A 144,179-nucleotide genomic window follows, 5' to 3' on the forward strand; every position below is an offset into this window, starting at 1 on the left:
ATTTGTGCAAATATTTAAATTTACACATTAAAAGTAATTAAAAAATTTGAAATTGATTTTAATCAATTTTATTATCAACTTTTCACTGTGTTGTTGACCACATCAACAGCTGAGATTGTGTAAATATGTAAATATGGTTTGGTGATGTTTTACATCGATTTGTTTGGTTTTAAGTTGTTGCAGAAAATTAAAATTGAGGATGAAGTTTGAGTTGCATGGAATTGAATGGATAAGTTCAGTTTTTGAGGATACGTTCAGTTTTTTGAGAATAAGTTCAGTTACTGAGGATAAGTTCAGTTTGTTTGGACTAATTCTATTTTTAAGAACAAATTCAGTTTTAAGGACAAGATTAGTTCATGAGCATAAGTTCAGTTTCTAAGAACAAATTCAGTTTCTAAGGACAAGTTCAGTTTTTAAGGATAAGTTCAGTTTCTGAGGACAAGTTCAGTTTCTAGAAACAAGTTCAGTTCATGAGGATAAGTTCAGTTTCAAGGGACAAGTTTAGTGTGTACAGACAAGTTCAGTTTCTTCAAAGTCTCTTCAAATCCATCATCATTACCAATTAATCCCCTTTACTAAAAATCTCACAAGAAACTTTCCCATCCGTAACCAAAACAAATATCCATCCAACCTTAACCAGTTCTCTTCGATCATTAATTTTCCTAGCAAATTATGATTAAATTTCATTTCATCTCTCGAACACAAAAATGCCCACCGGGGCAATAAATTATCGACAACATGAAATCAAAGATGAAGCTTTAAATCACCCACAGGCCAGAACACCCACGCAAATTTTCCCATAACCACCGAAAATGAAAATCACGGGTTTCCAGAAACACCACTTGTAAATGTATGTGGTGGTTCTGGAATGTAGTGAATTTCATAAACACCACATGTATTTCCAAGTGGTGGATAAAATCACACGTGTGTTTTTAATCACCACATACATTTGTACGTGGTGTTTCTGAAATCACGTGTGTTTCAAATCACCCACAAAATTTTGTCTGTGGGTGATTTGGGAATTAATGTAATTTTTCATGAAGTACAAAATTCCACAATTCAATACAAAATTTCATTCTTTGTGTGATGAGCCATTTTCACTGGTTATAAGTCTATATATATGATATTTGTATGGATGTTCTCAGCCTGAGGAAAAAGGCGACCTGGTGCACCAAAAGCAACTTGGCGTAGAAAAGTAATACGGGAATGTGAACTAGATGTCAAAACAGAGAATTTGTACAAGTTTTGTGATGTGGCCAGCAATTGTCAGATGGAAGGACTTTTGTAATAACCTATGCTCTAAGTCGGAGAATGGTTCCAGAAAATAAATAAACATAGACATTTGGCTAATCATTCCTCTACCATTAGTAAAGTCTCACATTCTGAAAGTTATGAGAAGCCAATAAGATTGGTCTTCGAGTTAATGAAGATAAGACATGATCAAGGAAGCTTGTGGGATCGCATCTAGTTATTGATGATAAGAAATTCCAAGTGGTCAACGACTTTGTCTACATGGGAACTATAAGTCCATAACCATTATTAGCAACAACTTTGACACAACACTGGAGATTAAGTGAAGGATATTGGCAGCCCAGCTAGTATACTATTTAGTTAGACATCTACTAACGTCGAGGAGAATCTCAAGACATGCCAAATTAATCATGTATAATAAACTAATCCGCCAAGTACTGCAATGGTTAAGAGTCATAGAAACGGGAGTGCAAATGGAGTTTTGAGAAGAGGTTTCTTAGAGTTATCTTTGGAACCAAGAGAGAAGGTGACCAGTATAAATATAGGAGCAACGCTGAACTAAATAAATAAAATTAAATATAATATATTTTAATAAAATAAAAAAAAAAAATTTAAAATTTCAATGAAATTTTGTATTGAATTGTGAAATTTTGTACTTCATGAAAAATTACATTAATTCCCAAATCACCCACAGACAAAATTTTGTGGGTGATTTGAAACACACGTGATTTCAGAAACACCACGTACAAATGTATGTGGTGATTAAAAACACACGTGTGATTTTATCCACCACTTGGAAATACATGTGGTGTTTATGAAATTCACTACATTCCAGAACCACCACATACATTTACAAGTGGTGTTTCTGGAAACCCGTGATTTTCATTTTCGGTGGTTATGGGAAAATTTGCGTGGGTGTTCTGACCTGTGGGTGATTTAAAGCTTCATCGAAATCAAAATATAAATAAAAGTGAATATTAAACGTATCAAGTGAGAAACAATTAGACAGTAAATTTAACTTTCTAATTTATTTTCATAGTCAGCATAGAAAAAAATAAAAATAAATGTAAACCTGATTTTTCACGTTCATTTCAACTGTTCAAGTAGATTAAAGAATGGTCAATGGTGAATTGGGGGACGTGCGGAGGTTATGTGACGCATCTGAGTGAATTACAATTTTTGTTTCAAAATTGAGTTAAGTTTAAGTCAAGTTGAGTCGAAATTGAGTCAAGTTGACTAAAGATTGAGTCAAGTTGAGTCGAAATTGAGTCAAGTTGACTAAAGATTGAGTCAAGTTGAGCCAAAATTGAGTCAAGTTGATTAAATATTGAGTCAAGTTGATTCAAAATTGAGTCAAATTGAGTCAAAATTGAGTCGAGTTGAGCAAAAATTGAGTCAAGTTGAGTCAAAATTGAGTCAATATTGAGTCAAGTTGAGCCAAAATTAAGTTAAGTTAAATCAATTTTGAGTCAAAATTGAGTCAAGTTGAGTTAAAATTGAGTCAAGTTGAGTCGAAATTGAGTCAAGTTGACTAAAGATTGAGTCAAGTTGAGTCGAAATTGAGTCAAGTTGACTAAAGATTGAGTCAAGTTGAGCCAAAATTGAGTCAAATTGAGTCAAAATTGAGTCGAGTTGAGCAAAAATTGAGTCAAGTTGAGTCAAAATTAAGTCAAGTTGAATCAAAATTGAGTCAAGTTGAATCAAAATTGAGTCAAGTTGAATCAAAATTAAATCAAGTTGAGACAAAATTAAATCAAGTTGAGACAAAATTGGGCCACAATTGAGTCAAGTTTGAGTCAAGTTGAATCTAAATTGAATCACCTTCAGTTGAAATTGTGTCAAGTTGAATGAAAATTGAGTCAAGTTGACATAACTTCCAAACTATTTCCAACACAAGTGAGAGTCAAAACAAACCAAAGAGAGCCGTTTGACCACTGAAAGTTGTCAAGTAACAATCAGTCAGTCACACAAGTAATTATCTTATAATCTGGTATATCTAATGCACTAACATTCTTGCAATTATGTATTTGAGTGCTGCTGAACTGTTGAGTACGGAATTTAGGACAGGCGAATAAAAGAACAAGTGATTGGATATAAACAGACATAACTTGATGCTGATGAATTTTTTGAGAATATAAACAATTTGAGACGTAAATAGATGTGATGGATTGTTTATGGTAAGGTTGAAGGTTTTGTGGATTTATGCTGAATATTTGAGATTTTTAGGTTAGAATTTTGAGTCAACTTGACTTAATTTTGGATCAACTTGACTTAATATTGACTCAACTTGACTCAATATTGACTCAACTTGACTCAATTTTGACTCAACTTGACTCAATTTTGGGTCAACTTGACTCAATCTTGACTCAACTTGACTGAATTTTGACTCAAACTTGACTGAATTTTGACTCAACTTTACTTAATTTTGACTCAACTTGAGTGAATTTCGATTCAACTTGACTAATTTTTGACTCAAGTTGACTCAATCTTGACATTTTGGAATTTCCATTGATTTTCATGATTTTAAAATGTTTTATCTCCAATATTTTGGCAAGCCCTTCCAGTCATGACTTATTGCCAAGGAGAACCGATGTCTCAACAGTAAAAATTTACTTTATTATTACTTAATAAGCAATTTTATTGTCATCTGAACATATAAAATAAAAAAAAAATCTGTTGCTGACTTAAACTTGTTTACAATAAGTAGTTTCGTGTAGGAATTCTTTGGCAATGCTGCTGCTGCTGCTTTTTGCAATGGTAAAGCTGCTGCATAATGGAGATAAAGTAACGAGAGAGTTTTGTTGGATATTTAAAAATAAGAAATGAAATAATTCATACTTTGGAGGTTGATTTGCGGTTTTTTTGAAACAGGATTTTGTGGCTTGAATTTGAGTCAACTTGACTTGAACTTGACTCAATTCAGAGTCAACTTGACTAAAATTTGGCTCAATTTACAGTTAATTTGACTCAATTTACAGCTTAAATTTAACTCAATTTTGATTCAACTTCGAGTCAATTTTGGCTCAACTTGACTCAAAATTGACTTTACTGTGATTCAACTTGACTCAATATTGACTCAAATTGACACAAGTTTGGCTCAATTTAGAGTCAACTTGAGTCAACCTCAACCCAATCTTGGTTAGACTTGATTTTATTTTAAATCAACTTGAAGCCAACTTGATTAAAGTTTGGCTCAACTTGACTCAAAATTAATCAAGTTGACTTGACTTTTTACAAAATTGCAAAAAAATTGCAAAAAAATTCAAAAAAATTCCGATAATGTTCAACATTGTCTTTCACATTCATAAAGAGTCACAAGTGATGCACCTTTAAAAATAAACTTGCAATAAAGTCACTCAGAAATAAAATAAAATCAGCATCATAAATAAAGTTTAAAGAAGAATGACGAAAAAAAATATTGCAAAATTAGCAGAAATAAAAAGATTGAAAGCCAAGAAATTAAGATGAAATGCACAACAAAGTCATTAATTATTTTGATCGTTGCTATTTCGTGTCATTAAACTAACATTTCTGAGCTATTTAAACTGTTCATTGGGATTATTTGTTGACTTTTTTTTTTCTTTCTTTTCTTTAAGTCAAAAGACAATGATTGCAATAAAATTTAAGCTTTGTGCATGAAATTGAAGGGGATTTTGGGGGATATACAAATATTTGGGCTACTTAGAAGTCTGTGCTTGAAATTGTGGCTCAATTTAGCGAATTTCAGGTTAATTCGTCCAATTTGAGTCAGATTCAGCCAAGTTAAGACGAGATTGGTTCGAATTTGAGTCAACTTGACTTCAAGATTGAGTCGAATTTGAGTCAAGTTGAGTCAAAATCGAGCTAAGTTTGAATTGAGATTGAGTCATTTTGTTTTAAGATTAAGTCAAGATTTAGCAGAGAATCAATCAAAATCGAGTCAAGTTGAACGGAATTTGAGTCAAGTTGAGAAGAGACATAGTCAACTTGACTTGTTGAGTCAAAATTGAGGAATTTGACTCAGATTTGAATCAAATCCTGTTAAGATTGAGTCAATTAAGAGTCAAGTAAGAGTCAAGTCAGAGTCAAGTCAGATAGTCAAGTCAGATAGTCAAGTCAGAGTCGAGTCGGAGTCAAGTCAGAGTCAAGTCAGAGTCAAGTTAGAGTCAAGTCAGATAGTCAAGTCAGATAGTCAAGTCAGAGTCGAGTCGGAGTCAAGTCAGAGTCAAGTCAGAGTCAAGTTAGAGTCAAGTCAGAGTCAAGTCAGAGTCAAGTCAGAGTCAAGTCAGAGTCAAGTCAGAGTCAAGTCAGAGTCAAGTCAGAGTCAAGTCAAAGTCACAGTCACAGTCAAGTCAGAGTCAAGTCACAGCCAAGTTCGAGTCAAGTTGAGACAATATTGAGTCAAGTTGAGCCAATCAATTGTACATCCATCATAAGTAAGTAAGGCAAGTAAGTTCATCGTCGTAATAAGCCCATGAACCAATCTACGTTCAATGATCATTACAATCACTCCATACATACAGCCACAATATCACATGACAAATCTCAATCGATATAAATATCCTTTCTCGTGACACCAGCACAAGCACCAACAGCTACAACAACAATCCACATAAAATCTATTAAATCCATATAAAATTAATTCTATTAATGAAATATTAATTCAAACATGTAGCATCAAGGTATGAGATACAGACATACAAAAACGTGCTCAAATATGAACAATTTATTTATAAATTTATGTACATGTCGAGTGTATGCAGTACATTAATGTCTCGTAATTGTGCTTAATACTCAAAAAAATATACAGAAAAATTGTTCATATTAATGCTCACATGCATGTTCATATCTAAAGTTCAGATAATGACTGAATTAGAGTTGAATATGAAGGGAAAATTGTTGTGTTTTTGGGTAATTGCTGGGGTTAAGGGTGGAATGGGAAGAGTGAGGATAGTTGTAATTAGAGCCGTAATTATAATCCGAACTAGACAATGTCTGAACTACAAAATGTCCGGGCTATACCGAATCCGGACTTCGCAGAATTCAGACCACATTGAGTTCGGACTATACGGAATCCGATATGTTCGGATTATATGGTTATCGGATAATATGAAGTCCGGATTACATGGTGTCCAAACTAGTCGGATTACTAGTCGGATTACATGGTGTCCGAACTGGTCGAATTACTAAGTGTCCGAACCAGCCAGATTCCACAGTGTTCAAAATATTCGGAATACACAGTGTCCGTACAAGCCGGATTATACATTGTCCGAACTAGTCGGACTACTTAGTGTCCGGATTAATCGTACTTTATAGTATGTTTTATGATTTTGTTAGAAATCGGTAGGGCATAAGAGTTCAAAATGACTAATTTGTCCGTCACGTAACTTCCAAACGTTCCCCCTTTCTCCATGCCTCATTTCTTCCTATTACTCACGACCCAAAACATCATATCAACTCCCAAAATACAAAAAAAATCTATCAAAAATAAGACCTAAATCACTTGAACGATATATTCAAAGCTGTTGCTGCCATGTGTGTATTACAAAAATATTTTTTTTTTCTTTTTTCTTCTTCTTGTTTCTAATTTTACTTTATTATTTTGTATATACGAAAGAAAATAACGCGAAGAAGAAGCAGCAAAAAAACACAGAAGCATAAAAATGAGATTTTTTTTCATATATTTTAATTCACTTAACAAGAAAGCAAGAAAGAAGATAAAAAGCAATCAACAATTGAGCATGGATTACTTGCTTCTCTTTTTCTTAATAACAATCAAAATTTCATTGTGTGTAAAAAATCTATCTATATACATATTGGATTGAAATGAATCAAGTGAGACGAACAAGAAGTAAACTTTTTTTTTTGGCTGTGCCGAATTTGCTTCTTTTTGATGCTTTTTCAAATAAATAAATAAAATAAATTCAAAAGAAATTTGTGCCCCAATTGATCATAACAATGTTGATAAAATGTATTGCACCTACTAGAGCTTCAAATATTATTATTTGTTTGGTGATTGAAGATTTAAGTATGGAGCTTGAACTGTGAATATAGAGGTTTGGTATTGTGACGTTGTTGATCATTAAGTTGTAAACTTAGGCCAATAGCTACGCACTGTTTTCCGGGCATTGTTTAGTCTAAATTTCACTTAATCCGAACACCATGTAGTCCGACCAGTCGGATAACGTGTAATCCGGACATATTGGTAAACGTGTAATCCGGACTCGGTATAATTCGAAATCCGTGCACCAAACCTCGTGTAATCCGGACATTATGTTGTACGACCAATCGGATACCGCATAATCCGGACACATTTGATACTATGTAGTCCGGAATCCGTTTAGTTCCGAAACCTCGGCTTTTTGGATTTTTGTCGCACTAAAATCTAACAATTTGAAGATTTTTATTCAAAAATGAGGTTAGATCCCCAAACCCCTCCCTCTCTCAATCACCAACTATCCATACTTCAATAAAAATCCATTCACTTTTTCTAGTTTCTCACCTCAATTACTCAATGCATTATTCGTGTATATCCAGCATGTAAATGCACGAAAACCAAAAGCCCATGACAGATGAAAATCATCAAAATTAATAACTTTCAAGTTTTGCAAAATCGAAAATTTATTCAAAAAAATCGAAAATTTATAATTAGCAAAACCATAAACCATATTGAGTGAAGCTCATTTGCACAAAATTTAGAGATGCACAATTTTCATGTAAATTATTTACAGAATTAAATGAATATGAATATGTGGTGAATGTTGTTGTTTGAGGTCTGAATCATGGATGCATCATGATGTAGGGTGGCTTTTTTGGTTAATCTGAATATTAAAAATCCGTTAAATTGATCCAAATTTCAAAACTACGGAACTAGTTCGGACTAAACGGAATCTGGACAGCATCTGGATGTCTGTATTACCCGGATAACATAATTTTTGAAATGTACGAACTATACGATATTCGGACTAGATGAAGTTTGAACTAAAGAGCATCTAAAAAGTTCGGATTTAACAGCATCCGAGATGTTCGAATTAAACGTTATCCGACGTGTTCGGACTACGAAGTGTCCGGATTAAACAGAAATTAGCCTACAAAGAGTCCGTCAGTGGAGGTTCTTATAAATTGCAGTCTTTCAGAACCAAATGTTATTCTCATAACAATTAAAATTCAAAATAAACAATTCCCAACATAATTTCAAACAACTTCATCATCCAGCAACTCTCATCATTCAAAATACGACTCCTTTAACTCACAATAATCCCCTCAAAAGTACACAAAATTCCAAATAATTCTACTTAACTAAATATAAACTATCATCTTAATGTTAAAATTGAGACTTCTTCATTAGGATTACATTGAAAAATATTTCAAAAATCTTATTACGTAATTTAATTTTTTTATCTTTATTATTTGCCATAAGTGTCTAATTGAGAGGAGATTTGACAGGCACAATGGAAAGGAATGAAGCTTCTTTAATGATTAAATGTTAAAAATTGAAAGAAATTGGAAGAAAAAAGTAGAAAAAATGGCAAAATTGAAGGGTACCGAGTCATATAAAGGCAATTGCATGATGTTCAGACTATATGAGGTCCGGATTACATGGTGTCCGAGGTATCTGGACTACACAGTGTTCGTAGTGTTGGACCAAACAGTGTCTGGACCACATAAAGTCTGGACTTTACGTTGTCCAGCAAATTTCTAGCATATTTAAAGATTTTTGTTCAAACAGAAGGGACAAGAAAGCCTCAGTGACCGAGTGGACAGGCCAGAACTCGAAATCAACTCGGATTTTGAATGAGGTTAGGTTAATGACTAGATTTTTGAATGCTAGAGTTCAATTCCCACCTTAGACCGATCCCTGTATCATTATATAGAGCAAGGGTCAATAACCACTGCAGTGGTGTGTCACAGCACATCCCATATTCACCTGGAAGTTTCTGAAAACACCATAAAATTTATGTCTTTTACGATTTCGGTCGAGGCTTGCCTCTAAGGTGTGCCGCGGTATTCAGGCTGCCCACCACTGATATGGAGTGCTGTCGACATGAATTCCAACAATCCTCGCTACATTCCAGCTCAAATCATCAAAATTCTTAACCTAAACTTGAACTTATTCCTCAATTTAAGCTTCTCACATAACCAAAATTGCCAATTGAACATTCAAACCAACATAAAACCCAGCAAATTGAATATTATGCATTGAAATTCTTCTTAATGTTGTAAGCACTACAGGTAATTTATAATGCATTATTGCTGCATTTTTTTTTCTCTTATTTCACAGTCTTGAAGTTCAAAAACCTGTTGTGGAGTTGAAAAATACTAGCAAAAAAAAAATTTATAAAGTTTTAGCTACTGCAATTTTGTTGCATCAGAGTGTTAAGAATGTATCAGGGAATGTATGTCGAATACAAGTTGATTTATTGAGCACTGATATTAAATAAAAGTTTTAGATTTATGGCAATTTTTGTAAATTAATTTATTATCTTAATGAAAATATCAATTTAATCTGTTTAGATTCTGGATACCCAAGTGGACAAAACGAAACTACAGGATAGGAAAGAATAATTAAATGAAATACACTGTCCAGGGCTCAAAGTCGAGCCGAATTATAAATGAACCCAAGTAATAACATGTGATGAACTAGATTTTTGACTGTAAGAAAGGGCCAATATCAGTTATTTGCATGAACCATCATGTTTTATGACATAATCCTGTCCATGCCATGTACATTGCTTGCAAGTGGTCCGAATCCCACTAAATGCAGTCTCTTTAACTTATAAGACGAGTCCTTTTAAGCTATTCAATCTTTAATAAATGTCATTAGTTGATCAAATATATAGTTATTAAAATAGATTACAATAACCTGCATGTGTTATAATTTAAAACACGATTTTTACAAATTTTATATTAATAATCGTGATTTCTGACGCTTGTCTGCATGACGATTCTAGTCTAGTGATAGCAGGCAATTTTTTTATACCAAGTAAACTTTGAGCCCTGCCAGAATTGCTCCAGAATTGCAGAGCATGCTAAAAAATCTCAAATTTCAATGAAATTTCTCTCCATTAAATTCAGAAATAATTCAAAATTTGACGTTAAATGGACAAAAAATTGATAAAATTGCAAACAATTTTCAAAAATTCACTCCATTTTTGGGTTTAAATGTGTTTAAAATTGAATAAACTATTTTAAAATTTGATAATTAATTGTAATTAATGAAAATTCTCGTGAAAATTGTAAAAAATTTATTAAATTTTTGTCCTTTTGTAAATTGAAAATAATGAAAATTTGTCTAAAAAATCCTCAATTTTCCTTGAATTTCTTCAAAATTACCCTCAAAACTTCCTCAAAATTTTCCTCAACCAAAACACTCAATTCATCCTAATATCTCACCAAATTTCCATCCAAAAACTCTATCAAAATTAAAATATCTAAAAATTCATCTCAATTTTTCTCTCTCAACTCACAAAATACACAACGAGATTCTCAATATCCAACATTAACATCACCTCGACATTAAATTCGTCATGAAAACAGAGAGAAAATTTTTTCCATTTATCGATTTTTTTTTATTCTGGATTTTCGGCATTCCCGCATTCATTGTTGTTATGAAACATGTTGTACGCTGTGCTGTGCTGAGAAGAGAAAAAAGTGCACAAAAAATGAGAGTTTTTTAGTTCCTTCTTCTTATTATTCGTGACTGTCTGTCTTGTTGCTGCCGAAAAATTACTCAAAAATTGATGAATGGATTTTTGAACTTTTTTTTGAATTTTTTTAAAATTTTTTTGTTTTTTTTTTAAATTTTTAAAATTGTTTTAAAATTTCTTTAAATTTTTTTTAAATTTTTTAAAATTTTTTTCAATTTTTTTCAATTATTTCAATTTTTTTCAATTATTTTAATTTTTTTCAAATTTTTTTCAAATTTTTCAAATTTCAACATTTTTTCAAATTTTCAATTTTTCAAATTTTTTTCAAATTTTTCAAATTTCAAATTTTTTTCAAATTTTTCAAATTTTGTTCAATTTTTAAAATTTTTTTGAATATTTTTAATGATTCATAAAAGAGTTTATGGCTGTTTGTATTGATTTTTTTTTTTAACAATTTTTGAGAATTGTTTTGTTTATTTTAAAATTTAGGTGAATTGCTTCATTTTCATTATGTGGAGTGATTGATTGTTGTGCTAAAAGGGATTGAAAATGAGTAAAATTGAGGAATTATTTAGGAATTGGGGGAAATTTAGAGAAGTTTTTCTCAGTACGCATGGCCATGAATGCTGAGAATTTTTGGATATGTTTTGACTCATGTTTACCGGTGTTGATGTTGATATTTGGGCTATTTAATGATTTTTGGTTTTTTTAAATTTTAAATTTAAATTTAAATTTTCAAAATTTTCAAAAAATTTTAAAATTATTAAAAAAATTCAAAATTTGAAATTGTTTCTAAATTTTGAAATTTTTGGAATAAAATTTAGTTTGAAGATTTTTAAACTTCAAACATTTTTCAAATTCAAAAATTTAAAAAAATTAAAAATTTTTTAAAAAAAAATAAAAACTTTGTAATTTTTCCAATTTTTTCATATTTTTATTTCAATTTTTTTTAATTTGTAATTTAATTTTGAATTTTCTCTTAATTTTGAAATTTATAATAATTTTTAAAATTTCGTAAATTCTGAAACTTTGCAAAAATTTGAAATTTTCTCACAAATTTAAAAATAATTTCAAAAATCTTTCAACAATCTTTAAAAAAAATTCCAATAAATAGTGATAAAAAATGAAAAATTCATGGTCAAAATAAGCTCATATGTGAAAATAGATTGTAGTCAAGTATAGTAAGTCAATTGAGCAAGAAACACTAGAAAACTAGTAAATCAACATGATGTAATTCCTCAAAGCAGATGTCAGTCGGAAATGAAAAAAGAGAACTATGCAACTAAAATTTAGAAAAGATATTCAGGCTTCTGTTTTAAATTTAGTTAGCAAGAGAAATGTACATGACTTAATTGTGGTGGGGGAATTGTAAGTGATGTAAATCATTTAGTCATTCAAATGTGATTTTTTATGATTTTATAGAGAAGTTCAATCATTTTTGTTCTTAAATTTATAATTTCTCAATAAATAGATTAAAACAAATCCATATTTTCAGCAATTATTCAGTTATGTTGTACAATCCCGACTAAATGTCTGTTGAAAATGTTGACAAATCATGACAAGTTCCATAAACATCAAAATTATAACTAGACTTAAAGTCGACTAATCACATCTTGTTTAACATGGGATTAAAACTGATGTCAAATATTACATCTTCTTTAACAAAAAATTGGATTGCAGTCAATATTTATCAAAATTAGAGAGAATTTTCACTTTTTGATTCATTCATCCATAGCTGAATATTAACTAGGATTTCCAAAAGACTAGATTTTGATGAATTTTCAAAGTCATGATCTAGTAATGGAATCTTAAAAATTTTATAATATTTTAATATTTATGTTCAATATACGAAGTGTAAGTCAGTAATTTAGACTTGATATTCAACAAATCACAATTAATAAGCAATAAATAACAATTGCTTAACGTAATAAGTCAACAGATTCTTAGTTTAATCAAGGTTTTGGCAACTAGTTCATTTTCACGTCGGCAAAATTATCATTCTTCTGGTTTCTTAACAAAAATGAGTAAAATTAGATTTTTTAAAATTAAAAAAAAAAAAACATAAACTTGAAAAGTCAGACTTTATAATGCTAATCTTAAAAATTTTGCAATTTTTAGAAGACATTTTAATTCAAAATCATTAGAAACTCAATTTTTACACGACTTTTAATATTGTTCATAAGTAAAAAACAATTGTGAAAATCGAGAAAAATTACATTTTTAGGGATTCTAGAATAATACAATAGATTTTGGCGTTAAAGAGGATTTTAGATCGAATAACTGAATTATGAAATTCAGGATAGTGTCTGGCATTTGGTATCGATAATTGGCAAACGAAAGCCTGCGATAGAATCAGCATTAGAGCCCATCTTAGGGAAGGCATGGATAAAAAACTTGTAAAGTTTTGAAAAATAATACAAAAGTTTTGCAATTTAGAATAATTCGAAAAAATCAAAACTTTTGATGAAATTCCATCCCAAAAAATTCACCCTCAACCCCAACTAAATGTCCTTAAAAGTGTTCAAAAAAGTCCAATTTTCATCATTAAATTTCCTCATACAAAAAAGTCCTCATTTCCATCCACAAAACAAGACAAGAAAAAAAATCCTCTCCTGTTTTTCACAATCAACACAACACAACAAAACAGCCATCAGCAGCAGCAGCACAGCACATAAAAGGGGGATGAAGAAGGAAAATTTATCAGTAAAAGTCGTCGTCGACTCACTCACACATTAACATCCAGAATTTCACCTTTGCATGCACAGCATTTTTGCACAAATACACACACACACACACATCCAGCACCAATACATTCACAAAAAATTATCAAAGAGAGTCCAACAAACTTCGAAGGATTCCATTACTGTCGAAAATAAAAGGAAAATGAACGAAAAAAAAAGGAAAAAAAAATTTCCCGACTTTGGGGAAAATTTCATGCAAAAAATATTTTATTGACACTTGTCGTCCACATTGGATATGCTATTTTTATGTTAAGTCTCAATTTGGCCCTCAAAAATCGTCGAAAAACATTTTCACGACACAAAAAAAAAGAAAATTTTTTTTAGTTTTTCCTCTTTGTCGACGCATTAAAAAAAAAAAGCGAAATTTAGATTTTAGACAGGCAAGTGCAATGACCTGACGAGGTATATCCGATAATTAGACTTAATTCCTACCCGATTTTCACTGCTAAATTTCCATACTTTTAATAAATTTTCCACTTTTTTTTCACATTCCGGAAAAATTCAAAAATTCCGTGACTGAATTTTCCTTCAATTTTCCACCGATTTTTCCGATTTTTTGGGAATTTTTCCGACAATTTTTCCGTCAATTTTTCTCAATTTTTCACAATTTTCTTTTAACTCATTAATTCACTTATCTATAGCCAATATAGCAAGGTAGACACTCGCGCGCACGATTAATATATCCACAATATTTTTTTTTTACTTCTTCATGTGTTTGCAAGTCGACGTCCGAGATGGTTCTGAATATGCTTGTTCGCTCTCATGAGATTGACTCGACTCACGGCTTTATTTTTTTTTGCGAATAGATTGTACATGTTGGAAGTGAAATAAAAAGTGCATGCGGAGAGAGAATTGGAAAATTTTTGGGAGAGAAGCCGAGAGAGAGAGGATGTGGGAGAGGAGAGAATGCGGGATATACAATCACACATTTCGCTCTGTTGATGGTCATTGATTTTCGAATATTCGAAATTTCATGTGATGTGCGGTGACTGACGTTGATGTGGTGGGAAAAATTTTGAAATTTTGTGTCGTTAAGGTATTGGTTTTTTAAGGGAATTTAGAGACATGTGCGGTAAAGGTTTCTAATGGCGAGTCCGAGACTTCTCTATTATTTCAGTCTTAGTCACAGTCTTAGTCTCGGTTTTGGTCTCGAGAATTTATCAGGATCAGCGACATCTTGGGAGTCCTGATTTTAAAAATCTAAAGAGGCATCATGGCATCTCCACGATAGTTTCCGGAATCCAATCGGTAGTGCCTCCAAACTGGTGTTCTGCTTACTCTGTTTTAAAGAATTTCGCAGTTTACATAAATTTCTGTTACAAAATTAATTCAGAAAATAAAAATAATCGCTAATATGCTGCCAAAAAAATAATACTCAGACCGCTAATCCCATATAGGAGATTTACGAAAGCAGCATGTTAGTATTTTATTCGGTAGGTAGTCTTGAAGATAATTTATGGTTTTTCCCAGTACACTTCATATTATACACTTTTTATTTCTAATCCATTTACTAATCCAATGTTCTACAAAACTCTAGTTTCAACTTAATCTTATATATTAAACAAACGAAGCATCTAAGCTTTTGGAAAATCACAAACTTAAGAATGGCTTAATTTAAATCGACGACCTTTGATCAACCATATTAAATTTGAGCAAATGTTGCGGTCAAACCTATCTGTATCAGCTGGAAGTTGCACCGGGGCACCAAAAGAAAGTCGCTAATTGGCATCCATATTGAAGCTGCCCCGAGGCACTAAAGGGGATAGGCTGAAGTGAAATGAATCAAAAGAAATGTCAATATACACAAGCCAATGCTTGCTGCTAGCTTCTTGTTCTAATGCAAGTGTCAGTAAAACGATGATCTACTTTGGACCGTTTTTACCGTAACTTAACGGCGAGATATCCATGAAATATGGACGCTGCATCAAGTACCTGGTCTATTACTCTTCAAATCCAATCTACTTACTAGGCTGGTCGTATAAATTAATTTTGATCCATGAACTCCCATAGATGTTGTCTGGAATCCGAACAGCACACGTTGGTTTATCAACTCGAATTCCGGCAGAGATCGGTGTTATTCTGGCTTAAATTCAGTTTGAATCCTAATTTGAATACGTAATTTAAAAGGAATTTGGATCTAAATCAGAGTCACGCCACCATAATGCCAGATTTTGGATCGATCATCTAACTTGTGCTATTCGGGTTACAATCTAGTCAAACACCATATCAAAGACAACCAATCTGATAAACATTTTGATTAACTTTTATTGCAGGATTTTATAATTTAGATAAGATAATCAGCAACAAACAGAATAAAAAATCACGGATTTCCTGACAAAAACAGTTCCATTCATAACAAAATATCCCAAAACAATCAACAGAATGTTCAAAAACATTGAACTTAAGCCTAGTTTCAAGTGTGTGTTCCAAACTCCTATCAGAATTATCAAATTAAGGTATCCGATAAGATTAAGGTCCAAAAGGAATTAAGAGGAAATTGATAAAATTAAAATTTAAAAAGCTTGTCGAACGAATAAAAATTTTCAGTTTTTTACTTAGTGCCGCTGCTTTTGGACCTCAAAAACGATGTGGCTTAAAGGAATTTTTCTTGTAATTTTATTACAAGCAGTGCTGATTGCATCTCAAGCCACAACATTAAGCTGTAATTATAGACAAATTGGACCATCATATCCATACACATGTGATTTAACGCTGATTAATCCAACTGGATTGGATAATTTTGATAGAATTCAAGGAACACATCTTGATGGACGTAATGATTCGGATGTGCTGTATGTGACTGCATATAATCAAAATTCACGAATTGTTCCGTCGATTATTTGTCGACAGTTCCCAAATCTTGTGGATTTGTATTTGTCGAGTAGTAATATTGTCAACATTAATGAAGCTGCTTTTGCTGAATGTCGAAATATTGAGCATATTATGCTGAGTTTTAATGAAATTAGTGAGATTCCAGCAAATACTTTTAGGAATAATGAAAGATTGGACTTTATTTATTTGAGGTGAGTTGAAATGTGGGGAAAAGTTGTGACAAATTAGGTGTAGGGACGTTCGTGAATTACGTAACTCTAGGTACAGCATTTTAGGACCATTCTTCCTCAATTGTAACACTTTATGGACCAAAATTTGGACTCTGTATGAAAATTGTAAATTCTACCTAAGCGATACGTAATTTCCTAACGTTTCCTGATCTATAAAGTGCAAATCGGTTAATAGATCCCAAATCCGACACCATATCGGCTTGAGTCTAACATGGTTCCTCATTTAAATTGAATCAGAGCCTGACTCACGTCAATTTGAGGTCGAATAAGTGGTCCACATTTAGTTAAAGTGCTGACCAAAACTGATGTGATATACATTGAGAAATATGACATATTTAGATGAGCTTTGTATTGAGTAACATATCAGATTATGATGAATTTCATACTGTGTTATAAAGCAGGTTCAGATGAGCTGTATATAGAGTTACAGTGCTGATTGAGATGAGATTTATGTAGAGCTTTAAGACTAACTTAGATGAACTTTAAATTGAGTTGTATTCAGAAATGCAAAACAGGCACCTGTCACAAACCAAAACTGGACAATTTCTTAATAATGTGTATGGTTTTTCTTACAAAAAAATACAAACTATCAATAAATTGTACGGTTTTTACCTGTCATAAATACCTGTTTTGCAACTCTAATTGTATTAAGCTTATTGAGCTAATATTCAAGTCATTTACTATTCTTCTTCATTTTGGTCAATCGCCGATGTCAAATACTGACTCTGATGCTAATAACACAAGTCAGTTAATCGATCAAAAATCCTACACAATTATGCCATGTTTCTGGCATAAAATAGACATTACTCTAGCATAGCGTCTGATTTTCAAACCAAATCTGGAAACAAGTTAGAATCACACTTGTCTTTTACTGAATTTATGATCATTTAATCGACTTTTGTTATCGTGGCGGCTTCATACATGTGAAGTTAATTTATTAAGATAATCAAACTAGGTCTAAATGACTCATATGTCTGGAAATTTCATAATATTTGAATTAGATCTAAAAGTAATTAACCTTGTTGACCTTGGGTGATAAGATTAAGTAATTGTTTAGTAGAAGCACTGATATAAAGTCCATTTATGTCATTAGGGAACATTTGGAGATCATATAATGTTAAGGGTCACTTAAAGGCATTTACAAGCGTTTAGATGCGCTTATAGGTACATAGGAGTATTAAGTAATTTACAAGCATTCTCTTAAGTTTGCACAAACATGCTCAAAATGTCCCAAAATAATATTTTTCAATTTTTAAAATGTCAAAATTCCTTAAAAATCCTTAAAAATCATCAACTAACAACCTCATTTCCCTTTACAGCAACAACCGAATCCGTCTCATAACTCCAACATCCTTCTCAGGAACCCGCGTTCAATACCTCGCATTAGGAGTCAACGACTTAAGCACATACAACCCCGACTGGTTCACACCAATCAATTCAACATTAGAAACCCTCGAAATTTTGGCCAACGGAATCACAGTTCTACCCAGCCAGGCATTTTCAAATCTTCGTAACTTGAAGTACCTCGACTTGACCGGAAATCGATTCCAAACATTCCCTGGCGATGTCTTTACCGGCTTGGATAGACTCGAGAATATTTACATCTCCGACTGTAGCTTCCCACAAATTAATCCTGACTGGTTTACGGACTTAGTGTCTTTGGATGAATTCCATTATGAATTTAATGGACTGTCTACATTGCCAGCTGGTGTCTTTGCACCTCTTTCCAGACTCAGTCGTCTCTATTTGGGCAACAACAACATTTCATCAATCAGTTCCGCTGCATTTGGTTCCAACATTGCCGTCCTTGAGGTTCTTGCCGTCGACAACAATCCAATTGTGGCTGTTGAACGTGAACTGTTCGTCCGTGCTAGATATTTGGACACACTGTCCTTATACCGTGGATCATGCTGGAACTCAAACTTGTACAACATCCAGACAGGACGTCCAGCAGCAATGACAACACTTGAAAAGTGCTTTGCTAATTTTGGAACTGAAATGGCCAGATGCAGGTTCGCGCCAGATTCCAGCCACGAATACGGCTGCGACTTGGACATCACAAATCCACATGGCAATGACTTTACAACAATTGCCGGCGAGCATCTTGCTGATCGTGAAGACAGCGATGTCATCTCACTTGTCGCTATGTTCCAAAGTACCCGTAACATCCCGCCCGTCATATGCCGTCAATTTAATGCCTTACGTGATTTAGTCATAATGTCAAGTTTCGTTGAATTATTAAGTCAACAATCATTTAGCGAGTGTCGTGCATTGGAACGATTAGATTTATCATATAATGAGATAGCAACCGTAGACGATAACACATTCGTAAACAGCCCACTTCTGCGTGAATTGAACTTGGCAAACAATAGAGTCGCAAGATTGAATGCTAATTCATTTGCTGGAACTAGAATTCGGTCATTGGGGCTGTCGAATAATAGGCTGTATGAATTCAGTCCAGAATGGGATCGGCCAATTGAAAATACACTTGAGGACTTGGATCTGTATAGGAATTACATCCAGCAGATTGAGAGCACAACATTCAGTAATTTGAGGGCATTGCAGGCGTTAAATTTGAATAATAATTTCATTGTTGGCATTGCTGGTGAGTATTAAGGGTCAATCCACACTCCTACCCCGAGGGACATGTCTAATTGACATTCAGGGTCGACCCCAAACCCGACCTTCCAGGTGCTTGTCTAATTGACATTCAGGGTCGACCCCAAACCCGACTTCCAGGTGCTTGTCTAATTGACATTCAGGGTCATCCCAAAGCCTCCCTCCTGCCTACCCCTCTGCCCTAGACCCCCCTCAAAATCCCTCTCCTATCCCCTATACCAATCCATATACCAAACCCACTAATATCCTCAATTTACATCCATTTCAGGCAACGCATTCTCAAACCTCACAACCCTCAGACGTTTGACACTTGCTGGATGCAACATCCGTACACTCAATCCAGCATGGTTTGCAGGACTCAGCAACCTCATTCATCTGTCAATTGCCGGCAATGAGTTGACTGAATTCCAAGCAAATGTCTTTGACTCGCTGACAAGCCTCGAGGATCTTTACTTCTATGCCAATCGTCTTGTTGAGTTACGTGCTGAATCATTTGGTGCTTCATTGTCATCAATTAGGACACTTTATGGAACCACAAATGCCATCAATGTCTTTGATCCTGAAATTTTGACACGTGGAACTCACCTTTCAAGTTTGTTGCTTTATGCCAATTTGTGTACGCAACTTAACATCTTTGATGTCCGTGGAGATCCAGAACTTGTTGCTCAGCAGCTGTCAACATGCACAGCCAACTTCGCAGCCGTACCAAGACTTGCATGCACATACGACAGAACGACTACCGGACGTATTTACTGGTGTGACTTGACAGTCGTCAATCCATCAGGACATGACAATTTCGAGAGAGTTGAAGGCAATCATCTTCCTGGATCCAATGACGATCAGGTCATGTACATCGAGTCAGTTGACCAGAACACACGAGTCTTCCCGTCCGTCATTTGCGAGCAGTTCCGTAGCCTTCAAATTTTGGACATTATCAACAATAACATCACGGAACTGACCGAAGATACATTCGGACATTGTCGGTTCCTTCGTGAAATTATCTTTATGGGCGGTAATATCCGAAGAATCCCAGACCGTGCCTTCCGTGGAGCACCAAACCTCCTCGAACTGTACCTTGACAACAATAGAATCGAAACCATTGGAGCTGCTGCATTTGCAGGCACACAAATTCAACTTCTTGACTTGAGTATTAATGAAATTCGTGAATTTGTTCCTGCAACATATGCAGCCATTGGTGCATCATTGAGAACATTAAGGCTGTCCGACAATCGACTTGAACAGCTACCTGAAAATGCATTTGCTGCCTTGTACAACTTACAGGATCTGGAACTGAATCACAATCACTTCTTTACACTTCCTGCACATCTGTTTAATCCATTGATTAATCTTCGTATCCTTCAAATTGCCAATTGTGGAATTGAGAGAATCCAGCCGGAATTATTCTCAGGATTAAGAAGCCTTGTGGACCTTGAATTGGCACTTAATGACTTTGACATGCTGCCTGAAAATATTTTTAATCTTCCAAATCTTCACATTGTTGGACTTGATGGAAATAACCTCCGAAGTCTTGATGCCAACTTATTTGGTGAGTCATTGAACTCAATATGGACAGTCGATGCGTCACTCAACAGAATTGCAGCTGTGGATCCAAACATCATCACAGAAAGTCGAACATTGAGCAACTTGAATTTGGCATTTAATAGCTGTCCAGGCGCTAACTTTGCTGACATTCCAAATAATCGTAATTCCGTCTTGAATGCACTTGCTGACTGTATTAGTGCTTATAATGATGTTCCTATAAGCTGTACATTTACGGAAGATGAAGCTATTTATGAGTGCCTGTTGACTATTAATAATGTTAATGATCGATTGAGATTTGATAATGTTACGGTTGAGCATATGCCAAATCATAATGATAATTATGTGACACATGTTAGAGGTAAGGAATTGGGTGGGTTTTTGGGGTTATTTTGGGTATATACCTAGAATTTGAAGGGATTATGGACACATGGTAGGTTAAAGTCGGACAATGGTGTCTATAGGGCGGCATGACACTGGAATCGAGTCTGATTTGGTCAAATTCAGCTTAAGGTTAGAGTCACTATCTCCAGATCAGCCTTAGCCTCATCCTAGAGTCAATGAGACCCATGCTAGAGTCACACGTGACCAGATTAGCTTAGTATGACTAATAGTGACCAGTATGACCAGTGTGACTCTTCATTATGTCCCATTCAGACTAGAGATGCTAGACATGCAGCTCACCCTGATCTGGACATAGTTACTCTAGTATAGAGCCTGATTATGGCAAATTTAGAGTCACGACAGCCTGAGGACACTATTTTCCGACTTTTTCATGTTGTGTGCCTCTTATGGAAGTTAGATCCTCAAAATGTTGGTTTTGAGCAGCTTATAAGTTCAGTTGAATTGAAAAAGGTCAGCTTAGAAGTTGCTTAAAGCTGGTTTTGTAATAATCTGGGTATTAAGGCATTATTCTGATAATTGAGGATTCCTTAATAGACAATGAGCATGTGAAGTGCTATTATGGCATCATACAATCATGCATCTTGTCTATTTGGAGTTTTACTTGGTGGTAATCCTCTACCACATCACATAGGTTGCCCATCACTAGCTTAAACCCATCATTTCCACATCCTTATTAACAATCCTTTCTCAATTCCTTTTCAGCAATCGACCAAAACTCAAGATCCATGCCATCCGTCCTTTGCCGTCAATTTAGAGGAATTGAAGCTATTTACTTCCTTGCAAGTAATTTGGAAATCATCTCAGCTGATGCCTTAAATGGATGTGAAAATTTGTATTCAATTAATTTGTCTGGAAATAGAATTCTTGAAATTCCTGATGGAGTATTCAGAAGAAATCCATATATTTCGGTATTTAATATGGCATCGAATCTGTTGAGTACATTGAGTGCTGGAATATTCCAAGGTATGTAGAATTGGGGATTGAGTTTTGTGGTATGGGGATTTTAATATATGAGCATATGGTAATTGAGGTTTCTTCGAATTATTGGTATCGGCATTGGGAACTCTTAAGGCTCACTAAGGTGATTACGGTAGAGATTAGTATGCTCATTAGGTATTGTAAGAGGCTCATTGAGCAATTGATCGCTTGTTAAGGATATTCTACAGTACGGATGTACACTGAATAGCAAAAATCAGTTAATTGATCAAAAATCCGGCACTAAGCTGACTTGACGCTTACATGGACACTGATTATGTTCAAATCCGACACCAACTCAGAGTTACGATGTCCTGGAACCAGTTTCTTGATATACACCTACCCTTGTTCCTATCCTAAGATGTACCATTAAGTACTTACTGACTTAGTTACTTTGCTGGTCGTACAGATCAGTTGTGATCCATGACCTCCCACAGGAGTTGCCTGAAGCTGACTCAATCGCTGGCTTCCACTTGCCAATTGTACTTTTAAGTATATATACCAAATTTAGGAGTAGGAGTAGGCGTATATCCGAGAAACTGACCCAGTTCAGCGTTACTTTGAATTTGTTGAAGATTCAAACCTAATCCGTGTCCATGCTTGAGTTACAACAGTCTCGTGCCGGATTTTGGATCGATTAACTGACTTGTGCTGTTTGGGTTCCACTTTGACATACTAGGTGTGTCAATACACCAGCTATGTGGTTACCTTGCATCATCCCGAACCATACCAATGACCAAGAAATCGTCAAACTAAATATACAACCTTAATTGTAAATTTAATACAAATTTTATTGATTTTTATTCACATCAGGCACACAAATCTACTACGTTGACATCGAAAACAATCGATTCCGTGATTTCAACCCAGCATGGTTTGCACCAGTTGCCTCAGAAATGCGCTACCTTATTTTCCGTAACAATGAAATCCGTCGATTCCCAAATGATGCATTCAGATCCTTCCCACGACTTGTTGATCTTGAATTTAGTGGAAATTCAGACATTTTCATTCCATCCGATGCCTTTGAGACCAATACAAATATTTATGATCTTGAGATGGCCAATTGTGGCTTAATGATCTTAAATCCACACTGGTTTAAGAATCTTCGATTCCTTAATCGTCTTGAGGTTGACATGAATGGCATTACGGAACTTCCACAGCGTGTCTTTGACTTGCCATACTTGAGAATTCTTGGAATTGCACTTAATCGTATTGGAAGTTTGGACTCGAGAGCATTTGGATCATCATTAGGACGAATTGAACGACTTGATGCTGAAGATAATTTAATTCATGCAATTGATCGTCGAATTCTTGAAAATTCAACAACATTAACTGATTTATTATTGGCTGGAAATACATGCACGAGCAGTAACTTCCTTAATGTTCAAGATCAGCTATCAAATGTTATGCAAGCACTTAATGGCTGCTTTAATAATTTTGATAATTTGTAATAAAATAATTTTTTTTTATTGTGAAATTTATGCGATAAGATTCAAGATTGAATTTAATTTGTATTGTGTAGCTTTAGGAATTGACAAAAAATATTTTGTTTTTTTGACTTAATAAAAAATTAATTCGTGAAAATGTTTTTGGGCTTTTTTCAATTTTTATTCATGATCTTCTCTTAGATTCGGGATTATGATGGGTAATGCTATCCCTGTGATTTACTTATTTACTTCTACTTCCTTGGTAGGAGCACATAATCTGTCCGTTGAATATTCTTGTAACGTTTTGTGGCTTAAGGTTGTTTAACGAGGATGGGCTTGCGGGGTCTCACGCTCAAATTTAACCTGCTCCGTTAGTACCACACCGTTTGAGTGGATTGACATAGCCAGGAATGTACCACGGAGAGATGGAAGTAGGTACTTGGGTAGGATAGGCTGAAGGGCATTGAACATCTGTATTGTGCGTCACTCCTCATACCAAATATGTCAGCTTAGTAAGAAGTCGTTCACTTAGTCTCAAGAGAGAAGGAGAGAAGTTGATGCAAATCTGATTAAATTAATGGAAATCCCAAGAATTTAGGCAGTCTGTAATGAAGAAAGAGAACTTATTTAGACCCCCAATTGTTCAAAATTGCTTCCACAATTCCAATCATATCTGCACATCTCCGTTATTTTGCCATATACAATACTAATACCTACATCAAATACCTAAGAAACCTAATAAAAGTCATTATACCGAACTCAAAACTCAACTTATACAACATTTTCTGTTATCAAACAATTAGATTAGATTTGATATAATTTGTTACCAAACAGGCACTGTCAATAAACTTTAAAACATTGAGAATAATAAAAAGTCTTAAAATATTTCTTAATTCTTATCGGAACTACTAAGTTAGTAAACAAAAACTTTAGAAGAAATGAAATTGTCGAGACTGATGTAGAAAGGTCAAGAATATAAGTTGACTAGTCAAACTAGAGTTGGATTCAACTGAACTTCCAATGGACTCCAAAGTAATTAGGAGTTCCTTAGTTTGCGAGCTTTATAGGTCGGCTGTGGTTCATGTTGTCCCTCAATTGTCGTCTAAAACTGGCTCTATTGATGATTGTCATTTGCCAAGTGCTAAACTGTCTCTATCAACATCCTCCTTCAAAGTATTCCTGACTATTACAGCATGCACTTGACATTTGCTAAGCTACGAAAGCTAAAATGGCTAATTGATCCAAAATTCGACAACAGTCCGGCGTGATTCTAATATGTTACCACATTTAAATCGAATCCGGAATCAAATCAGAGTCATAACGAGCTAGGACCGGAATTTTGGATCGATTAACCGATTTATTGACGAGAGCATTAGTACTCTGCTCTACTCGTGCACGCGCACTCTACATAAGATCACGAATTGATCAGTACATCCATCAAAATAAGGAAGTAAGTGCCTTAACAAATGTCTTAATTATCAACATTACTGTGCCTGGAAATAGAAGCAAAATCACCCAAATTATCAATTGTTTAAATCCACTTGTTGCTATTTTTCATTAATACTTTGTTAAAACAACCTCCGATAAGGTTATCAATTGTCGGTTAGATAGATTCATCCATAATAAAGGCACAAAATATAATAATTATCAGCACGTTAACAGTTAAGTCTCACGTTTTTTGAGAGCACCAATAGCTTAATTAAGTACACAATAAAGAAAATTTTTATCAAAATTGGATTAGATTTTTCTATTTTAAGACTTATTAAGGTTGTGTGCCTGTATTGGTATGCATATAAATTATATAATTTATCAAAACCATTAAAAAAAAAGTGCAATTTACGTCAAGATTAAGTCCAATTCTTGTTTGGTGTTCCTTATCGTTTCCCGCAATAAAAGACTTAATGAGCTTGATTATCGGATTTGATTGTTTTGTTGGCAGCATAACACACTTTTTGGTGACTTAAGGCTTCATCTATCAAAACAATATTAATGAAATGTTTTGTTACTCATTGACTCCCTTTTATACCTTAATTAATTAAACTTTATCTCGAAAAAATTTCATTTTTTTTTTCCTCAATTTCCTCAATAATATCGTCGACATTTCCTGGAGCATTTGCAGGTGTCTATGGAAAAAATTGTTGGATCAGAAGTGCTGCTTAATTGGCTTATGTGATCTAAAATTTATATTGTTTTATTATCAACCAACACTTTGACATATTTTGCTTTCATCATGGAGTGATAAATGTTTAGGGAAGATGGAAGGCTTAGGAAGCATTTTTGATGAATTGTAGAAGTGGAACTGAATTTGAACCGACACAATACTGAAGCAGAACCTATGTTGAAACTAAACAAGAATGAAGATGAACTGAAGCTAAGCACAAGCTGGAGCTTAACGAAGCTGAATAAAAGCTGAGCTGAAGCTTAACTGAAACTGAACTGAAGCGGAACCTAAGCGGAACTGAAGCGGAACCTAAGCGGAACTGAAGCGGAACTGAAGCGGAACCTAAGCGGAACTGAAGCGGAACCTAAGCTGAACTCAAGCGGAACTGAAGCTGAACTGAAGCGGAACTGAAGCGGAACCTAAGCTGAACTGAAGCGGAACTGAAGTGGAACCTAAGCGGAACTGAAGCTAATCTTAGCAGAACTGAATCTGAAACGAAGCGGAACTGAAGCTGAACCTAAATGAAACTGAAAGTGAACCGAAGTGGAAATGAAACTAAGCCAAAAATGGAACAAAACTTAGATGAAGCGTATGGTTTCTCGAAATCCCGGTCCCGATAAATTTTCGGGATCCCGGGATTTTTCGGGATCGGGAAATCCCGGGATATCCCGATCCCGATCCCGATAGCGAGAAAGCATAATGAAGCTTTATCGAAGCGGAACTGAAGCTGAACATAAGTTGAACTTAAGATGAACTTGAACTGAACTGAACTGATTCTAAGTGGAATTGAAGGTGAACCAAAGTTAATCTGAAGCTGAACTAAAACTTAGCCGAAGATATGCTGAGACTGGAGCTAAGCGAATTTGAAGCTAAATCTAAGCAGTTCTAGACTGGTTCAGAACTGAACTGAAGCTGAAGCTGAAACGGAAGCTGATGCTGATGCTGAGCTGAAGCTAAAGCTGAACCGAAGCGGAACTGAAGCTTAAGTTGAACCAAAGCAAATTTGAAGAGCAACTGAAGCTGAATATAAGTTGAATCAAAGCTAGAATGAAGCTAAACATGAGCTGAACTTGAACTGAATCAAAGCTGAGCGGAAAATAAGTTAGAATGAAACTAAATCGAATCAAAACTGAAGCTGAACTCAACTTAGACTAAACTCAATAAGCTGGACTGAAACAGTCCTGAAGCTGAGCATACATTTAGATTGAAGCCGAACCGAAGCTGAATTGAAGCTGAACCAAAGCGGAATTTGAAGCTCAATCGTCGCGAAACTCAAGCTGAACTGATGTTACTTTTTAATCTAATGTGAGCTTCACATTGAACCTTAACCTTTATTTAAAAGTTATTATATGCATGCAAGTCCTAGTCAAAATATCCCCAATCCACTCATTTACTTCAATTACCTCAATTGACACTTATATAACCAAACCTTTGGAGTAGAAGATAAAGGTGAAATTTGATAAGAAAATGATAAGTCAACAAGCCTTAAAAACCGTCGAAGTACTTAAACATTTAGTTAGTCTTTAATTTAGTGTCAAACGGTTCGTTTCGCTGTTTATCGCGATGTGGCAAAAGACAATATTCCTACTAATATCGCTACAAGTCGCACTGATCTCATCACAAGATCGTATCAGTTGCAACTATGTGCAAGCATCACAAGCATATCCATATACATGTCATCTAACAATTAATAATCCAAATGGACTTGACGACTTTACAGAAATTGCTGGATTTCATCTTGCAAATCGTGGAAATGCTGATGTAACATTTTTATCAGCAACATTCCAAAATACCCGAAATATTCCATCAATCATATGCCGTCAATTTCCAAATATACGTGAATTATACATGACAGCAAGTGAAATTGAAAATATTGGTGAAAGTTCATTCTCGGGATGTGCTAATCTTCAACAAGTTACATTAGTTATGAATCGTATTGGTGCTATTCCTGATAATACATTTAGGAACAATATTCACTTAACTACACTTAATATGGCGTAAGTAGAGTTGATTCTTAGTAGACAGAGACTGATTTTTGGTACCGTACACCTTTGTGTATTATGCCAAAGCAAGCTCTTTGTCTGGTAGTGGATATTAGGTTGTATAATTGGGTATGGTCGGGTTATGGCAACTTGAGTGACAAAATGTGTCAAATTACATTTTTTGCTGTAATAATGCGTCAAAATCCGCTGTCATGGTGCCGTCAGGGCCACTTTGTGTCTTATTAATGCCACGACAAAGTCTTGGTAACCTAGCAAACACGGTGTGCTGTTCAAGCAATGATTTTGAATAATCATAGTGAAGTTTGAGCTGCATAGAGCTATTTGGAACAAAGATTGGGACCAAAGGCTTTTAATCTGACTGTGTTGCTTACTCAGTCATCTAAGTTGTGCTAGTTATCAATCCTTATGGTGGCTTAACCCTGTATGGATTAAAATAGATTCAAATTCAAGAGCTTTAATGAGTTTTATTTCCATTCGGGTTAGGGTTTTCAATATGCTTTCTCGAAATCCCGGTCCCGATAAATTTTCGGGATCCCGATATCCCGGTACATCCCGATCCCGATCCCGATAGCGAGAAAGCATAGTTTTCAATACCGATATCAAAATTGCATGTAATACCGGTATTGAATACCGGTATTTCATACAAATCAATACCGGTAATGAAAATCCGTATTTCGTGTCAATGATTTATCGGTTCTTTTGCAATTAAAGCAGCTACCAAAGCTTGAGAATGCATTTTAATTGTAAAATCGACATAAATACACTCAGTTAATAACTCAGAACAGCAATTTTCGGTTAAAGGATCCTAAGTCCAGCACTTTTAATAGAGCCACGACAGTCTGGAGTAGTATTTAAGCTGAATCCGACAATAAGCAAGTCAAGTTAGCTTTGGGTTGAATTTATGATCGATTGACCCAGTGTTGATCAGACTGTGAGTCGCGGAACTGTGGTATATTTTGTGTACTGTAGTACATGGTGTATACTGTGGCCCTTTGTGTGCAGTTTCGGTCGTGGCTAACCATCAAAATGTTCCTTGGCTCAAAAACGTTTAGACAGCACTGGATTAACCAATTAACCGGTTACCGAAGATTCGATCAGCCTTTATTATGTTGAAATTTTTGAGCTTGCTCCTTATCTAATGGGAATGTTGTCTAAACAGCCATTAAATTCCAAATCCCTAATTTATTAACCTTTATTAATCCACATAATCTAATCAAAATTCCCCTTTCCTTTCATTCCACAGCCAAAACAGCATCCGTGTCCTCGGACCAAATGCCTTCACCGGAACCCGTCTTACTACAATTGATCTCTCATTCAACGAGATCAGTGTGTTTAGTTCAGCAACATTCGCCTCAGTCGGTCAAACATTGAGTTCACTTCTATTGATCACAAATAGAATTACATCACTTCCAAATGGTGCCTTTGGTGGCTTAAGAAATCTTCAAAATCTTCACTTATCTGGTAATGTCTTTACAACCATACCAAATAATATCTTCCAAGAACTTGACAGTCTTATGTTACTTCACGTTATCAATTGTGGATTAAGTCAACCAAATGTCGAGTGGTTTAATGATATGAGAGCATTGACTGAAATTCATATGGAATCAAATTCAATTACATCATTACCGGATGGACTTTTTGCCAGATCCCGTAGATTGACAAATGTCTACCTTGCTGGAAATAACTTGACACAAGTCACAGCAGCACCATTTGGAACAAGCCTGCCAGCACTTGAGATTCTTAGCGTATCCAATAATGCAATTCATGGAATTGAACCACAATTCTTTGATGTTGCCCAGAACTTGAACAGCTTACAGCTTAGCGGCAATACATGCTCAAATGATAACTTCCAAATGTCATTTGATGGACGTGCTGATGTTCGTCGTCGTCTTGACAGATGCTTTAGAGGTTTTGGACCTGATCTCATTGAGTGCCGTTATGATGCATCCGGTGCTGCTTATGGATGTCACATGACTATCCGTAATCCAACTGGTAATGAGTTTAACAGCATCAGTGGATCACATGTTGGTGGACAGGGCAACAATAATGTACAGACAGTTGACATTATTGGCGGAAATACCAGAAATATTCCACAAATTATTTGTCAGCAGTTCCCACAACTTTCAGCATTGTTGGCATTTGATGACTTTATTGACATTATTACACCACAAGCATTCAGCACATGCCGTAACTTGAGACAATTGCACTTGGGTGTTAATAATATTATGGAAGTACCTGACAACTTGTTCAGCAACAGTCCATTGTTGGAGGAACTTTATCTTGGATCCAACATGATCGTTAGAATCGCACCAAATGCATTTGCTGGAACCGTCCTTCACTTCTTGGACTTGTCATTCAATTTCTTTGAAGATTTAAATCCAGAATGGTTTGCACCTGTACAAAGTACATTGAGAACATTGGACTTGATTGATGGACGTTTTACAACCATTCCAAGTGAATCATTTGTTGGATTGACTGGATTAGAGGAATTGTACTTGAATGGAAATCGATTGACTGGATTGAATCGTGAGTATTGTATATCTAGATTATCCTGGACTACCCAGACTATATGATCTAACCAGACTACACAGACTACCAAGTCAAACCAGACTACCAGGTCTAACCAGACTACCAGGTCTGACCAGACTATCCGGTCTAACCAGACTACCTGGTCTAGCCAGACTACCTAATCTACCCAGACTACCAGGTCTAACCAGACTACCAGGTCTAACCAGACTACCAGGTCTGACCAGACTATCCGATCTACCCAGACTACCAGGTCTGACCAGACTACCAGGTCTAACCAGACTACCTAATCTACCCAGACTACCAGGTCAAACCAGACTGCCTAATCTACCCAGACTACCAGGTCAAACCAGACTACCAGGTCTAACCAGACTACCAGGTCTAACCAGACTACCTAATCTACCCAGACTATCCGGTCAACTGAGACTACCTAGTCCAGAATATTCAGTCTACCCAGACTATCCGGTCATCCATGACTACCAGGTCTAACCAGACTCCTTGGACTACCCAGAATACCCTCAAAAACCCTCAAAAACCCCCAATAACCCTCAATTCTAACCCTTCCCACCTTCTCCATTCTAATTCACAGCCGATGCATTCGTACCACTCGTCAATCTCCGTGACTTGAGCTTATCATACTGTGATCTTATGGAACTTAATCCACAATGGTTCAGAACACTCACAAATCTCACAATTTTATCAATCAATCGTAATGGAATCACTGAATTACCTGAAAATATCTTTAATGCAATGCCAAGACTCGATCAGCTGTTCTTCTACGAGAATCAAATTGTTAATATTCGTGCTGAGTCATTTGGTGCCTCATTACCAAGTATTGGACTGTTGTATGGACCACGTAACTTGATCAACTCATTTGATGCTGAGATTTTAGAACGCGGAACTAGTTTGGATATTCTTAATTTTGCTGATAATTTGTGTGCTGATTTCAATCAACAAGGTGTCCGCGGTGACTTGGACTTGGCAAGACAGAACTTGGCAACATGTACGACAAACTATGCAGCAACATTGACAGCATCATGTGTTTATGACCGTATGATTACCGGAAGAATCTATTGGTGCCGTATGACATTGATAAATCCATTAGGCAGCAATAACATCAATATAATTGAGGGTGAGCATCTTCCAGCATCAAATGACGATCAAGTTGCACTTGTTGAAGTCGATGGACAGAACACAAGAATAATTCCATCAGTTATTTGCCGTCAGTTCCGTAGCATGCAAATTTTGGACATTATTAACAGCGATCTGCATGAAATTAATGCTGATGGATTCCAAGGATGTGGATTCTTGCGGGAATTGACAATCATGAACAACAGAATTAGATCAATTGAAGCTCAAACTTTCGTATTTGCCACAAATCTTCAAGTTCTTGTCCTGTCCAACAACGGAATTGAGGACATCTCACCATATGCCTTCGCCCAAACCCAAATTCAAGTCCTCGACTTGACCCACAACAATATTGGACGATTTGATCCATTTACATATGCACCAATTGCTGGTTCCTTGAGAATCTTGAGACTTACAGACAACAACATTCGTGCAATTCCTGAAAATGCCTTCGATCGTCTCTCAAACTTGGTTGATCTTGAACTTAATGGCAATCAAATTCCATCAATTCCACACAATGCCTTCTTTGGTGCTGGAAATCTTCAAATTCTTCAAATTGCTAATTGTGCACTTGAGAGACTCGAACCGGCTACATTCTCACGATTGACATTCTTACGGGATCTTGAGTTGGCATTGAATCGTATTGACTTGTTGCCTGATGACATTTTTGACTTGCCAAATTTAGAGACACTTGGACTTGATGGAAATAATTTGAGAATACTTGATGCTAATGCATTTGGACGTTCTGTTAACTCATTGTTGAGCATTGATGTGTCACTTAATAGAGTTACTGCCTTTGATCCGGAAATGATTCGTGTAAATTCATCAATTAATTCAATTAATTTGTCATTTAATCAGTGTACGGATTTGAGCTTTACGGACATTCCATTGTTCCGTGATGATGTTTTGGAGCGGCTGTCGGGATGTATTGGTAACTTTAATGAGGCACAACTTACATGTGATTATACATTGGAAGGTGGATCGATGTATATCTGTGAATTGTCGGTTGATAATCCAAATGATCGTTTGAGATTTGATGATATTGGTGGAACTCACTTGGCTGGACGTAATGACAACAGTGTTAGATTCTTGACTGGTAAGTGATCTGCTTTTGGGGGTTTTGGGATTCTATGGGATGCTATGGGTGCTGTAGAGTTGAGGGGATGGTGACTAGTGTAGCTGAACCAGGAAGGCAGGTTGAGTAGAAATTGCCAAAAATCCTGCTCAAGGCCAGCATGGATCTGGCTTCAGACCAGGTTCAAGTCGGCTTGGGTCCGGATTTTGGGCCATTTCTGTGAATAGTCATCCTTGGGGTCATCCTTGGGAGTCATCCTTGGGAGTCATCCTTGGGGTCATCCTTGGGGTCATCCTTGGGGTCATCCTTGGGGTCATTCTTGGGGGTCATCCTTGGGGGTCATCCTTAGGAGTCATTCTTTGGGGTCATCCTTGAGAGCTCCACCCAAATTCCCCACAACCTTCACTTTCATACCTAACCAATTCTCAATTTTCATCTCATCCAATTTACAGCACTTGAACAAAACACAAGATCAATCCCAGCCATCCTTTGTCAACGATTCAGATTCATCGAATCATTGGTATTTGCTGACAGCAATGTTGAAGCTATTGCCGTTGAAGCATTCCAAAATTGTAATAATTTGTTCTCACTCAATTTGGCTGGTAACAACATTATCGTTATTCCTGACAATTTGTTCCGTGGAAATCCAAATCTTAATGTTTTGAACTTGGCTAATAACAGACTTACTAGATTGTTCCCAGGATTGTTCCAAGGTAAGTTATTAGTTGTGTTAACTGTGTGACATGTGGCAAGACAGTGTTGTCCAAACTGTGTGACATGGCAAGACTGTGTTGTCCAAACTGTGTGACATGGAAAGGCAGTGTTGTCCAGAATGTGTGACACGTGGCAAGTCTGTGTTGTCCAAACTGTGTGACATGTGTCATGGCAGTTTTGTCCATACTGTGTGCCGTGGCTTGGCAGTGTTGTCTAAATTTTGTGTCACGCGGAAAGACAGTGATGCACAAGTTGTGTGACACGTGGCAAGTCAGTGTTGTCCAAATTGTGTGACATGTCAAGTCAGTGTTGTCCAAACTGTGTGACGTGGCAATCCAGTGTTGCCCAAACTGTGTGACATGACAAGCCAAAGTTGTCCTAAACTGTGTGACATGTGGCAAGGCAGTGTTGTCCATACTGTGTGACATGTGGCAAGACAGTGTTGTCCAGATTGTGTGACATGTTGCAAGACTATGTTGTCTAAACTGTGTGTTGCGACACACGATCGTGGCTTACCATCAAAATGTGCCATGACACAGCACAGTTTGTGCAGCACTGGATTGTCCTTAATGTCTGACCATTGTCCTTAATCGCCACAATCTATTAATCTTCCCATACTTTTAGGAACAAGAATTGCCGCCTTAGACATCGAACTCAACAACTTCAGCACATTCGATCCAGCATGGCTTGCACCAGTTGCCAACAACATCATGTGGTTGTATCTCCAAAACAATCAAATCACAAGATTACCAAGAAATGCATTCTCATCATTCACACGTCTCAGTTTATTGGAAATGAGTGGTAATCGTGACTTGTTTATGCCATCAAATGCATTTAATGGACTCTCGTTCCTGTTCATCCTTCAAATGGCCAATTGTGGTATTGATAACTTGAATCATCGCTGGTTTGATGACTTGAGAGACTTGACATTCCTTGAAATTGATTCAAATGGAATTACGGAACTTCCAGTTGAGATTTTCAATTTGCCATCACTTGAACATCTTGGTATGGCCTTTAACCGTGTCACACGATTGGACTTGAGATCGTTCGGTGGACATGCTGGTGAATTTGTACATATTGATGCTGAAAATAATCAAATTAATGCAATTGATCGTCAATTAATTGAAAATGCACGCAATTTGGATACGCTTTTGTTGGCTGGAAATGTCTGTAATAATAATAATTTCATTGATGTTCGTCAAAATAGAGACAATGTTATGACAATTTTGCAGCCATGCTTTGCCAACTTTAATGCTACAGCTTAAATTTGAGATGTGAATGTGGATGAACACTTTTTAGATTAAGACTTTTTTCGACTTTTTCAATAAAAAAAATAAAAAAAAAAATGTTGAATTTTTAAAAAATTTATGGAATGTTTTATTATGGATTGTGGGGATTTTAGGGGTTCTTTGTCTTGGTATTGAAGAGCTGATTGCTCTGGTGGTGGTATGATATGATACAGCATTGGCTGAGTGCAGTGATATGTCTCATATGGCCAAGAGGTCTACTTATACAGTACCATTACACTTTAGACCATGCACCACTGGTATGTCAAGGATACGGTACAAGTAGACCACTTTGCCATGCCAGGAGTATCACTGCACGGTATCAGTAATGCTGTTTCGTAACGTACCATCACCAGATAAATCGATCCCAAGTTTATAAGCTTGATTTTCATATCTTAAATTAAACAGATTGCGATTAGTCAGTCTTATGTCTAGTTACACGGAAATCATACGAAGTGATTCTGATTTCTGACCTTGCCTTACACTGGATTTGATGAAATCCGACGACGACAGGTCAGCTTGACTCAACATCGTGTGCCTTCCGGGTAACTAGAAATGAGATCGTCAAATCCCCTAACAGGCAAAGACATGGCTTTTAGGTACTGTAGTGGTCTTCCTGTAATATAAAAGCATTATCTTTGCCTGTTAGGGATCACACCTCATTCCACTCAAGAATATCAATATTAAAACCTCTCAATTCCTCACTGTACATGTCAATATTTCCACAAAATCGACATAATTTGTAATATTTTCAACTGCCTCATTGATTGGATTATAGTAATAAGTTCCAGCACCAATATAATTTGTTCCAATTTGTGAAAATGTTTGATTATTTGTGTCTGTTATGTTGACTCTTGCAATAGTGTATGTTGCATAAAGTCCATCAATTTCGATTTGATTTGGGACGTAGAATTTGGGTTTAGTTCTTGTCCATGTGTAGATCTAAGGGAATTAGAGGTTATTGATTAATTGTATTTTAATTCTGAGTAAAACAAGTTGGGTCATCAATCCAAAATCTGGTAACTGGCTGGATTGGTGTCGAATCCGGTTTAAATCCAATTCAAGGACAATGCCATGCCGAATTTAAACTGAATCCGACACCAATTCAGGGTTACTATGTCGATCCGGTGTTACTCCATGTCGAGCATCATGCCGTTCCAGACACCATGCCGTGCAGGACACCATGCCGTACTGAACATCTTGCCATGCCTGACTCGGTGCCCGGCATCATTCCGTTCCACATTTTAACCGAATCCAGCACTAAGTCATAGTCACTTCAACCTGGTACCAGATTTTGAATCGATTAACCAACTTGTTCTGTCCAAAAAGCTCTTAAGCCTAGTTATATGCATGACCAGCTTAGCATCCACTCCTGGAAACGACTTAAATCATGAATCAACCCTCAACCTTACCTGACTATCATTATATACCAAATACTGCGCAGACGATTGACGATCAACATATTCATATCCATTTCCACAAACATAAACGCCAGGTTTTGATGAATTTGCAGCCATCACACGTGCAGGAACAATATCACTAGTATTAACTTGAAATCCAGCTCCAATATAAAATGGACTTCCATCAACATAATATCCACCCAAAATTCCATCATTAAGTTGTGATCTGTTTTTACGTCGATAGCTGAATCGATTCCATTCATGAACTGTGAATTGATTTAGATTAAAATTAGGGAATGTGATAGAGTTGGGAGGACTATGCTTTTATGGAGTCTGGATCAGAGCTGACAGAGTTTCCAAAATGGAGTTGTGTCAACTCTAGCCTGAAGTCTTGTCAAATCTGGATAATCATGGTATGCAGGGGTGTATTAAGGAAGAGAGAGGCCGAGAGAGGCCGAGAGATGCCGAGAAAAGCCGAGAGAAGCCGATATAAGCCGAGAAAAGCCGAGAGAAGCCGAGAGAAGCCGAGAGAAGCCGAGAGAAGCCGAGAGAGGCCAAGAGAAGCCGAAAGAAGCCGAGTGAAGCCGAGAGAAGCCGAGAGAAGCCGAGAGAAGCCGAGAGAAGCCGAGAGAGGCCGAAAGAAGCCGAGAGAAGCCGAGAGAAGCCGAGAGAAGCCGAGAGAAGCCGAGAGAAGCCGAGAGAAGCCGAGAGTTACTAGTTTGACACCTCTGACACCACCACAACCCCAAGTCACCATCCCAACTATCCCTAAAATCCCCAACTCCTTACCACATCCAGTTACAGGTGCCACAATAGGCTTCGTCAAATTATTTGGAGAACAAAGCAAAATCTCAACATCCTGCATTCCAACACTGTCTGTATAATTTGTCATCGGATTGTAATACCAAGTTCCAGCACCAACAAATGTCTTTCCAATTGTAACAAAGCGTTTTTTGGCTTTTTTATTGTAAATTTTGATTCTGGACACAGCCAAAGTGTCAGCAAACCAGTTCCACTTGACAGCATTAAGTATTTTGTCATTTGATGATGCATTGACCCAAAAGTAATTGTAGTCTGGATTCTTGACTAGATACTCAGCTGACATTGACGTATCCACAAGTTCCACACCATCACATGATGTATAAATGCCTGGCGGTTGAGTGTCATTGACGATATTGACACGTGCTGGAGATACAGCCTCACAAATGTCATTTCCACGGCCAAGGTAGATTGGTGTGTTGTCGTAGTAAGTGCCGATTAGTATGCCGTCTGTAGATGGAGCTGTTGGGTTGTTGATTGGGTCATAGTGCTTCCATTCGAAGGCTACAAGTAGACATTAAGCATTAAGGCACGAAACTTAATATTACCAATAATTACCACAAAATTCTGACTCATATTTGACATTTTTAGGTACACATATCAGTGCCTCATATGCCCTCAATCCCATTGTAGTCACAGCAACCTTCACAGGATCATAATAGACAGTTCCAAGTGACACAATTGATGCACCAATTTGCGACACCTTAGTTCCATCATTTCTGGTCAAATTAATCCTTGCGACACTAATGTTAACTCTTGAATTCGACCATCCAACAGCATTCATCTCCATCTGACCTTGTGATGATGCTATCCATTTGTAGTCATAATTTGGATCAGCTACAAGATATTCAGCTGTTCTGGATGTGTCACAAAATTCATTTGGATATGACACGACATAAATGCCTGAATTTGATTCAGTTTCGTTGATGTAGACTCTAGCAGGTAATGTGTACTTCCGGAAAGAGTTACTTGATCCACGACCGACATAGATTGGAGATCCATCGATGTAGTTGCCGAGAAGAAGTCCATCTGTTTCTGGTGCATGTGGGTCATTGAATGGATCGTAACGTTTCCATGTGAGATCTGGAATTTTGGGAAGTTATCAAGTCTGTGCTGACTGTCTGACTGTACTGACTGTACTGAATGTCTGATTTGATACTTACTGCAGTTTTGGATAATCGGACTGTTTGGAGCTGTCTGTGTTGTTGTTGTCGACGGTGTAATTGGAGTTGTTGATGCTTCCGTTGTTTTGGTAGTTGATGTAGTCGATGTTGTCGTTTTCACCTTGCTGGTTGTTTTTGATGTTGTTTGAGCTGAAGTTGTTACTAAATTTGCAAAAGTCAGGCCTTTTTCTCTCAAACTTATTGGTTCATTTAGGCTTAAAGGTCTTCTTAAAGCTGGAGTTGTTGTTCTTAGTTTGTTTGACATTGTATTTTGACAGTAGCAACTAGAAGTCAACTGAACTATGAGCAGCAGCTTTAAGAGATTCATTTTCAAAAACAGAGCTTTAAAGTAAGCAATTCCATCAATGAATGTTTATTAGCTACTCGATTGACTGAGAACTCAAAAAAATGTGAGTAAAAAATTATAAAATTTATTTTATTTTTTATAAAAATGTTCTGTATTGTTGAACATCATTTGATAATTATTTTTACATGTTTAATTCATAATTCCCGACCAACACATATTGAAGTATTGCACACAAAGCAGTTAATAAGTCAGTAAAATTTGAGCCAACAATAGTCTTTATATTAGCAGTCCCGAAAAGCGCAATTGGTTAATCGATGCAAAATCTGACATCAGGTCGGCGTGGCTCTGGCATGGTGAAAAGATGACATTGTGAAATGGTAACATTGTGATCTGGTTACATAGTGACATTAACGTATGGTAGAATGGTGTAATAGGGACTTGATAGCATAGTCTTATGATGACACGATAGCATAGTGAGATGGTGACATTGAGAAATGATTTTATTTAGAAACGATCACATCGTTGCATTTTGTTAAAGTGACATGGTGTCATAGTGATGTAGTTACATGATGATACGATTACATGAAGAAATGATAGCAAAGTCACATTGTGGCATGGTGTCATGTTTTTTGGTGCCACCAATCTTCAGTCACACTGGCCAGATGCCGGATTGTAGATTAATCAACCGACATGTGCTATTCGGGACAATTTTAATTTAACATTATCAATAATCACAATATATTATCCATATCCAAAATATCCATTAAATCACCAATCTAAGCACCTAAAGAAATTCAAATTCAATAAATTATTCAAAATATTTCATCAATTTCAACTCACGCTTGAGGACTGTGATCAATCTTTTTAAAGCTTTTCAATCCAATCTTGAATTTTGATAAGATTCCATCAATTGTAGTCAATAACTCATCAGACAAGGAAGTTCCTCGACCCCAAACAGCAAAATCTTCAATTTTTTGTGAATTTGAGTCATAGCACATCCAAATAATTGAGTAATTTTCATAGTCTGGACATGAAATAAGTCATTAAATTGTAAATTTTTGTGTAACTTTTAATACCTGTCGAAAGAACTGAATACATGAAGTTTAGTTGATTGTTTTGATCCGTCACATTTAACAATCCTCTGTGTGGATGTTCATCCGGATATGTAAGTTGATGTAACTGATGACTAGTCTCGTAATTATCATCAAAAACATATGTTCCATCAACTTTGTAAGTGTATTTTTGATCAGTTGGTGAATATGTTAATGTGCTGCATGCTACTTGTGAGTTTAGATTGTTGTAGTAAAGCTCAAACCATTTTCCGGAGAACTGAAATGTTGAAGATTAAATAAGTCAATTTGGGATAGTAACTGTTTAGGTTTTTTGATAGCGGAACTCGTAGTCAACTCGAATTTTGTGTGGAAAAGTTGACTTAAGTCGACTTGAGCCGACTTGAGCCACTTGAGAAAATTGACTGACATACTTTTTCAAATTCAAAATTGTCTACAGCTTTGACATTTCGACATGATTTTGCAGTACATATTGTGATCAATAAACAGAGTAAAATTAATATTTTGAGATTATTCATAATAAATTATTAAAAAATTGTTCGGTTTTTAGCGAATTAAGAAAGCAGACTGGCAAATTCTCTACTTTTTATACATTTCTAATTTTTTATATCAAATTATCTGTCTTTTGTCATTAAATGATAACAATTGAAGAAGATAAGCTGCAAAAAAGAAGCTATTATTAGAGATAATTTCATGACTTATCTCAGGGTTTTGGCATTTTATGGGGATTGTTTATTTATTACGTAACGTAATAATCAACTCTTTTATCTCCGCTTCACCTATCCTTACAATCTCGATTAATACCCTTACCCTTCATTATAGATCGTTACATAATAAGTGAACGGCCTTGACTAAACTTATGATATAAAGGAACAGTAACGAGGCAGTGGCCGTTAAGTTGCAGTTCCGCGTGCGACTGGCGTTTAAATCCCAGTCATATCTGGTCATTAAGCCAGTTTTTTGATTGACTAACCAATTTGTTCCATTCAGAATCAATAATTGAGTTCAGAGTTGGCATGCAGGTAAAAATAATCTCCAAAAGCTTGCTGAATCACGACTTTCATCAATGTCTCTTCCACAGGTGATCGTTTTCTTATAAACTTTTTTACTCAATCCTGTAATATGCAAGCAATATGTATATAAAGTCTAGAAAGCAAACGGCGTAGAAATGGCTAAAAATCCTTGCTTTTGGACTGAGTCTAATCGAATCTTGACTTAAGTCAAAGGTATGCTATCCTAGGGCTACATTTTCAGTCATTTCTCTGTCGTATGCCTTACGGGGTGTGTCCTGGATGCAACTTGATCGTCAAAAGCCAATCATGTGTCAATTTCACAAGGCGACAACTTGAGAAAGGAGTCTTCAAGAGAAATGCAAACAACTGAAGGGGAACCCTGTAGTTATGGAAGTGATAAGCGGCAAAACCCGGCTTATACCAACGCTGATCAAATTCCATACTTAAAAAACACAATTTTTAATTTTCATTAATTTATTAAATTCATATCATTAGCTTCTTTATACAGCTATAAGGTTCAAGTAATACACATAACAATATATATATTCAAATCAACACATCCTCCTTAGCATTGCTGCAACAACTCCCTAATACGATCACGTTCATTCGGCACATCATAGAAATTCTCATTAACACATGAATTTCCCCTCATCATCAAATATTGTAAATTAGTTCCATTATTAAGAATATGTTCATCAAATGACGTGATGTAATTGCTTATAAACTGCAAGTTCCTCAATGTCCCAACAGCAGATCCAAGTGACTCAGCACGTACAGTCGACAGGAAGTTATTGTTCAGCCGAAGTGTCAACAGATTCGTAAAATTACCAAAAATGCCATCCTGCAACTCAGCAATTCCATTGCCACACAGGAACAGCTCCTCAAGTTGTGGAATTGGCCGGAACCAGGCTGGATTCAACTCACGAATTCCATTACGTCCAAGTCCAATAATTTTCAATTTTGTCAATCCATCGAATGGATTTTCACCAAATTCAACATGATTATTGCCAAGCATAAGGAACTCAAGATTTGTCAGTGCCGAGAAGGTTCCGTCCGGGATTCTGGTCAGTAAATTACCAAAAAAGTCAACCATATCCAATGTCTCACTAATTGGTGCAAACCATTGTGGATTGATGCTGGTTAGCCGATTATTACCCAAATCCAGTGACTCAACAGCAGTTCCAACAAACGTATCTGGATGTACTTGACTGATTCTGTTGGTAGACAGCGAGACATAGAACAAATTTGGTGAATTGACAAACAGACGTGCTGGAATTGACGCAATATTATTTTGATTGATGTACAGCTGCTCCAATGTCCTGCAGTCATCAAATGCCGGTGCCTCAAGGATCTCCAAATGACTTTCCATGACAATAATCTCCCGAATGTCCCTAAACTGCCTGCAAATTACAGCCGGGAATGTCTTTGTGTTTTGTTGCAAGACACTGACTAGCTGAACATCATCATCGGACCGTCCACTTTCATGCTGTCCACCAATTGTCTGGAAGTCTTCATTGACTGGATTATGGATGCGTGCATCACATCGGTACTCGTCATTGACTGTGACGTCATAGCTGCATTCAATTGTTGGTTCCACATCGAAATTGTCAAAGCAAATGTTCAAGGCAGTCTTGACGGCATCAAGGTCGTCCTGGATGTAGTTGAAGCTTTCATCGACACAGATGTTTCCAGGCAGCAAGAGATTGTTAAGGTTCGGTGAATTTTCAATTAAATTTCGGTCAATTGCATTGATTCTGTTGGACGGAGCATTGATGATTCTTATGGACGACATGGAACCGCCAAAATGTGTTGCATTTAAGGAACCGATTCTGTTATTTCCAATGTACAGCACTTCTAAGCTTGTCATATTATGGAATGCACCCTCAGGCAGCATCTCAATCTCATTGTCATTCATCCTTAATGTGTGCATGTTTATAAAGTCATAGAACATGACGCCGTTGAGTCTGGTCAGTTGACAGTGTGCTAAGGACAGGATGCGAAGGCTCTGTAAAGTCAGGAATGTCTCGTCCTTCAATTCCGTCAATGGATTTCTATCTAAATAGAGTTCCTGAAGATTCGTCAGTTCCTCAAATGTTCCATACGGAAATCCACGAATTTGATTCCCGATCATGTTAAGTACCGTCAATGTGTCACTTATTGGACTCATTACAACTGGAACTACCATAAATAATCTATTGTAGGCAAGATCTAAAGTTGTAAGCCTCGCACCAGCAAATGCTGTATCCATGATATTAAAGATCCTATTATCAGCAAAACTGACATACTCAAGATTTGGACTGCCTGAAAATACCCTCGGCGGTAATGTTGTGATGAATCCACCCTCAAGCATCAGCACACGAAGATTACGACAATTTGCGAATGAGCTCATACCAAGATGAGCAATTCGACTGCGATAAATTGACAAGTCAGTTAAATTACGGAATTGGATGCAAATGGCACTGGGTACGGGACGTGAATCTTGATCAACAGCCATAACACTTGTGACGTCATCATTGGTACGACCAGTTAAGTGAGTTCCGGGTATGGTCATGAAATTGGCAGTTCCCCATGGATCAAGAACGGATAGGACACAGAGGTATTGGGTGCTGGATAGCTGATTGTAAGCACAGCTGATTGAAGGTTCAGCAACAAAATTGTCAACACATCTACGGATGTCATTTAAGGTTCGATTGACATTTGTGTTGATTTCGATGAGGTTTCGGTTGGAACAGGAGTTGTCAGCTAGGTACAGTCGCTGTAGGTTCGTACCCCGTTGGATGATATTTCCATCAACAAGATTGATCAAGTTGTTCGACAAGTTAATGACCTGGACACTGGACAGCGAGTTACCAAAGTTAACAGCACCAATATTCCACAGATAATTATTCGATAAGTTGATCATGGACAGGCTTCTTAATGGATTGAAGATGTTGTTCGGAAGGGTCGTGAGCCAATTATTGTCCAGGAACAACGACCGTAGACTGCCAAGTGGACGGAATATAATTGGATCAATGAAGAACAGCTCACAATTGGACATGTAAAGATCCTCAAGATTGTCAAGTCCTTCAAAGATTGACACATGCAGTCGTTCCAATGGATTACGACTTAGTGCCAAGCTACGTAAGTTTCGGATGTTCCTGAATGCATTTTGTGGAATTGCCCGGATATTGGCATTAAGTAAGTCAAGATTCTGCAATGTGCTGTTGATTGGCTCAAACCATCGTGGATTAAACATCTGTAAGTCATTTCCAGCAAGGTCCAATGACTCAACGGATGTTCCAACAAACGCAAAGTCACCAATTCTGTTGATTTTATTGAATCCAAGCTCCAAATGGACAATGGCTTCATTATTTTGGAAGGCATAGTTGGGTATTTCACGTAAATCATTTTGGTAGATCATCAAGCTGGTCAAGTGACGGCATTCGTTGATATTTCTTTGGGTAAGGAGGTCAAGATGACTGTTGAAGTATGTCAGGACTCTCAGGTTCCGGTATTGTAAGCAGATGATGTTTGGGATGATTCTGTGGGGGAATTGAAGAGTTAGTTTTGTGGATAATAAGCTCAGACAGATAGCTAAGGACCCGGTATACCCTAACTTACCCTACACGGGTAGGTAATGGCTATCCTCAAAGGCTATCCTCAAAGGCTATCCTCAAAGGCTATCCTCAAAGGCTATCCTCAAAGGCTATCCTCAAAGGCTATCCTCAAAGGCTATCCTCAAAGGCTATCCTCAAAGGCTATCCTCAAAGGCTATCCTCAAAGGCTATCCTCAAAGGCTGTGAATTTGAGGATCAGCCCATCCCCCTTTCCCTTTATACGCCCCAGGATGTCCCTAAATAATCAATCCTTACCTTGTATTTTGATTCCTAACCTCAATAACCTCAACATCACTGTCACTACTTCCAGCTAAATGTTCACCGTCAACAGTCTGGAAGTTATCACGTCCCAATGGATTAAATGTGTCCATTAAGCATGCATATCGATTCTGTGTAGCTCTAACATAATTACAGCGTATATTTTCAGTTGAAAAGTTGTTAATGCATGACGTCAGTGCTTCCTCAACCGGTGACGTGTTCTGACTGACATTGTAGAAGTTTCCTTGTGCGCAGACATTCTCAGCCATGTACAGAATGGACAGACTTGATGCTGATGATAAGAATGTTGGATCAACGCCCATAATTTCATTATAGCTGACATAAAGGAACTCAAGTGATGAAATTGAGGCACCAAATGAGTCAACATTAAGCTCACGAAGTCGATTGTTGTAGATGTAAAGTGTCTTTAAGTTGGTTAAGGAACCAAAGGTTCCAGCTGGGATGCTCAGCAGTGAATTTCCATTCAGCCTCAATGTCTCAAGTCCACCAAGTTGTCGGAACCAATTTGGATCAATAAGACGGAAAAGGCATTCAGCCATGTCAAGTTCCTTAAGTGTTGGAAGTCGATCAAAAACAGCTGGAATTATTTCCCGAAGTGGATTCCTTGACACATCCAAAACTTCAAGTACGGACGGATAATTAAAGAATAAAATTGGCAAGTGTGTAGCACCAATGTCATAAATCTCCAATGTCTTCAATGTGGACGCGACTGGAATAATCCAGGCTGAATTAAAGTCCTGAATTGGATTTTGACTCAAGTCCAAAAATGTTAAGGCAGTTCCAGCAAAGGCATTTGTTGGAATTCCACGTGCTGTTAATCTGTTATGTCCAAGACTTAGTTCCTCAAGTAATGGATTGTTCCTGAATAGATTCGCTGGAATGGACTCGATTGCATTGTCATAGACATAAACACGACGCAAGTTCCGGCAGTTCCTGAATGAACTTTCTTCCAAATATTCAATTTCGTCATGTATAAAGTCCAATGCCTCAATATTTGGGAACTTGTCACAAATTATAGACGGAATGTTCAATGTCTTGCCTTCATAGATGTACATAGCTCTGACGTCATCATCCGTTCTGCCTGTCATGTGATCACCTTCGACATCCTCAAAGTTATCCCGGCCCAATGGATTAAAGATTCTTAAGGAACACGTGTATGTGTCAGCAGGATCATAAAACAGACATCTGAGACTTTCAGGACCAAAGTTAGATGTGCATGTATACAGCCTGTTGACGATCTGATCGCGGTCAAACTGAATATTTGAGAAAGTTTCGTCGGTACAGACATTGTCTCTTAGTGCCAGCCACTCAAGACTTGTGGATTCCTGAATAATTCTGGCATCAAATGCACGAATTCGATTACGTTCAGCAAATATGGATCGGACACTTGATAGTGATGCTCCAAATGCATCGGCACTAACTTTTCTCAAATTATTAAAGTCAAGTGAAATTGAATCCAAGTTCTGCAATGTATCAAAAATGCCATCTTGGAGTTCCCCAATGTTGTTGTTTGAAAGTCTTAACGTTGTTAATCTACGGAGATTTCTGAACCAGGCAGGATTTAATGTTGTTAATGAACATTGGGCCATTTCAAGCATTCTGAGATTGGTGAGGGAATCAAATGCTGTTGCTGGAATGTTCCAAAGGGGATTGTTGCCAATTTGGAGTGTCTCTAACGTGCGGAGATTTCTGAAAATAATAATCAAATGAGTCGAGCTGTTCAAATGAGACGAGCTGTTCTAACAAGTCGAGCTGTTCGTATAAGTCGAGCTGTTCTAACAAGTCGAGCTGTTCTAACAAGTCGAGCTGTTCCTACAAGTCGAGCTGTTCCAACAAGTCGAGCTTGTCCTACAAGTCGAGCTGTTCCTACAAGTCGAGCTGTTCGAACAATTCGAGCTGTTCCAACAAGTCGAGCTGTTCGAACAAGTCCAGCTGATCTAACAAGTCGAGCTGTTCAGACAAGTCGAGCTGTTCTAACAAGTCGAGCTGTTCCAACAAGTCGAGTTGTTCTAACAAGTCGAGCTGTTCAAACAAGTCGAGCTGTTCTAACAAGTCGAGCTGTTCCTACAAGTCGAGCTGTTCGAACAATTCGAGCTGTTCCAACAAGTCGAGCTGTTCGAACAAGTCCAGCTGATCTAACAAGTCGAGCTGTTCAGACAAGTCGAGCTTGTCGAGCTGTTCCAACAAGTCGAGCTGTTCCTACAAGTCGAGCTGTTCCAACAAGTCGAGCTGTTCTAACAAGTCGAGCTGTTCAAACAAGTCGAGCTGTTCTAACAAGTCGAGCTGTTCCTACAAGTCGAGCTGTTCGAACAATTCGAGCTTGTCCTACAAGTCGAGCTGTTCCAACAATTTGAGCTGTTCCAACAAGTCGAGCTGTTCGAACAAGTCGAGCTGTTCCAATAAGTCGAGCTGTTTGAGCAAGTCGAGCTGTTTGAACAAATCGAGCTTTTCCAAAAAGTCGAGCTGTTCTAACCAGTCGAGCTGTTCCAACAAGTCGAGCTGTTCCAACAAGTCGAGCTGTTCCAACAAGTCGAGCTGTTCAAATGAGACGAGCTGTTCCAACAAGTCGAGCTGTTCCAACAAGTCGAGCTGTTCAAACAAGTCGAGCTGTTCTAACAAGTCGAGCTGTTCGTATAAGTCGAGCTGTTCTAACAAGTCGAGCTGTTCTAACAAGTCGAGCTGTTCCTACAAGTCGAGCTGATCTAACAAGTCGAGCTGTTCTAATAAATCAAGCTGTTCTTACAAGTCGAGCTGTTCCAACAAGTCGAGTTGTTCCAACAAGTCGAGCTGTTCCAACAATTTGAGCTGTTCCAACAAGTCGAGCTATTCGAAGAAGTCGAGCTGTTCCAACAAGTCGAGCTGTTCCAACAAGTCGAGCTGTTCAAACAAGTCCAGCTGATCTAACAAGTCGAGCTGTTCAGACAAGTCGAGCTGTTCTAACAAGTCGAGCTGTTCCAACAAGTCGAGTTGTTCTAACAAGTCGAGCTGTTCGAACAAGTCGAGCTGTTCCAACAAGTCGAGCTGTTCCAACAATTCGAGCTGTTCCAACAAGTCGAGCTATTCGAAGAAGTCGAGCTGTTCCAACAAGTCGAGCTGTTCCTACAAGTCGAGCTGTTCCAACAAGTCGAGCTGTTCTAACAAGTCGAGCTGTTCGTATAAGTCGAGCTGTTCTAACAAGTCGAGCTGTTCTAACAAGTCGAGCTGTTCCTACAAGTCGAGCTGTTCCAACAAGTCGAGCTGTTCAAATGAGACGAGCTGTTCCAACAAGTCGAGCTGTTCCAACAAGTCGAGCTGTTCAAATGAGTCGAGCTGTTCCAACAAGTCGAGCTGTTCCTACAAGTCGAGCTGTTCCAACAAGTCGAGCTGTTCTAACAAGTCGAGCTGTTCCAACAAGTCGAGCTGTTCCAACAATTTGAGCTGTTCCAACAAGTCGAGCTGTTTGGGTAGGTCGAGCCAGTTCAATAGGTCGAGCTGGTCGCTAAAGTCGAGCTAGTCCCAAAAAAATACCAAAATACTCACGAAAATCCATCCTCATCCAGCATCACAATAGAATTTCCATACATGTTAATCGTTATCAATGTGCTATTAATTGATTCAAACCAATTCTGATTAAATGATGAGAACCGATTAAGATCCAAGTGTACCCAAACCAATGGAGCTCCTGTAAATGTGTCTGGTGTCAACCTTGCAATTCTATTATCACCAAGATCAATATGTCTTAAATTTGGTGCCCTTCTGAATGCAAAGTCCTGAATCGTCTCAATCCAATTGCTATGAAGCCCCAGCGTATCCAACAGTGTGCAGTGCGTGAAGCTGTCCTCACTCAAGTCCTCAACATTGCTATTTTGTAGTGAAATTATTCTCAAATTTGTAAATTGCTGACAAATTACAGTCGGAATGATTCTCGTGTTTGAGAACCGCGCAGACACTTGTGTGACATTGGAATCACCCTGTCCACTCAAATGCTCGCCAGTCACACCATTAAAGTCATTAAAACCATTTGGATTGTGAGTCATAAGCATGCATGTATATAAGCCAGTCATTTCATATCGACATTGTAGCCATGGTGGCAGCATGTAGTTGTCAATGCATTGTTGGAGTTCCTCAAAAATTCGCCATCTCATTGACGGGACATTAAGGAAGTCCTGGTCGGTACACAAGTTGCCGGCTAGAAGGAGATATTCAAGATTTTCAGCATCATTCAGCCAGTATGGATCGACATTGTTGACTCGATTGTCACTGATGTAAAATGTTCGAAGATTTCTGGCAGCTGGACCAAATGCACCGCTTGGAATCACGCGGATTCTATTGCCATTCAGGTACAGTGCTTCCAAAGTTGTCAATGAGTTGAATGTTCCATTGACTAGTTCCGTAACTTCATTATTGACAGCATAAAATGATCGAAGTGATGAGAGTGTTGTGAACCATGATGGACTTATGGATGTTAATCCTGTTCTGGACAATGAGAGGGTTTCAAGATTGTTGAGGCCATCAAATGCTGTATCTGCAATTCCTGATGTTAGGGTGTTGTAGTTGAGGATGACTTCTTTTAGTTCTCGTAGGTTTCTGGAATGGGATAGGAAGAATATGTGATTAATAAGGTGGCTTGGCTGAGATGTCTGCAATATACAGGAGTGTAGGGTGTAGTCAGAAGGGAAGAAAGCCGAAAGGAATCAAAAATAACCGAACGGATCCGAAGAGAACCGAACGGATCCGAAGAGAACCGAAAGGAACCGAATGGAACGGGAATGGATAAAGAACGGATAAGGAATGAATCCCTTCCTACATTACATAACCAAAAATCCTCTATCAAGTTCAAAACAAATGACTCAGCCTTTCAGCATTATCTCTCAAAGACACAGTACATAACAAAATTTCAAGTGTCAATAAAATGATTTTTAACATTCCATCAATGTCGCTTCCTTTTTTGTGCAATCATTGAGTATTTATGCCTGATAATTCTATCAATATCGTTAATTGTCGGTACTTGATAATTGCTTTTTAATTGATTTATTGATGAAAAAATGTCAAGCATGTGTCGGTTGTGATGGAATATAGGAAGAAGGAGGAAATGGGGATTTTTTTGGTGTTTTTGAATATTTTAGAGTCAAGTCGGTTCCAGGACAGAGTTAAGTTTGCATCAGAATTGAGTCAAGTCCGGCATCAGTCCAGAGTCAAGTTGACAAAAGGTCAAAGTCAAGTCGACACCTTGCCAAAGTCAAGTCGACACCAAGCCAGAGTCAAGTCGACACCAAGCCAGAGTCAAGTGGACACCAAGCCAGAGTCAAGTCGACACCATGCCAGAGTCAAGTTGAGATCAAGTCAGAGTCAAGTTGAGATCAAGCCAAAGTCAAGTGGACACCAAGCCAGAGTCAAGTCGACACCATGCCAGAGTCAAGTCGAAACCATGCCAGAGTCAAATCGACCCCAAGCAAGAGTCAAGTCCGACATCATGCCAGAGTCAAGTTGACATCAAGCCAAAATCAAGTGGACACCAAGCCAGAGTCAAGTTGACACTATGCCAGAGTCAAGTCGAAACATTGCCAAAGTCAAATCAGCACAAGGACAACTCACCCAAAAGCATTCGGTCCAATTTCCTCAATTCTATTCTGCATAAGTTCCAAATGTGTCAATGTTCCATTAATGGACGTAAACCAATTCTGGTCAAAAGACGTCAGCTCATTATAGTCAATTGCAATAAAGCTCAAAGCAGTTCCAGTAAATGAATTTTCATTTAATTCCGAAATTCTGTTCCTTGACAGTTCAATGTACTCAAGTCGTGGACTATTTGCGAACGTATTTGCAGGAATTGACGTGATTTGATTAAAAACTAGGAACAAGTCGACCAAATTACGACAATCAGCAAATGCATCCGGTGTTAGTTCCTCTACGTTAATGCCCATGATGGTTAAATGATAGACATTTGGGAACTGACGGCAAATGACTGATGGAATAATCCTCGAATTGCCTGAATATGCATTAACAAGCTCAACATCCGCGTCACTTAATCCCGTCAAGTGACTTCCTTCAATTTGATCAAATTCGACTCCATTTGGATTGTTGATGGACAATATGCACTCATAACTGGCACCGTCACTTCCGCCAACATAATTACATCTTATAAATTCATCATCATTAAGCACTTTTGGCACAACCGAGGTGGAAACTGTGTAAAATAATAAAAAGACACTGATTAGCGTGTATGGCTTCATCCTTACGAATGGCAAGCCTGTAAAAACTAAAATGCTTGATTGAATTGATGGGCAATTTATAGAGGATTGAAGCATTTTGAAGAGGTTACATTGATATGGATAAGAGACAATTAATTGCTGTAGATAAGTCTTTTATTGGGGATTAATGTTGAATCTGGAAAGCACATGGAAGTTGGAATTGGTTGACAATCCGGACTGAAAAAAGTGATTGTGACTCTCAGGAAAGCATGACTCTGACTCAAGGACGACGTGTCTCTGACTTAATGTTATTGCGATTCTGGCATCAGATCAGAGTGACTCTCGCCACGGGCCAGTGAATTTGGATCAAGGCCAGTGTGACTCCGAGCCAAGAACAACGTGACTTTACCACCAGGTCAGCGTGATGTGCCCTAACAGCCATTAATTCCTCAACTAAACCCAATCATGAACAATCATTCATAACCCACAGGAAATCAAAATCATTCCTTTAAGAAACTATCAAATCTCCTATTTTTTTCGATAAGACAAGACCTAATAAAGTGCGGGAAATCCGCAAATATCAATTGATAAACACGTGAAGTTTATAAAACGGCAAATCTGAAGATTTTTTGAGTATTTTTATTCATTTCCTCTTCTTTTATTTGTATTGTTTTGTGTTTTTTTCTTCTCTCAGATAAGAATTAAATGTCAAACTGAATGTCAATTCTGTTGTTGTTTTAAAACTGCTATAAAGACTTTTGAGTGTCGTGTGCACAAATTGGGGATTGAATTTGATCGGTTTTTGGATGAAAATTGGGAAAATCGGGTGGTTAATATAAGGATGCCGTAAGTATAGCTCGGTGCTGGAATTAGTTTTGAATCCTGGACCATCTTAGAGTCTGGGATGGAAGGGTCATGATGGCAGGATCCGACCTGCCACAGGATTTTGGATCGATTAACCGATTTGATCTAAATTGTTCCAAAAATCTCATTTTTGGTTCAGTATCAACTTAACGCAAAACATTCAACAATCCATTTTTAATGCTCAATGTTTTCTTCTTATTCTTCATATTAATCACATGCTTACTAATGCGTGTCTGTTTTTTTTATTCTATCTTCTTATTTTTTTCGTATTAAACATCGTCGGAGGTTTAAATATGACTTTTAGCCAAGAGAACATTATCTGCCCGGGTAGCTCAGTTGGTAGAGCGTTGGACTTTTAATCCAACGGTCCAGGGTTCAAGTCCCTGCTCGGGCGCATTACTTTTTTGGTGAAAATTTTATTTTTTTTGTTTTTTTTAATTTTTTTTTTTTAAAAAAATTGAAAAAATTTTAAAAAAAGTTTGAAAATTTTGAAAATTTGTAAGAAATTTGAAAAAAAAAATAAAATAATTTAGAAAATTAAAAAATTCAAAAAACATTTTTAAATTTCAATAATTTAAAGAAATTCTAAAAAGTTTGATAAAAATTTTAAAACTTTTATTTTTAAAAAAAATTTAGAAACAAAAGAAAGATTTTAAATAATTTAAAAATGAAACAAAAATTGAAAATTTTAAAAAATTGAAAAAAAAATAGAGAAAAAAATAAACATTTAAAAATATTTAGAAAATTTGAAAAATGTTCAAAATTGAAATTAAATTTTAAATTTGCAGATTTTTTAAAAAAAAATTAAATGTTTTAATTTGTTCAAATTTTTTAAATTTTTTAAATTTTTTAAATTTTTTATATTTTTTTAAATCTTTTTAAATTTTTTAAATATTTTATTTTTTCTTTACTTTTTTTAAAATATTTCAATTTCTTTAAATTTTTTAATTTTTTTAAAATTTTCAAATTTTTAAAATTTTTTTTAAGATTTTTTTAATTTTTTCAATTTTTAATTAATTTAAAAATTAATTAATAAAACCTATTTTGGTTCTCAAAAAAACCTTAAAAAACATTATCAGCAATATCATCAAGATTAAGCATTAATTGAATTATTTCAAGTGCCAGTGCCAGCTACTATCAAAAAGGAAATTGTTTATCAATTAAGCACACAAATAAACACTTTTTTTGATAACTTTTTTTTCACAATTCACCCAAAAAATCCATCAAAATTTTCAGTTTAATTCCAAATTTCAAGCTTTATGCTTCACAAAAAATGAAGCTTCAATTTTTACTTTTACTGTCCAGTTGTGTGACTTTATGTCTCACAAATGTCATAAAAGTCCCCAAAACTACCCGCGAGGATCCACAAATATCCTGCAGATATCAGCCACCGACAGGCCTGTCCGGCTACACCTGCATCCTCGACATCCAAAATCCAAATGGCCACAATGACTTTACATCCATCGGTGGTGAGCATCTCGATGGATTTACCAATTTAGACGTCGAGCGACTGTACATCACCTTCCAAAATACCAGCAACATCCCGTCCATAATTTGTCTACAATTTCCAAATCTTTTGGACTTTATTATTGGATCAAGTCATGTCCGTGACCTTGATGACACGTCATTTGCTGGATGTGGTCGACTGGAGTTCCTGCTGGTGTCCGGCAATCAAGTCCAAAATTTACCACAAAATGTCTTTGCCCAAAATTCGAACCTTGAAGTTGCCATCCTGGACGACAACAGAATCGAACAAATCAGCAACAATGTCTTTGCAGGCACACGTGTCAGCTACGTCGATCTCGGCAAGAATCGACTGACATTCTTCAATCCAAGCTGGTTTAGTGGAGTTGAAGGTACACTGGAAGTGCTGCTTATTGACTACAATAATATTGTTGGATTCTCGTCGTATGTCTTCGATGCACTTGTGAATCTGCGGGAACTGGACATATCAGTCAATCCAGATACCGTCATTTACAGTCAAGCATTCTATGGACTTACCAACCTCCGTAGGCTGTACTTAAATGCACTGGAATTGACGACTGTTAATCCAGAATGGTTTAGTCCATTGACAGCCATTGAGAACATCCATTTGGCATACAATCAGATCCGTGACATCCCGGACAATACATTTGATGGCTTATCGACTTTACAGACATTGGATCTGTCGATGAATGACTTGGCATTCTTAAGATCGACAATTTTTGGAAGTTCCATTGCAAATATTCGGTTCCTGCATTTATCCTATAATAGACTTGTGGCACTTGATCAGCAGCTCCTTAACAATGCTGAGTCACTGATGTGGTTGCTGCTGTTGGGCAATGACTGCCTTAGTCGTAATTACTACAATGTGCCTGAAGAACGTGACGCAATGACCGAGGAACTCCAACAGTGCTTCACAAATTTCATTGGATCTGCTCGGTGCCTGTACTTTGGTATGCTTTGGTTCCCATACGAGTGTGTCCTGTACATTAACAATCCAGTTGGACATGATTTTGAGGTCATCGATGGCGATCACTTGCCAGGCTTTGTAGACAGTGATGTGCTTGTTGTTGAGGCTATTTATCAAAATACAAGGAACATCCCGGCTGTAATATGCAGGCAGTTCCCAAATCTTGAGGACATTTATATGGAAGAGAATCAAATTGAGGTCATTGAGGCTGAAACATTTGCAGCATGTGGCAATTTATGGCGTGTCATTTTGTCATTCAATAGAATCACAAGAGTTCCTGACCAGCTGTTCAGCAACAGTCCATTAATGACTATATTTGAGGCACATGTCAATCAGATCCAACAAATTGGAACTAATGCCTTTGCTGGGACACAAATTAGAACAATTGGACTTACGGACAATCAAATTAGTGACTTTAATCCACACATTTTTGATCCAATTGCTGGAACTTTACAGGAACTGTATATAAATTTGAATTTATTGACGTCACTTCCACCTGGTGCCTTTAACAGGCTGAATAATCTCGTTGAATTGGACTTGAGCAGCAATAACTTTAGGGACATTCCAGCTGATGCCTTTAGATACCTAACCAGACTTGATAGCTTGATACTCAACAACTGCAGCATCGAGACACTCAATCCGGAATGGTTTGCAAGCCTTAATGCCTTAACAGAACTAAGAATCGACAACAATCACATCCACAACATTCCCGACAACATCTTTACAGACATCCAGCAGCTGTCTGTATTCTCAATGGCTGGAAATCAGATCAGGAACATCCACGGAACATCATTTGGTAACTTAAGCAGTCTCATCTACTTTTTGGCACAAGACAATCGTGTCCGTGCCTTTGACAGTCAAATTTTTGATCAGTCACCAAACCTACGTGTGCTTAACATGGACGGCAACCTCTGTGCTGATGCCAATTACAATTCAGTCTACTACAATCGTGATTTGGTACGGACGGAAATGTCCAACTGCTTCCGCATGTTTGATGGATTTATTGAGTGTGCCTACTATGATGGATACTTTTACTATTGCAGCATGACAATACAGAATGTCCAAGGACGTAATGACTTTATGGAAATTACTGGCAATCATTATGAGGATTTAAGCAATAATGATGTGAGGATGGTTGATGCTGAAGTACAGGATACGAGGAACATTCCGTCCATAATTTGCCGGCAATTCCCTAATATGGATGAGCTGTTCATCCAGGACAGTCATGTCCAGGTCATCAATGAGCAGTCATTTGAGGAATGCAGGAATTTGGGATTTTTGAACCTTAATGGCAATGAAATCACAACCGTGCCTGACTTTACATTTGTTAATAATCCAAATATATTCACAATGGAACTGTACAACAACTTGATATCCACAATTGAGCCAAATGCATTTGCTGGACTTGAAATGGAATTACTTGACTTGGAAAAGAATCTGTTGACGTCAATCGATGGACGATGGTTTGAGCCGTCCAAGGAATACCTGACCTACATCTACATGCCAGCTAATCGACTACAAGACATTCCTGAAGATGCATTTGCAAGCCTTAATAATCTCATGTCATTGGATCTTGGTATTAATCCTGGAATTAACTTGCCATCGGGTGTCTTTCAACCACTTCGTGGAAGTCTACAGAGATTGTTCCTTGATGAATGTGATATTAGTGAAATTAATCCGTTGTGGTTTGAAGGACTTCAGGAACTGAGGCTTTTGATGTTAAATGAGAATCAAATTGATAATTTGCAGCCGGGTGTTTTTGAGTGAGTAGTGATTTTAATGTGATTTATGTGGGATGATGCTAGACTTGGGGCCGTTCACTAATTACGTAACGTGAGCTATTGACTTACTGTCCAATCCTCTTCCTTGTTATCTTCATGGAAAGTCATTTCCTTGTTTAAAGTGTATCAGAATCTCATCCCAACCCAATCCCCTAAGAGCGTTACGTAACAGCTAAATGACCCCTTTAATAAGCACATGGCAGTCAGTCCACAACCAATTAGACATCTATTCAGCGTAAATAAAGACTAGAGTGACCCCGACTCCTAGATTCTGACTATACTCGACTCCAAATGGACTCCAGTGAGGTACGAACGACACTAGAGTCAGAACTGCAATGACATCCAGACTACACTGAATTCCAGACTACATTTGAGTCCAGTCTACACTGGAGTCGGACTACACTGGAATCTGACTTAAATTAACTTACATCTTAATTCCTTGGCTGGAGCGAACAAGGGCCCATTGTCGCGCGTTGGGAATGTCTGAAGATAGCTCTATCCTTTGAAACCAGTTCTGCCAGTTCGGGATATTAAGGACTCTAACGTCCTGTTCATTCTATTGCCATCCACAAAACCTACAATCCAGACTAAAATTTGAATTCGGACCATTTTGGAATTCGGACTACATTGAAGTCTGAATTATACAGTAGTCCTTACAACACTGAAGTCACACTACAGTAGAGTCGAACTCCAAAATGTCCAAAAGTCGTTCTGCCAACTCTGAATTCTATTCCATTTTCTGATCACATTCCTTTAACAAAAAATTCCAATTATTTTTTAATTGTTTAACCCTTTAAATTTGATAACAATTTTTTTCCAAAAATAAAACAATCGAAGGTAATCTGATAAAGAAAAAAAATTCGATTTCATAAGCTATGGGAAAATTCCCAAGATTATAAGTAGTTGTCCTAATATACAACAGGAAATAATACATTATTCAATATGTTGGGGATGTTTGGAAGTTATGTAACGCTAAAATTAGGTCTCGCACTCTCTACTGCCGCGGTGTGCAATCTACTATTTTTTGCAACACACCTTGATGGGAAGCTTTGACCAAAATCGCACAGGACATAAGGTTCATGGTATTCCAAGTCGATTTTCAGAGCTCGAAGTTGACTCGAATTTTGCATGGAAAAGTCGACTCAAGTCAACTCGTCTTCGTACAAAATCCAGACGTATCCATAGTCCAAGTCAGTTTTGAGTCCCACATTTTTGACGATTCTCATATTGACTGCCACTGCCCTAGCGCATTATTTTGGACCAAAATCATGAGCCAAATCTGAACCTCGCAGCAATATTGCCTCGATCCCCATCCTAATTACTACATAATTCCCAAACATTCCCTAGCATTCCTTATCAACACAGCCTATTTATCACCTGTTCAATTCAAGTGATTGTTTTATGAGAAAATCGTGGAATTGTGATTTAAAATCACTTTGTTTACTATGTTTAAAACGTGATTAGAGTTGTCTGAGTTGTACAAAAAAAAAAAAAATAGAAATGGTTGCTACTTGATAGCAATTCTTATAATACACGTGATTGGTTTTGATTGGGTCTTGATTAATCAAATCTGTAGTCTGAAATAGGACAAGTTGGGTACTTACTTACTTGCTTATTTGGTTACTTCCTTCGCTGGTTGTACAGATCATCACAATTGATGATGAGACCATGATGAGACCGTGATGACCATGAACTTTCTCAGATGGCGAATAAAGCTGGCTCAATCGCTGGCTATTGTTGAGCAATTGCCAATATCAAGTACAATTCTGTCTCTATCAATAGCTTCATTCCAAGAGTTCTTTGTCTTGTTAGCAGTACAAGTTGACTAATCGATCTTAAATCCGGCACCAGAGTTACATGACTCTGACTTAACCACGTCTATGTAACTCTGACAAGGTGCTGGATTCAGTTTAAATCCTGGGCACCATCACAAAGTCACGTTGATCACGTCAGAATCCAACCGAATCAGACAACATGCCAGTGTCAAACTGGTCTGGACCCGGAATTCGGATTGATTACTCGATTAGCTCTGACTAAGTTCTTTGGACAGTACTTAAAAGCAGAGATGATAGGACTTCTGGAGACGGAATTCCAAAGTTTAAGTCAAGTAAAGTCTCGAATTGAACTCTGCAGTAAAACTCCAAATTGAAGTCATTCCAGCTCTGCTTCAAAATGCCTCTACATCATCTGACCAAACTCAATCATATCTATTCATTTAAATCCTTCCTATTCAATCTAAATACCTTAATTATTTCCCTTCTATTTTTTTAGCAACCTCCCAAACCTCTTCACCATAGATGTTGGACTTAATCGTCTCACAATGGTTCATTCTGACTCATTTGGAAGTACACTGTCTGTCTTAACAAACTACTACAATGACGGCAACCCAACCACCTCAATTGATCCAGACTTTTTCGATCGTGCTGTTAATCTCAACTACTTGCTTGTAAGGAACAACGAGTGCATTAATCGCAACTTTTATGGAATTTTAATGAATCGTGAAAATGTTCGTGTTGAGTTGGCTGACTGCTTTGATGGATTCTCCATTCGTGATCCACTGAGATGTGTTTTGAGTCTAGGACCTGATGACACATTTGAGTGCTTGATGACAGCACATAATCCAAGTGGACATGATGACTATGAGTGGATTTTACAGCCTGATGGAAACTTAAATGCTGATGTTGGACTTGTTCAAGCTACAGGACAGAATTCGAGGATCATCCCAAGAATCATCTGCGACCAGTACCCAAACCTACATTTTATGTCCTTTATCAACTCAAGAGTTCAACGACTGACACCTGGTGCCTTTGAGAACTGCCAAAATTTGGACACAATTAGACTGGATTACAATCTCATCACGACAGTTCCGTCCGGAATATTCAACAATAATCCACGACTACGTGAAGTTGTGTTTATGGCCAACAGGATTCACACAATTGCTGACAATGCCTTTACTGGATCAGTTTTAGCGACTTTATATCTCGGCAGTAATCGACTCACGACAATCAACAGGAACATGCTGAATGGAATTGAAGGAACTTTGGAGACTCTTCGGCTGTACCTTAATAATTTACGTGACTTGCCTGAAAATTCATTCGACGGTCTTCAGAACCTTCAACTTTTGGATCTTGGCATTAATACACAGATCAGCCTGCCAGCCAACATCTTCCAGTCGTTGAGGAACCTCCGAATTTTGTACCTTGACAGTGCAGGAATTGAGGCTGTACATCCAAATTGGTTTACAGCACTTGAAAGCCTTACCGAACTTGACATTTACAGGAACAACATTCGTGTACTTCCGGATAATGTTTTTGCTAACATGACGTCACTGCTGACGCTGCTTATCAACCTTAATCCAATTGAAACTCTTAGTTCCAACATTTTTGGCGATAATATCCGAAATGTCCAATTTATTAATGCTGTTGGATGTAGGATTAGTGCCATTGATGAGCGTCTTATTGATGATTCTGATAATTTGGATATCCTGTACCTTTATGACAATGTCTGTACGTCCAGTAACTTCTATAATGTCTTTAATCATCGCGATGAGGTTAAGGAACGTCTGCAGCACTGCTTTGGTAACTTTAGAGGATCAATTGACTGTCATTATAGCCGGAATGCATTGCAGGAGTATCAATGCATGATGTTGATCAATAACATTGCTGGACATAATCAATTCACAGAGATTCCAGGTGAACATGAAGCTAATGCCAATGACAATGATGTCCTGGCTGTCCAGACAATCTATCAACGGACCAGAAACATTCCGTCCATAATTTGTGATCAATTTACGAATTTAATTGAAATTTTCATTGAGGACAGTGAGATTGAGTGGATTACTGTCAGTAATTGCCCGAATCTGCAGATCCTGACACTTGCTTACAATCGAATTTCATCAATTGAGGCTGGAACTTTTGCCAATAATCCACGACTTCAATTCATTGACCTTCATTCCAATAGAATTGCGACAATTGCTGACGATGCCTTTGCTGGAACTGTCCTGTCGTCATTGTATTTGGGATTGAATCCATTGAGGACATTCAATCCAGCCTGGACATCCTCAATTAGTGAAACATTAAAGGATCTACGACTTTATGACAGTCAATTGACATCTGTTCCTGAATCAGCATTCAGCAGCCTTTCAGCACTTGAGTATCTGGACATTGGACTTAATCTGAACATCCGCATCCCTGCCAATGCCTTCAGCAACCTCGTGAACCTTCAAAGCTTATTCATTGACTTTAATGGACTTCGTACAATTCATCCTGAATGGTTTGCGAATCTTCCAGCACTTCGGGATCTTCATTTGAACAGCAATAACCTTAGAGCACTTCCAGCTGGTTCCTTTAACAATTTAAACATCACTTACTTCTCCGTACGTGGCAATAGACTTGCTGAAATTAATTCAAATTCATTTGGTGACTCGCTGCATACAATAAGCAGCTTTTATGCCATTGACAATGAAATTAATGCAATTGATCGGGAATTTTTTGATCAGGCATTAAGTTTGGAGTTGCTGTATTTGTTACATAATGTTTGTGTTGATCATAATTTTAGGGAAGTTGTTGGTAATCGGGGATTTGTTATTGAGGAATTGAGACAATGTTTTGATAATTTTGGTAGTTCTTAGGGGGTGGTATTGGAGTTCTGATTGTCGGGATTTGAATGATTTTATTGAAAAAAATTGTATTATATTTTTGTATTAAAAATGAAATAAAAATTGATAAATTTATATACGAAATAAATTAAAATTATTGTTGATATTAAGCAGTGGAGTTGAAACTGGAAGAAGTTATCTAAAGACAGAACCAGCTGCAATTCCATTCCGACGAATTATTAATGCTGCAATGGAGGAGAAGGAGGCACAACAACAAAAGAAGTTAGCAGAAGTAGCCGTTATAGCCCGGAACTGAGACCTGCTCAAAAGCTTTATCAACGCCTTACAATTCACAGTGGATCAATAGGAACCAATCATCATCATCATCATCAATGGGCTCCCGTGCGCCGTCGCCAAGGAAGTAAGTGAGTAAGGTGTATTTAGGGATGAGGCTGCTGAGCGTACTGTCCTTAATATACCTGGAAAGTCTTAGATCCTTGAAATTTCTGTCAATGCTACATGAGCAACGTTATATTTCGACACTCCTTCAAGGTAAGTCTTGATCAAAATTGCATGCCGAATGTGGCTTTAATCGAGGCTTTCATGACAGATCCTGACTTTACTGTCATGCTGTGAATGTCTCATGCTCCATTACTGACTACACAATAGTAGCCAACAAAATAGTGGCCAACAAAAAATTAGCCAAATAGACATTACAAAGGTTGCCAACAATTGATATAAACAAAGCAAAACCAGGTAGGTTAATAGTTTCTCAATTATTTGTTTGCAAAACTGTTTCAGGTTGACATATTTCAAAACTTTTCAGATTTTTAGAAAATCTTAGTATAAAAACAAAGATTTTTGGATTTAATTGCATCATTCAGTCAGTTCTATAAATACAAAACAATTCATCTTCATTCAAAAATTGAAATTTTTGAAGCATTTTAGTTGAAAATTAATTTAAATGATCAAAAGGGATCAAAAATAATTAATAAGGAGACAATATTCAATATAAAGTCATTAAAATTTGCTTTAATTCATTTAATTAAATTATAAAAAACTACATTTTTGCAAGAAAAATAGCAAGTAAGTTTGGAAAACTACAAATTTGTTAGAAGAACTGCAAATTAGTTTAAAAGCTATCAAATTCAATTTTAAAACCATCAAAATTTGCTATTGTTAAGCATAAACTTTAACGAAATACATCAAAATCAACAAAAAACATTAAATTCATCCGAAGACATAATAAATCCACCTAAAATCAGCTTGAAAACATCAAAATCAAACTAGAAGAATCTATAAAACATACCAAAAGCATAATTGACTAACCGGTAAACTCAAAAAACATTAACAATTTATCAATTCCAAATCCAAAACATTCACAAAACATCAAATTCAAATCAAAAACATTGACAAAACATCAATATTAAATCATAAACATTCACACATCGTCAATTTTACATCACAAAACATCAATATAAAATCAAAAACATCAAGAAAACATTGCAATTAAACCAAAAACATTCCATAAAACATCATAAACCATCCACAACATATCAAATCCAACCAAAAACATCAAAAACAAACCATAACACATCATAAACATTAAGAAAACACTAGAAGCAAACCACAATCAATCAACAACTCCATAAAAATGGAATCAAATTCACAAAAACTAAAAATTTCATCAATTGAAAGTGGAATTACCACATCAGATAAAGTCACCGAACCCATACCGTCCACAAAATCACCCGAAGTCAACGGACAATCACAAAATAATGCCAAAATTCCATCAGAAAACATCCAAAAATCACTTTTTAATTTAGAATCTCAATTAAAAGAGGCCAGACAGGAACGAGAGGAAGCGATGGAAGATCGCGACCGTCTTTTTAAGATCCTCGAACGTCGCAGCATGGAAATTGAGCGTCTCGAAGCTGATTCCAAGACAATGAGACAGCAACTTCAAGCATCAATCAATGCCAAATGTGAAGCAGTTAGGAAGTATGAGGAAGTACAGCATAAAATGACTGAAATTGAGTTTAAAGAGAAGCGACTCGACCAGGAACGAATCCTGTCCCAAAACCAGCTCGAAATGATGTCAAATGACTTGACCCGAAACATCCACGAACTCCAGCAGTGCCGAAAGGAATCAACAATGAGAATTATGATGCTGGAAAGTAAGCTGCACGAAAAGTCAACGGAACTAAAAATGTCAACAATGAACGAAGCACAGCTTAGAGAATCCAATGAGATGCTCACGTCCAAAGTCGATGAAATGTCAAAGGAAATTTTAAAGCTTAACGAGGACTTTACAGCCTCAATTAAAAAATATCAGCATGAGCTGTCCTCAAAATCGCGTCTTGTTGAGCTCTTCAAGGAAAAGTCCGAGGATGCTGTGACTGTCCAGAAGGAAGTAACATCTGTCGTGGCTGAATTGCGTGCATCATTAAAGGAAGCAACTGATGAGTACGGACTGCTGGAGACAAAAATGAAGCAAAAAGACATTGAGCATCAACATGAGGTGGAGGAACTGACGAAACTCATTGAGGACCTTAAGCATGAACTTCAAAATGGCAATGAGCTGCTCGAGGCTGCAAAGAGGGAAAATTTGGAAATTGCTGTTGAAAAGTTATGTCCATCAGCTGTGCCTAATCAGAAGCTATCCAAGTCCGGTCACTCAATTACTCAAGTCTACTCAATGTATGTCAATGCCAGTGAGGATCTGGACGTGCTTAATATGGAGCATGAGAAGCTTAAGGAGACATTCACAGCTGTCGTACAAGAAATTGAGGAAAAAGCACCAGAAATACAAAAATGTCAAGTTGAATTGAGGAAGTTACGTGATGCATACCAAATCCTTAGTGCTGACTATCGTGCCTTAAAAGATGACAAAATTATTGCCGATGGTAAGGTTGAAATGTTAATGTCGGAAGTCAGTAAAGTCACGAAAAAGTTCAAGGACATGCAGCGGGAAAATAAAGATTTAAGTGCTCAAGTTTGTCAGCTCCTGCACGTGATTGACGGCAAGCCAATGATGCGTAAAGTCGGCAATAACTTTGTCGGTGAGAATTACGTGACATTTAATAATGTTGAGGAGCTACAGGCTAACAATATGAAGCTTGTCGCATTGGTCCATGAGCTGTCGGACGCAATTAGCCAAATTGAGTCAGGAACAAAGGTTAGTGACGATGTTGATGACAATTTAAAGATCACAGCTGTCGAGTCAAAGCCAATTCAGGCTGAGAAGCTAGAAACATCAGTCATAGACAGCAAGGAGTACATGGAAGTGACCCAAAAGCTCCAAAAGTCCGAACAAGACTTGAACATCCTCAAAACCCAACAAATTGAGGCTCTCGCAAAGAGCAATGCAACCATTGAGCAGCTGACCATCCAACTCGATCAAATCAAGTCACAACTGTCCGAGACATCCAGCACCAACTACAAATTATGTGCTGAAGTTGAGCACAAAGAAGCACAGCTGAAAATCCAGCAAAAGAACTTTGACATGACCAAGAGAAAGCTCCAAAGTTTAGAGGATAAAATGAAGAATTCAGGCACAACAGCAGCCAAACTTGAAGTCTCACTGGCTCACTTACGTGACGAGCTTCAGTCATGCTCCTCAAAATTAAGCCGGTCCGAAATGTCAATTGCCAATTTAACAAAAGAAAATAAAAATTTAATAAAATTAGAAGCACAACTCAGGACTGAAAATGAAATGTACAAGAAGCACCAACAGCTTCATAGTCAAATGATGTCCAGCCTCGAGTCAATTAAGGCGACTGTCGAGCGTCAAGAAAGCGAAAAAAGCTCAACAAAAATGGCTGAAAAAATGAATGAAATGAGTCAAAAGTGTGAGGAACTCCAACAGCAGGCTCGCAATTTTAAGGACTTTGAGACGCAAGCAAATGCCACAATTGAGGAGCTTGAAGGTGAATTACAGCGCGTACAGGATGAGCTGCTGATGGCAAATGAGGAAATTGACAAAAAGTCAAAGAAAATTGTGGAAATTTCAATGAAAATTTTAACAAATGATGAGGAATGTCAATCAGATCCGGAAAGTGACACGGAACTAGGAAAATTAAAGGAAAATGTGACACAATTAAGGAAGATTGGTAAGCGTTATAAGGATCAATATTTGACATTAAAGGATGACTATGACAGCATCAAGTCTGAAAATGACAAATTAACAGCACAAATTGAGGACGAAAGTCGAAAATTAAATGAAAGTATGGATAAGGAAATGTCAACAAAAGTATTACTTGGTAAGGCACGAAGTTTAATCACAAAGCTGAATGATGAGAATGAGGAATTGAAGCATAAAATCGAGGAAATTGAGAAAAAGTCACTTCCAAAAGAGTCACAAAGTGACAAGTCATCGACTGAACTTCCGGAAGCTCAGATTGAGGCATCTGAAGGTCAAGATCAACAGATGGAACCAATAAAAGCAGAGGAACCAAAGTCAATGTCTCAAAAGCGACAACGTGATGATAAAAATGATAAAAATGAAGCTACAAATGAATCAGAAACGGAAGTGACAGAAAAACGCGCTAAAATTGAACAAGTTCCACTCAAGGCACCTGAAACATCCAAAATAGAAGAACCTGCAACAGCTGAAATGGAAGTAGAAAAGTATGCTGACAATCAAGACGAGAAAATTCAAGAAAATTCATTAAAAAATGAAAATTTGGACGAAAATTTAGCTGCGGAAGTGAAAATTGACGAAGATCAGCATGCAGTTGAAGTCACGAATGATGAAAAGACAGGACATGAAGTCGTGGCTGAAAATTGTGATGTAATTACAATAGAATAAAATTATTAACAAAATATTCAATAAAAATTTATTAAATTTTATCAAAAAAATTGTTTATAATTGATTAATATATGGAATATTTAGTATATTGATGCTGTTTACAGCGGTAATTGGATATAAATTTAATCATAAAGTGCTTTAAATTCAGCTTCACTAAAAACTTTCTTTGCTAAATCTACAAATGGTTGAAGTCTTGTCCGATAATCATCGTGTCGAAATCTCTTAAAAACCGTTTCATTTTTCTCTTTACTTCTAGCAGCCAAAAACTTACGAAGTCCATCGACATTTTCTACAGATATTTCCTCAATAAACTCTGTGACTTTTGATGGGTATTGACTATTATGAACTGCATTGAAAATCAAAGTTTCACCATTTTTGTTTAAAGTCATAAACATTTCTTGAATTTCATCAACTGAGAAGGTTTCCATGATTATCTTTTTGTAGAGTAGAAATGTTTCCAAAAATAATATCCTCTCCATATCCAGTCCAATGTTGAAATTTCATCATATGAAGTCAGCAGAATTTTCCGCTGATCTTGGCTCAAGTATTTTTTGACGAAAATCCAAAGTTCCTCAATTGATTTCGGATATTCAAGATATCTTACATTAAAAGTTAAGAATGTGTCGTTATTATTCCAATCTCTTTGCATCAAAAGGTTTACGATTTCATCTTCGTTGAGGTATTTTTCAATAAATATTAAGAAATATTTCACAATATTTTCATCTGGTAAATTCATCGTAAACAATAGGTATTGATCCAGCAATACGGTTTTTAATTGAGCGATGCTTAACTTTGTCTCAGCTAATTCCCAAAATGTTGTTAATTCTTTTAATAAAAATGGTTTAAAATAATTGACTTGTTGTAAATGTACAGAAAAAAACTCATAATATTCAGGCTGAGAGAAATTTTTGGATATTATGAATTCGATGAAATCTGTCTCGTTTTTTATGTCATTTAAGATTGGTTGAATTGGTTGAAATGAATGTGAAATCTTCGTGACATTTGCTACATAATTGACATATTCCTGATCATGTCTTTTGTTCCATAAAATGTATAAAATATTAATAGTTTGATATTTTCCTTCAAAAACTTTTTTTGATCTTCTGCATCGAAATTTTGCTCAACTACTTCTGTCAGTTCTTTCAAATCCTTTATAGATGTAAATTTGTTAATATATTTATGAAATAATGTCCAATTGTTCCCAACTTTCCACAAAATTTTAAGAATGTTTTGATCTTTTTTGAAAAATTTTGTCAGACTTATAATATGAGAGTATTCAGATAAGTCATTAAACTCATTTTGAATCAGAGAACTGATTTCCTCATTAAATGAGTTATCTGTGACTTCAGCATATGCTTCAGTAAATCCAATAATAAAATCAACAATCACATTATAAGATGGTGAATTGTTCATAATGTCGATTAAAAACCAAAGTCTTAATCGAGCTTCATCCCGACTCACTTTTCCGTACTGCAGGTTCCACACCTTATCATAAAAATATTGTGCGATGAAAAATTCCATCAATGTTCGATGATCGAAATTTAAATTTCCATTCTGTTCTGGGAATAAAATTCCGTATCTAGAAATCTCATCGTCCGTCCATTTAAGATTAAGCTTCATAATTCCAAGATTTTTGGGGTTAAATAAATATTTAGGATTTTCATAAAAATATTGTTCCAAAGAAAGTTTAACTGCAAAATGTTGATGAATTTCCCGAAACATTTCCTGTCTTTCAATTCGTTTTGTGTCATTTGTGACTACATCTCCTTTTTCTTGCTGAACAATATCGAACATTTGATTGATGTAAAGCTCAAAAAATGTATACAAATTTGTGGAATCATCAAGTGACTGTGACTGTGAATAAGACTTGCAGATCATATTTAGCATCAGTGGACTTTTGATCATGTCGTTGTCACTTCCTTCGTTTTCTAATCTTTCAATGAAAGTAATGATATTCTGCTTAGCTGTTGTGATGTTTTCGGCACTAAACTTCTCAGATTCCAGGAACTTTGTGATGAATTCCTTTTGATTTTCCAAACTAAATGGAGCTAATTTGTGCTCGCGTACATGAAACTTATTGATGACATTGTGCTTGAAACTTGGTCTTGTGGATATCCACTGGATGTTGTTTGTGGAATTGTAAATTAAATCAAATAGCCTCAATGATTCATTTAACGAATAAGGACTGATCTCGTCGAGTCCATCCCAAAAGAAAATTGACTGATTTGAAACAAATTTTTGACTGAAGACTTCCATTTCTGGTTTTGAGGTTAGATTGAAGATCTTTTGACTCAGGAATTCAGCAACATTTTGTGGAACTAAACCTTGATCTTCAATATTTGATCCCAAATAGCTGTGTAAGTCCTGAAATGCTGTAAAATGTTGCTTTAAATCGATGTATGAGACCCAACGTAATGGATAACTCTGCTTAAATTGCAAAGTCATTCTCCTGAATGTTGTTGACTTTCCACTTCCTGGTCCGTCAGTTAAAAGCACCAACTTGTTTTTACTTGAGACATAGTCGTTGTTATCAAAAACAGGTGTGATTTTTCGTGTTACATAAATTTTAGACTTTAAATGAACTTTATGTCCAATTTTCAGTCCTAAAACACGGAATTTGTGACTTTTGTATCCACTGTAAATCCTCTGTTCCAAATTATCTGCTGAATTTTCATAGTATAGTTCATAATAATCATATTGATCGATGTCCTGATGACTCATGACTGCATCAGGTGTTGTATTGGTTTTAAGGAAATACTCATTAGAGTCATAAACCTAGAAAATAAGAAGAAATTAGTATTTTATGATTATGTATCACGTTCTTTGATGTCCCAAGCAGCCCAAAGCAATTAAATAAAATATTTACATTACCTTAATCATATTCCCAATTTCATCAATAGACAGTGATTTACAGGATGTCAAGTTGCGTCCAAATAAGTCACCAAAAAGGACATTTTGACCTTGAAAATCGACAGTGGAATTGAAAATCTTAATTCGCAGTTCATCTGTTAAATTTCCACAGCTGTAAATTGGTTCCATTGGAACATAGGAAAGGAACCAAGTCAACCAAATGGAGAACGGAATTGTGAGAAATAAAAATGTTGATAAAATTGATAAAGTGAAGATTTGTTGCTTTTGTTTCTTGGTACGGTCCGCAAACTTTTGAATTTGTTCTTCTGCCTTGATTTCGATATTTGGAAGTGAATTTTCCATGTCAATTGCTGTGAATTTTTGAGAAAAATCAAAAAGTTGTGGAAAAATTCTTTGATTTTCTTTCAATTTTTCATCATTATTTGAATATTGAACAATCATTTGAGGAACTCGAACAATCAATTCAGCATGCTGATGATCATATGAATAATTTTGAAAGACTCTTTGAATTAGGATCTCATTATGTGCTCTAATCTGACACATGAATGCAATTGCATGAAATTTTTCCATTTTATCATCATCATGTGTACTGTAATAAGGACGACATTGATTGTTATAAACAAGATGAACAGCATAATGACATAATTCATGGATTAATGTCCCATAAGCTTCAAATTTCTTATTTGGATTAAAAAATCCTGAGCTGCAACATAAATGTGTCGAGTTGTGTGATAAATTCCTTTCGTATATTCATCAGCTGTTGGATTCAGGTACTGTACTGAGTCACGCTTAATATCGAAAATGATTTGAAAGTCATGCGATGCAGCAACAACTTTAAGAATTAATGATACAAATGGATGAATTTTGTTAAGGAATTCAAATGCTTTTAGGACACATTCATATTTCTTATCCTTATCCACATCCGGTATGTCATGTCCAACAAATGAATTTGCAGTTAAAATTATCAAATGTTTATCTGTCCAATTTTGGATATATTTTAAATTAATTCCACGCATATTTTCACGATGAACTGGATCAAGATTCTTGAAAATTTCATTGACATTCTCTTTTGGACCAATGAAGACATTTTTGGATAGAAGCAAATCATAAATTTCTAATTTTTCACATTTTGCAGCTTTTGCAGCTGCAGATTTATTCTTTTTTGTATAAAAATACTTTAAATTTGAATTTTGTTGTAAAATTTCTTTAATTTTTTCAACATTTTCATCTTTTATGAATTTATGAAGTTCCTCTGCACGACTTGCAAATGCATTCAACTCTTTTGTTGCTTTATCTTTATGGAATTTTGATGGATATACAGAATTGGCATTAAGTAACAAAAGGACAATGTTAAAATGCTCATTTTCCCATGCAAGATCAACAGCTGTTTTATTTGCAATCAAATTATTCAAATCAAATCCTTGTTTAAGGAAGAAATTGACTGAATTTTCATCTCCAAGTTCAGCAGCAAGCATGAGTAAATTAAAATCACGTTCATCAGCCAATCCAATTAAATTAAGTTGACAAATGTCACCAGATGATTTCAAAATACTCAAAATATCCAAACATATTCCTGAATGTCCATAAATTTTCATTGATTTTATCAAAAATTTCAATAAAAATTTCAAAATTTCATTTTCAAAATTAATTGAAAAAATTTTTCCATTTCCATATTTCCAAAAAATTTCACTTTTTTCCGGCTTTTCAAATAAAATTATTGAAAATATTTTCCTCAATTTTCCAAATATTTTCACAATATTTTTCCGATCTGTTCCGATATAATCTAATGGATCGATGATCTCAATATTCATTAAAAATCCTGAAGATTCTTCACTAAATTTATCAATAAACCAACTCTGCTCGAGCATTTCCAAAGCATTTTCATCTTTTGGGCACTTTTTGATGAAAATTCCTTCAACATTTCCAAATGAAAATTCATCTCGATTTACATTAAATTCAATTACAGTCACTCCATTCAATAATTCACTAATAACTGATGATAATTCACAATTAATTGACAAACTTGCTCTTTCAACATCACTTTCACTTATTATCGGTGCTGGTGGTGGACATGGCATTTCTATCGATGTATATGCTGATGATAAATCTACAAAATAATTTATTAAATTAGTTTAAATTACAAAATTGAGATTTTGGCGATTTGTACGATTTGATTTGATTAATTCAAATGTAATACATTCGTGGATGACAATGTGTCCCAAAAGCAGGCAATAGACATAACATCCAATGCATCACTCTGAACTTTTTTACATTATTAAGTCAATTAATTAAGTATTTTTAGGTTTAAATCAATTAATTGGATATAAAGTAATTAAATGTAGCTTGCAATAATAAAGAAAAGCTCCAAAAATGTGAATTATATCCACAAGAAGCAATAAGATTGCAGCATAAGGATTTAAATTATTTAATTAATTTAATTTACTTACTTTTTAATTCAATTTCGTTCATTTTCATTCAATTTTGTCACTTCACTTTTCAAACTTATCACTGAACACGATCAACGCACGAACGGAACTGACTATTTTTCAATTTTGACTTGATTTAAAGCTCTCTGAGTAGATTTTTTATCTTATAAGTTTGTGTGATGACTGAACGTGCTCTTAACTTCATTTACATTGGCTATAAAAGGACATCTGAATAAATCTGCAAATTATGTGACATAAAGTCAGGAAGAATGCATCGCAACTTGCATTTCTGACCCAATAATGACCATTTTACCGGCAATTCTTAAGTTCCTTAAAATTATTTGAGAGAAGATGACGAAAAGAGTGAAAAAAAAAATTAAATTAAATTGACTCAGATTCCTCAAAATCACATTTAGGTTGCGCTACAGTCACCTTGAAGTTGATCAGCGCTTCCCCGACATTTTCTTAGTACATTTTTGAATTATTTCTAATGATTCATCATCACACGCATTGTTATCAGTTCCATGTCCTGCAACATCATCGATATATGCTTAATATTAAATAAAATATCAACTTTCTCATCTTATAGCTAATCATAATCAGTTTGTGGATCAGTTTATAACCTTAAGACATTACCTTTCAATTAGCACAGATCAAGATCAACAGATGGAACCAATAAAGGCAGAGGAACCAAAGTCAATGTCTCAAAAGCGACAACGTGATGATAAAAATGAAGCTACAAATGAATCAGAAACGGAAGTGACTGAAAAACGCGCTAAAATTGAGCAAGTTCCACTTATGGCACCTGAAACATCCAAAATAGAAGAACCTGCAATAGCTGAAATGGAAGTAGAAAAGGATGCTGACAATAAAAACGAGAAAATTCAAGAAATTTCATCAGAAAATGAAAATTTGGACGAAAATTTAGCTGCGGAAGTGAAAATTGAAGAAGATCAGCATGCAGTTGAAGTCACGAATGATGAAAAGACAGGACATGAAGTCGTGGCTGAAAATTGTGATGTAATTACATTATTGCCTAAAAGATGACATCGCATTGATCAATAAACACCTAAAAAGAAGGAAAAAGGCACAGCAGAAGATAAAGCTAGGCATGAACATTGTCCTCAACTGCAGCTATTGTCTAGTAACATGATCCAGGTCATGTACATGATTATTCAGTCGATAAACATAACATATAATAATGACGAAGAGATTTAAGTCAGTGCCAATCGAGTATCACAGCCTATCAGCTCCATACAGCATGTAATAATCATAAAAGCATTCACACAAATCACGTTCTAGACAGAAGCAAGCCATGAGGTAGAAACACATGAAGTTTACATCCAGCAGTCGTCAAAACTAAGCACAAATATTCTGTCCATTGGAATTGACATTTTTAACAATATTCCGAATGACCTGCAAAACCTTTAGCCGATAACATCGTTCAAATGGACGTTGAAGTGTCATGTAAGGAATGAAATTTACATGTCTTGATAGTCCACAACAGCACATATATCAAGGATATTACAGATGATTCCTAAAATGAAAAAGAAATGACATGATTCTATCTAATATATAGTTATCATACCTTACGATAGCCAGTCAGCTGACTGGCTGACTGGCTGACTGGCTGACTGGCTGACTGGCTGACTGGCTGGTTGGGCGAAAGACGAGATCTCGGCAACTAGACATCGTAGAAAGCTCTAGTTTGAAGCATTAGCTCCGTTATTTGGGTTTTTACTATTCAAAAGTATGGATATAACCCTAAAAACATCTGAATATACTAAAAATTGAATAATTTTATTTTACTCTTATATTGGTAGATACAAATAATTTGATTAAGATATGGAATATTAAATTTATTGATACTGCATCAACAGCAGAACTTGTTTACATGTCTAATTATAAAGTGCTTTAAATTCAGCTTCAGTAAAAAGTTTCTTTGCTAAATCTATAAATGGTTGAAGTCTTGTCCGATACTTATCTTCATGAACAAGTCTCTTAAAAATCGTTGCATTCTCATTTTTACTTCTAACAGCCAACAACTTACGAAGTTCATCAACATATCCTACAAATATTTCCTCAATAAACTTTCCGACTTCTGATGAGAATCGACCATAAAGAATTGTATTAAAAATCAAAGTTTCATCATATTCGTCTAATTTCATAAACATTTCTTGAATTTCATCAACTGAGAAGGTTTCCATGAAAATCCTTTTAAAGAGTAGAAATGATTCCAAATTATACCCACTACACATCATGTCCAATGTTGAAATTTCATCATTTGAAGTCAGCAGAATTTTCCGCTGATCTTGGCTCAAGTATTTTTTGACGAAAATCCAAAGTTCCTCAATTGATTTCGGATATTCAAGATATCGTGTATCATAAGTTAAAAATGTGTCGTTATTAAACCGATTTCTTTGCATCAAAAGGTTTACGATTTCATCTTTGTCGAGCCATTTTACTATCAATTTTAAGAAATAATTCACAATATTTTCATCTGGTACATTCATCTCAAACAAAAGGGTTCGATTATCTAATGGATCTTTATCCTGCAATACGGTTTTCAATTGAGCGATGCTAAACTTTGTCTCAGCTAATTCCAGATATATTATAAAATCTTTTAATGAAAATTTTACATCATGGAAATGATATGAAACCAAAGAATAAAACTCATAATATTCAGGCTGAGAGAAATTTTTAAATTTTATGAATTCTATGAAATCTTCAACGTTTTTTACGTCATTTAAGATTGGTTGGATTGGTTGAAATTGATGTGAAATGTTGGTGACATTTGCTAAATACTTGACATATTCCTGATCTTCTCTTTTGACCCATAAGTCGAATAAAATATTAATAGTTTGAAATTTTCCTTCAAAAATTTGCTTTTGATCTTCTTTGTTGAAATTTAGCTCAACTGCTTCTGTCAGAAATGTCAAATCCTCGATAGATAGTTTAAAGAAAATTAACTCATGGAATAATGTTCGATTTTTTCCAACTTTCCATAAACTTTTAAGAAGTTTTTGATCCTTTTTGAAAAATTTTGTAAAATAATCTATCGTATAGACAGCAAGACGTAACATAAATAAGTCATTGAACTTATGTTCCATCAAATAACTGATTTCCTCATTAAATGAGTCATTTTTGTCTTTGGAATGTGCTTCAGTAAAACCAGTAATAAAATCAACAATTACTTTTTGATGTATAATTCCAAATAAAATCGAAAGTCTCAATCGAGCTTCATCCCGACTCACTTGTCCATCCTGCAGTTTCCAAACCTTAGTGTACATGTACTGTGCAACGAAAAATTCCATTAATGTTCGATGATCAAAATTCAAATTTCCTTCTGGATCTGGTAATAAAATTCCGTACCTAGAAATCTCATCATCCGTCCAGTCCAACTTTAGCTTCAAAATTCCAAGGTTTTTGGCGTCAATAACACTATTATTAATAAAATCCATAATTTCGAAACTTTTGCCGAATAACCTTTTAACTGCAAAATGTTGATGAATTTCCCGAAACATTTCCTGTCTTTCAATTCGTTTTGTGTCATTTGTGACTACATCTCCTTTTTCTTGCTGAACAATATCGAACATTTGATTGATGTAGAACTCAAAAAATGTATACAAATTTGTGGAATAATCAAGTGATTGTGACTGTGAATAAGACTTACAGATCATGCTAAGCATCAGTGGACTTTCGATCATGTCTATACCATAATATGCATAATATCCTCGCATTTCTAATCTTTTAATGAATGAACCAATCTTCTGCTTAGCTGTTGTGATGTTTTCGGCACTAAACTTCTCAGATTCCAGGAACTTTGTGATGAATTCATCTCGATTTTCCAAACTAAATGGAGCTAATTTGTGCTCGCGTACATGAAACTTGTTGGTGACATTCTGCTTGAAACTTGGTCTTGTGGATATCCACTGGATGTTGTTTGTAAACTTATAAATTGACTCAAATAGCCTCAATGATTCATTTAGAGAATAAGGACTGATCTCGTCGAGTCCGTCCCAAAAGAAAATTGACTGATTTGACGCAAATTTTTGACTGAAGACTTCCATTTCCGGTTTTGAGGTTAGATTGAAGATCTTTTGACTCAGGAACTCAGCAACATTTTGTGGAACTAATCCTTGATCCTGAATATTTGATCCCAAATATCTATGCAGCTCCTTGAGTGCTGTATAATGTTGCTTTAAATCGATGTATGAGACCCAACGTAATGGATAACTCTGCTTAAATTGCAAAGCCATTCTCCTGAATGTTGTTGACTTTCCACTTCCTGGTCCGTCAGTTAGGAGCACCAATTTGTCGTTCTTTAGCTCATCAATAGTTCTTGAAGAATAGTTGAATGCGCCAGAGTAATTAGAAATAGATGAAATATTTCGGTTTACATAAAAATGAGACTTTTGATGAATCTTATGTCCAATTTTCAATCCTGGAACTCGAAACGTGTAATTTTTGTATCCATTGTAAATCCTCTGCTCCAAATTATCTGCTGAACTACCATTTTGTGTCTGTACTGCACTGGTATTAAAACTACTAATATGCTGATCATTCATGACTGCAACAGGTGTTGTATTGCTTTTAGGAATATACACATTAGAGTCATAAACCTAGAAAATTGAGTAGAAATGAGCATCATACGATTATGTGTCACATACACTAATGTCCCAAACAATTAAAATCAGCTCCCGCAGATTATTATCTTAAATAATCTTTGTATTGAGATTATAATCTATTCCATACAAATACTTTTAAAAAGTATAATTTTCGATAGTTTCCTTAATTAGCAACCGCATGCTCTGAATGTACCAAATAGTATAATTTCTTATGTGAGAATGTTACGAAAGCTATGAAACTATGTCAGCAGATCAATTCTACTTATGATTTATTATGCCTACATCCACTCAAGAATGGTATATGGTCAGGGTGGGGAGATTGTGATGAGTTAACTCCCAACTCAAAACTCAACAAAAAAAAACCCTTCGGAAAAGTCAAATTTTACTTTAGTATTCTTAATTGGGATGAAAAACCTTTGAAAAACCCATCAAAAATGCTAAATTTTGCCTCAGTATTCTCATTTCGAGTGTTAAATCCCACAGAAAAGTCAAATCTAGCTGAAGTTTTCTTGTACTAGGCAGAAAAACCCTTGAAAATGTCGAATTTTGCTTAAATTTTCTTAAACCTAGGGTGAAGCATCAGTTTTCCTTTCGGTAGAATGAAAACCCAGTTTGACACCTACTGCACAATGCATAGATGACAAAAAGCTCAGAAAATAGTCAATTTCTCATGCAGTGCTTATTTTTCTTACAGTCAGAATTAAATTTACTGTATTAAAAGATAATAATCTGCTGGAGCCTTGATAGAAATAAGGATTATGTGATTATGTATCACAAACTTTGATGTCCCAATCAGCCCAAGGGATTAAATTAAATATTCACATTACCTTAATCATATTCGCAATTTCATCAATAGACAGTGATTTACAGGATGTCAAGTTGCGTCCAAATAAGTCACCAAAAAGGACATTTTGACCTTGAAAATCGACAGTGGAATTGAAAATCTTAAATCGCAGTTCATCTGTTAAATTTCCACAGCTGTAAATTGGTTCCATTGGAAGATAGGAAAGGAACCAAGTCAACCAAATGGAGAACGGAATTGTGAGAAATAAAAATGTTGATAAAATTGATAAAGTGAAGATTTGTTGCTTTTGTTTCTTGGTACGGTCCGCAAACTTTTGAATTTGTTCTTCTGCCTTGATTTCGATATTTGGAAGTGAATTTTCCATGTCAATTGCTGTGAATTTTTGAGAAAAATCAAAAAGTTGTGGAAAAATTCTTTGATTTTCTTTCAATTTTTCATCATTATTTGAATATTGAACAATCATTTGAGGAACTCGAACAATCAATTCAGCATGCTGATGATCATATGAATAATTTTGAAAGACTCTTTGAATTAGGATCTCATTATGTGCTCTAATCTGACACATGAATGCAATTGCATGAAATTTTTCCATTTTATCATCATCATGTGTACTGTAATAAGGACGACATTGATTGTTATAAACAAGATGAACAGCATAATGACATAATTCATGGATTAATGTCCCATAAGCTTCAAATTTCTTATTTGGATTAAAAAATCCTGAGCTGCAACATAAATGTGTCGAGTTGTGTGATAAATTCCTTTCGTATATTCATCAGCTGTTGGATTCAGGTACTGTACTGAGTCACGCTTAATATCGAAAATGATTTGAAAGTCACGCGATGCAGCAACAACTTTAAGAATTAATGATACAAATGGATGAATTTTGTCAAGGAATTCAAATGCTTTTAGGACACATTCATATTTCTTATCCTTATCCACATCCGGTATGTCATGTCCAACAAATGAATTTGCAGTTAAAATTATCAAATGTTTATCTGTCCAATTTTGGACATATTTTAAATTAATTCCACGCATATTTTCACGATGAACTGGATCAAGATTCTTGAAAATTTCATTGACATTCTCTTTTGGACCAATGAAGACATTTTTGGATAGAAGCAAATCATAAATTTCTAATTTTTCACATTTTGCAGCTTTTGCAGCTGCAGATTTATTCTTTTTCGTATAAAAATACTTTAAATTTGAATTTTGTTGTAAAATTTCTTTAATTTTTTCAACATTTTCATCTTTTATGAATTTATGAAGTTCCTCTGCACGACTTGCAAATGCATTCAACTCTTTTGTTGCTTTATCTTTATGGAATTTTGATGGATATACAGAATTGGCATTAAGTAACAAAAGGACAATGTTAAAATGCTCATTTTCCCATGCAAGATCAACAGCTGTTTTATTTGCAATCAAATTATTCAAATCAAATCCTTGTTTAAGGAAGAAATTGACTGAATTTTCATCTCCAAGTTCAGCAGCAAGCATGAGTAAATTAAAATCACGTTCATCAGCCAATCCAATTAAATTAAGTTGACAAATGTCACCAGATGATTTCAAAATACTCAAAATATCCAAACATATTCCTGAATGTCCATAAATTTTCATTGATTTTATCAAAAATTTCAATAAAAATTTCAAAATTTCATTTTCAAAATTAATTGAAAAAATTTTTCCATTTCCATATTTCCAAAAAATTTCACTTTTTTCCGGCTTTTCAAATAAAATTATTGAAAATATTTTCCTCAATTTTCCAAATATTTTCACAATATTTTTTCGATCTGTTCCGATGTAATCTAATGGATCGATGATCTCAAAATTCATTAAAAATCCTGAAGATTCTTCACTAAATTTATCAATAAACCAACTCTGCTCGAGCATTTCCAAAGCATTTTCATCTTTTGGGCACTTTTTGATGAAAATTCCTTCAACATTTCCAAATGAAAATTCATCTCGATTTACATTAAATTCAATTACAGTCACTCCATTCAATAATTCACTAATAACTGATGATAATTCACAATTAATTGACAAACTTGCTCTTTCAACATCACTTTCACTTATTATCGGTGCTGGTGGTGGACATGGCATTTCTATCGATGTATATGCTGATGATAAATCTACAAAATAATTTATTAAATTAGTTTAAATTACAAAATTGAGATTTTGGCGATTTGTACGATTTGATTTGATTAATTCAAATGTAATACATTCGTGGATGACAAAGTGTCCCTAAAGCAGGCAATAGACATAACATCCAATGTATCACACTGAACCTTTTTACATCATTAAGTCAATTAATTAAGAATTTTAAGTTTAAATCAATTAATTGGATATAAAGTAATTAAATGTAGCTTGCAATAATAAAGAAAAGCTCCAAAAATGTGAATTATATCCACAAGAAGCAACAAGATTGCAGCATAAGGATTTAAATTATTTAATTAATTTAATTTACTTACTTTTTAATTCCATTTCGTTCATTGTCTTCAAATTTTGTCACTTCACTTTTCAAACTTATCACTGAACACAATCAACGCACGAACGGAACTGACTATTTTTCAATTTTGACTTGATTTATAGCACTCTGCGTAGATTTTTTATCTTATAAGTTTGTGTGATGACTGAACGTGCTCTTAACTTTATTTACTTTCGCTATAAAAGGACATCTGAATAAATCTGCAAATTATGTGACATAAAGTCAGGAAGAATGCAACGCAACTTGCATTTCCGACCCAATAATGACCATTTTACCGGCAATTCTTAAGTTCCTTAAAATTATTTGAGAGAAGATGACGAAAAGAGAGAAAAAAATTATACAAAATCGACTCAGATTCCTCAAAATCACATTTAGGTTGCGCTACAGTCACCTTGAAGTTGTTCAGCGCTTCCCCGACATTTTCTTAGTACATTTTTGAATTATTTCTAATGATTCATCATCACACGCATTGTTATCAATTCCATGTCCTGCATCATCACCGATATATGCTTAATATTAATTAAAATATCAACTTTCTCATCTTATAGCTAATCATAATTAGTTTGTGGATCAGTTTATGACCTTAAGACATTACCTTTCAATTAGCACAGATCAAGATCAACAGATGGAACCAGCACAAGCAGAGGAACCAAAGTCAATGCCTCAAAAGCGACAACGTGATGATAAAAATGAAGCTACAAATGAATCAGAAACGGAAGTGACTGAAAAACGCGCTAAAATTGAGCAAGTTCCAGTCAAGGCACCTGAAACATCCAAAATAGAAGAACCTGCAATAGCTGAAATGGAAGTAGAAAAGGATTCTGACAATAAAGACGAGGAAATTCAAGAAATTTCATCAGAAAATGAAAATTTGGACGAAAATTTTGCTGCGGAAGTGAAAATTGACGAAGATCAGCATGCAGTTGAAGTCACGAATGATGAAAAGACAGGACATGAAGTCGTGGCTGAAAATTGTGATGTAATTACATTATTGTCTAAAAGACGACAACGCATTGATCAATAAGCACCTAAAAAGAAGGAAAAAGGCACAGTAGAAGATAAAGCTAGGCATGAACATTGTCCTCAACTACAGCTATTGTCTAGTAACATGATCCAGGTCATGTACATGATTATTCACTCGATAAACATAACATATAATAATGACGAAGAGATTTAAGTCAGTGCCAATCGAGTATCACAGCCTATCAGCTCCATACAGCATGTAATAATCATAAAAGCATTCACACAAATCACGTTCTAGACAGAAGCAAGCCATGAGATAGAAACACATGAAGTTTACATCCAGCAGTCGTCAAAACTAAGGACAAATATTCTGTCCATTGGAATTGACATTTTTAACAATATTCCGAATGACCTGCAAAACCTTTAGCCGATAACATCGTTCAAATGGACGTTGAAGTGTCATGTAAGGATGAGTGTCATGCCTTGATGGTCCACAACAGTACATATATCAAGGAAATTACAGATGATTCCTAAAATGAAAAATAAATGACATGAGTCTATCTATTATATAGTTATAATTACATACGATAGCCTGGCTGACTGGCTGACTGGCTGACTGGTTGACTGGTTGACTGGCTGACTGGCTGACTGGCTGACTGGCTGACTGGCTGACTGGCTGACTGGCTGACTGGCTGACTGGCTGACTGGCTGACTGGCTGACTGGCTGACTGGCTGACTGGCTGACTGGCTGACTGGCTGACTGGCTGACTGGCTGACTGGCTGACTGGCTGACTGGCTGACTGGCTGACTGGCTGACTGGCTGACTGGCTGACTGGCTGACTGGCTGACTGGCTGACTGGCTGACTGGCTGACTGGCTGACTGGCTGACTGGCTGACTGGCTGACTGGCTGACTGGCTGACTGGCTGACTGGCTGACTGGCTGACTAGCCAGTCATCGTAGAAAGCTCAAGTTTGAAGCATTAGCTCCGTACCATCGAGTTATTCCGGTAGCAAAATTTGAGTTGTCAATTATTTGGGTTTTTACTATTCAAAAGTATGGATATAACCCTAAAAACATCTGAATATTCTAAAAATTGAATGGAATGGAAACAAAGCGCTCTATTTACTTCTCAGTTCTGTGGTTAGTACCTTCTAATGACTTGTTCTAGGTATATTCATGAATACAACAATTCTTATCATAAGGACATGAAGTGCGATCTTCTATCTCTTTGTCCTGGCTCTTAAAATCACAAAATTTTTGTATTTACAAGATATAAAATATATCAAAAACTATTGCAAAATTTTAAACTTAAGGATGTTCAGGAATAATTTTATTTTACTCTTATATTGGTAGATACAAATAATTTGATTAAGATATGGAATATTTAGTATATTGATGCAGTTAACAGCAGGACTTGTTTACATGTCTAATCATAAAGTGCTTTAAATTCAGTTTCAATAAAAACTTTCTTTGCTAAATCTACAAATGGTTGAAGATATATTTGATATTCATCGTGTCGAAATCCGTTAAAAATCGTTTCATTTTTCTCTTTATTTCTAGCAGCCAACAACTTGCGAAGTCCATCGACGTTTCCTTCAAATATTTCTTCAATAAACTTTGCAACTTCTAATGGAAATCGACTGTAACGAATTGTATTAAAAATCAAAGTTTCGCCATTTTCGTTTAATTTCATAAACATTTCTTGAATTTCATCAATTGAGAAGGTTTCCATGAATAACCTTTTGTAGAATAGAAATAATTCCAAATCATCTCCATTGCAAATCCTGTCGATTGTCGAAATTTCACTATATGAAGTCAGCAGGATTTTTCTTTGATATCGCCTTAAGTGTTTTTTGACGAAAATCAGTAGTACCTCAAATGATTTCGGATATTTAAGATATTCTGCATTGTAAGTCATGAATGTTTTATCAAATTGAATTTTATGCATCAAAAGGTTTACGATTTCATCATTGCCGAGATATTTTTCTAACAATTTTAAGAAATAATTTACAATATTTTCATCTGGTACATTCATCGCAAACAAAAGGGTTCGATCATTGTATGGATCTTTAAACTGCAATACGGATTTTAATTGAGCGATGCTAAACTTTGTCTCAGCTAATTCCCAAAATGTTGTAAAACCTTTTAATGTACGTTCTATATCAATGAAATCATACGAATTAACAGAAAAAAACTCAAAATATTCAGACTGAGAAAAATTTTCAGATTTTATGAATTCGATGAAATCAGTCTCGGTTTTAATGTCATTTAAGATTGGTTGCATTACTTGAAATTGATGTGAAAAATTCGTAATATTTGCTAAATACTCGACATATTCCTGATCTTCTCTTTTGACCCATAAGTTGTATAAAATATTTATTGTTTGATATTTTTCTTCAAAAATCTTTTTTTGATCTGTTTTGTTGAAATTTTGCTCAACTATTTCTTTCAGTTCTTTCAAATCCTCGATAGTTGTTGCTATTTTACTTAATTGAACATGGAAGAGTGACAGATCTTTTCGGACTTTCCATAAACTTTTAGGAATTTTTTTATGTTTTTCTGAAATTTTTGTAAAATATTTAATGTCATATTTTCCGGTCAGGAACATAAATAAGTCTTTAAACTCATGTTTCATCAGATTTCTTATTTCCTCATTAAACAAGTCATCTGTGACATGCGCTTCAATAAAACCAAAAATAAAACCAAGAAATACTGAATCAAACCGTTGAACCTCGATAAGTTGATATAAAAACGAAAGTCTCAATCGAGCTTCATTTCGACTCACTTCTCCGTACTGCAGGTTCCAAACATTATCATAAAAATATTGTGCGAGGAAAAATTCCATTAATGTTCGATGATTGAAATTCAAATTTCCATTCTGTTCTGGGAATAAAATTCCATACCTAGAAATCTCATCGTTCGTCCAATTAAGATTAAGCTTCATGATTCCAAGATTTTTGGGGTCAAATAAATATTTAAAATCTCCATGAAATTGGACATTCAAAACCATTTTAACTGCAAAATGTTGATGAATTTTCCGAAACATTTCCTTTCTTAAAATTCGTGTTGTGTCATTTTTCACTACATCTCCTTTTTCTTCAACAATATCGAACATTTGATTGATGTAGAACTCAAAAAGTTTATACAAATTTGTGGAATTGTCAAGTGACTGTGACTGTGAGTAAGACTTGCAGATCATATTTAGCATCAGTGGACTTTTGATCATTTCTCTCTTAATAAATGAAAATTCCAATCTTCCTATGAAAGTAATGATATTCTGCTTGGCTGTTGTGATGTTTTCGACAGTGAACTTCTCCGATTTCAGGAACTTTGTGATGAATTCATCTCGATTTTCCAAACTAAATGGATCTAAGCTGTGCTCGCGTACATGAAACTTGTCGATGACATTCTGCTTGAAACTGGGTCTTGTGGATATCCACTGGATGTTGTTTGTGGACTTATAAATTGACTCAAATAGCCTCAATGATTCCTTTAGAGAATAAGGACTGATCTCGTCGAGTCCATCCCAAAAGAAAATTGACTGATTTGAAACAAATTTTTGACTGAAGACTTCCATTTCCGGTTTTGAGGTTAGATTGAAGATCTTTTGACTTAGAAATTGAATTATGCTTTGTGCAGCTGAATTGTGATCCTGAATATCTGATCCCAAATAGCTGTGCAGCTCCTGCAATGCTTTATAATGTTGCTTTAAATCGATGTATGAGACCCAACGTAATGGATAGTTCTGCTTAAATTCCAGAGCCATTCTCCTGAATGTTGTGGACTTTCCACTTCCTGGTCCGTCAGTTAAGAGCACCAATTTGTTTTTACTTGAGGCATAGTCATTGTTATTAAAAAAAGGTGTGATTTTTCGTGTTACATAAAAATGAGACTTTTGATGAACTATATGTCCAATTTTCAGTACTGTACTGGTATTGTATCCACTAATATGCTGATCACCCATGGCTGCATCAGGTGTTGTATTCCTCTGATGTACGTACTCATTAGAGTCATAAACCTAGAAATTTAATAGAAATGAGTATCATATGATTGTGTATCACATACTTTGATGTCCCAAAGCAGCCCAAAGCAATTAAATTAAATATTCACATTACCTTAATCATGTTTCCAATTTCATCAATAGACAGTGATTTACAGGATGTCAAGTTGCGTCCAAATAAGTCACCAAAAAGGACATTTTGACCTTGAAAATCGACAGTGGAATTGAAAATCTTAAATCGCAGTTCATCTGTTAAATTTCCACAGCTGTAAATTGGTTCCATTTGGATTGGAAGATAGGAAAGGAACCAAGTCAACCAAATGGAGAACGGAATTGTGAGAAATAAAAATGTTGATAAAATTGATAAAGTGAAGATTTGTTGCTTTTGTTTCTTGGTACGGTCCGCAAACTTTTGAATTTGTTCTTCTGCCTTGATTTCGATATTTGGAAGTGAATTTTCCATGTCAATTGCTGTGAATTTTTGAGAAAAATCAAAAAGTTGTGGAAAAATTCTTTGATTTTCTTTCAATTTTTCATCATTATTTGAATATTGAACAATCATTTGAGGAACTCGAACAATCAATTCAGCATGCTGATGATCATATGAATAATTTTGAAAGACTCTTTGAATTAGGATCTCATTATGTGCTCTAATCTGACACATGAATGCAATTGCATGAAATTTTTCCATTTTATCATCATCATGTGTACTGTAATAAGGACGACATTGATTGTTATAAACAAGATGAACAGCATAATGACATAATTCATGGATTAATGTCCCATAAGCTTCAAATTTCTTATTTGGATTAAAAAAATCCTGAGCTGCAACATAAATGTGTCGAGTTGTGTGATAAATTCCTTTCGTATATTCATCAGCTGTTGGATTCAGGTACTGTACTGAGTCACGCTTAATATCGAAAATGATTTGAAAGTCACGCGATGCAGCAACAACTTTAAGAATTAATGATACAAATGGATGAATTTTATTAAGGAATTCAAATGCTTTTAGGACACATTCATATTTCTTATCCTTATCCACATCCGGTATATCATGTCCAACAAATGAATTTGCAGTTAAAATTATCAAATGTTTATCTGTCCAATTTTGGACATATTTTAAATTAATTCCACGCATATTTTCACGATGAACTGGATCAAGATTCTTGAAAATTTCATTGACATTCTCTTTTGGACCAATGAAGACATTTTTGGATAGAAGCAAATCATAAATTTCTAATTTTTCACATTTTGCAGCTTTTGCAGCTGCAGATTTATTCTTTTTTGTATAAAAATACTTTAAATTTGAATTTTGTTGTAAAATTTCTTTAATTTTTTCAACATTTTCATCTTTTATGAATTTATGAAGTTCCTCTGCACGACTTGCAAATGCATTCAACTCTTTTGTTGCTTTATCTTTATGGAATTTTGATGGATATACAGAATTGGCATTAAGTAACAAAAGGACAATGTTAAAATGCTCATTTTCCCATGCAAGATCAACAGCTGTTTTATTTGCAATCAAATTATTCAAATCAAATCCTTGTTTAAGGAAGAAATTGACTGAATTTTCATCTCCAAGTTCAGCAGCAAGCATGAGTAAATTAAAATCACGTTCATCAGCCAATCCAATTAAATTAAGTTGACAAATGTCACCAGATGATTTCAAAATACTCAAAATATCCAAACATATTCCTGAATGTCCATAAATTTTCATTGATTTTATCAAAAATTTCAATAAAAATTTCAAAATTTCATTTTCAAAATTAATTGAAAAAATTTTTCCATTTCCATATTTCCAAAAAATTTCACTTTTTTCCGGCTTTTCAAATAAAATTATTGAAAATATTTTCCTCAATTTTCCAAATATTTTCACAATATTTTTCCGATCTGTTCCGATGTAATCTAATGGATCGATGATCTCAAAATTCATTAAAAATCCTGAAGATTCTTCACTAAATTTATCAATAAACCAACTCTGCTCGAGCATTTCCAAAGCATTTTCATCTTTTGGGCACTTTTTGATGAAAATTCCTTCAACATTTCCAAATGAAAATTCATCTCGATTTACATTAAATTCAATTACAGTCACTCCATTCAATAATTCACTAATAACTGATGATAATTCACAATTAATTGACAAACTTGCTCTTTCAACATCACTTTCACTTATTATCGGTGCTGGTGGTGGACATGGCATTTCTATCGATGTACATGCTGATAAATCTACAGGAAAATGCAGTAAATTAGTGAAAAATAATAAAGCTCGTCATCAAAAGTGATGGTCAGTGATTAAAAGTAATGCAAAGTACTGTATTTAGTTCCTGCTTATGTCTTCTTCCCATTGATCATGGGTAAAGGCAAAAGGAAACAAAATTTGTGTCCAAAAATCAATTTGGATAAAATAAGAACAATTGAAGATCGCAACGAAAGATCCAGGAAGAGGAAGTAAATTCCACAGCAAGTCTCATCCGAGAAATCTCTAGTTTTAACAGCAACAAAGAATATTGGAGGACAAAACCTCAATCATCAACATCCTGCAAGCCAAAGGCATTATTCCATTCCACACAGCAATATTATTTGTCCTCAATGACTACTTTGAGGCTCCAACGAATGAAGTGCTGAATATGCTACAAAATGAAAAAGTTCCAGCCATCAAAAATATGAACATCAACGTCCTCAACAACAATCATCGCAATATCGACAACATTATCGTCAAATTGGAAATACATCAAGAATTCCAACAAAAGTCCGACTCAATGCTTCAACTGCCAACGTTGAGATCATTCATCTCAAAACTGTGGATAAGAATGCACGGAAAATCATGCTCAATGTCAATGCAAACGGAACATCCGTGAAAGGAAATTGCCAACTGCATTAACTGCAATGGTGATCATGCTGCCAACCACAGACTGTGCTCATCGTTCATCTCGTACTTCAAGAGAATCGAAAACTCAAGACATAAAACACTAAAATGCAGCCAAAAGTCAATTTGGACAGCAACAAATATCCACCGTTAGTCAACATACATCAAGCAGCTGCTTATCCATATCCAGTTAATATTGCATGCAACTCATCATCGTCAAGTCATGAAGCAATTAATCAGCAACAACTGTCTATTAGCACAACTTACGCAGAAAAACTCAAAAAAGCTGAGATTCTATTCAAGAAATTCACCGAAGCTCAAGAATGACTGAAAAAAGTCACAAATAATGCAGAAGCAATAAATCAATATTGCAAATTTGTCGAGGAAGCTGAAAAAATGCCAGCAGATGCTCATTACTAGTAATAAAGTGGATCAGGATTCATGGGAATATTCACACCATGTGCTGATCAATGCACGACCAGTCATTCATTTTAAAAGTCAGTCTGAGCTTCGCTCGTCCAGCTTGTACAGCATTACAGTACTTATAGCTGTCACAAAACAAGTCAAGCTGATCTACGCATAAATATAATTATCAAAAAATCATTTAAATGATGAAATTCTTAAATTTGCAATACAATTGTAATTCAATAGAACTGTAATACTTTAGTTCATGACCAAATGTCCCAAAAACATGCGAATGACATAAGATCCAATGGATTTTTTCGTAATACTTTTCATCACTTAGAACTTTTTTACATTATTAAGTCAATTAATTAAGTATTTTTAAGTTTAAATCAATTAATTTGGATATAAAGTAATTAAATGTAGGCATTGACACTCTTCATTCGGATTTGATCCATTCCTGAATTAAAAAAAAATTATTATTTAAATTTATTTAGATTAATTAATTAATTGATTAATTTCTTCACATTTTGTAAAGTACAGGAAAGAATTAGCCGAGTTTAAAATTAAGATTGAGTAAAATTTGGTAATATTTTAACACATTTTTCTATTTTATCAAGGATATTAATAGCTTTTAATTATTAATTTTTATTTTATGATCGCTAAAATGTTGAAAACTGCTCACGTGCTTCTTATACTAGGATAAAACTACGATACAGACTAATTTTGCTTAGATTTTCCTTTATTAGGATGAAAATTCCTCAGAAAAGCTCTATTTTGCCTCGGTTTTTATATTAGGGCGATAAACTCTCGAAAAAGGTTAAAAAATTGTCTCAATTTGGCTATTTTAGGATGAAAATCTTACAAAAAATGCCAATTTCGCTTTAATTTTCCTTTATTCAAATGAAAATCTCTCACATAAGCAATAATTAGCGTAATTAGGATGAAAATTCATTTAAAAATTCAATATTTCGACTTGATTTTACTATATTAAAGTGAAAACCTCTCGAAGAAGCTTTTTTTGTCTTTATTTTCCTATATTATTGTAAAAAATCCTCAAAAAACCAAATTGTGTCTCAATTTTCCTACACTAGGATGAAAAATTCATCTGATTAGCCAAATTTAACATAAATTTTGTTATAATTGATTGAAAAATTTTGAGAAAAGCCGAATTTTTGGCCAAAAAAGGATGAAAAATAATGGAAATTGTTATTGTTTATCTTAAATTTCTCATACTTGAATGAAAACTATGAAAAATGCAGCTATTCAAACTAATTTTCTCACATCAGTGAGTAAAAACAACCAAAAATGTGATTTTTGGATTAAAAATATTCAGGTTAAAGTTTGCATTCATCCGGTTCATAAAATCTTTCATCCGAATGAAGCGTGTGTCAATGTCTTGATGAAATGTAGCTTGCAATAATGAAGAAAAGCTCCAAAAATGTGAATTATATCCACAAGAAGCAATAAGATTGCAGCATAAGGATTTAAATTATTTAATTAATTTAATTTACTTACTTTTTAATTCAATTTCGCTCATTTTCTTTCAATTTTGTCACTTCACTTTCCAAACTTATCACTGAACACGATCAACGCACGAACGGAACTGACTATTTTTCAATTTTGACTTGATTTATAGCTCTCTGCGTAGATTTTTTTTTGTCTAAAAAATGTAATAAATTTGTGCGATAATTGAGCATGCTTTTAATTTCATTTATTAAAGGACATCTTAATCCATCTGCAAATTATGTGACATAAAGTCAGGAAGAATCCAAGATTTATGCATCGCAACTTGCATTTCTGACCCTTTTTACCGACAATTCTTAAGTTCCTTAAAATTATTTAAGAGAAGATGACGAAAAAAGAGAAAAAAATTACACAAAATCGACTCAGATTCCTCAAAATTGGCAATAACAACCCTGTAGCGATCCATATGGTGAAAATATCTTGCGATATGATCAGCACGAAGTTGATAAGCAATTTGCCGACACTTTAATTATAGCAAAAAGCATGAAATTCTAAGTAATGCTGGGTATTACGACAAAATTAATTGGATCTTATGTCATTTACCATTTTGCATGCTTTCTCGATGTTCGGACTGGAAAATCCTAACAAAATCCATTCCGGTTCCAATCTGTATTAACAAGAGCCTCATTCGACTCCACCCAACTATGTAGCATGGATTGATGGTCTTTAATGCGAGAAGATGAGATTGGTATATGGCAGGAGTTAAGCTAGATGTACCTAAAGTCACACATATTTCGCATTCACTACCTTTTTGACCTTAACACTCTTGGAAGGAAGCTATTGATACATATAGTGTAGAGCGGCCATCTGCTGTATTTTTCACCCTTGCTGCTGTGTTCCGACAGAGCCACAAAACATAGTTGGCAGGACTTTGGAGTCCGGACTCGACTTTTTTTCCACCTTGGAGTTCTACCAACTCTGCCTTAAAATGTCCCGATTTTTCAACAAGTCGAAATCTCAATTCAAATTTTGGAATTTTTGACAAATTTTAGACATTTTTGTTTGCATGTCCGGGTTAAAGCACAGGCCTGGAAATATTTTTTTCGGAATTTAACTTGACTTTGGGAATTTGCAAATGGAAGTTAGTGCTAAAGCCAGCTATAAATGGCATCTATGACAAGTCATAGATCACAATTAGTCTATAAGACATGCAAAGATTCTTAAATTGTTTATGGATATGGAACTAACATCCCCTAACAGGAGGTAAAGAAACTGATTTTTGGTACATTAGTTGCATGTAAACATGCTCTTTCCTGTTAGGGTCCATGATGTTATTACTAAAGGTTTAAGGATGTAAAGAGCAAGCACGAGACTTTACAGCTAGTCTCGGTCTTCGGCCTTCAGCATTTTGTCTTTGGTCTTCGATCAATTGCATCAAATTTATGACTGATATATTAAATTGAGGTCATTAAGGCTTATATGGAATTGATTTGCTTAGAATTAAGATCCTTGTCGCTAATTCGTCCTTTAAATTGATGCAAAGCTCCTTGAGTAAGTTGGTTAAAGTTAATTGAAATTGTAGCATGAATTTCCAATTTTGAGAAATTTGAGTCGATTCCATTGTTGGGTCAGACCTGCCTTAGCTATTAAAATCAAGAGCGCACTCAATTATCACACACAAGAAAAAAAAAGATCAAATTAAAAATTACTCAGAGAAAATTTCATTAAGGAATCAGTTCCGTTTGTGCGTTGATCGTGTTCAGTGATAAGTTTGAAAAGTGAAGTGACAAAATTGGAAGAAAATGAACGAAATTGAATTAAAAAGTAAGTAAATTAAATTAATTAAATAATTTAAATCCTTATGCTGCAATCTTATTGCTTCTTGTGGATATAATTCACATTTTTGGAGCTTTTCTTCATTATTGCAAGCTACATTTCATCAAGACATTGACACACGTTTCATTTGTATGAAAGATTTTATGAACCGGATGAATGCAAACTTTAACCTGGATATTTTTGGCTTTTTTTACTCACTGATGTGAGAAAATTAGTTTGAATAGCTGCATTTTCCATAGTTTTCATTCAAGTATAAGAAATTTAAGATAAAAAATAACAATTTCCATTAATTTTATCCTATTTTTGGCCAAAAATTCGGCTTTTCTCAAAAATTTTCAATCAATTATAACAAAATTGATGTTAAAATTGGCTAATCAGATGAGTTTTACAAGCTAATATAGGAAAATCTGGACAAAATTTGGTTTTACAAAGGATTTTTTACAATAATATAGGAAAATTAAGACAAAAAAAGCTTATTGGAGAGGTTTTCACTTTAATATAGTAAAATCAAGTCGAAATATTGAATTTTTAAATGAATTTTCATCCTAATTACGCTAATTATTGCTTATGTGAGAGATTTTCATTTGAATAAAGGAAAATTAATCTGTTTCGTAGTTTTTATCCGAAACATGAGCATTTTCAACATTTTAGCAATCATAAAATAAATATTAATAATAAAAACTAATGGGCATGGCCGTTTAAAATTACACTCAAATTTGAAGTTAGAGGCATTTTTCTCTTTAGTTTGACTTTTTAGGATCACTTTTGATAGTTATTGATGTAGAAATTTATAAAACAAACATTTTGGCATATAACTTGATATGATTAGTGCTGTAATTAATGCTAAAATTCAAAAAAAATAGCTTTTCTGAGGAATTGTTCATTTTAAAAATTTTCAGAAAAATTAATAAAAATCGCTAAATTTATGTGTTTATTATGATTTAAATTGTAGCATAAAGATTTTATGTTCCTAGTATTACTCTACGGAAGCAAACGTAAATTAGTTTAATTAACATAATAAGTATTAGCTGATCATAAAAAAATTATTAATAATAAAAAAAATTAATATCCTAAGATAAAACTAGATAAAATATGTTAAAATGTTACCAAATTTTACTCAATCTTAATTTTAAACTCGGCTAATTCTTTCCTGTACTTTACAAAATGTGAAGAAATTAATCAATTAATTAATTAATCTAAATAAATTAAAATAATAAATTATTTTAAATGCAGGAATGGATCAAATCCGAATGAAGAGTGTCAATGCCTACATTTAATTACTTTATATCCAAATTAATTGATTTAAACTTAAAAATACTTAATTAATTGACTTAATAATGTGAAAAGTTCTAAGTGATGAAAAGTATTACGAAAAAATCCATTGGATCTTATGTCATTCGCATGTTTTTGGGACATTTGGTCATGAACTAAAGTATTACAGTTCTATTGAATTACAATTGTATTGCAAATTTAAGAATTTCATCATTTAAATGATTTTTTGATAATTGTATTTATGCGTAGATCAGCTTGACTTGTTTTGTGACAGCTATAAGTACTGTAATCAACTCAAGTTGGACGAGCGAAGCTCCGACTGACTTTTAAAATGAATGACTGATCGTGCAGTGATCAGCACATGTTGTGAACATTCCCATGAATTCTGATCCACTTTATTACTAGTAATGAGCATCTGCTGGCATTTTTACAGCTTCCTGGACATATTTGCAATATTGATTTATTGCTTCTGCATTATTTGGGACTTTTTTAGTCGTTCTTGAGCTTCGGTGAATTTTTTGAATTGACTTTCGGCTTTTTTGAGCTGTTCTGCGTAAGTTGTGCTAATAGACAGTTATTCCTGATTAATTGCTTAATGACTTGACGATGATGAGTTGCATGCAATATTAACTGGATATGGATAAGCAGCTGCTTATGCTGTATGCTTACTAACGGTGGATAATTGTTGCTGTCCAAATTGACTTTTGGCTGCATTTTAGTGTTTTATGTCTTGAGTTTTCGATTCTCTTGAAGTACGAGATGAACGATGGACACAATCTGTGGTTGGCAGCATGATCACCATTGCAGTTAATGCAGTTGGCAATTTCCTTTAAGGATGTTCCGTTTGCATTGACATTGAGCATGATTTTCCGTGCATTCATATCCGCAGTTTTGAGATGAATGATCTCAACGTTGGCAGTTGAAGCATTGAGTCGGACTTTTGTTGGAATTCTGATGTTCTCCAATTTAACGATAATGTTGTCGATATTGCTATGATTGTGGTTAAGGACGTTGATGTTCACATTTTTGATGGCTGGAACTTTTTCATTTTGTAGCGTCTTCAGCACTTCATTCGTTGGAGCCTCAAAGTAGTCATTGAGGACAAATGATATTGTTGTGTGGAATGGAATGCCTTTGGCATGCAGGATGCTGATGATTGAGGTTTTGTCCTCCAATATTCTTTGTTGCTGTTGAAACTGGAGATTTCGGAGACTGAGACATGCTGTGGAATTTACTTCCTCTTCCTGGATCTTTCGTTGTAATCTTCAATTGTTCTTATTTCATCCAAATTGATTTTTGGACACAAATTTTGTTTCCTTTTGCCTTTACCCATGATCAATGGGAAGAAGACATAAGCAGGAACTAAATACAGTACTTTGCATTACTTTTAATCACTGACCATCACTTTTGATGACGAGCTTTATTATTTTTCACTAATTTACTGCATTTTCCTGTAGATTTATCAGCATGTACATCGATAGAAATGCCATGTCCACCACCAGCACCGATAATAAGTGAAAGTGATGTTGAAAGAGCAAGTTTGTCAATTAATTGTGAATTATCATCAGTTATTAGTGAATTATTGAATGGAGTGACTGTAATTGAATTTAATGTAAATCGAGATGAATTTTCATTTGGAAATGTTGAAGGAATTTTCATCAAAAAGTGCCCAAAAGATGAAAATGCTTTGGAAATGCTCGAGCAGAGTTGGTTTATTGATAAATTTAGTGAAGAATCTTCAGGATTTTTAATGAATTTTGAGATCATCGATCCATTAGATTACATCGGAACAGATCGGAAAAATATTGTGAAAATATTTGGAAAATTGAGGAAAATATTTTCAATAATTTTATTTGAAAAGCCGGAAAAAAGTGAAATTTTTTGGAAATATGGAAATGGAAAAATTTTTTCAATTAATTTTGAAAATGAAATTTTGAAATTTTTATTGAAATTTTTGATAAAATCAATGAAAATTTATGGACATTCAGGAATATGTTTGGATATTTTGAGTATTTTGAAATCATCTGGTGACATTTGTCAACTTAATTTAATTGGATTGGCTGATGAACGTGATTTTAATTTACTCATGCTTGCTGCTGAACTTGGAGATGAAAATTCAGTCAATTTCTTCCTTAAACAAGGATTTGATTTGAATAATTTGATTGCAAATAAAACAGCTGTTGATCTTGCATGGGAAAATGAGCATTTTAACATTGTCCTTTTGTTACTTAATGCCAATTCTGTATATCCATCAAAATTCCATAAAGATAAAGCAACAAAAGAGTTGAATGCATTTGCAAGTCGTGCAGAGGAACTTCATAAATTCATAAAAGATGAAAATGTTGAAAAAATTAAAGAAATTTTACAACAAAATTCAAATTTAAAGTATTTTTATACAAAAAAGAATAAATCTGCAGCTGCAAAAGCTGCAAAATGTGAAAAATTAGAAATTTATGATTTGCTTCTATCCAAAAATGTCTTCATTGGTCCAAAAGAGAATGTCAATGAAATTTTCAAGAATCTTGATCCAGTTCATCGTGAAAATATGCGTGGAATTAATTTAAAATATGTCCAAAATTGGACAGATAAACATTTGATAATTTTAACTGCAAATTCATTTGTTGGACATGACATACCGGATGTGGATAAGGATAAGAAATATGAATGTGTCCTAAAAGCATTTGAATTCCTTAACAAAATTCATCCATTTGTATCATTAATTCTTAAAGTTGTTGCTGCATCGCGTGACTTTCAAATCATTTTCGATATTAAGCGTGACTCAGTACAGTACCTGAATCCAACAGCTGATGAATATACGAAAGGAATTTATCACACAACTCGACACATTTATGTTGCAGCTCAGGATTTTTTTAATCCAAATAAGAAATTTGAAGCTTATGGGACATTAATCCATGAATTATGTCATTATGCTGTTCATCTTGTTTATAACAATCAATGTCGTCCTTATTACAGTACACATGATGATGATAAAATGGAAAAATTTCATGCAATTGCATTCATGTGTCAGATTAGAGCACATAATGAGATCCTAATTCAAAGAGTCTTTCAAAATTATTCATATGATCATCAGCATGCTGAATTGATTGTTCGAGTTCCTCAAATGATTGTTCAATATTCAAATAATGATGAAAAATTGAAAGAAAATCAAAGAATTTTTCCACAACTTTTTGATTTTTCTCAAAAATTCACAGCAATTGACATGGAAAATTCACTTCCAAATATCGAAATCAAGGCAGAAGAACAAATTCAAAAGTTTGCGGACCGTACCAAGAAACAAAAGCAACAAATCTTCACTTTATCAATTTTATCAACATTTTTATTTCTCACAATTCCGTTCTCCATTTGGTTGACTTGGTTCCTTTCCTATCTTCCAATCCAAATGGAACCAATTTACAGCTGTGGAAATTTAACAGATGAACTGCGATTTAAGATTTTCAATTCCACTGTCGATTTTCAAGGTCAAAATGTCCTTTTTGGTGACTTATTTGGACGCAACTTGACATCCTGTAAATCACTGTCTATTGATGAAATTGGGAACATGATTAAGGTAATGTAAATATTTAATTTAATTGCTTGGGCTGCTTGGGACATCAAAGTATGTGATACATAATCATATGATACTAATTTCTTCTTAATTTCTAGGTTTATGACTCTAATGTGTATATAAGTCAAAGGAATACAACACCTGATGCAGCCATGGGTGATCAGCACATTAGTAGTTTTAATACCAGTGCAGTACAGACACAAAATGGTAGTTCAGCAGATAATTTGGAGCAGAGGATTTACAGTGGATACAAAAGTCACAAATTTCGTGTTTCAGGACTGAAAATTGGACATAAAGTTCATCAAAAGTCTCAAATTTATGTAACACGAAAAATCACACCTGTTTCTGATAACTTGGACTTTCTAATGAATACGATGAACTAAATCATGACATATTCCCATATACTTCAAGAACTATTGATGATTTAAAGAATGACAAGTTGGTGCTCCTAACTGACGGACCAGGAAGTGGAAAGTCCACAACATTCAGGAGAATGGCTCTGGAATTTAAGCAGAATTATCCATTACGTTGGGTCTCATACATCGATTTAAAGCAACATTATACAGCACTCAAGGAGCTGCACAGCTATTTGGGATCAAATATTCAGGATCAAGGATTAGTTCCACAAAGCATAATTCAATTCCTGAGTCAAAAGATCTTCAATCTAACCTCAAAACCGGAAATGGAAGTCTTCAGTCAAAAATTTGCGTCAAATCAGTCAATTTTCTTTTGGGATGGACTCGACGAGATCAGTCCTTATTCTCTAAATGAATCATTGAGGCTATTTGAGTCAATTTATAAGTTTACAAACAACATCCAATGGATATCCACAAGACCAAGTTTCAAGCACAATGTCACCAACATATTTCATGTACGCGAGCACAGCTTAGCTCCATTTAGTTTGGAAAATCGAGATGAATTCATCACAAAGTTCCTGGAATCTGAGAAGTTTAGTGCCGAAAACATCACAATAGCTAAGCAGAAGATTGGTTCATTCATTAAAAGATTAGAAAATGAAAGAAGTGGCAACGGCATGATCAAAAGTCCACAGATGCTTAGCATGATCTGCAAGTCTTACTCACAGTCACAATCACTTGATGATTCCACAAATTTGTATTCATTTTTTGAGTTCTACATCAATCAAATGTTCGATATTGTTCAGCAAGAAAAAGGAGATGTAGTCACAAATGACACAACAACGAATTGAAAGACAGGAAATGTTTCGGGAAATTCATCAACATTTTGCAGTTAAAAGGTTATTTAGTAGTTTCAAAATTAGGGATTATAGAAATAATCGTATTATTGACCACATAAATCTTGGAATTTTGAAACTTAATCTTAAATGGACGGACGATGAGATTTCAAGGTACGGAATTTTATTCCCAGATTCAAATGGAGATTTAAATTTCGATCATCGAACATTGATGGAATTTTTCATCGCACAGTACATGTACACTAAGGTTTGGAACCTGCAGGATGGACAAGTGAGTCGGGATGAAGCTCGATTGAGACTTTTGTTTTTATTCGGAATTAGAGATCATTATGTGATTGTTGATTTTATTACTGGTTTTATTGAAGCATATTCTAAAGACACAGATGACAAATTTAATGAGGAAATCAGTCATCTGATGTATCATGAGTTCAATGACATATTTGTGTTTATGAACAATGTATATGAAATTAAATGTCTGACAAAATTTTTCAAAAAGGATCAAAAACTTCTTAAAAGTTTATGGAAAGTTGGAAAAAATCGAACATTATTCCATGAATTAATTCTCAATGCACAATCTATCGAGGATTTGACATTTCTGACAGAAGCAGTTGAGCTAAATTTCAACAAAGAAGATCAAAATCAAATTTTTGAAGGAAAGTTTCAAACTATTAATATTTTATACGACTTATGGGTTAATAGAGATGATCAGGAATATGTCAATTATGTAGCAAATGTCACGAAGATTTCACATCAATTTCAACCAATTCAAACAATCTTAAATGACATTAAAACCAAGGCTGATTTCATCGAATTCATAAAATCCAAAAACTTCTCTCAGCCTGAATATTTTGAGTTTTTTTCTATGTATTCACAAAGCTTTCACTATGGACTTGACATTTCATTAAAAACTTTTACAACCTTTTGGGAATTAGCTGAGACAAAGTTAAACGAAACTCAAATGAAAACCGTTTTGCTGTATAAAGATCCAGAATTTAAACAAAACCTATTGTTTGCGATGAATGAACCAGATGAAAATATTGTGAAAATTTCTTAAAATTGATAGTAAAATACCTCAACAAAGATGAAATCGTAAACCTTTTGATGCAAAGAAATAAAAAGAGACACATTCATAACTTATGATGTAAGAATGATTAAATATCTGAAATCAATTGAGGAGCTTTGGATTTTCGTCAAAAAATACTTGAGCCAAGATCAGCGGAAAATTCTGCTGACTTCATATGATGAAATTTCAACATTGCACATGATGTGTAGAGGATATAATTTGGAAACATTTCTACTCTACAAAAGGATAATCATGGAAACCTTCTCAGTTGATGAAATTCAAGAAATGTTTATGACTTTAAACAAAAATGGTGAAACTTTGATTTTCAATGCAGTTCATAATAGTCTACTTTCATCAGAAGTCGCAAAGTTCATTGTGGAAATATTTGTAGAAAATGTCGATGGACTTCGCGAGTTGTTGGCTGTTAGAAGTAAAAATGAGAATGAAACGGTTTTTAAGAGATTTCGACACGATGATTATCGGACAAGACTTCAACCATTTGTAGATTTAGCAAAGAAAGTTTTTAGTGACACTGAATTTAAAGCACTTTATGATTAAATGTAAATAAATTAGAATCAGAGTTTGTCAAAACATGCCTAGTACAGATGTCTAAACTAGTTGTGGACAACCTTTTTTGTGCCACGGCACCACAGTCCTTTAAACAACATTTTAAAATTTTCACAGCACTGCATAGCACACGACTGTGACTAACTACTGGTCTATCTAATAACTAGGTATATTCATACACAAGGTTATCATAAGCATATCCTGATTTACAGAATGTGTCCATATAATTCATGCATGCATATGGGATAATGTGTGGATACATGTGGATATCAATCAGATTCTGCTTTTAACAACCCTAAGACATGCCTTTTCATAGGCAAAACTAAGATACCCTGGCATTGGCACAAACCTAGACATAGGCACGCCAAGACAAATGAGTATTCTATTTCCTAAATATACCTGGATATGTCTAGATGTGGCTTCGATTGATGTCGTTGCTATCAAATCAATAGAAGACAACTCTGATTAAGAATAAGCCAAAACTCTTAAATATTAAGTCATTATCACTATTTAGTGCCTAACTATGTTAAATTGTTTAATCATTCTTATATCTTTAGTCAATAAATGCATTAAAATGCCAAAAAAACACCAAAAAAATGTTAAAATAAAATTAACGGTCATTATTTTTTTGAATTTTTCTTTCAAATTTCTTATCAGTTTGTTTTGTTTTTTGTGTTTATAAATTTTAAAGTAGCTTGATAATCTTCATCTGTATGCTGATTAGGTCTCATTAAATTACATGACAATTTAAGCTTTATATTGTGGCTGTTTGTTCCTTCATCTGACAAAAATTCAATCTTATTGGACATAAAATGAGCTCATTAAGTGGAAAGACAATCGTTGTTACAGGCGTTGGACAAGGTATGACATCCTTAAAATTATTTTAATCCTCTAACATCCAATTCCACTTTTTAGGAATCGGCCGAGACATCGTCACAGCTCTCATCAACCTCAATGTCAAAGTCATCGGAATCTCACGATCGTCAGCACCGCTGAATGACCTTAAAACCCAACTTAACTCCCCAAACTTCACACCAATCCAATTAGATCTGTCAGATTGGAACCAAACCCGTGACACTTTACAGTCATTGGACATAAGAATTAATGGAATTGTCAATAATGCAGGCATAGCTGTTATTAAGCCATTTGAGGAACTAACCGAGAATGATTATGACATGACAATGGATGTTAATCTTAAGGCATGCTTTAATGTCATTCAGTCATTGTTGCCAAAACTTGAAAATGGATCAGCAATTGTTAATTTATCGTCTGTTGCCAGCCTTAAGGCACTTGCTGATCATACAATTTATTGCATGTCTAAAGCCGGTCTTGATGCACTTACGAGAAATTTAGCATTGGAACTGGCACCAAGAAATATTCGTGTTAATTCTGTTAATCCAACTGTCATTTTAACACGAATGGGACGTGAGAATTGGAGTGATCCACAAAAGGCTGGTCCATTGCTGTCGAGAATTCCATTAAATAGATTTGGTGAAGTTAAGGAAGTTGTTGATCCGGTGATTTGGCTGTTGAGTGATGAGTCAAGTTATATTAATGGACATTGTTTGCCAATTGAGGGTGGATTGATGAGTGCTTGAGGACTTTGGGCTGGGAAGGGGATGGTTGGCTTGTATTTTGGCAGGAAAGGATGGTTGACGTGTATTTTAATGGATTTTTGTATGCTGTGTGGAATCTTGGAAGGCATATGTCATTGGATTGGGCGGAAATCCAGCTCTAGACTGACAAGACTCTGGCTTGAGACCTGTAGCTTAAGCTATGCTGGCCTAGAGACCTGGATGTTCAGCCAATTCTACGCCATATCCCTTCCAAGAATTAAGTTCAATAAATTTTATGAATTTTTAATAAAAATGTAAATTAAAAAATTGAATTTTAAATGTTCAAGTCAACTAAATTAACAGGAACAGTTGACATTGTTGTAGGAGGTCAATCAAGGAGGGTCATTTCTCATCCTTCCTTGATTCTGGATCTTCTAGATCTTCATAAACGACACCTCTAAAGTAACATCAAAGACAATAGCTTATTCATCACATTTGATCCATCAACACGTACTTTTGACAGTACCAGCATCATTACAATGTCTTGATATCAGATTGCTTAACATTAAAACAGTCAGTATCATGCAGCACAACACTGTCGATGTTATGATAGTCAAGTAGATTCAAAATTAGACAACAAGATGCTTTCGATGCTATAATATCCAAATAGACAGTAAGTGCAATCGGAAAACGGAATAGTGTTGTAACTGAGGGAGAGACACAAGCTTGCTATACTGACCTTGGTCGGAATCCATAAGAAAAAGGCGTCCTGGTGCTCCAAGAGCAGCATTGCGTAGGACGGTAATGAAGAAATGCCAGTTAGATGTCAAAACTGAGAATTTGTGCAAGCTTTGTGATTCGGCCGGCAATACAGGTCTAAACTCCAAATTGGCAATCGGTAGCCAGCGATAGAGCCAACTTCAGGAACCGACTGAGGGAGGCCATGGATCACATTTGATCAGTACGGCCAGCGAAGAAGTAAGTGAGTATGCTCCAAGTCAGAGCATGGTTCCAATAAGAAAGTAATAAAGTAAGTGCAATTACTGTGATTAGATCATGATACCATGTCACGATGTCACTGCGTAGCAATCCATAGTTGGCAGGATTTTGGAAGTCGGACTCTATTGAATCCATTTTTGGAGTTTGGATTCCTATACTAAAGGCCAATGGTCCTCTCTAGAATGAAGTCCTTGAACTTTTTGAGCCCACACTCCCATAGCCATATGAACTGGACATAAAGCAGTCCAAATCATGCACAAAACCTTCCAAAAAATTCACACAAAAATTGCAAAATTTCATCAAAAAATAAATAACGTTCAAAAAAAATTCAAAATTATTATCCAAATCGACAATCACAAATGCGGGGTCGTCCAACCATCTCATGAACGTCCACATGTACACGACATCAGTGACAACCGTCAGAATAGAGCCACAAGGCAAAAAGAGAAGAAAAAAAAAAAAGTTTTTTTTAACTTAAAAACTTAAAAATTTTCACTGATTTAATTAAGAACTTTGTAACTTGTTCTTAATCAATCAACTCGTTCCACTACGAAACGTGTCGCATATCGACAGCGACGGTTCGCGTATCCGACAAAAAGGTGCTGAAAAAAAAAATCCACACAAAAAAAAAGTTATCACAAGGAAAAAAAAAAGGCAAAAAAAAAAGAAGTGAAAAAAAGAAACTTTTACAGCCATTTTTTGACTCGACTTTTAATCGAGTCGGACTTGACTTAACAGCACATGGATGTTGGACAGGTTGAACATTAATTTGACATACTTTTTAATTGTGTATAGTTCTTAATCATTAAGTGATAAGTGCATTCATTATATAAAGTTGGAATAAAAAAAAAAAAGTTGAAATTTTTTGCAAAAAAATTACCAAAAAAGTCAGGAACAGCCAGCCACAGAGACAGGCACAGACCAAATAGACAATTGACAATTTTGATAAATTTTTATTTTCAAATTTTGTCAGCAAAAAATAAATTTTTAAATTTTTTTTTTATTTGTGTTTGTGTCAAAAAGAAATTTTTTTTATATTGTAAAATTTACACACACAACGAAAGAAAAAATAAAAAAAAAATAGAAAAAAAACTTGCATTTGTGAGTGAAAAAATATAAAATATAAAATTTTTAAAGTGAAATTGAATTAAAAAAGGCTGAAAAAAAAGTTTTTTTTTTTTGGATTTTTTTAATTTTGAAAAATTGATTTTTTTGTGTTGTCATTGACTGGACTTTTTGAGGTAGGAATTGACATTTTTTGTTATTTTATTTTTTTTTTCGGTTCTTTTAGTTGAAATAAAAATAAAAAAAAAATTTTTTTGAGGTTAGACGAGACTGTCGTCTGTGTGTGGAATCAATGAGGGAATTGGAGAATTTTTTTTGAGCATATTTTTGGGGTTTTGGTGGATTTTGAAGGGAATTTGGGGATGTAGAGATGGAATTTTAGTTTAAATTGTGAAATTTGAGTTAAAAAAATTTGAAAAAATATTTTGTGATTTTTATTTAAAATTTTTTTAATTACTTGTTTACTATTTTGCGGTATTGAATGAATGTCGGGCGACTAAATGTGATGATTTTTCAAGATTCTGCTTCATATTATTTGAAATTGAACTATTTTGAATTTTTTACATTTTTAAAATTGTTTTAAAGTTTTTCAAAATTTATTTAAAATTTTGTAAAATTTTTTAAATTTTTTAAACCTTTTTTCAATGTTTTTAGAATTTTTCTAAATTGTTTTAAAATTTTTTAAATTTTTTAAACCTTTTTTCAATTTTTTTTTAATTTTTTTAAATTTTTTAATAATTTTTTTTATTTTTAAAAAATTCTAAAATATATTTATATTTTTAACCTTTTTGAAATTTTCCAAAAATTTTATGAATTTTTTAAAATTATTTAAAATTTTTAAAATTCATCTCAAATTTTTTAAAAAAATTTTAAAATTTTATTTAGAACTTTAACACATTTTAATAAATTTTAAACTTTTTTTAGAATTTTTTGAATTTTTTTTAAATTTTTTTCAATTTTTATTTTGAATTCAAACTTTTTAAATTTTCCTAAAATTATTTTTAAATATTTTAAAAATTTTCTTAATTTTTTCTAAATTTTTTAACATTTTTCAACATTATATCCCCCAAAATCTCAAATTTGTCCCCACTAAATCCAAACCCAACCGGCAAAATCTCCAGAATTTCACATTACAAAAACTCATTCAAGCTTCAACTATTAACGACACGACAGTTATCATCAAAATAAATTATCATATAGACTCAAGTGTTATTAAATGAATGACTCATGTAATTTCTATGGTAATAAAATTGGTTTTGCTGGACTTTGTAGTTAGTTCAAAACTAAAATATCAAGGTTTTTTGATGTTTTTTGGGATGTGTAGCATGTAGAGGTTGCGTGGACAAAGAAACATGTTATAACTGGTTGATGGGTGGTTAATGTTTGGTTTATGTCTAGTTGTGACGAGTTTCTGTGCACTTAGGAGCTCTTAGGGGTTGACTGATGCTGGATTTTGGATGAATCTGGATGAAAATGTCAATTTTGTCACAAATTTGATGCAATTGGACTTGGACAGAGCTCAAAGTTGACATTGTTGATCTGACACAACTCTTCGGCTCGGGATGACGTAACTGAATCAATTCTCAATCCTTAGTTCCCAATCCTCAATCCTCAATCTTCAATCCTCAATCTCAATCTCAATCTTAAATCTCAGATCTCAGATCTCAGATCTCAGAATCTCAGAATCTCAGAATTTCAGAATCTCAGAATTTCAGAATTTCAGAATCTCAGAATCTCAGAATCTCAGAATTTCAGAATCTGAAAATCTGAAAATCTGAGAATCTGAAAATCTGAAAATCTGAAAATCTGAAAATCTGAAAATCTGAAAATCTGAAAATCTGAAAATCTGAAAATCTGAAAATCTGAAAATCTGAAAATCTGAAAATCTGAAAATCTGAAAATCTGAAAATCTGAAAATCTGAAAATCTGAAAATCTGAAAATCTGAAAATCTGAAAATCTGAAAATCTGAAAATCTGAAAATCTGAAAATCTGAAAATCTGAAAATCTGAAAATCTGAAAATCTGAAAATATATATCAGACAAAGAAAGTCAATCTAGTCAATAAAACACAATAAATTTGCGCACCTTGAAAGTATTGATTCATATCGTATTATTCAGATCATCTAAACTAATTAGAACAAAATACTAATTGTATCATGAACTTTTGTGGGATATGAATTACTAATTAATCTATTAGAAATTGGCACAGTTAGTAATGAGGAATAGTTTGTTTGGATTTTTGAGATTAAATTGGGGTTGGAGTTGGATTTTTTGGGAGCAGATTCTGGTATGTGGGGTGGATTTAGATGGGCTGAGGGAGATCAAACCTCAATTTCAAGGGGTTAAACCTCAATTTTTCTTAAAATTCTTCACTTTTCCATTACTTACAGATCAATTGTGATCCATGACCTCCCGCAGGAGTCTCTTTGAAGCTCCAATGCCAATTACAATACTATATCTATCGACAGCTTCCTTACAAGATAGCTGATGGTCGTCCACGAGCTCTGATACTGTCCAAAAGTCAGCTTTGAAGACATTTTCTACTATTTTTAGCAAAAAAATGTCAAATTCTTCCATAAATGTTGGCAATTTAAGTAAAAAATTCAAATTTTGAACCCCACACCCTCCTCATCCATTCAAAACTTTGCCGACTATGCCCCAAACAGTTGATTGAAGCTGTTGATAGAAGGTATTTGATATAGGCTATTGGCAAAGGGCTGCCAGCGATTTAGTCAGTTTTAGATCTCAACTGAAATTTTTTTCATCAAAGTTTATGAAAAATTGAAGAATTTTGAGATAATTTTGGAAAAAAGAGGGTTTTGACCTCCCAAATCCCCTCAAAATCTGTACCAGAAAAAACTGGCAATTTCCAAATGAGACTCATTTCGAAAGTCAAGCTCACAATTCACACGTCTTTGTCCAAAATCACCCAAAAATACCAGACAACAAAAGCTATTTCCAGACACATTAAAAAGTCATGAAAAAAATTGTCACATTTTTCACTTCCAGACAGCCAAACAAGCCAGACTTCTGGTCAAAAATATTTCACATTTCTAATTTTAGAAAATTTTTTTCAATTTGATAAGATTTTGTGCAGCTATAATTAATACATCAAAGACAGCGAGTGGAGCTGCATAATGAAAATAAAGTCATGTAGGTCATGTCGGAGAAAAAAATTTATTTTTTTTTTCTCGTACAGTTTTTCTTAATGCACTTTTACTTAACTCAACGGTTATTATGTGCTTATTGCTACATTTTTATTGCTCGTTTGCGATGTTTTTTTGTGTTGTGCTGGCAAAAAAAAAGTTTTTTTTGAACTGAACTGGTTTGGTTTAATTTTTGGTGAATTTTTATCGATGAATGACTTTTGTTTGGGATTTGGGTGGAAAAATTGGAAATTTGGAGGAATTTATGACGGTATTAAGGAGATTTGTAATATATAGTAGGTCGTACAGACCAATTGTGGCCTATAGTCTTCTTTAAATGGTGTCTGAGGTTGTCTCTATCGCTGGCTAATATTTGGCAATTTCAAGTCTTTGTTAAGTTTCATTAAGGAAGCCTAACTGATCAAAATGATCAGTTTTGATGAAAAATCAATCAAAAACGAACAAATTTTAATTAAAAATGCTGAAAACCGATAAGAACTGAACAAAATCATTCAAAAAATGGACAATTTTGATCAAAATCATTGATCAGTTTCAAACTCATTGATTATATTTGATTAGACTTGTTCGACTATCCTTAGGGATGACAATTGGTATCATTAAGACCTTAACCTTCTTAATCTCAACGATCTAAATAGCTAAAACGTCCTTTTTGTTGTCTTTTGATCAGAATTGTGAATCTATTTGCCAATTCTGCCATTCTACAATATGTAATGTAGCCTGAACTCCTTTCATCCTCCAAAATTGTCAATTATAGCTACCTAACCCATCAAAATGACGAATTTGGAGGCACCAAACCTCCAAAAAAATCAATTAAATTCCCAAAAAATGTCAAATTTGTCTCAAATCATCCCATAAACTAGGAATCATCCCTAAAATAAGTATGCAAAATTCATCACGTAGTCAAAATATTTACGAATGTAAATCCAAGAAGAAGGAAAAAAGGATCAAAAAAATCATAAAAATTTTCAGGTCATTAAAAATCACAAAAAATTTCAATTCTGGGCGTATTTAAGAATTCATAAATCTTTTTACGACTTCATTTAGAGCTAATTACAATATCCAATAAGAATCTTATTGACAGGCAAGCTCAAGTCTTGAATATGCAATGACTGAATTTACTTATTTTGTTGTGAGAACTTGATGTCTTTGGAATTGCGATAATTATGTTTAGACCTTGCGTAATACTTATTTTTATGACTGGCACTTGTCACGAGAGTCATAATTTATGTATATGTGTAGATTATTCAGGTATGAGTGTCTTGGAAATTGGCTGAATGTTGAATGTTGTTGAGGCAGCTTTTTGATATGTTTTTGACAGTTTTCGATTGATTGGGGATTGTCAAGCTTTATCTTATGAGGTCTACAATTATAATCCACAACAGGCAATGAGCATGCTTACTTACTTCGATGGACGTACAGATCTACTGTGATCCATTGCTTTCCAGAGGTCGACTAAAGCTGGTCCTTCCGTCTGCTAATTGTCAATAATAAATGCAATGCTGTCTCTATCGACAGCTTCTTTCCAGGAGTTGTTCGGTCTACCATGAGCTCTCTTACCAAGAGCATGCTTGCTCACATTAAATGCACTAGATTGACAGGATTGTTAGCATTGCTGTTAGCTTACTCTAATCTTGAGAGCATGCTCTATGCCTGTTAGGGAATCATTTATTCGTTAAATTTCTATCTAGGATTTTAATGCCGGCATTAAAAAGTTGACATTTGGGTATTCAACATTGATATTTAAATCTAAGGTTCATTCCAAAATTCCAGGCCTGTAGCCATGGACGAACCATGAAATACAGTCGAAATGCAGGTCTACGCTTCCAAAATAAAGGCATGTACATCCTAAATGCAGCAAATGTAAGCTTGCAGTTGTTGCAGTTGTTGCAGTTGTTGGAGTTCCTGGTTGAACCTTATTTCAATCTCTAGCTAGACACTTACTTACTTACTGGAACTATGCTCCGATTTAGAGCCTAAGATATTACAAATCCAGCCTTCCAACTGACTCTGTTACTGGCCATATCACAAAGAGCTTGACACCAGAGCTTGACATTGATTCAGATTTCGTATGGAAGATTGAATCGACTCCAAATGAGTCTCATGAAGACTTCGAGTCTATCTTAAAATTCACTGAATTTGAAACCGACCCCACCTTATCAATTCCTCCCGAATTTCCAAATCATCTCCAAAAATTACTCATTCCCATCTCTATTTCCATCATCCTCAATCTCCCACAATTTTTATTCATGTCTAGACAATTTTCAGACAATATAAAAAAATTGAGAATTTTTCTGTGTTATCTGTGAAATAACTTCTCATGTTTTACTACAAGCAGTGCATTTTTCTCATCACTGCAGGGGCGCCTTATCTCTTAAATCACTGACTTTATAGATAAGAAACGAAAAAAAAGCATGTGAGTGATATGATGAGTTGTACATGCTGTTACATGTTGTGAATGGTTTTAGGAGTCTTTTTGGGGAAGTCCTGGGCAGGGCAATGTGTTAGTCAGTTTTTGAGATTGAGAATACCCGGGAAGTCTACACGGACGAGGCATTCGGAACTTTCAATGTCATATTATTGACGATAAGATGTGAAATTGTCCTGAGGGGAAGATTATTGCTGATTGGTGGGATTTTTGATTGATTAACCGACTTGTGGTGTCCGTGACAGTTGCTTTTGATAAATTATGGGTAACCTGTGTGCCGCGGCACATTAGTGGTAATAAAAGGCTGCCCATCACTGCTTTAAATCCATAATTAAGACAATTAAACTAGAAATATGCTCAAAATTAATTAAAATTTCCAAAAAATTCACCTCAATTTGATTCCAACTTCACCTCAATTTTAATCAAGGATGCAGAACTGATCAACCTTCTTTAGCATCAAATTTGACAATTTTCAATCAGTTCCGCACCCTCGATTACGAATTAGCTTCAAAACAAAACCAAAAAAAGTTTCTAAAAATTTACCTTATTTTTATTCCTTTTTATCCTTACAGGTACTAGACATAAACCAAGTCAAAGGACAGATTCCACAGCTGTAATCAGTCACAAAGCAGAGTTCATCGTAACAACTATAAACTTAGTCATTCTGTATAAAAGACACAGTACTAATCAGTGTAAAAATTGATAAAAAAAGGACAAAATTTCAATAATTTCTGATAAGAACAACAACAACAATAAATAAGGAACAAGTGAGGTGGCATTAAGGAACTGCACATAGGCAGCAGAACACGCACAAAAAAAGTTCTTGTTTTTTTTTTTGTTTTTATTTTTTTTTGTTAAACTTTTAAAGTTGAAAAAGTGAATTTTCAACTAAAAAAAAGTCGTGAAAATTTTTTTTTGTCAATCCACAAAAGCCGTGAACAGCTTAAGAACATTTAGCTCCAATGTATTGGAGAAATTGAAGAAAAATATTCAAATTAATTCAAAATAAAATTTCAATAAGTTTTGTTAATTATTGATTAAAAAATAACGAAGACAAAAATGAGCGCAAATCCGGGTCGTACCAGTTATCAGACAAATATTCAAGCTCAACGCTTCACACCAAGTCCATTCACAGGTGAGTTTCTATTTCTAGTTTTTTGACTCTTTGTTTTTACTTCCATTTCTATTAACTATTTTAACACAATATAAAATATTGCAAATCATGACGGAAACTGATGATTTAATTGATTTGGAAACTGTTGATATTTTGGGGATTTTTTGAGGGGATGTTTTGAGATTTTGAGGTTTGGTGATTGGAATTTGATTAATTGTGATCAGATTTGGAGCAAATTTTGTTCCAATTTATATTTTAGTCTAGTTTTACTTCAAAATTGGCATCAATTTAATTTAAAAATTTGTTAAAATTTTTTCAAAATTCATCAAATTTCAAAACTCAAAAATCCTTTTAAAAATCTCTCAAAATGTTTAAATTTTCATCAAAATTGATCAATCATTATCATTTGAATAAAAATCAATGATAAAATTAACCGAAAATCGAACAAAAATCCATCAAAATTCGATCAAAAATGCGATTAATTCACTCTTGGATTCTCAATCACGAGATTAAAATGTATTTATCTGTATATTGATATAGCAAATGCATTGCACCCAAGGAGACAACTTGACATAATGTCATATTATTAACTAAGACCTATGGTCGACTTATGGCAAATTTTATGGAACGTTCCGAAGAAAATGGCATTCGACGACCATAGATCTAGTCAATAATATGGCATTGTGTCATGTTGTCCACTCAGCGTAAGGTTGAAAACCATTATCAGTTCGATATCCTTAAGATAAAGTCAATTTAATGATTGTTAATCAGCTCAATTTAAGACTTAATAAGCTCAAGAATTAATGACAATATCTTACAAAATTAACATTTATTTAGTTACCAAATTCAATTTATCATCAGATTTCTCTCACAGATGCAATTAACATTAATATTAAAATAACAATTATGTCAAGCTCGAAGTCAATTCTACTAAATTCGACCAATGTCTAAATAGACTTCATTTGTGTCGACTCATACCGAATTTGATGGAAATTAGTAAAGTTGACTTTAAATGTTGCTTAAAATATCTATTCATAAGCTAATAATAATGATTAGTTGCAGTAAAATGAGACAAATTTAAGATTAAATCAGGTCTGCTAAACACATAGCAGACATAACTTCGTCGTGAAGACGCTTTTTCGGACTTTTAGAGTTGTTATTGCCAAAATTGTCCATAAAATTGTTCTTTTAGTGCTTGATATCCAGATAATTGCAGTAACCTCTTCGTAGTGCTTGATATCAAGTCTCCTGAATTTTTGTACATATTAGCAGAGCTCAGAGCCGATTCGACTTCATATCAAGCTCTAAAATCAAGTGAATCTCAAACTAAACAAAAACAAATTCCCAAATCCTCAAAAAAATTCCCATAAACATGCTCACATGCATGCATTCATTCAAATATGCAAAAAAAAAAAATAATTTCATGTCAAATGTTCATTTTACTGCAACTTCCACATGCTAAATTAATTTACCTACAATAGTATAAAATAAGTTTATTTAATTAACAAAAAAAAAAGCTAACAACAACAACAATTAATCATAGGAAATCCACACACACACGCATACAATTATAAGCTATAAAAAAAAAACTACTTTTAGTGCCAATTCTTTTTGCATACTTGGATTGTTGTTGCCGCATTTGATACCTTTTTGTTCCCCCTTTCACTTCTACTTTTCTTCTTTGTTTTTGGTTCGGTGTTGAGTTACGATGGTGAATGAAAGTGATGGAGATGGTATGGAGTGGATTTTGATGGGGATTTTGGTGATTTTGATGATTTTGATTCAAAATTTAACCATAACCTCTTCATTGCCCTCTTATTCTGGTCTATAGACTCAAATATAGGATCTTAGGTCTACAATCGACTCTGTATACACCTAATCCAAGTCAGAAGCTGAATTAAGGCTTGACTCGACTGTCAAATGAGCTCAAATCAGTTTAGAGCTCAAATCTGACGTCAATCCAGCCGATTTGGATCCCATTTAGCTTCAAATCGCCTCAAATCAGCTTCAAATTGACGTAATTCATCCAGATTCTCTGATCTCAAATTCATTGCACTTTGTGAATTAATATTGATATTATTTATTATGATGATAATGATGTATATAGCTGTGACATTGAATCTTACAATGTTGCGGATACAGATAAAGGAGAACAATTCACAGTATTTACAGTTAGAGCTCTGTAAGTCGGGATTTTAAGCTGTATTTTAAGCTCTCAAATGCTCAAATGTCCAAAATACTTACTGGATCCATGCTCTGACTTGGAGCCTAGGTGGCTACAAAAGGTCTTCCATCTGACTCTGTTGGTGGCTGTATCATATCCAAAATATTGTCATTCAAAAATCAAGAATCAGTCCAAGATGACTTTGACAGATTTTAATCAAAATCGACATCAAGTCAGAGTCACATCAGTCTGAGACCAATTTTTGATCGATTAAACGACTTGTGCTTGTCGGACGTCTCTAAAAGTAGATCCTGAATCCTCAAATTCCTCAATTTACTTACTTACTTTTTTCACTTGCTGTACAGATCAATTTTGGGTACAGAACCTAACTCAGATTGCCCCTAAAGCTGGCTTCAGGCTTGTTAAATGCTATCTTGCATTCTTCCGTCTGTTAACTCCAAAATCCCTCAAAAAACCCTTCCAAATTGTAGTCCAAATTCCCCCTATTCATACCAAATTTCAATTCAAATCTACAATCAATCCTCACATCTGTAAATTTCACAACTTACTGTCACATAGCCTCGACATTTATCAGTCAAGAGCTTCTTAATGATTTATTTTTAATCTATTCAGCTCATTCATAATCATTTAGTCACGTTTGAGATATTTTTAAAGTTTGCATCAAAGATATATTTCATATTGAATTTTGTAAATGACCTTAAGGCTTGAAGGGGGGTGCGTTTGGGGATGATGTCATGATTTTGTTCCGGGATTAAAATCCCTAGTGATTAGTATAGCTTGGATATTAGTTAATGTAGAGCTAACCAGCTGTATAAGAAGCACTCTACCTGGGTATCCTATGCATAGGGCAACCAACTGCTGTATTTTTGCCCGGACGCTGCTGTACATTTCTACATTGCTGCTGTGTCCATACAAAGCCTTAATAGGATCCCAATAGTGCCAAACTTAGAATTGTACCAATTTTTCCAAAAATGTCCGGATATTTTGCGAATATTTTCTGGTAATCCTACCTAATCAGGACTATCCATGGGTACTCTAACTGCTTTTGCAGCTTTTAAGTACTTAAAATTGGGTTTGACCATGCTTAAAAAGGAGAGCTAGAAAAATTAGTATGCTGACATGATACCATGCTGAGTATCTTAATATCATATCAGCATACTCATTGTCTGTTCCAGTGAAGCATGCAGACGAGTCGGATTGGAAGTCAAAATCCACAGTTTGGACTAAATTCATGTCAAAATGTTGGGTTCGTCCATGACCAACAAGCCTGAATTTCCTGCAGTTTAGATTTCGATAGATCTGCAGTTTCCGACTGTATCTTATAGTTAGTTTAAGGTTACAGCCCTGTATAGTATAGACAGTCACCTAAGACGTATGCTGCACTTGACAGGCTCATCCCTAGCTCCCTCATTTCCCCAAAAACAATCCCTAACTCCTCACACACATCCACTCACATCCTCACATTCATTCATTCATTCTCTTAATTCTCTCCTTCAAAAAATAAATCAATTCATCCACAATGAGAATCTAGAACAAAGGAATCTTGCTACAGGAAGTACAAGCGACATCATCATGACATTCATAATTTGACACTTAATGTACAGTAACATCAAGTTATAATTTATCAATTCCTTTATTTTTTGTGAGAAATTTAATTTTCTTATAAGACAAAACAAAGGCACAAATGCAGCCTGATTGTCTGTCTCGTGCTCATTTTCATCTTGAAAATTCTTTTTTTTGTTGCCCACATGATCGAAGGTTAATTTTAGAAATTGGCAATAATACAGATGTAGTCAATTGTTGTAGCTGAATATGAAAAAAAAAAGGTCGGAAGCTGAAAAAATGCACTTTAATGCTGTAACGAGAACATGAAAATTGTGTGGGAATGAATGTCTGTGATGGAGATGAAAAGAAGTATTTTTTTTGGAGTGTATGTGGAAATAGAATGAGGAAGTTGGGTAAGAAATTGTGTCTGAGGGATTTGAATGATTATTGATTTTTGATTGGAGATTTTCTTTTGGATTTGTTCGATTTGGAGACGAATTTTTGGGGATTTTATGGCAAAGCTACCCGACACTAAGACTGAGACCGAAGCTACTCTGGAAGTATCCGGACTCGATGTTGGTTTGGGTTTTTTGGTCTTAATCTCAGCATCTAAAAATCTCATTAGATATGTTGAGATTAAGACCAAAAAACCCAAACCGACATCGAGTCCGAGCACTTCTCGGATAGCTTCAATCTCAGTCCTTTCTTCGGGTAGACTCAGTCTGGGTCCAGCTGAGGGTCTCGATCTCGGTAACTCGGTCTCAATCTTAATCTCGACAATTTGACAAAACCGAGACTTTGGGAAGCTCTAATTTCAGTAAATTTGAGTTAAGTTGTTAATGGTTTGTGAGAGTTGGAACATATGGATGAATAGAAAAGAAAACACGTGGCATTTGCAGTTAGGATTGAAGATTTTGAAGAAATTGATGATTTTTTGGGTTGCTTCTTTGGATTGTAATGATATGAGAGAGAAGAAGCGAAATTGTGATTTAATGACTTTTTCAAGGCTTTTTTAAAAATAAAAATCATAAAAATTGGATTTTTTTTAATTTCTTTATATTTTTTAAAAAGAATTATAAATTAAGAAAAATTCAAAAAAATGAAATTTTAATTTTTTAAAATTTTAACAATTTTCTAAAATCTAAAATATGAAATTTTTCAAGAGTTTTTTCAACTTTAAAATTTTTTTAAAAATAATCTTACAACTTTTATTGGTTTTTAAATTTTCATAACATTTTTTTCAATTATAAATAATTTCGAATTCAATGATGTTTTATAAATTAATTTTTAGAATCGTTTTGAAACTTCCAATTTTCAATTTTTGTGAATTTTAATTTTCCAAGGTTTCAATTTCAAATCTTTAATTTTTAACTTAAATTTTTTAATTTTTTGAATTTTTTCTAGAACTCTTTAAATAGTTTACAGAATTTTTTGAAAATCTTGTAACAGTTTTCTCAATACTTAATCAATTTTCTAAATTGTTTTTACAATTTTACAAATTTTCAAAATCTTAGAAAAGTTTAAAAATTTGAAATTTTTTAAGAGAATTGTTAGAAAATATTTAGTTTTGAAAATTTAAAAAATTATTTAAACTCTTAAAGAATTTTTTAAAATTTTAATAAAGGTTTCAAAATTAAAACCTGTAAAAAATGCAAATCTTAAAAAATTGGAAAAAAAATTTTTGAAATGAAATAAAATTGAAAAAGTCGTGAATTTTGAATTTTATGAATAATTTAATTTTTTTTAATATTTGTTTTTTTAAATTCAAAAATCACGATTCTTAAAATTTTTACAATTTTCAAACAAATCAAGTTAATTTCAAAAAATAAAAATCCAAACTCAAAATCTCAAATCCCAAAAATCAAGTGCATCCAAACAAAAACAACTTCAATTCCAACTTCAAAGCTTCCAACAACCTCAATATCTCCGACAAAAATTTCAATTTTAACTACTTCAACAGTTTTTTTTTCTTTCATTCCTTTCCACATTTTACTTATAAACCAGCACAGCAAGTCGAAATACAAATTTTATACTTATTTTCTCTCCTAAAATCCAATAACAACAACAAAATACAAAAAAAAAAAAAAAAAATGTTAAAAAGAAGGGAAAAAAATTGTAAAAAAAAAACTGTTTGAAGTTCATTCGCCTCTCTCAGTTGAGCATAGTGTGAGAGAGAGAGAGAGTGGATGTCGAGAGAGCGGCTCTCTCACCAATACATAGACAGCATGTAGACATTAGTGCTGTACGGTCTAAAAAAGAGCAAAAAAATAAGAAATAAAATGGAGAAAAATTGAGTAAAATTTTTTTTTGCATTAGTATTGGTGAGAATTTCACAAATACATACAAACAGCATTAAAACATTTCAAAAGAATCGTGGACGTCGAGAGGCTTTAAAGCAAAAAAATAAAATTGAAAATCCGGATCAAAAATTTAATTATTTTAACTGAATTTTAATCGTTTTTGTGTCAAAAAATCGACAAAAATTGTCAAAATTGTCAAAATTTTATCAAAAAATTCAAAAAATTTCACGTGGAAAAAAGTTTTAAACCATCTGGAAATTTTTTTTTGTCGCCAACACACAAAAAAAAGTTTTTTTTTTCCGTTGTGCTGTGAAATTTTTGCAAAAAAAAAGCGAAAAATGCGACATAAAAGTGAATTTACAGCCATCCTTAATGATGGACTTGAAATTGATTATCGGTGAGTCCGGATTGAGGCAGATGAAGTCAATTAACTGACCTCCGGCACCATTCCGGAAGTGAAAATTGTGTAGCTCCATTTTTATTTTATTTGTGTCTTCTCTCTTCAATGAATTTTGCAGAGTTGGAATATGAATTGTGAAGTTTTTTAGTGAACAAAAAGATGTGGAAAAATATGTGAAAATAATGAGAATTTTGCAGAGTTGAGGATTTTGAGGTTATGTTTTGGAAATTTTGAGGTTAAGTTCGGAAATTTTGAGGTTAAGTTTGGACATTTTTGCTGCAGAGTTGGTGATTTTGGGTTTAGGTTTGGTGTATTGAACCTGAACAGTTGTGATTCAATCAATTTTGACTCAGAGTTGAATTCTAATGTTGACCTAACCTAAAAATGATGGACATGAACGTAATTTATGCAGATTTCGCCTAAAATTCAGTGATTTTGCAAGGAAATTTGAGGTTATCTGAAGTATTTTGAAGTCATTTTAGGAATTTTTGAGGTTATGTTGCCAAATTGCGAGGTTATGTTACAAAATTTTCAGGTTACTTGAATAATTATGTAGTTTTGTGAGAACAAGTTGAGGTTTTCTGACTTATTTTTAAGTTTTGATAGAAAAATTTGAGGTTTTGTAAGAAAATTTGAGGTTATTTTGACAAACTCTAAGATTTTGTTTTAAAATTTAAGGTTATGACCCTGAAATTCAAGGTTATGTTATTGAAATTTTTGTAATTTATACTAAATATAAGATATGATTGCTAACTTTTCGGGTTATATGAATACATTTATAGATTTCGATAGGATAACTTGATGGAATTCTAAGAAAAATTGAGGTTAAGTCAGAAAATTTTTAGGTTATGTCGACTAAATTGAGTCTAACTCTAAATTTTCAAAGTTAAAGTACAAATTGTTGTTACAAAATTGATAAATTTTAAGATCAGATCATAAATTTTGAGGTTAGATTAGTGAATTTGTAGGTTATGTCAATGAAATTGAGGTTATGTTAAGAATTTTCTAATATTTGTCAAGAATTTTTGAGGTTATGCTATCAAACTTTGAGGTGATCATACTGAATTTTGAGGTTACGTTTACAATTTTCACCTCTAAACACCGCAAACTCTATCACAAAATCCCAACCAACTCTGCCATTTTCAAACAACAAGAAAAACATTTCGCGTGGAGAAAATCGATTACAGTGAAATGGAAATTGGGTTGCTTTAGAAAAAAAGCAAAAAAAAACTCTTTTTAATGCGACGAACGAACGGAATTTGTTGGAATCAATCATTAGTATGAGTGACTTAGTATGTGCATTCGCACATCATTTGTGGTTGTGTGCGAATCTCTTTTTATTTTTTGTTCTCATCATCATCATCCATGACCCACACTAACGTTCAATGATGCACCATACACAATTGCCGTAAATTCACATTCTTCATGTTTTGTTGGCTACTGATGCTCGATTGTCTCGTCATCACTTGCTATATGCAATTTTTTATTATTTTTTTGTGCTGTATTTCACTCTCTTTCTCGCGACATTGGAATTCCTGCAATGAAAAAAAATTGAATTTTTTTTTTTATTATTTTTATTGCAATTTCTGCGGTTACCATGACATACACGCTGTTGTGTGATCTAATCTTCAAGTTCCACTTTGGATGTGGTAGCCTTGTCCTACATATTGTACACAGTCTCGTGTGACTTGATGTCTCTCAAGCTGCTCTAAACTTTAATTTGCTAAATCTATGAAGAAAATCAAGACAAAAAATTCATGAATTTGGAACAATTTAAGTGGATATGCTCATTGAAAGTGAAAAAACTTTTAAAGTTTTTAAAATAAATAAATCCGTTCAATGTTGCCCTAGTTTCAATTTTAAAGAACGGTTCATTATCAGACTTTTTTTTTTTTTGTTGAGCGTTTTTCAATAATTAATGCTCATTTTCGAAGTTTTTTGAATTTGAAATGATTTTTTAATTTAATGTCGATGATTGAACAGATGGAGTAGCTTTAAGTGGAGAGTTGGATTGGGGATGGGTGACTAGATCAGAGGTGGGTAACAATGTGTAGTGCGGTGTACTAGGCAGACTAGTTACCGAAGGCACACGTGGTACTCCAAGCACATTATTCACATTATGCACACTTAGGTGCACTAGGTGCACTGGGAACACTAGGCACACTATTCAGTCACAACAGGTGCACTAGGAACATTAAGAACACCAGATGCATTAGACACTCTAGTCACATAAGACACTCTAGGAATACTCTGTATACTAGAGGCTAGAGAATGAGATTAAGATACAAATTTGGCACTAAGACAGTGTCATACCTTCTTAGGGTAAGATTATGGATCGATTACCTGATTTGTGCTGTTGAACTTGACCAGTTTCACACCTAAGACGACAAATCGCATCAAATCTTTGAGTAAAAAACCAAATTTTGTGCGCTATATTCAGTGAAAAAACATTAAAGTGTCTCCCTTTCAAAGATGCACGATGGGCAAAACTTCATAGCAAAACAGAGGTTGAGGAAGGTGAAATCCGAGCTCCCCCTTCTCATTTTCCTGACTACGTCTCTAATGGCAAATACAATCCACACTCAAAATTCCAAAATTTCCAACTTTGAGATCAACCCATGCGCCATATTCAGTTGAACACATTAATGTCTCTCCCCAAATATTTCTCATTTCCAATCTAAAACTTCAAAATCACCAAAAACAACTCCCATCCAATATCTCTTCTAAAAAAAAAGGCCTCCCGGAAGTCAATTGCGTATCACTTCCACTTAGCCTCTATATTTAGCATCAAATACGCATTTTTTTATTTATGGACAAATCGTCATCAACTTTATTGAGTATAGAAAAACAATCTTTTTCTAGCAATTTTGTCACATAAATGGAATGGAATTGGAAACCATTTAATTTTAATTATTATTGAAGCACTTGCACGTTCTAGTTTCATTAATGATTGGATTGGAGGGGAATTTAATTGCAAAAAAAAAGAAAGAAAAAACTTTTGAGGGTTCTTCTTGTGCTAGACGAGAAAATTTGGAATAAATGAGATAATGTTACAAGGCAAAATGAGCGATCCGCTACTAATCGATTATTTTTTGTGAGATTATCTTTCAATTTTTGGAAGAGTTTGAGTTGAGGGTTGGGTGACTAGATGAAGATGTTGGGTGAGGATTTGATGTCCAAACAACGTTGTGCCACTGAATACCTTACTGTATGGTGTCATTTTTTTTTGAGGAGAGATATTGGATGGGAGTTGTTTTTGGTGATTTTGAAGTTTAAGTAGAGTTGAGCTTTAGCAAAAATATCAGGCCATTGAGACACGTCTAGGTGAATTTTCCGTTATGACAGCAATACCTCAGTAAATCAGAATGGTTAGGCTATTGCATGCGGTCTCTCCAAGTCAACCCTCCCTCCCCCTACTTCATCAAATACGCACGTGACAACTATTCCATTCGCCTCTTTACTTAGAGCGTTTCTACAGAAGACATTTGTTGCAGAAATTACCAAAAATACAGTCCTAGGCTACCATGACAATGACTTCAATCCAGTTTATACTAAATCCGTTCTCAAGTCAAGGTCAAGTCTGTCTGGGGTTGGATTTTCGATTCCATTACTTTCTGGACTAACAATCTAAGGAAAGAGGGGAAAGAGAGGGGTTTGGGGTTTGAGATTGAGAACCGAATTCGGCACCTACTCAGTGTCGCTTCACCCTTGGGTCAGATTATGGATAGATTCCGGGTACCTAATCAGTGAAATCTTAACATTAAGGGTTTTCGATGTCGACACCGAGACCCGGATGGTATCAGCCTTGGTCTCGAGAATTTAACGAGACCAAGACTTCAAGAAACCTTCCTCAATATACTCATTCCCAAAAATCTCCTCTACTTTCCTCAATAAATCTCAATAAAAAGCACAAAGCCAACGTCATCAAATGCACCAATTTCTCATCCATCCTCACATCAGTAAATCACCGTTCCTCCATCCATTGTCATTTCACTTTACTAAGCAAATATGAATGAGTGATTGACAATAAATTGCCATGTCTTTGTATTAGTCGTGCAATTAAATATACAAAAAGTATTTCTGCGTCTTTAAAATGGGCACATTTGTGATTGTCTGGAATTTTTTGTGTGTTTTTTTCTGTTTGTGGATTGAATATTTTGTGTGATAGTTTTTTGCGTATGAATCACTTTTTATTTTATGGAAATGTGGAGTTCGTTGGACTTGCGGATTTGTAAAAAATAATATGAAGTAAAAATGTGATTTTCACCTTTGTGTTCTTGAAAATGTTCGCGACTTGTTGTGGATTTGGTGGGGAATTTCTGGGAAGTTTTGTGATTCATTTTTAGGGATTTATGGGGAGTTGATTAGGTTAGATGTGGATTAATGAAAGGATAATGTTGCAGAATTGGGTTTATCCTGGCAAATTAGAGTTGAATAATTGGATCAACAGTAGATTTTATTCTTGTTCCGTCCAAGTTCCGTTGAGTTTCCGTTCAAGCTCTTCCCAAGCTTCACTCAAATTCCGTCCAAGTTCCACCCTAGTTTCATCCAAGTTCCGCCCAAGTTCCGCCCAAGTTCCGCCAAAGTTCCGCTCAAGTTCCGCCCAAATTCTGCAAAAGTCCCTCAAAAATTCCGCCCAAGTTCCGCCTAAGTTCCGCTTAAGTTCCGCCCAAGTTCCGCCAAAGTTCCGCTCAAGTTCCGCAAAAGCTCCGCCCAAGTTCCGCCCAAGTTCCGCTCGAGTTCCGCTCAAGTTCCGCCCAAATGCTACTCTAAAACCTCCATATAAATGGATTTTGAGTCAATTGATCTTCCAATAATCGTGTTCTAGATGATTAAAGCTACAACCATGCGTAATATTAGCCATACTCTCAGATTGACGTTCACCAAAGAGCTTGAATTGTACCTTTAGGTCCCAAGTTCCAAATTTGATGGATTTTGAATCCAGTGAGCTATGTTAAGTGATATTCTTGATTACTTTAGTTACAATCCTGTAATACAGTGTCTATCCTCTCACATTGAAGGTCTCAACTCCTTTAATCATTGAATTTTGAGTCAATTGAGCTCCACAAGGTCGTATTTTAGGCAATTGTCATTACAGTCATGCACAACAGCGTCTATTCTCTTAGATTGAACTTAATTAGTCAGTATAAATGTGGATTTTAGGTAACAAATCTCAAAATGAACTACAATATGAGTCAATATTACTTTAAATGGTGAAATTCTGGATTACTAAAGGGAAAATAGATTACAATGATCTGTATTAACTCAAAAACTACTTGAATTACAGTGTTTTAGGCTACATAAAGCCTCAAATCTCAATAAATCAATCAAAATCTCTTATCAAATTCTCAATTTAATCTACAGTAATTAAATTCACTTAATTAAATTCTCAATAATATGCAAAAAAAATCCTGCAAATTCTGCAAAGTTCTCAAAAATTCTGCAAAATAGACAAAAAATTCTCCGGAGCTTATCAATCAAACATCTGCGAATCTCTCTAAACCTATAAAATGTCTCAAATTCCAATAAAAAAAGACAAATTTTTTTCTCTATTTTTTCATTCCAGTAACAATTCGTTTTATCGCAATCATTTTGCGAATTTAAATGCGTTGTTGTTCCATTAACACATCCTTAATATAAAGCAAAGAGAATAATAAGCATAAATAATATTAAGAACCAAGTAAATTAACTTAAAGAAGACGAATTCGGACTTCAAAAATTAAAAAAAAAATCGAATATAAAATTTTAAGCATAAAAAGAAGCATAAAATAAGCATAAAAATGAGTCTTAGAAATTTCGTACCGTCATATCCGCAATTGTCTGTAAATCCACCACCACCACATCATCAGACCCATCGTGTACAGGCCCTTCCCGTAAGCGTAGCAACAGCCTTACAACAACAAATCTCACAACAACAACAACAACAGTCACAACAGGCTGGATCAAATCAATCAAATCCAAATGGTGGTGGTTCGGGTAACGTACAGGCTGGACAGTCACATGAGTATCATGTGGCACAATGTTTACCATTTCAGACACCAGGCGGTGCCAATATAGCTCCCAACTTTATCAGACATATGTCGAGTAAGAATTTTTTTTTTTTGGATTTTTTTCGCGTTTTTTTGAATTTTTTTTGGATATTCTTTTGTTGTACAGCCTTAGTTCCTTTATTTTGATATAGTTTGATGTAGACATGAACATTGTTTACTGACTTTTTTATTGTTTTATGGTTTATTTAGTTATATTAAGCTTGTAACGTACATTTTTGAGGTTATTGTGTGATTTTAGGCTAGTGTGTGACTTGTTGTGATGCCATGGGGGTGTACCTGGGTGAAAGGCACCCTACCTATGCGTATAGGTCCCTACCTATGCCTATAGACACCCCACCCATGTGCAATCAAGTAAAACTTAGTATAATGCCTGAAAATGTACGTTAATCCGTTTATTTTTAAGTTTTCATGATTAATTCCTTAACAATCATCAACTAACCATCCATACCTGGTAACCTGGAGGTCACCCTACCCAGAGGGTCACCCTCCAGATCACCAAACCCAAAATCAAGTCCAACAATCTAAATTAAATCTTATTTCTCAATTTTAGACGGAGGTTTTCAACCACAACATCCACAAAATCCATACCAGACACAAGGCGGTCCACCGCAACAACAACAATCCCAACAAACAAATCCCGCCCAAACATTATCAAATTCAGCACCACAATCACAACAACGACTAACGTCAATGGCACCGCCAACAGCACCACCAACACCACCAACACAACAAGGTCAACAGCAACAATCCCAACAACCAAGTGCATATGCCGTACCACAAGGATCAGTCCAACAATCACGTGCACCACCACAATATGCACGTCCACAACAACAACAAGTACGACGACAACAACAACAATCGTATATATTTCCAACACAAACAATTCCCCAATATAATTTTGTCATTCCAACTGGTCACATTCGAGCCCAAACAATGCCAATATCGGCACAACATTTTCAACAGCAAGTCTATCATCAAATGCCACAATATTATTTTAATCCATCGGCACAGACATATGGACAAATGGCTGGACCACCAGCAAATGGTCAACGTCAAACAGCAACACCGACAGCTGGTCCAACACCAACAATTGGTCCACCAGCAAATGAATATAGTCCATATAATGTTTATGAGATGCCACAGGTTATACAACCGCCGGCAGCACCGCCACAACAAAAGACTGGCACAAAGAAGGCTGGTCCAAATGCAATTCAAATTATAAATCCAATGACGGGGAAGAATATCTTTGAGGAGGATGCACCAGCATCTGTTAATAATGATGATAAGACACAGTCACATCATCATACGCATCATCAACAGTCACATCATCATCATAATAGTGGTGGTAAGGAGGATTCTGTTGAGAAGGAAAATGCTGAGCCACAAACTCCTGTTGTAAGTGCTATGAGCGATGGACCGTCTGTTGATATTACGCCTAAGCACCAAATCAGTAAAAATAAGAATAGGTAAGTTGAGGAGGGTGATGGGGAGATATTGGGGAGATGTGGGGTATGACATAGAGGTTGACCTGGGACAGTAGATGACCTGGGTTGACCCAAAATCCATTACGTCCAGGGTTGACCCTCCTATACATGACTAGAGGTTAAGCTATATAGATCTGGATCTGAGATTGATGATATCCAGATGGGTAGACGACTATTTGACTAGATGTACAACTAAGACTGTCTATTCATCCTCATGAATGACTCGTCCTTAACAAGAGCTAGCTCTTAGTGCTGGACATACAACTATTCAATTGTCGGTCTAGAAGCCTGTCTACTTGGGATTGATCTCATTTCTAACACAGACTAGACACTTTAAAGAGCAGACAATGAACATGCTAGCTTGATACCGTGACACCATGACAGCAGGGTCATATGGTGCAGGGACACCAACACTGAAGAGTCACATGGAACCATGACACCAACATGGCAGGGTCACATGGAACCATGACAATAGCACTGCAGGGTTACATGGTGCCATGACACCAACACAGCAGGGTCATATAGTGCAGTGACACCAACACTGCAGGGTCATATGGTGCAGTGACACTAACACTGTCACATGGAACCATGTCAATAACAATGCAGGGTCACATGGTGCAGTGACACTAACACTGCAGGGTCACATGATGCCATGACACCAACACTGCAGGGTCATATGGTGCAGTGATGCCAACACAGCAGGGTCATATTGTGCAGTGATACTAACACTGCAGGGTTACATGGTGCCATGACATCGACTATGCAGGGTCATATGGTGCAGTGACACCAACATAGCAGGGTCACATGGTGCAGTGACACTAACACTGCAGGGTCATATGATGCAGTGACACCAACACTGCAGGGTCATATGGTGCAGTGACACTAACAATGCAGGGTCAGATTGTGCAGTGACACTAACAATGCAGGGTCAGATTGTGCAGTGATGCCAACATGGCAGGGTCATATGATGCAGTGGCACTAACACTGCAGGGTCACATGGAACCATGACAATAACACTGCAGGGTCACATGGTGCCATGACATCATGTGAACATACTCATTGTCTGTTGTGGCTTGATCTCTAAATCGTCCTTAATTGAATATATCCTCAATCCACATCTAATAATCCATTTTATCTCTAATCTTTTAGGAAACCCCCAGAGCCGAGTCCACAACAATCTCCTGTACAGAGTAGTCAAAGTAGTCAGCCAGCGATACCGCAACTAGCGGATCCACCAAAGCCAGTCAAAATTGAAGCTCCAAAATCCGAAATTGAGCCTCAACCACAACCTGTTGTGCCGCATGTAGCAGCTTCATCGCCTGTTCAAGATAGTGAAAATAATAATAATAATAATAATAATAATAATAATAATAACATTAATGATAATGATAATAATAATATAAGTAATAGAACTAGCACGATTAATGTGAATATAACAACGCCAGTTGTAATACAGCAACAGCAAATCTCTGAGATCATGACTGATAAGCCAATAACACCGCCACCATTATCTGAACAGAATCAAATTCCAAATCAAGTTAGTGATATTAATGATACAAATAATAATAATTATCAAAAAGTCACATCATCAACAACATCATCGACTCCATCAAATGATGCTAACGAGAATAATGATGAGGATATGATTAATGAACAAAATGTTAATGATAATGATGAAACAGATCGTGCGATTGTTGCTGAATTACCACAGGATACAAATAATAATTCAACAGAGACTGATGATAAAGGAACAACAATTGAGAGTATCATACAATATAGTGATGATCAATGGAGTCCAGCTAATGCATCTGGTAAAAAATATTATACGCGTGATCAATTGCTTAAATTAAAGGATACAGCTGCTGTTGCACCCGTTGAGCTTCCTGAAGGCGTATCAAATACATTAATGAAATTTAATAAGGAATGTTTAACAAATACACTCAATCAACAATTGGGATTGAGGATGCCATTTGATGCAATTAATTCTGTTGCACCAAAATGGATGAATCAACCGGGTGGACGTAATCCATATCCACCAAAACGTCCAAGTCAACAAGGAAAACAACAGGTTAGTATTATCCCAACCCTGTCACATTTGACACCCTGACACCCTTGACACCCTGTCACTCTTGACACCCTGTCACCCTTGACACCCTGTCACCCATTCCACCCTGTCACTCTTGACACCCTGTCACAATTGACACCCTGTCACCCATTCCACCCTGTCACCCTTGACACCCTGTCACTCTTGACACCCTGTCACCCTTGACACCCTGTCACCCTTGACACCCTGTCACCCTTGACACCCTGTCACACTTGACACCCTGTCACACTTGACACCCTGTCACTCTTGACACCCTGTCACCCTTGACACCCTGTCACTCTTGACACCCTGTCACTCTTGACACCCTGTCACTCTTGACACCCTGTCACCCTTGACACCCTGTCACCCATTCCATCCTGTCATCCCCCCTTGTTACTCCTCCCACAATATTCCCATTTCTAACCTCAATACTAATCATATTCCAATTTCCATTTCTAGATACCCGGCGGTGGACGACAAGGTCAATCCGATCGACAAATTATCAAATTAAATTTGAGTCTTCAAGATGACGTGAAACTCAATGAGTCGGAGAATGCATGGCAACCATCGCATCTTAAAAAGAGACCAGCAATGAATGAAGAGGAACGTGAGACAGCTGATGTACTCAGCAAGTTCCGTTCGATGCTCAATAAACTCACTGCCGAAAACTTTGATGTGCTCGTTGAGCAGGTCAAGACATTTAAGATTGATACAATGGAGAGACTTGATGGGGTAAGTTGAATGTAGTTTTTCTGCGGTTTGTGGAGTTGTGGTGGTTAGGCGCATATAAAGGAATGCATGTCTAGAGGCGCATATCCACAGGCGCATATCTAGAGGCGCATATCTAGAGGCGCATATTCAGAGGCGCATATCCAGTGGCGCATATCCAGAGGCGCATATCTAGAGGTGCATGTCTAGAGGCGCATATCCAGAGGCGCATATCTAGAGGCGCATATCCATAGGCGCATATCTAGAGGCGCATATCTAGAGGCGCATATCCAGAGGCGCATATCTAGAGGCGCATATCCAGAGGCGCATATCTAGAGGCGCTCCTGTATGCCACTTGATCCAGCTTATAGCCACCTAACCATACCTAACCTCAAAGTAAAAAAATCCACAGTAACTAATCAATATCCAATCAATTTTTCAGGTCATCGGTCTTCTCTTTGAGAAAGCAATTTCCGAACCAAAATTTGCACCAACCTATGCAAATTTATGTAATGAGATTGCCTACATCCAAACCGTACCATCAAATGCCGATCAACCTCAAGATAAGCAATCCAAAAAGAATTCATTGAAGGTTAGATTAATTACACAATGTCAAAAGGAATTTGAGAGAAATAAGGAAGATACATTGGAATTTAGAGTAATTGAAGACAAGTGAGTATGAAGTTTGATGAGTAGGCATGCCTACATGCTTGATTCCAACTCCTAACCTCAAAATTTTCGATTTTTTCAGACTAAAAGAGAATGAAAATGAACCAGATGCTCAAAAGCGCGACGAAAGAAAAGCGGAACTTGAAGAGCAGCATTATAGACTCCGTCAACGTGCCAATGGTACAGTTAAATTTATTGGTGAACTGTACAAGAGTGAAATGTTGACAACAAAGATTATGAGGACATGTATTGAGATGTTGTTGACGGAAGCAACAGAAGAGAAGGTAAAGTCACTCAAAATTTCAACTTTATTCCCAAACCTAACCTCAAAATTGATAAATTTCAGGTCGAACGTGTCTGTAAACTTCTCACAACAATCGGTGGTAAAATGGAAGCAAGTGAAGGACGTAGCTCACTTCAGAGATACTTTAATATTCTCAATGAGATGACACATCCAGCACATAAGACTATTCGATCGTCACGTATCAAATTTGAGATACAAAATCTTCAGGATCTTCGTAGTAATAATTGGAAGGCACGTCGACAGGATTTGATTCCAAAGACGATGGATCAGATGGTATGGGAGGCCGAACAGGAACAGATGATGAATAATTATCAAAATAGACAGAGTGCTAAGGAGGATAGACAGAGGGGTAATCAAGGTAAGAGTTTGATGAGATTTTTGGATTGTGGGGTGATTTTCGGTCAATTTTTGGGTGGATTCATGGGATAAATTGGGTTTTCGGCCAGTTTTTGATCGAATTCTGACAAAATTTCGGCCTATTGCTGTCATCTTAACAGCTGAACTTGTCTAAATAATTGGGAAAATTGGGAAGAAAATATGACACAGTTCGATCAATGAATGACAGAATTCGGACAAAAATCCGACAGGATTCGGACAAAAATCTAACATAATTCAGTTAAAAATCTGGCAGGATTTGACCATAATCTAGATTAATTTGGCACAAATATTAAGAGAACTTTTAATAAATCGGTTAAAAATCCGGCAAATTTTGACCAAAATCTTGTAGAATTTGGCACAAATTTTAGAAGGATTTGTTAAAATCTGACAGAATTCTATCAAAAATCTGTCACTAATAATCTTGTGGAAATTGCCAAAATATTAGAAGAACTTGGCATAAATTGGCCGAAAATTCAAAGAATTTCGATTAAAACCAGAATATTTCAGCCAGAAAACCATCAGAATTGGGCCAGAAACCATCCGAATTCGGCTGAAAAACCGACATCGCTATTTTAAAAGCACACATAATTCTGATTTAAATTCTAATTCTAATTTCTTTATTCTCCTATTTTCAGGCTACAACAAACGCCAACAACCCCAACAAGACAGCGAAGGCTGGTCAGTCCAACAAAATACAAAGTCACGCAATCAACCAATTCAATTAAATAAAATATCACTTCCATCAATGAGCGATAGTTCAGCAAAATTAGGCAATGCATCACAATTCCAAAACTTTATGATGCAAACCAACAAATTTGCTGGCCTAACAGTCGATGGCGACAGCGAAATGCCACCGCGTTTCAATTCCGGTTCAAAGAACTCATCAATGGAACGTGGCGATCGTGGATCCCGATTTTATGGTAACGGCGGTGACAACCGTTACGGTGGACGCGGCAGTAGCAATCAAGGTAGTCGCAATTCCTCACAAATTCGTTCACGTGACAATTCAGGTTCACGCGGTGGAAGTGGCGGTCCATCAAGATCACTCCAACCACCACCGCCACGTCATCAACAGCCAATTGGTGCATCAATGTCATTCAGTGGTACGGCACCAATGAAAAAGGCACCGACACCAATTGTATTGAGCGAGGAGGACATTGATAAGAATGTTAAGGAACTTGTTACAATTGTAGATCTATACAGGGATGATAAATTGACAATTGATGCGGCTATTGAGAAGGCACGCAAATATGTTGCCAATAAGGATGTACTAGAAAATATTTATAATAAGTTCCTGGATCGTAAGGATAATGATCGTGAGAATCTTATGATGATTATTGTCGAAATGATTAAAAATAAATTGGTTGTTCGTGATGATAATAAGCAAGCATTATATAAAGTTATGCAATTTGCACCGGATATTCAATGTGATGTACCACGTGTTTATGACTATATTGCTCAATTTATGGGTAAGTTATGACTTAATATTTATTGTTTGGAGCACAAGTTGGTCTAAATTCGGTTAATCGATCGAAAATCTGGTCTGAGACTGACTTGACTCTGACTTGGTACCGGATTTAAACCAATTCAACTTCAAGCTATAGTCTAGCCAGCCTGGTGTCGAATTCTGGATCAATTAATCGGATTTAGCCGGTTTAAACAGAATTCGACACCATGACAGAGTCAAGACGGCTTAGTGCTAGAGTCTAGCCGGCCTGGTGTCTTATTTGGAATCAATTGACTGGATTTAACCGGTTTAGATCATATCCGACACTTTACAAGAGTCTAACAGGCCTTGTGCTGGATTCTGGATCAATCATTCAGATTTTGCTGGTTTAAACCAAATCCAGCACCATGCCAGTGTCAAGTCGGTATATTGCCACAGCCATGCCAGTCTGGTGTCGGATTTTGGAACGATTGACTGGATTTAACTGGTTAGAATCAAATCCGACACTATTCTAGAGTCTAACTGATCTGGTGCTGAATTTAGAATTTATTAATCGGATTTAACCGAGTCTGAAACCATGACAAAGTCACGACAGCTTACTGCTAGAGTCTATCCAGCAAGGTGTCGGATTTGAGATCGATTAATCGAATTTAGTCTGTAAGCGAAACCGACATTATGTCAGAGTCTGTCAGTCTGGTACTGGATTCTGGATTGATTAACTGAACTTAACTGGTTCAAACCAAATCCGACAACATGCTAGAGCTACACCGGCCTTGTGCCAGAGTCATGCTAGCCTGGTTGCATGATTTGGAATCGACCAACTGGATTTAGCTGCTTTAAATTGAATTCAGTATTTTGCCAGTATCACTGGCTGGTCTGATGTCGGATTTTGAGTGAAATTTTCGGATTTACTCGGCTTAAACCGAATCCGGCACCAGGCTGACATGACTCTGGAATCGATGAAATGGATTTAGCCGGTCTAAATCTTGCTTGAGTCATGCTGGTCAAATCCACGAGTCATGCTAGGCTTGTTGCGGATTTTGGATAGATTAACTGAATTTACTCAGTTTGAATCGAGTCTGAATTCAGGCTAACTTGATTCCGGCATGATTCTAGAATCCATTGACCAGATTTAGCCGGCTTAGACATTGCCAGAGTCACGCTGGACGAGTGTCAGAGTCATATTAGACTGATGCCGGATTTAGATCCGATTAATCGAATTTTAACAATTTTAATCGTATCCGGAACTAATTTAGAGTCACTACAGTCTGGTACCGGACTAAACCAACATGTGCTCTTCATATCGATTCCAATAAAACCAATTTCTAACCCTCAATCTTTTCCTATAATTTCAGGCGAATTACTAATTGCAAACGTACTGACCTTCCAAGAAGTATATCATGTCTGCCAAGCGGACGAATGTGACAAGGAAAATGTATTAAGATGCATTTTTACAACAGTCGAGAAACGACACAGCGCTAATAAACTACAAACAATTGTCGCCGAGACAAACTGTGATTTAGGCCAATTTATTAAGGATGGTAATTTTGGACGATGGTTAGAGAATAATGTAAGTATGATTGTGATATGATTTGTGATATTTGGGGTTTGTTGGGGATTTTGGGGGTTTTTGGGTTTTTTGGGTTTTTGGGGATTTTGGGTTTTTTTGGGTTTTCAGGTTTTTTGGATTTTTTTTTTTTTTTGAGTTTTGGGGTTTTTGGGCATTTTTGGGGTTTTTGGGGTTTTTTTGGGGTTTATATTGGGTGTTTGGGGTTTTTGTGGGTTTTTTTGTGGTTTTTGTGGTTTTTGGGATTTTTGGGTTTTTTTGGAATTTTCGGGGTTTTTGGTTTTTTTTTTGGGATTGTAGGGATTATAAAGAGAGGGAGAGTAGGGGTTAGGTGAATGCTGTGGGTATAGTTAGGAAAGGTTGGAAGTGATCAATGAGCTGCTGGTCATTTTTGTTCATTTTAACGAATTTTGGAGTAATTTTTGGACAATTTTTGGTCAATTTTTCATGATTCTTGATAACTTTTTGGATTGGACATCCAGGGTAGAATAAGTAGCCGACCCCTAATGCCCCTCATTGTCCACTTGACCTTCAGAAAATGATCCAAAAAATCAGAATAATTCAGGAACTAATTTCAATTTTGTATGCCAAATTTCCAGAAGTTCACAAGCATGGTGCGGCGTGGTACACGTGGTATTGCTGATGTAATGCAACACATGAAGCGAATGCTGCAAGAGAAGAGCAGCAATGACAATATTATGGAATATATTACAGTAAGTACAGCCTGAATATCCTCAAAATTCACAAAATTAATCAAAAATTTTTTATGTCCATAGTCAACAGACTGCACGAAGGATCCAAACTTTATACGTCAACTGACGACAATTGTGATGGAATTCTGCTGTGATGAATACTCAACGGGACAGTCACAGCCATCATATAAGTTGAATAATGCTAAATTAGAGTCACTATCCCTTCTACTTCAACGTTATATTGATAATGAAATTAATCGTGAATTGCAGTGTATTTATGCATTGCAGCATTTTGCCTTTGTTAGGGAATATCCACCTGGTAAGTCACTTTAGGGGACTTTGGGGTAAATTGGAGGTTTTGACTAATTTTTGGGTGATTTTTTCAGGTCTTCTGAATTCAATATTTGAGGTTTTATATGATAATGATGTCCTTTCGGTGGAAGCATTCGAAAAATGGAAGAACTCCGATGACCCGAACGAGAATCAAGGAAAAGGTAAGCAAAAGTTGAAAAATTTGAAAATTTTGAAAAATTTGAATTTTTTTTGAATTTAAAAATTTTAAAAAATTTAAAAAATTTAAAATTTTAAATTTTAAAAAAAAAATTTTAAAAATTTTAAAAATTTAAAAAAAATTTGAAAATTTTTTAAAAAATTTGAAAAAATTTAAAAATTTGAAAAAATTTAAAAATTTGAAAATTTAAAAGAATTTTAAAATTTAAAAAATTTTAAAAAATTTTTTAAAAATTTGAAAAATTTTAAAAATTTGAATTTAAAAATTTGAAAGAATTTAAAAATTTGAAAGAATTTGAAAATTTGAAAGAATTTAAAAAATTTGAAAAAATTCCAAAAATTGAAAAAATTTTAAAAATTTGAAAAAAAAAATTTTCAAAAATTTAAAAAAAAAATTTCAAAAATTTAAAAAATTGAAAAAATTTCAAAAATCTTAAAAAAATTGAAAATTTTAAATTTGAAAATTTCAAAAAATTTTGTGAAAAATTTTAAAATATCTGAAAAAATTCAAAAAATTTAAAAAAAAAAAATTTAAAATTTAAAAATTTAAAAATTTTAAAAATTTTCAAACAATTTTATTTTACTAATTTCCATCAATTTTTCCCTCCTCTATTTTCAAGGTGTTGCAGTTTGTAGCACGCGACAATTTTTCACAAAATTAGCCGAAGATGAAGACGACGACGACGATACTGGAAGTAATTAAGCAACACAAAAAAAAATGAGAAAAAAATTTTTTTATATAAAATTTTTGTGACAAATTTTTTGTTTGAAAATCGCGTTGGAAAAAAGGTTTTTTTTTAATTTAAAAAAGGAAAAAATTGCGACTGTGAATTTTTTTTTTTGAAAAAGTGGAAAAAAAAAATTTAAAAAAAAACTGAAAACGTTAAAATTCAAACGAATCTTAGAGTTAAGTGGACTTAGGAAATTTATAACAAAAAAAAGTAAAAATAAAAGTAAAAAATTTATTTAAGCGAAAAAAAGTGAAATTTGTTTAGTGAAAAAACACAAAAAAACTTTAAAAACTATTTTCAAAAAAGTGAAAAATAAAAAAACAATTTTTTTTGTATAGAATAAAAAATTTAAAAAATTGAATTTTCTAATTTTAAAAAGTGAAAAAAAAAAATGAAAATTGAACTGAAAATTCAGAAAAGTGCGAAATAGGATATAAAAAAAAACTAGAAAATATTTAAAAATTTTCATACTAGAAAATTAAAAGAAAAAATTAATTTAAAGATAGAGAGAAGATTGATTCCCGAGCAGCACATGCTGATTTTTTGTCAACTTTTGGAACCAACATCGCTCATTAAAAATCCAAAAAAATAATCAAAAATATCCAAAATTCAAAAAATCATCATGTGTTGCTCGGGAATCGTAGTGTCATTCATATAGTAACCCATGGTGGTGGATGTACCAAAATGAGAAAAATTCTGTCTCTATCTTCCACTTTACATGAAATACATGAAATAGTGAAAAAAATTATGTAATTAAACCCGAGCAGCACATGTCGGTTGATTGGTTGACAATCTGGCAACAGGGAGACATGGGTAGGGTTGTCAATATTGGGGTCAAAGGGGACTTGAGATGAAAATGTCCTAAATTCTAGGATTACATACAATTTAGTCCCGGAAATTGAAGACCCAAGGCATGGCCATGACTAGGTTGCCTCTGACTAGGTTGCCTTGACTTGGTTGCTCTGACTTGGTATTCTGATTCGGTATCCTTACTAAGTACTCTATGTGCCCTGATTCAGTGCCCCGACCCCGTACCCCTGACACTACCCCATACCCTTCTCACCTCCCCCTCCACCCCTAATGCCAGCTCTTCAACCAATCAACCGCCATGTGCCCTATACTCGGTTATAAAGCATTTTGTGGCAAAAAAGAGAAAAAAAAATAGTGAAAAAAATAACGGAATCTTAAAATTCAAAAACTGAAACTCAAATTTAAAAATTTTTTATAATTTTTTGAAATATTTCAGTTATAAAAAAAGGAATTTTTTAGTTAAATTGAAACTATTTTAATTCTGTTATTATTTTTATGTTCCTTAATTCAATAATAATTATTAGTTAATGGGAATGTTGGTGGAAATGTCCAGCACTCAAAGGAACTGCTGGAAATTCAATTTTGAACTTGAAAAAATGCACTTTTTTATAATTTTTTTTTCTGACCTCCCAAAAAGTGCCACAAAATGTTGAAGTTAAAATAAATAAAATATTGAGTCTTATGTTGACTGGATTTGTCATTGATACTGACAGGCAATGAGCATGTGGAGTAGGCATGCAGCTTAAGGGTACGTAGACCAGTTGTGGGCAATCTTTGATTTTTCACGGCACTTACCTTGGTGGTAAATTTGGAACAAAATCGCACACTGCATACGGTTGATGGGATTTTCAAAAAACTTCCAGGTGTATATGGGTGTGATGCAACATATAAGTTGCCTATAACTGGTATAGACAGAGCATTTCAATTCATCTCAGGTGGCACATTAATTTGTCATGACACATAGGTTGTCCACCACTGATAAAAGATGTTTTGAGGGTGGGGATTTGGGGTTAAACCCTTCTTTTTTGAAAAATTCTTCAATTTTTTAGCGTTTTTCTTGAAAAATCCTCAAAAAATCGTAAAATTATCCAAGATTTTCCCCCTTTTTTCCTTGAAGAGTTGGAAGAAAACAAGTGTTGGACAACCTGTATGATGCGTCACTCCCATATACACCTAGAAGTTTATTGAAAATGCCATTTTACCTTATGCCGTGTGTGGTTTTGGTCCAGGCTTACCATAAAGGTTTTGAAGTGAAAAATCAAAGGTTGTGCAGCACTGGGGCCCAGATGCAGCTATCATAAATACATAGAACCATGCTCATTGTCTGTTAGGGTTAAGTTTCTCAAGAAATATTGAAGATTAATGACAATTGAGACAAACTTCTCGGAATTTCTGTTGTTTAAATCAGATTTGACTACAAACCCCTCAGGGGGGCCTCTAAGGGGGGTTCCTCAGAAGGGGGGTCTCTCAGAATTGGGTTAGAGGGTCTAAATGTAATAATTGAACAGACAGGCCCCAAAAACCCAACAACAACATTAAAAATTTACCCAAAATTAAGAATTAAACTTTAAAAAAAAGTGAAATTCCCATCCAAAAAAAAAACACAAAAAAACCTATAAATTTAAAATTAAAAAAACAAAAATTTAGCTACACAAGATGAAATAAAAAGCGCATATAAAAGAAGAAAAAATTTTTTTATAAAAAAAACTCGACGATTTAAAAAGTAAAAAAAAAGTGAAAATTATAAAGAAGAATTGTAAAAAAAAATTCTCTTTTCTTCTCTATTTGTTTTTATATTTAAAAAAAGTGAAAAAAAAAATTGTGTAAATAATTAAAGATGCATTATTATTATCATTATTATAATTATTATTATTATTATTATTTCAATATTATCATTATTAATATTATTTGTTTGTTTGTAATATCGTCCTAATTAGGAATTATAAATGGAAAAAAAATGAAGGAAAAATAAAAATTAGAATTTAAAAAATGAAAAATTGTCCAAATTTGGATGGAAAATTAATTTTGAAAAAAAATAATCTTTTATGGAAGATTTATTATGAAAAATATGCAAGAAATGAAATAAATTTCAAAAATTCCATTTTAATCTTCAGATTAATTGAAATTTGAAGAATTTAAAAAATCAAAATTTTTGATAGCTTTTAAAAATTTCACATTTTTTAGGAGATTTGAAATTTTTAATATTTTAAAATTTGAAATTATTTTTCAATTTAGAAATAGTTTTTAAAATTTGAAAAACTTGAAGTTTGAAATTTTAATTTTTGAAATTTTTAAATTTTGAAAACTTTTTAAATTTAAATTTGAATTTTGAAATTTGAAGTTTTTGAATTTTAAAATTTAAAATTCGAATTTTTTAAAATTTATGTTTTTAAAATTTGAATGTTTCAAATTTGAATTTTTACAAATTTGAGTATTTAAAAAATTCAATTTTAAATTAAAATTTGTTAAATTAAAAATTTTATTAAATTTTGAATTTTTTTAAATTTGAATTTTTTAAAATTTTGAAGTTTTTTAAATTTGAATTATTAATTTTTTTCAAATTTTTAAATTTAAATTTTTTCAAATTTCAATTTTTAAAATTTAAACTTTCAATTTTTAAATTTTTAAAGTTTCAAATTTTGATCTAAAAAAAATTTCAAATTTTCAATTTTCTCAAATTTTAAATCAAATTTCAAAATATTTTATATTTCAAAAAAAAATGTGAAATTTTTAAAAAACCTTTCAAAAAAAATCAAATTAAACAATTTTGCTTCAAAAACAAAAAACAATTTATATCCAAAATAAACAGAAGCGTAAAAATAAAAAAAAAGTAAAATTCAGATCCTAAAAAAACCTAAAAAGTTGACTAAAAAACTTCCAAAAAAAGCATTTTTACACGGAAGTTCATAAGCCAATAACATCAAAGAAAGAAAAGAAAAAAGAAAATTTTTATAAAAATTAAAATTAAAAAATAAATTTTTAAAAAAAACTTGTAAATAAAAAAATTTTTGTGCTCCTAAAAAAAAATTGCAAAAAAGTTGACGACAAAAAGAAAAGCGTGGAAAATTGCCCGGAAAAGTCATGAAAAACTTAAAAGGAAAGTTCGAAGAAAAAAAAGTCCTAATTTTTAGTAAATCAAATAAGCGATATGACGGTGAAAATATATATAATTTTTTTTTATAGATATTAAGGCAGATGAAAAATAAGAAAAAAAACCAATTGTGAATAGCTAGTTAGTAATTGTAAGTTGAATTAATTAATTAAATTAATCAATTGATGATAAAAAAAAAAGTAAATAAAAAGCTGCAAAAATAAAACAAAAAAACCAAGAAGAAACAGAGAAGAAAAAAGAAACTAAAAATTGCATTTTTTAATTATTTTTTCGGACATTTTTAATTTTCAGGATTGTTGATTTCAGGGTCCTCAAGGCCTAGTGATGCATTAGGGATGTATCGGATATCGTATGGAATTTCCCAAAACAAAACTACCAAATTTTTAACCTTTTCCTTGCATACTTGGATATACAAACCCTTCGGACAGTTTAATGGACTTACCTTGGAGTAGCGATGGTCTTCATCATGATGCCGACCCATACCTTGACGTGTGTTTGACTTAAGTCCAGATGTTGACTCAATTTGCCAACTCTCACTTGCCTCGTGTCGATTTTTTCCGATTTTCGCCAAATTCCTGGACTCTAGGATGAGTTCATCTTCCTCGAGGAGGCTCATTGAAATATCTTGATATTAAGCCTTTAAAAAAGTCCAAAAACAGTGGTCTTGTTGATGTTTGTCCCACTCTGGTGTGTCACAATGTTGATATTTTGTGAATTTTTGAATAAAATCTGATCCCTTGGCCTACTCTGTTTTTTTACCAAATTTGTATTAATTTTCAGTTTATCTTCTTAAACATTTGAAATGGCTGAGTAAGAAATGACTTAAAAGATGATAATAAGTTGTTTTCGACACTTGACTTATCAATCACATGTCTCAGTCTCATGATACTTATTTCCTCTTGTTTACTTGTTGTTTTCACCTTATTGAAAAAATTTAATAACCTTTAATTAAATTTACCAACTTATCAGAGATTAATTGGCTGCAAAATTTCCGCTCAGCGACAAAATAGTGTGACGAAGTTAAAATTTTGAATTGCTGACGAATTTATTCTGATTTCTGATTTCTGTTTATTAATTGTTCAGATGGCTGAAGTGGCATCAGTGATTTAATTAATTGTAGAATGTTGGCTTCGAAGTGCCAAAGTTCAAGATTCTTTTACAAGTCTTGTCTAATTTTCGAAGATCTTTTTCTATTTTGCTGTTCTAGCTGCGAAGCTCCATTACAGTATTGAATGCAGTTTTCAGCTGCTTGACATATAGTCTCAATTGCTTGGCATATACATTCAACATATCGATGTGTTGCTGCGTATATTGCAAGATACATCATGAAGTGTTAAGGTCTTAAATTCTTATGACATACTCTTGTCTTTGCAACATACAGGCAGACTCTGAATTAGACCATTTGATTGATCACAAAGTCTTGTCAATTTTAATTTCTTATTTAGAATTTGACTGATTATGTCAGTCAGAGATCCAAGAGTGCCAGCTTGACTCTGACTTGGTGTTGATTTGGTTTCGTAACATTATGCCACAGTTTTGCCAACCAGTGTTAGATTTTGAATCGATTAACCGATTTGTGCTATTATGAAAGGCTGAACATTAATAGATATAAGTTTGACAAATTGAAAAAAAACCCAAATACGTCATCAATAATAAAGAGTTAAGCTGACAACAACATCACAGAGTTGCCAAGGACCTTATCGACTGTTCTTATCACTCATCCATTTCGTCTTCAACTTTTTTCCTATAAAAACCCTGACTCAGCCTGCCAAGAAGCCATAGTTCAACAAAAATCAAGCAAGTATCATGAAGCACATCACAATCTTAGTTTTCATTATTTCGTATATTTCGGCATCGGTTTTACTTCGAAAAGTACACGACAAACAACTTTATGCACTAGAAGAGCCTGCAATTGATCCAAAAGCTGATTATGTCCAAGCCAGCATCAACAACACAACTTCATTATCCACCATCGAGTGCATCTTCGACATCACCAGCACAGGCTACCGTTGCAATGCCATAATCAACAATCCAACAGGAACTGACATTACATCCATAAGTGGACAGCACTTGCCTGGCAGAACTGACTCTGATGTCCAAATAGTCAGCATTTTATCACAAAATACTCGAAATTTTCCCGGAATTTTCTGTCGTCAATTTGGAAATGTCCGTGAAATTTCAATCATCCAAAGTAATTTGGAGCTTGTTGAGTCATCAGCATTTGCAGACTGTCGATCCATAGAGCAGATCATCATCAATGAGAACTTAGTGACGTCACTTCCTGCCAATTTATTTGCTAATTCACCAAGACTTTATCATGTGTCGTTCCTGTTCAATCAAATCAGTCAAATTCATGCAAATGCATTTGTTGGAACTGCCATTGAGTTTCTGGACTTTGGGAATAATTTGTTGACAGCTGTTAATCCACAGTGGTTTGTGCCAATAAGCAGCACGTTGAGAAGTTTGGATTTTTTTAATAATTTTATCAGTCAAGTTCCGGACGGCATTTTTTCGACATTGGCAAGGCTTGAGTTCCTGATGATTGGCATGAATGGCGTGCAGCTGGGCAACAATCCATTTTTGGGACTGACAAGCTTGAGGACTTTAGGTCTTGGACGGAATGGAATTCGTGAGCTGAATCCGTCGTGGTTTAGTCCAATTAGTCAGCTACAGGAACTGTTCCTGTGTGGAAATGCGCTGACTCAGCTAAGACCTGGAGACTTAGACTCACTCAGGAACTTGATTACTGTCCGATTTAATGGAAACAGCTTGTCAACTGTAAGTTTGGATGCTTTAGGGCCATCAATTGCAACTATAAGGAACTTACAGGTTCAACAGAATGGACTTACGTCATTTGATCCGAGAATTATTGAAAATACACCAAATTTACAGATTTTGATGCTTCAAGGGAATGTTTGTGTTGATCAGGATTTCTTGGATGTTGGGAATCAGAGGGATTTGGTGAGGGAAGCGTTGGGGGTGTGTCATGGGAATTTTTGAAGGTTTTTGTGATGTTTTGGTGAATTTAAATTGGAATAAATGAAGGTTTTTGAATTTTTAATGGATTTTTTTGTTTGATGATCTAATTTTGAGTAGTTTTGAGGTGGAATTTGAATTTTATGGAGGATGAAGAATTCCTGAATAGCACAAATCGGCTAATCAAACCAAAATCCGGTATCAGGTCAACTTCACTCTGGAATAGTGTCGAATTTGAACCAAAACAACCGATTCTGGCACTAAGTTAGAGTCAAGTCGACCTGCTATCAGATTTCGGATATTTTAATCAACTTGTGTTATTCAGGAATTGAATTCATTTGAAATATTCAATTCAAATTCACATTAATTCAAAGATGACTTGAATTTAATTGAGAAAAACTTGATGAACTTGAGTAAAGTGTGGTGGATTGAGTTCAAAAATTCAATTTAAATAGACTCAGTTTTTTATTTTAATTTACTAAATTCATCATTTTTATTTATTCATGTTTTTTCATAGTTTTTAATAGAGTTTGAAGTCAACTTAAAGTCATATTCATATTGAAAATATTAAAAAAATGCAATTATTAAACTAAAAATTGTAAAAAAATTAAAAATTTTTTTTGTAACAACAACAACCAAAAAAAAAAAAGAGAAAAAAAAGAAAGAACAAATAAAAGAAAAAGATTTTTAAAAATTAAAATTTAGATTTTAAATCCAAAAAATTTTAAAATTTCAAATTCGGAATGAAAATTTGGAAAAAATTAGAATTTGAAAATTTAAATTTACGAAAAATTGTAATTTTTGAAAAATTTCAGCTTTAAATTCAAAAATTCATCAAAAGTTGCTATTTTCTGCGATATTTTAATAAAAAAATATTTGAAAAGTTGCAACTTTAACTCAAATTTCTGACTATTGACCCAAATTTTGTGTAGATTTCAATTGACATTATTGAAATTTTAAAAATTAAAAATTTCAATTCAAAATGCTAGTCGACTTCAAACTCTTATTTTACTATAATTCTAAATTTTCACATTTACCTATTTATTTAAAATAAAAGGAACAAAAAGTATCTAAATATTTTTATTTTTGAAAAAAAAAATACTTTAACATGAATTAACTATTCTAAATATATTCATTTTATATCACCATGTCCTGAAAGAGTTTTGATTTTAAAAACTTCAAAAACACAAAAATTTCAAAAAAACGCCACTGTCAAAGCACAGCAGTTAGACTGCACAACAATTGTCATTTTGCTCATTTGGTCATTTCAAATTGTCAAGCATTTTAACGTGATCGATAGGTGCTGTAAGTAATTTATATGTTGAGGTAACAATGATTGATTTTGGCGCCACATTGTTATCCCTATAAAAAGTAATTAAAAATTTTCAAATTTGATAAAAATTAAAAAAAAAAATTAATAAATTTGTGGAAAATTTGCGGAAATTAAAAATTGAAAAAAAAATTTAAACTCAACTAATTTAAGTGTTAAATTGAACATGCTCTTCAAGGGTGTGTCCATGGAGTGTTGGAGGGTAGAAGGGGTGGTTGGGTGTCACCACAGTCTTCATCATCCCCAATTCCCCCAATTTTTGACAAAATTCTTCAATTTTTTAGGATTCTCTGAGATAAAACACCCAAAAACCCCCAACATTTTTGGGACAACCCTTCCCTCCCCTCAATGGTGGTTTGGGGTAAGGAGGGACAATTGAGAAATCATCTGGATACACCCCTGATGCCCCTAATGCAGCTACAAAAAAAGATAAAATTTCAATAATAAATCAGGCAAAAAATTAGAAATTTTCAACATTTTTGTTCCCTTTAACCATCTTCGAGTTTAAAATTGACCCAAAAATCAGTGAAGTTAGTCAGCCTAAAATGCAAGTCAGCCCCTGATGCATCAAGCATGAAATCATTCCGCAAAAGAGTCAAAAAAATGAATATCAACAAATTTAAACAGTCTTTTTGTCGTGAATTTATTCTATACAAATTTTAATTTAAGTCCTTAATGTCTGACTAAAGTCCTAACAGGTAAAGAGACTGCTTTTAGGTATTTCTGTACCATGTAAGCAGTCTCTTTGCCTGTTAGGGACGTTTCTTTGATTGTTTCTCTATTAAATTAGATGAGTTTATATGATCTAAACTAGGATTTTTTTTTGACTATTCTAAATTGTACATTCTATTCTACAAAATTAAAAATTTGTAATAATTTTAAATAAATGTTTTTTAAGTAATTTTTTGAGTGGTAATTACTGTCGATACAGTATCGAAGAATGACCCGGGGCGTTATGGGTGATTTGGAGTCACAAACAGTCGTTCTCACAAATTGATAATATAATTATATTGATATGAGGACTGTAATTTGAGCGTGAGTATGCTCATTGTCTGTTATGGTATTATAAACCACAATAGCTATTCCACAGTAACTACCACTCACGATTCAGCAGTTTTTCAGGAATTTCATTTCATTTGAATAGCACGATGAAGATTCCTACATTTTTTTTGGAAGAATTTTGTCTCAGATTGTCAAAAATTTGATTTATTTTAATTAAACTAACTGAACTTACTAACTTAGCTACTGTAAGTAAGTACGGATATATGTTCATCGTCTGTTGTGTCCAACTTATCATCAACTAAGCTTACCCGAAAAGCACAACACGGTTAATTCCTCAAAAATCCTACTCTAGGTTATCGTGACTATGACTTAGCGTTGGAATCGGATTCAGTTTAAATCTGGAACCAGGTTTGAGACACACCGACTTGGTTCCAGATTCTGGATTGATTAAGCATCGTGTGCAGTTTGGATATAGTTTAAATTACCAAGAAAGAACAACATGTTGAAATGACCAAAAACCAGACCAGCATGACTTTGATCCATAGACAGATTTGAAGAAATCTGACCAAAATTCAGAGTCAAATACACCTGAAGCCAGATTTTTGACCATTTTTACGCTGTGTGCCTTACGAGTAACTATCTGAGAGCACTTTACTCCTTGTGGTCATTGACTCGGTACAAACCTGACACTGCAGCTCTATTAGAGCATTGCTACTTATTGTGCCAACAGACTATCATGTAAGAATTAGCAACAGATCGTATAACACCAGAAATTAGCCTAGCCCATCAACACCTCAAAGACAAAATTCTTCCATAAATAATTTGCATAAATAAATTAAACTAGCTTTAAAAAAATGTCTAAAATGTGAACTGAACTTTTGTTTCCAAGCTGCATAAAAAATAATAAAAAAAAAATTTGCATTGCATTTGCCATAAAAAGACATCTAACAGTTAACTTTAAGTTTCATAGTTTTATAGTTTACATATCGAGATCGTCTTGCGAGTCAGCAATACCATTCAGCAACAGTCGTTGTTCCTTCTTCTTGCCACTCTTCTTGTTCCTCCTATTAGTCACACCATCCTCATCGTCCATCATTCTAAGAATCATTGCCTCATCAGATGCACCGGTTATTGGAGCTATTGAAATGTCACGGACGGCACGGAAATTACCACAATTATTGAGATGTTCGTTCTCTAGACGGAAGTAGTTCCAAATGAATCGTCGAAAGACTTCTAATGGCGCGAGGATTGATAACATGATGTCTGAGTCAATGTAACCCATTTCTATTAGGGACATTGAGAGCGTCCATCCAAATCGGAGAATGAAGTCTTCAACCATTGCGATGTAGTAGAACCACTAAGGGATATTGGATATAAATTAGGATGCTGGGCTACAAATTATGAGACAATGTGTACGGTACTGGAAATTGTTTTTTTTTTACCCAAAGGAGCACAAGTCGGTTGATTGACCTAAAACGAGGCACTAGGCTGGAGTGACTCTGACTTGGTGTCAAATGTCAGATTCAATTTGTGCTATTCGAGCATATTATCATACTCAATGTATCACTAAGCCCTACCAGCAAGAGTTCCTAATACCGAGACCGAGACAAAGACTCCCCAGCTAGTCACGGTCTTGGCCAACCAGTGAGGGTGTAAATCTTACCCACTACACATGACTCATGATCTTATACGGTACCAATCCCATATCCAGTACCAGAAACATTGTCTCTAGATCTTATTTCTTGACTTAATATTCCATGTCTTAGTGTAACTTACCGTGTTTGAGTAAACAATTTCGTCCCTCAAAAATTTATTCTCTCCTTCCATTGACATCAATCCCCAATCCATATAAACATCCTGTAAAATCAACACAAAAGATCATCAAATTAACCATTTTGGAAATTGAGAGCAGAGTGGGCAGGACTTTAATGTAAAGGTGCCTCCATTGAAGTCCGAAAATCACTTTGTTTTTGGGAAGCGACTCCATAGTGGATTCCGGACTCCAAAGTCCTGCCAACTCAATTTTAGACCTACTAACAAACTCTGGAAAAAAAAAATTAAAAATTCTACAAACCCATCCATAAGCATAACATGATGATACAATTGCAGATACAACCCATAAATAAAAGAATGGATTATGTGTTGACTTTGGGTAGCTTCCAGTCGTTGCCATTGTTATTGATGAGAAAATCACGACAAAAAATGATGATGCGTATTTAGCTGGGGGAAATACACAAATAGTCAATATAAATGTTGATAATAAGGTTTGTGTAGGTACAATATAGGCAGTATGGCCAAGATACATGGCTTCTGAAGCTATTTGATCTATTTTGACAACAAAAAGTCACACCATGATCTTCAGAAACAGCCAAAACTTACCAGCATTAGCCAAATGAGGAAAAGCCTCCTTCGTGTCACGAAAACGTCTCAAACATTGAGCCATACGGAAATATGCCGGCAACATTGCAACAATCGTTCGTATTACATACGATTCTGTGCATTGCTGTGGATCTGCAATCAAAATTACCAATTTTACATACAGTTGAATTATGATTAAATTATAAACTCACTTTCAGCCTTTGACCAATCACCATTTGTCGTGTAAAAGCAAAAGAAATACTGAAGATCCAAGAATGCAGGCACAATACTGTTCAACTGATCTGCAACCTAAGGAACAAGAATTTAGTGACATGATCCAGTGTTGTCCAACCTTTTTAAGCCACGGGCCACCATGATGGGCCACCGCACACAGCATCCGGTTCATGACATCTCTGGTGCCGTGACACACAGTTTGGACAGTCCTGACATTTTTAAGATCCCAAACTACTCACCCAGAAATCAGCAAAATTAACATAAAAGAATGGCGCACAAATCACACGACTAAGAATTTTAACCGTCCAGAATCTCGCCTCATGCCTGAATGTCTTTGTTGGATTAAGTAAGAACAGTGCCATAAAGATGTAAAGAAGTAATGGATTGATATATGCTGGAATGCTCAGTGCTGTACTAAACATAAATGACAGAACAGATATGCACCATAAGACACCAAAAACGGCTGCCAATTCCATTATGTGTTGCTCGGACAGATGACTTCGTGGATTAATTTCAAAAATAAGGACACTGTTGGGAATATGAGAATTTAGAGATTAGATTAAGGTGCTTAATATAGGTTAGGTGTAGGTTAGGTGTAGGTTAGGTGTAGGTTAGGTGTAGGTTAGGTGTAGGTTAGGTGTAGGTTAGGTGTAGGTTAGGTGTAGGTTAGGTGTAGGTTAGGTGTAGGTTAGGTGTAGGTTAGGTGTAGGTTAGGTGTAGGTTAGGTGTAGGTTAGGTGTAGGTTAGGTGTAGGTTAGGTGTAGGTTAGGTCTACTTACTGATTAACACCACACGATCTCCATCCATAAACATTTAACGACCATAGGAACAAAAACTCAATAACTAAGAATGGCGCACGGTAGAGCCTCATTGCTGACCTCCAAGTCTCATCCGGTGGCTTCTTAAACAATGTCGCAATTATAACAGACACAACAAGCACCAAAAATGCACCGGAAAACAGACCAACTTTAAAAGTTGTCCATGGACTCTGTTGTTCACCAAGTGGAGGCACTCGAAGTCGTTTCATTGCCTTTTGCCGGTCACCGGCTTCAATCTCAACAGTCACGACATTCTCAGTCTCGGTAATGAGTCGATCAATGTCCTTATTTGTATAGAAATGAGCTAGTTCAACATGATCTTGCCTCCATTTGGCACCAAAGTCAATATTAAGAAGCTTGTCGTGTTTTTTGAGGATTTTACGGAAGCCTGTAAAGTTGAGATTTTGATAATTTTGCAGCAGGACGAGGGACAGGTAAAATTCCGAAAATGCAAGCTTTAATTCCTGAATTTTACGGACATCCTTTTTCTTTCGTTGTAAAATATTTTTTCTTGATTTTTGAAATTTTTCCATTGATATGCCTTCATTCTGTGCCTCTGACAGTTCCGATCGTAGTCCAGCATACTTTCGAGTTGCTTCGGCAAGCTTTTCTGAATAAAATGTGTTGATTTTTGTTAATTCACTGTCGCAGTAGTTGAAGAATTGCTCATCAAATTTAGCAAAGTATCGGGTTAGGACTTCTGGGTCGGCTATTTCGGCACTTGGTGCTGCTTCTATTGCGTTGTAGAGCATTTGCTTCATTTCCTTGGGGAGAATAGATTATGAGTTAATTGAGAGACAATTCTAAACAAGACGAGACGACCCGAGACGATCCGAAATGACCCGAGACAATCCGAAATGACCCGAGGACG

General features: G+C 34.8%; 10 protein-coding genes, 1 long non-coding RNA gene and 1 other non-coding gene across 16 annotated transcripts in view; 8 read left to right on the forward strand and 4 right to left on the reverse strand.

Annotated features, from left to right (window-relative positions):
- Nucleotides 1-16,178: 16,178 nt before the first annotated feature.
- On the forward strand, nt 16,179-34,620 carry LOC139089929 (uncharacterized). The gene is made up of 10 exons (XM_070639583.1): nt 16,179-16,641; nt 18,000-19,285; nt 19,568-21,199; nt 21,946-22,206; nt 23,032-23,665; nt 27,339-27,803; nt 29,053-30,335; nt 30,925-32,559; nt 32,991-33,251; nt 33,877-34,620. The coding sequence occupies exons 1-10, from the start codon at nt 16,205-16,207 to the stop codon at nt 34,515-34,517; spliced, it is 8,535 nt and encodes a 2,844-aa protein (XP_070495684.1). The 5' UTR covers nt 16,179-16,204; the 3' UTR covers nt 34,518-34,620.
- On the reverse strand, nt 24,519-25,781 carry LOC139091559 (uncharacterized). Of its 2 annotated transcripts, XR_011544523.1 has the most exons (4): nt 25,672-25,781; nt 25,486-25,617; nt 25,210-25,339; nt 24,519-25,138 (listed from the first exon to the last, which is right to left on the reverse strand). It is a non-coding gene; the product is annotated as an uncharacterized lncRNA (long non-coding RNA). The 2 variants fall into 2 exon arrangements; XR_011544522.1 differs by lacking the exon at nt 25,210-25,339.
- A 611-nt stretch (nt 34,621-35,231) lies between the features above and the next one.
- LOC139089938 (uncharacterized) lies at nt 35,232-37,930 on the reverse strand. The gene is made up of 4 exons (XM_070639595.1): nt 37,316-37,930; nt 36,728-37,261; nt 35,951-36,204; nt 35,232-35,480 (listed from the first exon to the last, which is right to left on the reverse strand). The coding sequence occupies exons 1-4, from the start codon at nt 37,545-37,547 to the stop codon at nt 35,232-35,234; spliced, it is 1,269 nt and encodes a 422-aa protein (XP_070495696.1). The 5' UTR covers nt 37,548-37,930.
- A 2,836-nt stretch (nt 37,931-40,766) lies between these two features.
- Nucleotides 40,767-50,432, reverse strand: LOC139091539 (uncharacterized). The gene is made up of 4 exons (XM_070641677.1): nt 49,760-50,432; nt 47,705-48,751; nt 44,162-45,874; nt 40,767-43,831 (listed from the first exon to the last, which is right to left on the reverse strand). The coding sequence occupies exons 1-4, from the start codon at nt 50,395-50,397 to the stop codon at nt 40,876-40,878; spliced, it is 6,354 nt and encodes a 2,117-aa protein (XP_070497778.1). The 5' UTR covers nt 50,398-50,432; the 3' UTR covers nt 40,767-40,875.
- A 1,108-nt stretch (nt 50,433-51,540) lies between these two features.
- Nucleotides 51,541-51,613, forward strand: TRNAK-UUU (transfer RNA lysine (anticodon UUU)). Its single transcript has one exon. It is a non-coding gene; the product is annotated as a tRNA-Lys (tRNA).
- Nucleotides 51,614-52,470: 857 nt separating this feature from the next.
- On the forward strand, nt 52,471-60,184 carry LOC139091551 (chaoptin-like). Its single transcript, XM_070641687.1, has 2 exons — nt 52,471-55,434; nt 57,724-60,184. The coding sequence occupies exons 1-2, from the start codon at nt 52,493-52,495 to the stop codon at nt 60,080-60,082; spliced, it is 5,301 nt and encodes a 1,766-aa protein (XP_070497788.1). The 5' UTR covers nt 52,471-52,492; the 3' UTR covers nt 60,083-60,184.
- A 1,488-nt stretch (nt 60,185-61,672) lies between these two features.
- Nucleotides 61,673-64,859, forward strand: LOC139089947 (nucleoprotein TPR-like). The gene has a single exon (XM_070639607.1). It carries the CDS (start codon nt 61,704-61,706, stop codon nt 64,857-64,859), a length of 3,156 nt encoding a protein of 1,051 aa, XP_070495708.1. The 5' UTR covers nt 61,673-61,703.
- Nucleotides 64,860-70,822: 5,963 nt separating this feature from the next.
- On the forward strand, nt 70,823-71,203 carry LOC139089955 (nucleolar protein 58-like). Its single transcript, XM_070639621.1, has one exon. The coding sequence runs from the start codon at nt 70,823-70,825 to the stop codon at nt 71,201-71,203; it is 381 nt and encodes a 126-aa protein (XP_070495722.1).
- Nucleotides 71,204-97,951: 26,748 nt separating this feature from the next.
- LOC139090298 (L-xylulose reductase) lies at nt 97,952-99,014 on the forward strand. The gene is made up of 2 exons (XM_070640061.1): nt 97,952-98,150; nt 98,205-99,014. Exons 1-2 carry the CDS (start codon nt 98,102-98,104, stop codon nt 98,885-98,887), a joined length of 732 nt encoding a protein of 243 aa, XP_070496162.1. The 5' UTR covers nt 97,952-98,101; the 3' UTR covers nt 98,888-99,014.
- Nucleotides 99,015-100,267: 1,253 nt separating this feature from the next.
- On the forward strand, nt 100,268-130,852 carry LOC139090091 (eukaryotic translation initiation factor 4 gamma 1-like). Of its 3 annotated transcripts, XM_070639781.1 has the most exons (15): nt 100,268-101,085; nt 107,074-107,636; nt 119,612-120,129; nt 120,646-121,561; nt 122,729-123,647; nt 124,122-124,394; nt 124,813-125,042; nt 125,122-125,323; nt 125,386-125,701; nt 126,357-127,190; nt 128,524-128,738; nt 129,335-129,448; nt 129,512-129,746; nt 129,814-129,921; nt 130,558-130,852. In XM_070639781.1, exons 3-15 carry the CDS (start codon nt 119,826-119,828, stop codon nt 130,638-130,640), a joined length of 4,749 nt encoding a protein of 1,582 aa, XP_070495882.1. In that variant the 5' UTR covers nt 100,268-101,085; nt 107,074-107,636; nt 119,612-119,825; the 3' UTR covers nt 130,641-130,852. The 3 variants fall into 3 exon arrangements, with proteins under 3 accessions (XP_070495882.1, XP_070495898.1, XP_070495890.1); XM_070639797.1 differs by lacking the exon at nt 119,612-120,129 and having other exon boundaries at nt 130,558-130,851; XM_070639789.1 differs by lacking the exons at nt 100,268-101,085; nt 107,074-107,636 and adding an exon at nt 113,712-114,042.
- A 5,544-nt stretch (nt 130,853-136,396) lies between these two features.
- Nucleotides 136,397-137,590, forward strand: LOC139089962 (leucine-rich repeat-containing protein 15-like). The gene has a single exon (XM_070639631.1). It carries the CDS (start codon nt 136,397-136,399, stop codon nt 137,588-137,590), a length of 1,194 nt encoding a protein of 397 aa, XP_070495732.1.
- A 1,093-nt stretch (nt 137,591-138,683) lies between these two features.
- PXo (P[[i]]-sensitive XPR1 orthologue) overlaps nt 138,684-144,179 on the reverse strand; it is an 8,275-nt gene continuing 2,779 nt past the window's right edge. For both annotated transcript variants that reach the window (XM_070639841.1, XM_070639833.1), the window contains exons 4-11: nt 143,270-144,072; nt 142,730-143,018; nt 142,469-142,565; nt 142,278-142,409; nt 141,973-142,118; nt 141,675-141,755; nt 140,882-141,255; nt 138,684-138,928 (exon numbers count right to left, since the gene is read on the reverse strand). In XM_070639841.1, coding sequence (XP_070495942.1) covers nt 138,829-138,928; nt 140,882-141,255; nt 141,675-141,755; nt 141,973-142,118; nt 142,278-142,409; nt 142,469-142,565; nt 142,730-143,018; nt 143,270-144,072 — 2,022 coding nt within the window. In that variant the 3' untranslated portion in view covers nt 138,684-138,828. The remainder of the gene's footprint in view (nt 138,929-140,881; nt 141,256-141,674; nt 141,756-141,972; nt 142,119-142,277; nt 142,410-142,468; nt 142,566-142,729; nt 143,019-143,269; nt 144,073-144,179) is intronic.

Source organism: Chironomus tepperi, unplaced genomic scaffold (genome assembly GCF_022539635.2).
Source record: "Chironomus tepperi strain 1889 unplaced genomic scaffold, CSIRO-AGI_Ctep_v1 contig_13, whole genome shotgun sequence".
NCBI classification, from domain to species: Eukaryota; Metazoa; Arthropoda; class Insecta; order Diptera; family Chironomidae; genus Chironomus; species Chironomus tepperi.

Bases quoted from the DNA above. Each gene is read 5' to 3' on its own strand.
- LOC139089929 (XM_070639583.1), top strand. From the start codon at position 16,205: ATGTGGCTTAAAGGAATTTTTCTTGTAATTTTATTACAAGCAGTGCTG. The intron at 30,336-30,924 runs GTGAGTATTGTA...TCTAATTCACAG, and splicing joins TCGATTGACTGGATTGAATC to CCGATGCATTCGTACCACTC. The intron at 33,252-33,876 runs GTAAGTTATTAG...CCATACTTTTAG, and splicing joins GTTCCCAGGATTGTTCCAAG to GAACAAGAATTGCCGCCTTA.
- LOC139089938 (XM_070639595.1), bottom strand. From the start codon at position 37,547: ATGGAGATGAATGCTGTTGGATGGTCGAATTCAAGAGTTAACATTAGT. The intron at 36,205-36,727 runs GTAAGGAGTTGG...ATCAATTCACAG, and splicing joins GGCACCTGTAACTGGATGTG to TTCATGAATGGAATCGATTC. The intron at 35,481-35,950 runs GTAAGGTTGAGG...TAATTCCCTTAG, and splicing joins TGGTATATAATGATAGTCAG to ATCTACACATGGACAAGAAC.
- LOC139091539 (XM_070641677.1), bottom strand. From the start codon at position 50,397: ATGAAGCCATACACGCTAATCAGTGTCTTTTTATTATTTTACACAGTT. The intron at 48,752-49,759 runs GTGAGTTGTCCT...ATCCCATTCCAG, and splicing joins ATTGGACCGAATGCTTTTGG to AAACCTACGAGAACTAAAAG. The intron at 45,875-47,704 runs GTGAGTATTTTG...TATTATTTTCAG, and splicing joins CTGGATGAGGATGGATTTTC to AAATCTCCGCACGTTAGAGA.
- LOC139091551 (XM_070641687.1), top strand. From the start codon at position 52,493: ATGAAGCTTCAATTTTTACTTTTACTGTCCAGTTGTGTGACTTTATGT. The intron at 55,435-57,723 runs GTGAGTAGTGAT...CTATTTTTTTAG, and splicing joins TTGCAGCCGGGTGTTTTTGA to CAACCTCCCAAACCTCTTCA.
- LOC139089947 (XM_070639607.1), top strand. From the start codon at position 61,704: ATGGAATCAAATTCACAAAAACTAAAAATTTCATCAATTGAAAGTGGA.
- LOC139089955 (XM_070639621.1), top strand. From the start codon at position 70,823: ATGGAACCAATAAAGGCAGAGGAACCAAAGTCAATGTCTCAAAAGCGA.
- LOC139090298 (XM_070640061.1), top strand. From the start codon at position 98,102: ATGAGCTCATTAAGTGGAAAGACAATCGTTGTTACAGGCGTTGGACAA. The intron at 98,151-98,204 runs GTATGACATCCT...TCCACTTTTTAG, and splicing joins TGTTACAGGCGTTGGACAAG to GAATCGGCCGAGACATCGTC.
- LOC139090091 (XM_070639781.1), top strand. From the start codon at position 119,826: ATGAGTCTTAGAAATTTCGTACCGTCATATCCGCAATTGTCTGTAAAT. The intron at 120,130-120,645 runs GTAAGAATTTTT...TCTCAATTTTAG, and splicing joins CTTTATCAGACATATGTCGA to ACGGAGGTTTTCAACCACAA. The intron at 127,191-128,523 runs GTAAGTTATGAC...CTATAATTTCAG, and splicing joins CTATATTGCTCAATTTATGG to GCGAATTACTAATTGCAAAC.
- LOC139089962 (XM_070639631.1), top strand. From the start codon at position 136,397: ATGAAGCACATCACAATCTTAGTTTTCATTATTTCGTATATTTCGGCA.